Raw genomic sequence first — 141,962 nt, 5'->3', positions numbered from 1 at the left:
TTCATGTTTCAAGAATTGAAAATAACTGTACAAGGTTAAAGTACAAAAGTACACAAGACAGTGGACACGAAATATCCATGTATGAGTTTATCCCATCTGCTGCTTGGTTTGAAAAGTAGAACTTTTAACTAAAAAATACTGTCCTTCTATAGTTCTGTCAAGTTTAATGGAAGTGGGTATAACCTGATTACAACACTAACACCAGTATCACTGATCTGATATTTACAAAAAAAATTGTATTTTTCAATAAATTAAAGTCAATGCAACACCCATGCAAGCTAGAATGCTAGCTTTTTGGTGAACAAGGACCCAACATTTGAACAAGAACCTTCCCATAGTCCCAAACTTTTTAAACTGACTTTTTTTTTTCTTTTTTTCAAACTGCATCCATTCCTCGCATTGAAGATGTAAACCCCAAACCCATTCCTCTTTGCGTGTGAGTCTGTGATCTTGCCATCTCATACTGTGCATCTAAGTTTCTGAAAACCTCTTCCTGTTGTTTCAGCGTTTTGTAACTCTCTTCATCAACAGAACTACAGCCGGCTTCATCCTCGCTCTAGAAACAGAAGAAACAGAAGAAATCAAACATCAGCTGTGCAGGAAGTGGTGTTTTCACATAATACAGGTGTCCTAAACATAACAATTTTGCTTTGTTGTTTTCAAAAAAGCTAGTAAGAATTCAAAGATTCTGGGTTTACTGCTGGAACACTCTAGGGTAGCTTTCCTCTCACTATCAAGAAACCTCTAGAGGCCTTCATCCAGTTCTTTTTTCTAACCCATTCAAATAAATGTCTACAATTAACTTATCTGTGCAAAGAAATACTGTTTATCAGATTATAAACCTTGGTTACCATTACCACTGCTGTTACAGACAGTAACAGCTGCCTTGTTACACAGAAACATACTGAAATTCAAGAATTGTAATTGAATTCAGATTTAGATACTTCTTGTGAACTTTAATGAGAAATACTTAAAGTTCTTACCTACACCAGGTAGTATTAGGTTAACTTAATGTCTTTACTGGCTAAGGTACACTTTAAAATAAAAAAAAAAGAAATCACTATCCTACAATTAGTAATAAACTTAATTACACATTCATAACTCTTTACCTTAATGCCCATCAGTTTTCTGAATTTGACATTTTGGTCCTTGTTTCCAAAATTCAGTTTTTCCCATATTTCTGCAGACTGTGATTTGTCCTATACAAGTTAACAAAACAAAAAAACAAAAACAAAAAAAAAACTGTATCACCTTTTCAGGTTAAGTTTCCATTAATAACACAATACAGTAGCAAGCAAAAAAGCAGGATTAGAAATGAGCCCATTGTGTAGCACTAGTACAGCTGGAAGTAAAAGGGTTCCATGGGAAAATAATCACAGAATGATATGGGGTTGGAAGGGACTTCTGGAGATCATTTAGTCCAATGCCCCCACCAAAGCAGGTCCATCTAGAGTAGGTTCCACAGGAACACGTGCAGGTGGGTTTTGAATGTCTCCAGAGAAGGAGACTCCACCGCCTCTCTGGGCAGCCTATTCCAGTGCTCTGTCACCCTCAAAGTAAAGAAGTTCCTCCTCATGTTTAGGTGGAACTTCTTATATTCAAGTTTGTGCCCATTTCCTCTTGTCCTATCCCTGGGCACCACTGGAAAAAGACTGGCCCCATCCTCCTGACACCTTCCCTTTAAGTATTTATAATAAACAATGATCATGGACTGAGCTCCGCCAGTGCCTGCGTTCCCACTTGTGTGCCTCTGCCCAGGTGCTGCTTTGGAGATCCCTCGATTGGCAAGGTAACAAAAATAAATTTATTATTTTCATTTCATCTGTGGTTTTGTGGTTGTTCTTGTGTCCTGCCTGTGCCAGCTCACAGAGTTTCCAAGCCACCTCTGACATTCCTACAGCATCCTCAAGGAAACTCTTTGTGAGGGAAGTCTACTTAACCACAGGTTTCAAAACGGAGGTATATTCTTTACTTGGATAGACTGTACTCATTTCCATGAAGTCTGGAAACAGTGTCAGAAACCTTGCTTAAAGTGGATTCTGGAAAAATGAATTCGCTTATTACAATTAAGCAATATACAGCACAACTCAGGAAAAACTGCTTAGACAGCCGTCAGGTTTCTTTTTTATTTGCTGGATATACTTCATTAATTGCAAGAGCATTTATTTGACACAGCATAAAAATCTGGATGCTTATAACTTTTATTAGTGTTTGTAATGCATTACTCCTGAAAAGTTACTAGCAACGTTCGCAGACTCTTTTTTGAAGTCTAGAATTGGACAGGATACATGAGAAATCTCTACAGTCACAGAAAGGGGATGTCCATTATAGTTTCCACAGCTTAGCCATCACTTTTCAGTAAAAAGATACCATCTGTATTTGATATTTAGTTGTAAGCAAACTGACAAAAGTAACATTAAATTATACCTGTTATCTTAGTCCTTTCACTCAAGTTTTACTTTGGGCTGAGTAATTTTGCTGGAAATTATGTTAATAAGCATCCTTAAACTGTCTGAGTGCAAGATGTTTCCAAACAAGTTTTATGAAAAAGTAAGAAAGGACAACATTACCCCTTCCTTTTTGCCTTGCCAAAGCATCTTCCGCTTTTTCTCTTGCTCAGCAAATTTCATTGGATTCACTGCTGCTGGGTTATAATAGCTGGGAACAGCTATGCCAGTCTCTGCTAGAGCTTTTGCTTGTAGCGCTGCCATTTGAGCTGCCATTGCTATTTGAGGAGTCACTTGTGTTCCCGATGCCAGAAGAGCAGCAACATTAATAACGGAACCTCCAGTGGCTGCAGCTGCTGAAGAAGAAAGGTAACTTGCTATCAGACAGTAAGTTCAGACTTTTTGGGAAAAAAAACCAAGATGAAACAAAACCCAACCCCCAAAACAAAAACCAAAACACCTCCCCCCCCAAACATTTGCCTTCATCAGAAATAAGTTGAAAATGTTCAAGTAACAAATACATGATAAAATACATGTTATTTGCAAATTAAGAAACAAGTCTCCAACACTTTCAGTAAACCAGAACTAAAAGTGAAACTGATGTACCTCATGCTTGTGAATAGCCCCTAGCTTGTAAGTACCAAAGCTGGTAACAGCTTTCAAACTCTTGTTTAATGATGCATAAAGGAACGATCCAAAGCCCATCACAAAATCATCCACCAGCCTAACATAAAACAATTTTTTGTATACTCAGCAAGCGATAAGAAATCCCCATCGTTTTTGCTGGGGTTTTACGCTTGTTACTTTTGTTTTGGTTTCTCAAACTTTTCCTAGTTCTAGTTGTGGTTCTTAGATATGGATCAAGTTAACCATTATACAAAGAAAGACAGCCTGCACATCTCTTGGACAGGACTGTAACACTCGGCACATAAGCCCACACTATCTTCCACTCGCACTATTGTTTAAGAATTAATATAATATACGTGGACTACCTGCAGCCATTTCCTGTTGCTTCTGTTTTTCAACCATTTCTTTCTCTCTCTGTTCTTGCAGCTTCTTTGCTCTTTCCAGTCTAGAAAAAGTACATGGGAATAAAAATATTTAGACAAGAAAAATCACCAGTAGTAGCTTATTTATGTCATACATCATTAAAATCATAACAATTTCTGACCTTCTGGCTAATGCTTCCTGTGCATCCATAGCTGTATTTCGTCCCCGAAAAGGTGGTGGACTTGGACTCCGGCTATGACTCCTGCTGAACCTTCGGGGCTTTTCAATTCTTTTCTTTCGCTCTCTGTAACCAAATTTAACAGAGTTGCTAAAACAACGAAGGTATACACATATACCTTAACATTTCATAAAGTATTTGATCACAACTCTGAAAAATTGTTTAATGATTAATTTGGAGAGCTCTCAAGAACAGCTTTCACAGATATACTAGAACAGTCCAACAGTCACGCTTGCCTTGTATGGGAAAATAATGGAAGATTGTTGTGGAGGACTGTAAACATGCTCAAGTGATTTGCAGCTGAGGTGTAGAAAAATACACACATCATACCAATTGTTGTCTAGTCCTGAGCACTTGACAAGCAGAACATCTGTGTTTAGATAACAAAGGCCTGTGACAGACCCAGAGGCACCCTATCGAACCTGCTTGAGGTTCCTGCCCTGCTGTGGGGAAGATCAAAGCACAGTGGTGAACTGCCCCTTCCCGAATCCCTGATATACAGCCCAAAACAGGAGGTCCAGCAACACTCTCTAGTGTGGACAGAGCTCCGTGGTGTCTGCATTCCTGCTTGTGTGCCTCTGCCCGGGTGCTGCTTCAGAGATCCCCCAGGTTGCAAGGTAGCGAGATGAAATTTACTCTTTTGCATTTAATCTGTGGTTTTGTGATTGAGCTCCCGTGTCCCACCTGTGCTGGCTCACACGCTTTGTAACAAGACAGAGCTAAAACTGAAGATTCCCAACTGCAAGATGCAATAGAATGTGTAATTCTGGGTACTCATTTACCCTCTGAGACTTACAGTGTTTAGAACAAATAGATCTACTCTAGAGATTTTCATTCCAAAATTTTAAAAGAAAAAACATTGTGTAACTTTCAGTAAAGTCAATTGCAATGGGTCAAGTTGCAAGAATGCTTTAAAACCATAACAGATGTCACAACATTATAATTATCTTAAAAACGAGCATTTTGAAAAGGCCCAATTTAAAAACTGCAATAGTACTCAGGGAAATTACTCTCTCTCCCCTCTGTATACTCTTCACTAGATGTGCTTTGGACAACTACTTGAGGAAGGCTGTCAGGCTAAAAGGAGAGCTGGTTTCAACAGTTGTGATCCATCTTGGATTTGCTTTTGAGAAGGACAGTACTGTGCAGAGAACTATGAAGCATGCATTATCTGGAGCGTGACAGTCTGCGAAGAACCCAGTCAAAATATGTTTTAAAGCAAAATGGCAAAATCCTCAGTTCAATACTCCTCTAGGAACCTTTTCCCCACCCCTCTCCCAAGTGGAAGTTGCTCTTATGACATATAAATCTAGTCCCATATAGGCAACAGCCACTCAAAATACACGTATGAAGTACTATTAGCAGTATTTCTCCTTACCAGGATCATTAACATGTCCATTAAAAGAGATAAGGGTTTATCCCTGTTTAAACCTCTGACACTGATGTTTTAAACAAAGAAGTCACAGATACTGGAAGTGACCAACAAAGCTTGGAGTTACAGGAGATACCACTCACATTTTCCTCAGATTTGCCATAAACAGTAAGTTGAGATGCACAAAGATGTTTCTGCAATTTTATACTTAAATGTTATTACCAGACATTTGAGATAATAGCTAACTTGTCAACAGCCACTTTAAATGGCATTCAGGTATTCTGTTTCTTCTGTTTGCAACTTGGGCAGCATCTACAAACATCACGAAACGTAGACTGAACTTACAAAAGGAGATCGTTGTTTACATGACAAATCTGGTAGAATACAAAGGAGGCGAGACTTATCTTTTTATAGAAGACGACAAGATGCAGATTCAGGCACTGGAAAGTGACAGATCTGCATTCCTGAGATAAGATGTAATGCATGTTTCAAAGATACCTTCATTTTCCCGTGCTGACTATTGTAGTTTGGTCTTGTCTTTGGTCTGATGCTTTATTGCACTGGTAAACATCAAGGAAATAAATATCTGAGCTTTTGTATTTTAAGTATTTCCACTTGAAACAAGCAGATGGTGTCATGTTTTCCATCTAGCATTTAATCAGAGCAACACCACAAAAGAACTGCCAGGAGGGTCTACACACTCGCAGAACAAACAGATTAGTTTAAATGCTAGCGAGGACAGATCACCTGAAAACATGAGCTTGAGGTTATTCAAAGAACCATAAAGAGAAGGTCAAGCTCAACTAATGCTTCTGTCATAGCCTGTTAACTGTAACACAACAAATAATGCGTTTCATGAATATGGGAATTAATTTCACAGTTGATTTTTAACAGGGCATGTTTCTACATCATGGTTATCTGGCTTGTGAAGAGTCTTCCTCAAGGCCTGCCCTATAATTCTCTTTCCAAAGGCTTCACCTGAGCCCAGAGCTTGGTGTTCTAGCTACTGAGGATTTATGCCTCACTTATTTTCCTTCTCCAGAATTTGCAAGACAAAAACAGTACTTAAAAGAAATGGATTCTTGCAGTACATCTATCACCATCCAACGAGGTATGTTTCCAGTTGAAGAAATTCCTAAGCTATGACTATCCTTTACATTTTCATCCCACATTCGCTGTTCTGTTTCAGGTAATTTGAGTTCCACTACAGAAGCAAAAAAAAAACCTACTGGGCTGTGAAGTTTTCACGGAGCCGTTAAAAGACAAAACATTCAAAGTGACTTTTAAAAACAGGAAGTGCACATCACCTATAATAACCGGAAATGATGGGGAACTGAAGCCTTAGGCATCATGCTGAATGTGGCTCAAATACCATTAAATGCAAGTAACATGTATACCAAGTGAAGACCCAGCTCTACTCACCCCAGCTGAAAGTTTGGTAGAAAGTGCATGCCAAAATAAAATATGACACAAACCACGTAATTAACTAGTTCTTCGGAAAGATAAGTCCTCTTAACAGTTTCATAAGTGATGTTGTAGCATTACACGAGTGTGCTAGATTCTCAAATCTCCCATGATCCACCGTAACATTGAGTTGTCATAACCAACTTCTATACCCTTTAAATAGGCAATTTAAAATACTCTAGTGAAAATATTACTAAATGAACTGGAACACTGGCAACACTTTCTTGGAAGCTCTGACGGGATGCTAATTTGCATTCAAACTACTTGTTTCGCTCCTTATACAAATAGGAGTGAAAAAACACAACTGTAGTAGTCATTAAGTCATATTTCAGCTTAGTCATTCTGAAAATTCTACAGGGCATTAAGAATGCAAAGGTGACACATACAATTAGACTCACAACTCTACACCAAGATACTAAATAATTCATCAGTACTGGAAAACATTAACTTCTGTACAGTGACAAAACCTCAACTCTAGCATACTCCAGGTAAGGCACAGATATCTACTCTGTCAAACAGATCCAGAATAAGCCAATCCATGTCTAGTGTTTCAAGCTGTGCTTCTAGAATTTAAGTTTAAGGAAGAAGTAGAAGCACCCAAGACAGGGAGAAAAATTAACATGATAAATATTCTCATGTTGAACTTGACAAAAAGGAGTTGGTAATCACTAGCACAGAGTAATACGTCCAGAGAAGAAATAGTCCATCTGACTCAAAGTTTACCATCACACTAACTGTGCTAATTCACAGACAAGACAAATTTTTAAATTAAGTCTGTAGAGCTGATCAGGATTAGCTTCTCATCTCTGACAGCCAGTTATTTCTGGTTAAACTTCCCTTTTATGATATATACACAAACAGATAAAAACAATAGTATTTTTAAAGTAGTGCTTTGCCAGCCACACTACTCTTGTATCAAACACATGAAAGGGTTAGTTGTATCTTATTCTTCAGTTTTTCCTGACTTAAATATCATTTAAATATCCTATTTAAAATAGTAAATTCAGTTGTGGTATAAGAAACCAAAAAGAGCTTGAACTGTGGTAATCGTTACTACCCAAATTGAGTTATTCACTTTCCTTCTATTTTATCAGTCAGAAGTTATAAATTGGTGGTTTTATAAGATATCCACAAAATAACCAGTTAAGCATTTCTAATTGCTACAATGAAATCATGCAATGAAAAGATGAGAATTTGAGACACTTAAGCTGTCTGGGACAAGCGTTTCTGTTAGCGTATACAAACGAAATATCCAGTCCTTAACCCACCCTTATCAATACAACTGAGAAAAAGCCAAACACATTTAAAGACATTAGCTGGCAAACCCATCAGCCCACCAAAGATCATTCAACCGAAGCACCACTATTAAGCATATATGGAAGGTAACACTTACCTGCTTCTACTCCTAGTTCTGCTTTTGCTTCTACTTCTATGTCTGTGTCTAGATCTTGATCTAGAACGAGATCTTATACGTCGTTTTCTCTCTCTGCTGCGAGATCGGGATTTTTTCCTATCACGACTTCTACTACGATGACGTCTGAAACACACGTCCCAAATTCTTACATACATTCTCATATTTAATTTAGCTTCTACTTAAGGACTCGCATATAGGCTCATCACCATAAGGCAAAATGCATCAGGCAGGGTGGGGAGACTGCGAACTACACACAGAAGATTCATGCCTGGAACACTTTAAGTTGTAAGACTAGGACATGAAATGGGAAAGGAACCAAACACTATCACCAGCCACAACAGACAAGTGAACTACACAGAGTTTACGTAAACAATCATACTCATCAATGTAGCTATTTTTAGTTGCTAATTAAAGCGTACATTTCAAAACAAATACACAGCCAAACTAATCTGATGCAAAGCAACAAAACTCTCCTCCTCCCCATGGTACTCCAATACCCAGGGGAAGAGATGCTCAGATTTCAGCTTGAGTCATACACAGTCCCTCAGCGTTATTAGCTGAAGTTTATTCCTTGCTACGACGTTTGCTACAGATCCTTCAGCTATGAGCAGAGCTGGCTGAAAAGTTCTGCTGGCAGCAACCCGTTTGTCCCAAGCAATTCTCCTACTCTGAGAGTGTGCTAGGTGGCCTACCGTGCAAGGATGCTTAGACAGCATTGTCTCTGGGTAAGTTCTAGATTTAGGAGGTAAAAAGCCATCACATTGCTACAGTGTATTTTCCTTCCTGTCACTGACAGCAGGGAACATTTAATACGCTCTGTTTATACATTTCCTACACTCTGTATACTAATTAGAAACATGAGACAGAACACCTAGATAAACCCTTAGAATTATTATGTACTTTCACTCAGAACCAATCTGAAGAAAAAAGTAGCAGCAAAGGCAATACCCAATGAAAACCGAAGCGTGATATAAACTGATGCTTTAAACTAGGTCAGTAATATAACTCAGCCATACTTCAAAAGTCTACACAAATTACAAACACTGGTTTTGCAAATGCACTTAAAGAATAATCAGGTAAAACAACTTACCTTTCACGAGACCTGGATCTTGAATGACTCCTCCCTCTTGATGATTTTCTCTCTTTGCGTTTATGTCTATCCTCACCATTTTCAGATGAATTTAGGCTCTCTCTTCCCTTGTCAGAAGAATGTTCTTTGTCATTGTGGTCTTCAGATTTGTGCTTCTTGGAGGACTTCTCTTTGGATTCATGTCTTCTTGCCTGTTTTAAGAAGAAGTTGGTTCTTTCAGGAAAATAGTGCAACAAAGAGAGTTAGTATGGGTATCAGAAGATAAAAAATGATAAGTTTTGATGCAACATTAGTAACCTTAGGAGTGTGACTCAATCATGAGTGATGGCTATTTCACCTAATGCCACCAACTACCCAAAGTTGCACACGCACGCTATAATTTTCCCCCCTTTTCCCTCCTCCCCACCTTCTAAAGGATTTCTTAGCATCCATCAAGGTATCCTTACAGTGTTTCCAGAGTTTGACAGTTATTTTTGTTACAATACTGTATTCTGTTACTGTCTCCATTCCAAACACATAGTAAGTACCTATCTTTAAATATCTGACAATTTATGAATATGCATATATACACACTTGCATTTGGGGTGAATATTTAATATTTGCCTAAGCCTACCATATAGAAAGTTACTCAAATCCATACAGTTGCAGACATATACTATTTTGCTTTTAGAACTAAAACCATTTCCTATCCATCATTAGATAATTAATTTTCAGAGCAAAACTCTCTTCAGTAACTTCCAACAGTTTTTAAAAAGTAAAATAATAAGTTGAATGGTTGACATCTCAGTTTTAGTATTTAAAACTAACATGCATCACCCTGAGACCTCCCACAGTAGTTTTAAATTAAAGATATGCTGCTCCACTATACTGTAATTTCTTCCTGCAGTGCCTCAAAAAAGACTCCTTTTTATAGCCGCAATGCCAAAAATACTTAGCAAGGTCAGGCCTGATTTTTGCCAGCTTTTTCCTTAGAGACTAAGTCATGACATCAACACCTTTTCTTAATATATCCAGTGTATTTTGAAACCGTTCTAGCACAAAAGCATAGCCCACTTAAGTCTTACGTTTAAATAATGTTGTTTCAAGTCAATTTAATCACGATACATTCATTTTAGACTAAAACCCAATTCTTCAGAGTTTTTTTCCTTATCTAAATCTGTTAACTACTCATAAAACCTTTCCTATAATCATAACTCTCTCATCAAAAGAAACAAGTCTGGAGAAGATGCTATAATTATCTTACAGTCACTTATCCAAGCCTTTCTAACTCCTTATTAATATATATCCATTTCTAAAAATATTTTATTATAGTTCTTCAAGTATACAATAACGTTATTTTTCCTGCTTTTACATTATTTTAATCTTAACTCCTTGAATAATGAGTTTCTACATAAAAACCCATCTGAAGTTTGAGCTGTACATTACTTTTAAGTACATATTTACATAAGTAGTTGTTCTGACATACATATTAAAAAGAATTACTGGCATTCAGTATTGAGGCTACAGACAAAGAGCTTAATCTTGCAAATTAATGAAAACAGTAAGTCTATGATGCGACATTATTCCTCATCTGTCCACTCTGTGAAACTTAGAAACTGCTGAATAAATTGTGCAAGATTAGATCCAACAGCATGGCAAAACACTGGACATAATTTTAAGCAAGGACTATTTTTTTTTAACCATTAACAAGATATTTTTATTGTTTTAAAATCACGTCTTCCAGGCACACACTTAGTAATAAACCACCATTATATCCCATAACGGATTTAAGATATTTTTAAGGGAAATGAGAGTTTGAATGACTAATAGTTACCTTATCATGAAGTAGGCTTATAATTTTGCTATCTGAGTCTGCAGCGTCTTCAGTTCAGTCTCTTCGCGCATTAGCACGCTGAGTATGATTTATTATAGAAATGTTATCATGTGAGCTAAACAATATATTCAATTTCACAAAAACTCTCTAGATTATTTTTCTTTTCCTCTTTTTTTTCCTCCTCTTTTTCTAAACAGAGCTTCCATTGGAATGGGGGAAGGAGAAGTTCCTGACCCAAGGTTAAAAGTTAAGAAGTCCCTCATCTGACCCAGCCTGCTATTGCCCCACATGGCTGAAGTTTCTTCAGACTATTTTGTTTGACACTCCTGGTTTGCTCGTTTCACCTCTTCTCTGGTGTATAAGCCAGTTATTTTCAAGGTATTACTGATGCTGTCTCTTCTCACTCCCCTTTGTATATACACACATATTTATTTATCTCAAAAAAAGAGACAGCCCTCTGAAATTTTTGCTGCTACGCTCATGTTTCCAGCTGACTCAGCTTGTTTGTCAAGCTGTGACAGTCTTTACAATTAAAGGATGCAATAAACAGAGCTCAGTCAGGTGGGGAATAATTTGTCATATACTTAAGTAGATGGGTATGTATCACTGAAAGTCCTGAACATTAGCCAGGAATACAGCCACCCAAGGCTTTTGGTTAATGGAAGCTCTGTGAAAGTCATCAAGAACACCATTCTACTTCTCCACATGAATTCTTTCTTTTGGCTGTTTCCACAAAAAAAAAAAAAAAAAAAAAAAATTAAGTTACTAGTTTCTGAAAACATTTTTCTATAAAACTATTACCTTGTCAACATGATGGCTGCAATCATGCTTCACTATGAAAGGATCTCCATATCCATTTTTAAGCTTAAAGTTTCCAATTTTTTGTACTTACCATAAAGTCATTTATATAGGTTTACACATATGTGCATTACTACAAGATACTTTTTAAGATGTATTGTACAATTACCTAAACGCTACAAAGTATTAATTACCTCTTTGCTTCTGCTCCGGCTTCTGTGTTTTCTTCCTTCAGTATCTGGAGAAGAAAACATTTATTGTTATTTTCCAAGTTAAAGAGGAGATCACTTGGCCATAATCTTTCTAGTTCCGTTCAGTTATTCCACACTCCCCCCTCCCCCCCCCCGAAAGTCAAGAATAGAGATTTAGAAAACAAAAGCACTAGTCGAATATCTGCTGCAGAAAGCAAACTCTAGCTGTTACTCCCAGTTCTTTCCTTGCATTTATTTAAGCTCTGACAGTGAAAAACTAGCCCATGTCACACTCCAGTCACATTCTTCAGCCAGGTAACCTTATTTTTGTTTCAACCACACAGAGGTATCCCAGTCTAAGCATATATAATTAAAATGAAGACAAAGTAGTATTGTTTTCTTGGTGTTGTCCATCCCTCTGTGTCCCCCATCCCCTGAACACTGACAAGACCTTTTTCCTTACCACTTCTATCCTTAAAATTGAATGTATTTTTCAATATAACACATCTAAGATACAAACCCAAAATTAGTAGGTTCATTTTATCCTAATCCTAACAAGTTACTAAAGCCAAGTCTATGTATTTTTTCCAAAACAGCTTTAAAGAGATATCTTATATGAAGACCATACCTGACTTCCGTCTTCTTTCCCTTGACCGTGAGCGTGATCTTGAATAATGATGCTTTGATGTTCTGGGAGAACTAGAGGCATCTGATTGTTCCTTTTTCTTCTCTCTCTCTGGAGAAGACTTTTCTGGGGCTACTCCATCTCGTTCTGTATCACTACCCTACACATGACAGAATGTTTAAAAAACAAAAACTTAGGTCTGAAAACCAAGAAAAAATATTTACTTAGTACCTCCTATGAAGACACACTTAAAATTATTTTCTGTGAAGACAATCTCATGAGTAGCCATTCCATTATTAGTTAGGCAATAGCTTGATAGACTTGCAGTGAACTGTGCAACTGTATACAGATTGATTTTTCAAGACTAATAGAACTAATATATAGTAACATTTTGCCCTCCCACAACATTAGACTGCACTTTACTTTTTCCATACACTTTTGAGACTAAACTCTGATCCACAGTTTTCCCTAAATGGTGGTGTTTGTAGATGAATTACCTCTTAACATTTACAGGACTAAGACTACTAAAGGCCAATACTGTAACAACAGATATAAGTCACCTCACAAGGCAGGGCACTACTGAGGCATAGCAAAAAATCCTCACAGCATTTTGAAGTACAGAATAAACTTTGAAGAGAAATGAAATGAAGTATATTGTATAAGGGTTAGACAGCTAACTTATTAAAAAGGAAAAATCTCAAACAGCATCTCTATGGAAAAGTGTGTATTTGCATGAGGGTACATACAGGTCACATCCACCTGTCCCAAAAACTTTTGTATCTTTTCCTTAGATAACAAAACCTAAGATGTCCCTCCACCCCTTCTAAACCTTGACCTAGGAGACCTAAACCCAGAAACTTCTCTTGTGTAGAGCAGTCAAGACTGCTTTGTGATTCAATGCTGAGAGAACTAAATGTGTACAACCAGTGTACAATGCAATGAAAGGAACAGAATGGAAAAAGTACACACTGAAAGGGTGAACATGCTCTCATTAATGCCTTTACAGATTCATTGGTCTCTCTTGCTCTGATCATGTAAATGGCAGTCATAATCAAACCTGAATGTTGTGTTGGCTGCAGATTTCACTAAGGACATCATTTGGCCTAGAAATGCTACTCATGAAGATGAGTGTAGAGGAGGGCTCAAACTTGCATGTTTTTCTACCAGTTGCAGTTTTATTTGCAAACTGAACAAGACACACGAAAACATTTCAAATGCTGATTTACTTTAAATACAAAACAATTTGCTTTTCTTAAACCACAACAGATATTACAGACTGTCATTAATATATTAGGTATTAATGGCAGACTCTCTTCTTAACATGTTACATGTAAATCTTTGTATTTGTATTTCAGCTACTACCCTTTAGTCTGCCCAATTCTTTATTAATTTGCATCTGTACAAAGATGCATCTATAGCAAAATATCTTTATGAGATAAAGCAGCTGTTCACTTCTCCATTTGCATGGTATACTGATATCTAGTTCAAAACATACCAACCAGCACATGGACAAGAGCACTGACTGCTTAATACTGCATCTGCAACAGAGCTTTAACTATAGTCTCAGGGACACTTCTGAATACTACTGATACACCACCCACCAGCCTGAAAACTTTAGAACTCTAGATAAAGATAAGTCTTGATAAACTGGCTCCCCTCTTTGTGATCTTCATCATGACAATCCTTGGCATTCCACATCTATCATCTGCTTATCCACACTTCCCCCCCTTCTACACAGTCCCTCCTTCCTTCATCTAAGGTTTCCAAAAAACTCAGCTAGAAGTTTCAAAAGAATTTTAAAGATTTCTATAAATTTACATTTTGATGTTACTTGAGAAGGATAAGGAAAATACCAGCTAACAGTCTAAGTTAACAGAGTTTTTAAACATAGTACCCAACTGAAATTGAGCCTACTGCCACATTTTCCAAGGCTACCAGTCTCATTATTTATACACATTGTTGCTCATTAAGGCCCTTATGCACTGCACCTTAGAGAAATCTCTCAGCTCTATAAAAACACAGACAATAAAAAAAGGATGACACTTCAATAAGACTATTCTCAGTTCTTACAAGTATATATGGATCGGCCACAGGCTCACAGTTTCACTTAACAAGCCCCTCACCTACTACTTTAGAGGAACCTCAACAATAGGGCCGATAATCTAGGTGCAAAACTACAAGTCCATAATTCTTCAAGTCCTTTTACAGAAAAAAAATATCTTATTCTTAACAGATTAAAGCATCATAGAAAAAAAATATTTTCTCCAAAAGTAAAAAAAAAAAAAAACGATTAATTTTCTCCAAAAGTTTATGGTCCTCTCGTTCTGTTTCACCGATTAAACTTTCAAGATAAGAACTTAAAATACCAGATTAAACTCCACAAAGTTCTTAAAGTCAACTTTTAAGAGTTCCATCACTTTAGAGTCCAGTTTTTGGGTTTGGTTTTGGGTTTTTGTTGCAGTCAAGACCATTTAATAACTTTTGGAAAAAATGAACTACATCAGGTTTGATTACCACTCTTATTGGTTCTTCAACTCAATTATGGGATAAACACCTTTATAGGTTAGCAGGCCACACAACCACTTTTATATATTATCAGGCCACACAATTTTTGAAGGAGAATAAAGCTACATTCCTAGGCCGTGTATGAACAGAAAGCACAGTGGTTAACTACGGCAGAAGCGCTTCCTATCAATATTAACCATAAAACCAGGAGGGTTGTGGCAAATAATTAATCACTGAGCGCCAGAAGACGCTGAAAACAGCAGACCTATGAACAGCACAAAGAAAAATAAAGTAACTGGGAAAGCTACGTGAATAAAAACCGAGCATGACCCAACCGCCAAATCGATCCCCTCCCTCCTCTCCTTCCAGGGAACCTGCGCCCCACAGTCACTCCGACAAACACCCACTGCTATAGTTACAATATTTCTCTCCCCAGCCAGAAAATGATAGCGCCTCGGCCACAAAGCCTCTGCACTTCTCTCCAAGCCCAGAGAAATAAAACAGAAACTTCTGGAAACACGGACAGAAGTAATAGGTGAAAAGCGGCCACCCCCTCCCCGAGGCCCATCATGGCGCCTGCAAGCGAAGGAGCGGCGGGCGCCATTTTGTCTCTCCGCACACACGGCTTCCCGACCCAGCCCTCCCCATCTCACACGCTCATCTCCCCCGGCCCCGTGGCAGCCCCCTTCCCAATGCGGTTCCCTCCAAGAATCCCGGCAGGGAACACCGCTTACCGCCATGACCGAGCGCTGGGGACGCCGCTCCCCCCCTCAACAACGCCTCACAAGCGGCTCAACCGCCCTCAGCAACAGCCGCGCTCGCGATCCGCGGCGACGCGCCCCGCCCTCTCTCTCCCTTCAGACGCCCGGATGTAACCGCGGGGAGGGAGGAGGCGGAGGGGAGCGAGGGAGGGAGGCGCGGTGCATTCTGGGGGCGGAGGAAAGTCAGGCTGCGTCTTCGCGTTTGGAGGAATTTTGGCCGCCACTGCGCCCCGTTGCGTCAGGCAGGGTTCCCGCCAATTTGAAAGACTGAGGCAGCTGAGGGAGCGCGGTCGCCGCCTGTCACCGGTCTCCCGGGCAGCGGTGAGGAGATGGGGGGGAGGGCAGATCGCGGTCTCTGTGGGCAGGGGTGGCTGCTGCGCGGCGGAGAGGGCTCCCTGGCACTGGGTTTCCCTCAGCCTCGGGCGCGAAACCCGTCCTGGCCAAGCTGCGTCCGGTCGGGCCCGCTGGGGTCATCAGCTGGGAGCCACATTGCTCTTGAGACTTAACTTTGTCTTTTCTAAACATGCAATTTGCCTTTAGGGGGCTCACTGTGCGATCCTTCCTCTTAGAGAATCACGGTAGAAGAATAAAATCAGTAACTCGTGTGTGGTCATATAACTTTTTTAAAGCTTCCTGCTTTACAGCATATTCCTTACATGTTTATCATAGGTAAACATGTGGAATGATATTGAACTTCTTACAAATGATGACACGGGGACTGAGCAGCTCCCTGTTGGTTTAGGACACGAATGTGGAACTGCCTTGTACCAAGTGGATACGCTACTTCAAATCACATCCTCAGAAAAGGTAGAATTCATCAATGCTGTGTCGTTCTTTTTTCTTAATAATTACCAGAGCTTCTTTGTCATATTTTCTACAGTGTTTCAGTTATTATATTTAACAATGTTTTTGTTCTTAGGTCTCCGTTAATCCGGAGTTGCATGCGTGCAGCTCAAGGGATGGCAGCATTATTGTTGTTGACAGATCGGTGGCGCTTCTTGACAGCACTGGGCAGTCTCTTCAGATGCATATTCAATTTGGTAAGTTCATGCCTTTGGAATTCCACTGGCAGTTAAAACTGACTTTTAAAATATGTTTGTTAGGTTTGTACAGGAAAATATATCAAGTCTCTTGCATATCTAACTAGCCTGTAAAATAAAGCATCATAATGAATACCTAAGTAATAAAAAGTAATTGCTCATCCTGTATACAACTAAGTATTTCTGTACAAATTAATTAGAATGCTTGCTAACTTTTCACTGAAATAGGAATAATTGATACAAAGTCACTCGCTGTATGTCCTTTCCTGTACTTTGTTTAATCAACATGAATAATTTTGAAGAAATTTGGGACACCGTATTGTCCAATTCCTGTCTTTCAAATATGCATGTATTTTAATAAAAAATAAATCTTAATATCTGACATTTTGCCATGGAACTTTTCAGATACTAATGTGGATGTAGTTGGTATGTGTCAAGAAAAACAATTTCTTGTGGTTGGTGAGAGAAGTGGCAATTTCCATCTTATTCACATACCATCAAAACAAACCTTGCTAACTAAGGTACGGTAATTTTTCTATTCTAATTTTGCTGAAGACCTTTTGTTCTCAGAATTTCTTGGGTTTTTTCTTTCTTTCAAATATCAAAGTAAAAACACTCTTGTGTTTTGAACACATCTTCTGGTTTCAATAGGCAAACAGATTAAAGGGACACTTTTGTTCCCATAAGTAACAAGTAAGGAAAATATATTTAGGAATGGCGTGTATAAACAAGAACCAGTTCTTCATGAAAGAAAAAAATTTAAAGTTTGAACTGATGATCAGTATTTCCAATATTCATTTTTTTTAAGTAAAGTACAGAATAATAGTCTAATACTCTTTATGTTGATTCTATTTTAGACTTTTGTTGAAAAATCTTCAAGTGAAAAGACTTACTTAAATCTCTTTATTGAAAAAGATAATGCTGATGCAGGTAAGAATTTGATTTTTTTTTTCCCTTGTCTCAATTTTTTTTTATTTTATTCTCCTTTAATATCTCTCAGGGAAAGAGAATACAAAATAAATGATCAGACACAGCTTTACTTTGCATTGCACACATTAAACGCACGTTTCTTAATGCTTTCCTGTAAAGATATTTAGGTCTCATTGATTATTTTACAAAGGTCATAGAAAACAAACATTCAGAACTCAATACCTCTTTCAAGACCGTGCTAAAGATATGAAAATGCTCAAAAAGGAAGGATTCCTTCTCTCTCCTTCTTCTATAAGACTTCAGATTTTAGTAGTTCCTGTTCTTCTATAAGCTCCCAGTCTTGTTCTGTCACAATATAATGTATTTAAATGTAAATACGTTCATGAAAACAGAATTTGCAGTCTGATGTATGCCTACAAAAACCGTAATTTCCAACAAAACTCTAAGATGTACAAACTTATTCTATTCTTCATTGAAGGTGACAAAATTTCTGTTTAAAAATTATCTGATCTATTGGTCAGATTATTTTTTTGTCAGTTATTTCACTGTCCTATTTATAAATAAGTCGTTTCTTGACTTACTCTTGAATACTTAAATTTGAAATATTTGTATTGGATTTTTTTAGGTGTTTATCACATGTTCATTCTCACAAGCAATGGATTCTTCTGCATTATGGGTCTCCCACTTGCTAAAACACAGGAAGGTAGGATGATCTACAAACCACTTGGGACTTCCTTTTGAACAGGAAGGGCTGTATTAAAACTTTTCCATGCATCTTTCTAATAGGAATAAGATATTAAGTTGGGATTTTCTATGTAAAAACATCTCTTTTTAAAGGGAAACATATATAGAACTAGTTCTGTAATAAAATTATTTTTGTATTCTTCCAGTAATTCCTTTAGTTTATGTTTCTCTGAGTCACCGCTTTAGAGAGAGTACTCAATACTATGGAAGCAGGATTTTAAGCCGTAATGAGACTTAGCTGTACTTGAGAATACGGGGAATAATTTAATTTTTTAATGCTAAGTAGAGTTATTAGTTAATTTTCTGTAACTCAATACTGCGATTAACAAATAGATCCTGTCAAAGATTCTGGCTAAATTATTTTTCATCATAGTCAGATTAGGATTAAACTATCCTGTATGATGTTTAGTGGCTTTTTTTTCAGCTTTGAAAAAGTTTTCTTAACGCTGATCTTTTTTCTTTTTTAATGTAGCAATTGACAAGATGGATCTGATTACAGCGAATAAAGTAAGAAATACCTACTAACTTGTAACGTGTTAAGTGCAAAGTTGTAACAAAACTTTTCTCTGTACATTTCATTGACTACTTCCCAGTTTATTATTACATCTCATAATTGTGATTATTACTTTTTCTGTACATGGACAAGTGAGCAGGTCAAGGTTTTATCCACTGATTGTATAAACAACTTTTTTTCTTCTCCTTTTGCTTGCTTTCCCTTCATCTTCCACCCCACAAGTTACAAGGACAGATAAAGACAGCTTTCATTTCCACGGAAGAGTATCACAGTCTCGGCTGTCAGAATTTTGTGATAAGTAACTCACTGAACAACATCTATTTGATAATTGGGGTAAGTACTAAAAATGTGTTCGTAACAATTATTGTGTGATTGGTGATGGTGTTTTTTGATCTGCAACATAATTTAAGGTAATAAACCTTTTGCATTAAGAGTCTTTCATTTCCTTCCCTGTAAATGTAAAGGCTGTTGGTTGTGCAGGCTGTCTGTAGTTTTTCTCATGAGGAAATAACTGTTGTGATTTCAGAACTTGGGCTGTTGTGGTGGATGAGGGGAAAAACATTTTCACCCTGGTTGCATGACCTTAGCAAATCACTGTGGTTCCTACCCTGCCTATTTATAGCCTCGTCCTTGAGCTCAGAGACAAAGCCAAAGTTGGCAAGAGTCTTCCAATCAGGTTCACGTACAACAAAGGCTTACGAAAGTAATAGTCAAGGCCCCAACCGAACAAAGCCCTTAAGCATGAATTGAGTAGAGGAACTAATACAAAAATAAAAGCATAGATATATTTTAAAATGTTGTTTTGCACTAGAAACAAGTTTTCTGAGGTCATTGACTGAAACCTGTTGAATTCAATGCAATTTTTCTTGGTGGGTTCAGTGTATGTTTCATTCAGGTTTTATGTTCTATGAGAATGGGAAGTTTTGAAATGGATGTTTTGAAATACGGCTTGTTTTTAGAAATCCCAAAAATGTTTGGGGATCCTGACCATAACTATTACCGTAGTAAAGGCCAGTCTTGAAAGGAGAAAAGAAAAAGGCTACATTTAAAATAAATAAATAGGTTTATTTTTCTGAATGTCAACCTTCACCGGGAATAAAGTTTTAGTTAGTTTTGCAGTTTCCCAAGTGTTTTTATAAGTTAAAGATGGATAGAAGAAGCACACCTGTCAATGGCCAAATTTCTAATGTATAACCCCATTTTACTTTGCCTTTACTGACAGGGTAAAGGCGATTATGTACTCTCCAAATGGGATGTAGACACTACCAATAACCTGGTGTCTCTTCGAAGTTTTGCTGATTCAAGTCTGATTGAAGGTAAAAAGAGGGTTTTTTTCTTTTTCTAGACAAGTGTAGAATTTATATTTAAATTGCAGAAAATACTAAGACTTTTTCAGTTATTTCATTGTTTTTAGTAAACACACACATATCAAATGGAACACTTCTTGTAAAGGTACAGCCAAAATGTATGCTTCAAAATTGTTAAGTTTAACTTATATACATAAATCACAATTCTGTTTAAGCTGAACTTGCACAGGCCTAGGAAGTTCCACGAGGTTAAACATTTATAGATTGTACATTTTAATACATTTTTGCTTCAAATACATTTCTCAAGAAAAATAATAAGTTTTTGTGACTGGATATCTTTTAGGTGCAGCAAAACTTCAAGTTCTTGACAATCTGCTCTTTGTTTTAGATACAGAGGTATGTACAATGATTTGGTTTAGTCTTCGTTCTGCCATGCTCTTGAACCAGCTTATGAAAATATTTTTAAAGTAATAGCTTTAAAATATGTTTCTATAAAATAAAGATGCCTGTATTTACAGAGGATATTGATCTTACTGTGGTGTTTTTTTTAATTTATTTTACTCCTAGTCATTATTTAAGCTATGGAATGTGTTAATATTCTGGTCAACAAAGACAGAAAATATCTTCTATGAAGAAAATACAAAATCCATCTGATTTTTTCTTTTTTTTTTTTTTTTTTTTTAAATCTAGAATATCTTAAGCATTTGGGATGTTTATTCTCTTACTCTAATTTGGGTTTGGCCTTTATTACATATTGAAGAATTTCTTCTAAGTACAGAGTCAGATTCTTCTTCAGTAATATCGTAAGTAAAGCATTATAGCACCAATTCTGAGAAGTGAAAAGTTGCTTGTTGTTACAGCAAATGTGCCACAAACACTTGATTTTCTGTGGTAGTGAAATTTTAGAAATCTTTGTTGAAATCTTTCTAGTCAGTAGGGCAAAATAATTGGACTGTAAGTATCCTTAGCTCTACATCGAAGAAAAGAAAAACTTGGCACTTTCTGCTTTTTCTTGGTTTATCTGTTGTTTCTGCTAAGGAATCTTGCATGTAACGTGTATCACTTAGGAAATTCTTGTCTAAAATAAGGTGTATAATATGGCTTACAAGCCTGATGTTATAAAAAGCTAGTCTGGCTTTCAGATCGATAAATACTAAGATCTTCATTGTGCAGAAGGAGAAGCCAAAATCTGGAGAGGCGTAGATTGGTTAAAATGCAGAAGTAATTAATGGCACTTAAGATTAGAAGACAAGACACTTGGCTCTTTCCATTGCTCTGTGTCTGTTTAAAAAAAATAAGAATCAGATCCATTTGAAAAGCTTGAAAATAACAGAAGTTAAACGTGTGTCCTCTACATGCTAAAACACTGTTATTTTTGGGTGCACTATAGGGTTTTAAAATGTACCCGTTTCCATGGAAAACTAGATTTTCTAAAACTCATGAGCAAGAATATGTCACCGTTTTAACATACAATTTTTACAGTATATTTTGCTTTCTCTCTTTTCTCTTTCTTGTTCTGTAGGCAAGGACTTGCCAACGTTAAGCTGATAGTCATGACAACACCAGATAACAAACACGTATAATCTCTTTATTTGTGTTCTGTTCCTCAATTTTTATGCAGTCAATCACAGAAAAAGGGGAGAGGGGAGAAAAGTAGATGGCTAAATATTTGGAGCAGCCAGAATTCTCAGACGCTCAAAGTCAAAACTGAAATGTAACTATCTATATATTAGGATATAGCGAGTGAAGGACTATTGCAATGTCTTAAGGTGGTGACCAGGGCAAGCTGCCCTGCTGTTTGGGTTGTTATGTATTTTGGGGGATTTGTTTATTTGCTTTTTTTAATGGTACACAGACAGAGGAGCAGCAAAATTACTTCTGTCTTACGTACCTTTACAGATTTCTTTAGAGCAGTATCTGAGCCGTGTACAGTCAGTATCTACCTCCATGTACAATCAGTGGAATTAACTGGAATAGAATGCCAGGATTATAAAACTATACAATTTTTTAAATGAAACCTGTCTAATTACATATAATAGGCCTATATATAGAGGCAACAGCTAAAACTTCATTAAATTTTCTCAAATTGTAGAGATCTGCTTTTTCATAACATCTTATAAAAACAGTGTCTTCCGTCTAACTCCGTAAGAATCCTGAAATGATATTGTGCACAACACTGTCAGCAGTGTATGAGAAAAAAAAATTCTGACTTGTTTGTTTGGTTTCTTTCTTTTTTTTTTTTACAGACGAGAAGTCTAATGGTTTTTGCACTGCCCACTATGCAGCCGCTCTATTCTTTGGAAGTATCTGTTGTTTCTTCACTTGTCCAAAGTGGGATTGGCACAGTATGTTTTGATTATTTTTGATATTGTTCTTTGAAGAAATATAGTTGTCTTAATAGGTATAATTATTAAAGAGGGTACTGTGTTATTCTTGTTAAATTAAAATCAACTTGTGCAAGAAACTGTGCAGGAACTGTATAAAGAAAGATTAAATGATGTCCCCAAAGGATGGAGAGAAAGATACAATATATAGCAAACTGAATGGTTTAATTCTAGGCCCAGGTCTATTTTAATATTCCTGCCAGTTGTCCTTGCAAAGATTTATTTATTTGAGATTTATTTAAGTTTAGATGAGCAAATTACTTCTTTTCCTGTTTAAACTGCTCTCTTATAAAGACTTTAACAAAAGAAGGTCAAAAAAGATGGTGAGAACTTTATGAATTAGGAATGTTATAGAGACTGGTGAAGTGGACTGGGTATGTGAGAGGATACCACGTCAGAAGTCAGTGGTTCTTCATTGGGATTGTGAAAGTGAATGTCCTAAGATCTGGATCTGATACGCAATAAAACGCAAAGCTGATGAAATTGCTTACCTTGTGTGAGGCGCTTGGCAGAAAAGATTATATATGCAGCTACATAGTGGAGAAAATAATGTTTAATATGTCCCTTTTCTTTGATCTGAGATGATCTGGGGTTAAAAAACCCCAACAAACTCACCTGAGAGAAAAGCAGTAGTTTGTTTCTAGATTAAGAAACACTTAATCCATTACAGTTGTGCTTTTTTTATGACTGATTTGCCTTATCACCTAATGATTTCTGTTATTGCATGCTACAGGATACAATATACTTCTTGGAAGGAATTCATGAAAAACATCAGAAGTAAGACAATGTTTTGTTTCCTACTAGATTATTACTATATAAAAATGGCAGATTACTTCTACATATAGTTGTTTCACAGTCGATAAACTCACATAGTTCCCTCTCATCCGCAGACCCTCTGAAGGCCCAGTTTCTATTGTTGTGATGAGAAGTTTAACTGAAGCCTTACCAGAAAATAGGTACTAGTTTCCATGCAAGACTATTATATTATTTTTTTTATCCGTGGTTTGGCACTTCTATTGAAGTAGCATACTTTACTTTATTTCACCCCTAGACTAAGTCGCTTACTTCACAAACACAAATTCACTGAAGCAGAGAATTTTGCTATTCAGTTTGGACTAGATGTTGAGGTAAGTTGTCCATTATTGATAAATACATTTGGAGATTAATTAGTATAACTGAACTTATGAGCAAGGATATTGCCCTATAGTCCAACAGAAAGTATTAAAAACACTACAAATATAGTGGAATGTTACCTTACAAAGCAACTCGCTATACTTGATAGCTGATTCAAAATTAGACAACTGCATGGTGAACTATGTTTTTATTTAAAATTAACTAACAAACCTTGCAATGAGAAATTGTGCAGAAGTACCTCTTCTGATCTAAGTGCTGCTGGATCAGGAGGAGGGACATTTGTCCCTTTAAGTAGCAGGAAAGAACGTTGCTAAAAAAAAAAAGGAATTTTCACATGAATTTGTTAACACAGTCTGGCTTCATTAACTGATTTATTCAGACAATGCAATTTGAATGTTCTCTCAGCTTTTTTGGTTTGTTATGGTTTTTTTAAAGGAAAACCCCAGGCTTAGCTGATGAGATGAAAAGATACCACAATTGTTAGAGACTAATTAGTAATCCATTTCTGTAATTAAATTATTCAATGGACACACTTTATCTCAAAAAACATTCTGAACAGAAGTCTAGAGTTTTCAGTTGAAGATTGTCTGCTTAAAATTTAATTGCATTGAACTGAAAACTGTTCTTTTTTTTTTTTAAACAGCTTGTGTACAAAGTGAAAGCAAACACTATTTTAGAGAAACTGGCTTCAGCTTCTGTTGGGAGTTACGGTCACGACGTCTGGCTGGATCTTGTGAATGAAGCCAAAGAAAATTTGCAAAAAATTCAAGTATGTTTTTATTTCTACCGTCTGCCTCTAATAAAGTAATTCAAATTATAAAGGAGCTTGGAATTAATGCCAGTTGTTTCTTTATGTAAACAGGATAGCCAATTTGTTGTGGATTACTGCCTAAATGCTCCATGGCCACTCTATGAAACCACTCATGAAATGTTGAACTACGCTAAAGTCAGAGTAAGGCGTTTTATTTGTTTAAATTACTTATACTCATCCATTCCTATTACATGCTTCTGTACAACTTGAGAGGGGGGACATCTTCAAACCGCTTACAATCATTCAAAAAGTAAATGTGTTATAAATTGTATGTTACCAAACATGAAGAAGAGGAAAGGCTTGTTCCAACCTTGTTCTTGCTGTTGCTTAAGGGCAAAAAAGAGCTTACAGTTTTACTTTCACATCAGAATGTAGGTGTTTAGTTTTGAGTAATAGTCTTTTTAAGTACCTTTTTAAGTATTAATTTCAAGACTAAAAGCTCAAAATATGTCACCTTTTTTGTTTTCATTATTTTAGTCTTTCCTGCCTTATCAGACAGAATCAGAGATACATATTTTCTCTCTGATCCTGCGTAATGTAGAAATCCAGTCAGAGTCTAACATTGTAAAATAAAGATGCCACTTTACAGAGGTACTAAGTTTTTGCTTGTGTCTTTATTAAATTCGTAGGACTGTCTGGCAGGTTCTGCATGTACTGAGTTGTCAGCCAAACCATTTAATGTATTTGTTTCAGATCTTGAAGAAAGAATATAAAACCATTGCTCCATCATCTGATGAGGCTCCGTTATCCATAACTGAGGTGAGGACAAACTTCTAGGCCCCATAGTATCACATGATAAACAATTACGATGTAGATTTTTAAAAACTGTGCTACTGTTGAACTTTAAAAAGTCTAAACAAGATTATATTTTATAGTATGAAAGAGAACCACAGTAATGACAGTTTCAGAAATAAGCAATTCCTTCAATCATAGAAAGATTAATTTTCAGATGTTCCAGAAACTGAAAGACTAAGCTTTCTTAAGTGCTTTTAGGTATTTAATTCAAGGAGAATTAGTGTAAAGTGTTTAAATAATTGAAATCTTGGATTAATGCTTTATTAAACAAACTTACATATGTAATTAACTGAAATTCTTGAAAAGTCTTTATTTTCCTCCATTCTTCCTCTTTGTGATGGTTATTCTAACAATATAATATGACTGATAAGCCAGGTGTTGACCTTAAATCTCTTGTCTGCATTCAGGTATTGAGAGCTCAGGCAAGGCTTACAACTTTTTATGGAGCTTTTGGATTAGAGAAATTCAGGTTTGTTTTTGTTTGTTAAGATTTGAAGTAAATTTAATTGTAATGGTTAAGTATGTGCCATTGAAATGAAGATTTTTTTATTTTTGTTTTAGTTCATTAAACTTTAAACCCTCCTGTCTCTTCCTGAAATTTCCCATCCTCTGCTGTGGAAAAGGGAGAATGCAGAGAGGTTGAGTCATCCTATATGTTGAAAACATGTATTATCTGTTGCACATGCACTATCTTGTGTATACTTTTTTTTTTTAATTTACTTAACATATAAAGGAGGAGGTGTGATTTTATGCACACATGATGTAACACTACTGCTGTTTCTTACAGCATACAGTACTAGCTAGAAAAAGTTTGAAGTTCTCCCCCCCAACTCCTTTAATATTGACATATAACAGCAACAGAGTTTCTTTTACTCCTCTTGCTTCTAGTGGGATTGCTTGGACAGAATTCTTGAATAATGAAGACATTTTCAAGAATATCCTTTTCCAGCTAGAAGAAGGAAATTTATCTTGTGCACAGTACCTCTGGCTGCGGCATCAGGTGAGATGGCATAGACATCTTTTTGGTATTTATGGAGTACGCTAAGTCTCTTAAATTTTCCAGCCTTATTTAACAGAATCAGACTGATGCGGTTACAAAACAGCTCCTCAAAGAAGCAAAGGTCTATGGCAGAATCTCATCTATTTTCATAATGATTACCTGTACACTTAGCTCCTTAGAAGGCTGAACTTCGTATTGATTTAAGAATAAACTGGTATTTCTGATGTCAGACTGCATATTTCTAGGTCTGAAGGATGACAATTCTTTGATTTATTCTGTGGCAGTTATGATCTTCCATTTACTTTCTTGCAAGCACAGCTCTCAGAATTTGTAAGTGGACATTTGCTGCCTACCTTGACATCCTTTAAAAATAATCACATAGACTCCTTGCTCTGAATGACACAGTCATAATAGTGACTATGGGCTATTATATTCTTTAGTGCAGGACTTTCAGGTCCACGTCTCTTTTTTTCTTACTGGGACAGAACTACAGAGCAAGTCCTAAAGTAATAGGACATGATCCTGCCACCGTAATTTGCAAAGAAATTGCTTCAATTAGGTCTTGTTTAAGAAGACCAAGCTCTAGTTGTTCTGAACAGGGCTATATTTATTTATTTTTTTAAAAATTCCTGTCTATGATTACTGCGATTTTTCTCTCTTTATTTGTGAAATCTATTGCTTCTTCCTATTAGTAAAACAGCTTTACAAAGTATCAGATAAAAATGTACTCCATATATCTGTAATTGTTCTGTTTTAATATTTTAGGCAGATTTTGAAAGCAGGTTTGATGAGAAAATGCTGGAGAACTTGCTTAATGCCATTCATTTCACTGTTCCTTTGAGGGAACTATGCTTGTGGCTTAAAGATGTTGTGATCCCTTTCTTAAGAAGAGTTGTGCCAAAGGGCCAGGTAAGACTGACTTAATAAATGCAAAAAGTCATTTTCTCAGCCTAAGATAATTTTATAGTCCAACCTACAGACTTATTTTTGAATGTCAGAACGTTGTTCCTTTATCCTTTAAAGGAATTCTTTTCCCTAGAATTTATATTTTAAATGATCTCTTTTAAAAAAAAAAAATCTAATGGTGAATTTTGCTTTAATAGATAGCATTAATCTACTTATAATTGTATTTTTTTTTAGAAAATATTAGCAAAATGGCTGGAACAAGGTGCTCGAAACCTTGAATTAACGGATAAGGTAAGTCAAACTGCAGAAACTTTGTATGTCTTGTATTCCTACATGTATAATGTAGTTTGCTAATATCAATTGTTTTGGACAGGCAAATTGGCCAGAAAATGGACTCCAAATGGCAGAGGTTTTTTTTACAAGTAAAAATCAAGGTGAAATGGGACTGACAACTTTTGGCCGGTGGACTCCTTTGGTAAGAAATGTAGCAAATACAAGGATTTACTACTAAGAGACTTCAGAACATATGCTCTGTGCTAGAGTTGGAACGAATGATAATTAGGTTACTGTTGGTTTTGGTGAAGATTGACTTAATACCATGAAAGGAAGGAACTGAGCCCAAATCTTCTTGGGTTTAAAGATTTTTAAAAAAAAAAAAAAAAAAAAAAAAAGAAGTCAGTGCAACATTAATACCCTTTAACAGGTGTATTAATAATCTAAATATTAATAATATTCTTGATTATTCTGTAGTACACAAATAAGCCTGAGTACTACAAAACACTTAAATTTCAGTAAATATACTCCTTATGAACTTTAATTAAAAACGTGTCTCATCTCTGTCAAATTTTCAGAAATTAATTACAATTAAGCATGTGTTATGGCCTGGAGGAAACAGGTATTAAAAATCAGCAAGCTGTAAGGTTATGAATACTGAATTAGTGCAAATGCAAATAAATGATGTATGTTATATATCCTTGGTATATTAGCATCCATAAAAGTAGTAATATAAAAGTGGAAAAAGATAAAGCTTAAAGCTAACCAGCTGTTCATTTTAAAAATTGGAAACATTGACATTCTCCATTAGTTTGATCAGTCTTAAACTCCCAAATCCCAAGTTCGCAGTGTGTAATGGAAAGAAGGAAAATTTACTGAGTCCCACTTTCAACATCTACTTGATTTTCTTTCTTGTACGCCATATAAAGGTAACAGCTCAGCGTGTATATTCAGAAAATCTTCAAGATTGCAAGGCATCAAAATTGTTTGTGAGGTTTCTTTGGGAATCGCATTAAAAATAGGGTTCTGTCTCCAAAGAAAATGTCAGCTGTAGGTACATTGTTCCCAGCCCTTTGTCTTATCTGTCCTTAAGCCTTTCAGTGAATGAAATGCTCATCGCTTTTCCCTCTGCACGCTCCACTAGTGCATCGCTGCCTTTATATTTAGAAAGAATCTTTTCCTAATATGTTACCAGAATCTTTCTTACTGCATTGTAAGTCAACTACCCTTGTCTTATACCAGAGGTGTGGATAATAATTTGTGTTCTTCCTGTTTATGACAGCACTTGATGGTCTTCAAGATTCTAATGTTTCACTTCTAAACACTCTTTCAGAGATGTAGTGACTGTGAAGAGGTGCACAGGTTAAAGAAGCTGGTAAATGATTTACAAGAACTGATAAATCTGTACAGAAAATACAACTGCAGGCTGGCACTCTGTGATTTTGAAAAGGTAATTCTGCAGACACTTCCAAAAATGCTTTTGAGCAGATTGAGTGGATTGTTCCGAGAAGGAGGGAAATCTTACAGCATGCAATTTAAAGTCAGACAAAACAAGAATCCTGATGGATTGGTTGGTTAAACTTGTGTTCATAAGCCGCTAAGACTATTTGATATGTTGTATTTGTTATAAATTTTGTTTCAACTGTGGGTATAAATATATAACATAAGATACTATGAGAAGGTATGGCCTAAATTCCAGGATTCGCAGTTCATTACAGATGATATATTGTGGAGCAAACACTAGCAACAGAGAAATTACAAGTACTACTGAACAATAAGGACTTTGTAAAAGAAAGCATCCCTCTTTAGCTCAAATAGAAGCTAGTTCTTTAAATCATTCAGTTGATTTCAATGGACACCGGATGTTTAATTATTCATTAGAGATGTAAAGGATTTTGTACTAACATGTGATGTTCTAACATGGCATTGTTCTGCTTTCTGCCCAGGAAAATGCAACTACTATCGTGTTTCGCATGTTTGATAAAATTCTGGCACCAGAGCTTGTCCCATCCATTTTGGAGAAGTTTATAAAACCCTACCTGTGTAAACATAATCTACAAAAGGATGAACTTCTTCTACAGTATATAAAGGTATCCATATTTTCTTCCTTTTGAAGCAAGCTATTTAAACATGAGTAAGCAGAAAACAAATCTGATGACCATTTTAATTTACACTTGAATTTCAGAACCAGCTGTCAGATTACTGAAACTAAGTTCATTGACAGGAGTAAGCTAATAAGATATTAGCAGATACAAGGGAAGATAGCCAAATCAGTCCCTTAATGTCCAAAAAAATTTTCATTTGTTTATATTACAAGATATTCCTATCTTTTCTGAATTCAAATATCCTAATAATCTTTATCAAAATATACAGGATTTGCTAGAACGTTGTCGTACACGGTCTACTTCAGTATTTGAAACTGCATGGGAGGCGAAGGCAATAGCTGTCATTGGCTGTATCTCTGATACTGATGTAAGTATCAAGTGGCTCTAACACATCGGTTCAGAATGAAACACATAATTTTTACATAAGCATATGAGTACTTTTTTACATGAGTGGTATGAGGAGGAACAGATAGTATGCTGTCTGCCTATTCTATTTTAGTAATCTCCCATGTGACGTTCTTTTCTTGAGAATTTAATAGTAGTTTTGATGTCATCACATGGAAAACTCACCAGCTTTCATATGTTTGAAACTCAGGCTCTACAGTGTCATAAATTGCTATAAGCATTTTCTAATCTAACTTGACACATCATATTATGATAATGAATGCCCTTTATGCAAGTGGAGATTGGGTCAGGAAATAAAATGCTTGCCTAAATGAATCAGTATCACATGTGAGCAATATATCAAGAGACTACCTTATAACTTACTTTGAAAAGTAAGCTCTTTATGTTCCTTTTATAGCTCAAATTTGATGCAGTTCTACAGATAATGCATGGTGCTATGGTACCATGGAGTGCAGCAGTGGAGCAGTTGGTAAAACGGCATTTGGAAATGAATCATGTCAAGTAAGGCAACATCCATGGTCTACACCTCAGTTTTGTGTGTACTTTCAATTAGAATTCTCTTTTTGGGAGGAAATACTATGTATCTGATGCAGCGTGATGATTAAATCACATAGCTGTAGGTAGCAAACAAACTGATAATAGGCTAATTTGTCCACAGAGTGAAGTTACTGCAGGAAAGTTACCGACTGATGGAGATGAAGAAGCTTTTGCGAGACTATGGGATAAGAGATACTAATCTTTTAAAGGACAAGCAGATGATAATGGTAAGTGATCAGATTACTCTTACTTGTATTAAACAAAAATCCCTACACTTGCCTGCATGTATTTCCATGGGGTATTAGAAGCCAGATTTAAAAAAAAAAAATAAAAATCTTAGCAACTGGTAGTTCCCTCTTCTTATCAATACCTGTTTTTCTTGTCCCATTGGGACACGTTTTTTCCTGGAAGCTCACTTTTTTTAAGAATTAACAGATTAGTTTAGCCCAACCCGATTAGCACAGCACTGATAATACAGTAGTTTCTATATGGGGGGCAGGAAAGAAAAGAGGAAGCTAACAAAATGGAAGGCTAAGTCCTCTCAAGACTTCAGATCCAATTTCTCCTAAGGTCACAGTGAATGATACCTGGCAATTTTTTTTTTATTTATATATTTTTTTTTTTTTATCATCTCCCCTTTACTAGGGAGAAAACACGAGTATTTCTGGAAAAGTTCCTTGCCATCCTGTGGCAAGGATGAGTCCCCTGGATTTTGAGAGTTCCATGATAATTCTCTTGCACAAGTCCCCATTTAGGCTTTAGTCAAGTTTTCTCTAGATAAAAGTTTTAAACTTCTATGTAACTTGCTTACTGCACTGTACAATTACAGTGCAGAAGTAGTGTGTATAAATGCCTTCCTTTGTTGTCCTGTACATCAACAAACTAAAGTTCCTATCTGTTTTCTTCTTACAGAGGCTGGTGAAATACATTCTTAAACAGGATACCCCTACGTCTTTGGAGGATGCTTTGAAAATTGTAGCAACATACATGTTGCCCACGGTGGAAGTCTACATTCTGAGGATGATAGACCTGATTGACAAAGAAAGGGTACTAAAATAATTCATGTCAGCTGATCTCAGAATTTAAAGACACTGAGGCCTATTTTCAAAACAAGGGCAAGTTGTACTACTTGCTGAAATCTTATACACAGTTTACGTATCATTTTTATTCATTACAGTTCTATTAATCTGTACCCATAACTGCCTATACTTAACATTGAAAATGAGACCTCTGTCAGAGTTTTAAACATCATGAGCCATCCTTCAGATGTGGCAGAAAAAGGATGAAAATTATGACCCACAGTACACAAAACAAGTTTGGAACTGAAGTCCCTACATATTTTCACATACTGTTTTTGCTAGAGTTGTTTTGGGTCAAGTTGCTTTCTTGCCAACATTAAAAAAGCAAATGCCCTTATCTTTTGATAATTTCTGATTTTTTTTTTCTTTTCAGGGAGAGGAATCTCTGACTCTGTTAAAATCTCTGAGTCTGGATGAAGCTGAGAAAGTTGCAGAGAGACTGACTATATGGGGAACTCTGGTATTACAGAATAAAGCAGAAAATTCTGAAGAGGTACCAAGTCATTTCACATCATAAAGTGTGTGCACAAGTTATTCTAAATACTGTTCTTACCTACATGCTTAAAGAAAGGTAGGGGATGCATAATGTAAAAACTGGGTCTTCCAGCAAAAAGGGATGATGAACTGGTCCTGCTTTGAGCAAGAGGTTGAACTGGGTAACCTCTTGAATCCTCTTCCAACTTGAGTTTATTCTGATTCTGTGTACTATACAATTATTTTGTGTAATTTTAAAGGCATCTCCACACAGTGGCATGGCTATCAATTCAATTAAAAATTTATAAATCCTGCTGCATTATTATACCTCTAGTCCTGCATATTTTCCAGTTCTTATTGGAAAACATCCATTTAAAAACTGTAGGTGTGGCTTTGCCACGCACCAAAGTGAGTTGGAGCTTCACAGTTGACAATACACATTATGGTCTTGCAACCACGGAAGGGAATTTTTGTTAACAGTTGTTTTAGGGAGTTATTATGGGCAGGGGAAGGAAGCACAAAGGGAGAAGGGTGGGTATTTTCAAAACTTCTGTGAGAGCTAACACACTGTGTGTAGTATATATTTCAGCTATTTCTATAAAGGATGCCTATTTACAATAACTTTCTGTTCCCTTGCTCTTCAACGGGCTGTATCTTAGATTTGAGAATTGTTGCTTGGGAGGTTTTTAGAGCATTGCATTGTATTTTAATAGAGTGGAAGCCTGAGGGTCCCTGTCTGTTACTGGCAACATCTTATGAAACAAAACGTTAACCTCTTCCTTTCCTGCAGCACAAAACACAAATGTTTATGACTAAGACACTTGTGGAAGTCCTCAAATTCCTGTTCAGCATTCAAAAAGGTAAGCTTAAACTTAAAAATCTCACCTTCTGTTTTTAAGTGGAGTCAGGAAGTAATTGTTTTTCTTCTCCAACAGACAATCCTCTGAAGAAAGATGAGTGTGAAGCAAACCTAAAAATGTTTGAAACACTTGCTGCCCTGCAGGTGGGTATCTTAATAGTTTCAAAACGCTTTTGATTTACTGTAGTTATTCCAGTTGTTCTTATAACATGGATGATATTAAAAATTAATTGTATTTGCAACTTATGCATAAAGGTTGTTTTTAATATTGACATCAAAGAGATTCTAGGGCTAATCTAGCAATTTAAAGAATGCCTGTAAAGTTCCCAATTACTAGAACTCAGTTGTCCATTTAAACCAAAAAATTAGATACTGTCCCAAAAGTCTTAATTGCTAACACTTCAAAGATTTCATGGTAGAGTACTGTAATATTTTATTAAGGTCTTATTATGGTTTGTAAACTTAAATTATTTAATACAGCATTTGAGCATGCAGTATCCTTACCTACTGCCTAGCAAAATTCTCTAATTTATTACATAAATTGGTAATTGGTAGAAACCACTAAAGTCAATTTCATACTGAAAGTACTCCTCAGAATGAAACAAGAAATAAAAACATTTTAACACACAATAAAAAGAAAACCCACCAAAAAACCCCCACAACATTTTTAAAGGAAATTACATGAATAAAAATTTCTAATTTTTTTTTTTTTACAGGAAGATTTTGACATCTTTCTTTCAGTTGAAGAATTTAGGAATCCTTCACTGATGTCTAGGCTTCTTGAGGAGCATATAAAAGCTTATGAAACTGTCAGGTCTCTGTCAAAGACTAGAAGAGTGCAGATAATGAATTGCAATTCAGAAGATAGTAAAAGCAAGAACCGTTCTACTGAATCAAGGCTGTACAGACTGGCTTTGCTCCTGCAAAGGTCAGAGCAAGAACTGGGAGAAGAACTGGCCTCGAGAGCACTAGATGCTGGAAAAGTTGAAGACACAGTAAAAATATGCAGGTAAAACTGCAGAAGTTTTCAAGATTATAACTTTTAGTGGGCTTTTTTGCACTATTTCTGATACTTTGCATAAGTAAGTAGATATAGAGCAAAGGAAAGGGTTTGGTTTGTTTAGGTTTTTTTTCTGAAAATGAGTGTTTAAGCAATATGCTTATATTGCTTGTATACAATATTGCGTGTAGAGTTAAGTGTAGTCTCTGAAAATTGCCGTTGGTTTTTGCCATAAGAGGATTACTGAGAAGAAGATTCCCTACGGTTTTACAGTGAGAGATAAGTAAGGTACAATATTAAATAACCATTATGAGACTTACACGGATACATGGCTTACACAGATAGAAGAGAACTATTGTACATACCATGTCCAGGTTTCTAGCTGGTCTCTGCCTCATGTTTAGGTTGTCAGATAATTTAATCTTGCTACCACCTCCCCTAGAAGATGAGATGAAAATTTAAGTATATTTTTTATAATTAACATGTTCTGTGTGCTTCAGTATATATCTCTGAGGTAAGCTCCGCTGTATTTATTCACTTCAGTCACAGAAGTTTTAGTTGCAGTGAGTCATACAGGTGAAATAAGTAAAAGAGAATTAAATAATTAGAACAGAATATGGCCTTAAGTAAAAGCCCTAAGATCTATTTTTTTTAACATCCTTTTTTTTTTTTTTAATAGGGAGTTCTATGAAAATCACTGTAATGAAGAAACAGGGAAGCTGCTGTTTTCAGTATGTCAAAGGCTTTGTCATATGTTGGGAGGTGATGTTCCAATGATCACTCCTAAAGACATGAATCTTCCAGCAGTGATCTATGAAATGGCTTGTCAAGCAGCTACAGCATGTAGTCCAGGTAATTACAATTATCACTTACTTGTGTTTATGTTGGGAATCCAACTTTCCAAACAATATCTAATAAACATGAAAACAAAGGCAATTTCTATATACGCCTCTTTAAAAATAAATGCTGCAAAAAATTCCTTTTAATAGGACATACGAACTTTCCATTCATAGTATGCTAATGATCTTAATATTTCTACAGATTTGCTATTAGATTGTCTGGAACTATGTAAATATACATTGGCTGCCAAGGAAATTTACAGACAGTGCCAAATAGAAAACTATGGATTTACAGCAAAGGTATTTTCTGCTAACTTAATTGTACTTTTTTAGTGTATGTAATGTCTTGATTGACAGACTAGTGTTAACTATACATATATTTCTTTCTTCCATTTCTCCAGACATATTTAATCAGTTTGTTTAAAAAGCAAAAAGCAACAACAAAACACACACCCGCCCCAGCTCTATAAATAAAAATTGCCCTGAATATGAGTGTACTGATAAATCAGTACACAGAGTAAACTGATTTGAGTACTAAAAGCAGTGCAACTATGGCACAAGCACAAGTAGCATATTCCACTTACGTTTCAGTATAATAAATCCCTCTAATGCAACTGAAAATATTAGTGATTTTATTGAATAGCTGCTCCTAGAACTGCTAGGGAGCTTAGAGAGCTGACTTTAAAAAAGCTTGGCTTGGTTGTTTGTTTTTTTTTTAAATAGGTAAACTATGGCAGGGAGGGTTTGATTTTTAAGTGCATGTATTATGTGAAGGCATTCCCAACAGTTTTGTAAAACTTTAAGATGGGTCGAGTTCTTGAATAGCATCTTTGTTTTTTGTTCAGGTCAAGCAGTGCTTTAGGCTAGTTGAAATGAATGGGCTCTTACAGTTTGAGTGGAGTAGATCAAAGTGGCCAGGCAAGCATATTTATGCACTGAATGTTATTTTGCTAAAAAATGATCCACTTGAAAAATATTTGCTTGTAATGTTTTGCCAAGAATGTTTATGAAAGCCTCCATTAAATTAATTAAAAATGCATTTTGGCTGTACAACTAAATAACTGCAACATTAAAGAGAGATGTGGCCACTCTAAGTAGGAAATGTGGTTAATGCTACTAGCCACTTAACAAAAAGTAGCATAATAGAATCCACTTTCAAAAAGAATATCATGTTCTAATCCTGTATTCATATCTGGAATCTCTTGCAACACTTGGTTCCTTAGTAGACTTATTAGCTGTTGTTTTTATTGTGTGTACTTTTGATGATCTTACTTAGACAACATCTTTTGGAGAAGATAGAGATCCTTATGAAGAGTGGACTTACAATGACTTCTTTAATGAAGATGGAATAGTTCTTGATCCACAGATAGCTCTTCCAGTTGCATATGAAACTACTTCTTCTCTTCTGCCTGTTTGTGGTAAACTTGCTTTCCTGAACATGGAGTCAGTATACAAACTGTATTTCATATTTATTTTTATCTAGGAATATAAGTAATTCACCACATGTGGAAATTATCACCTCAGAAATCTCAATTAGGCAAAGTCGGGGAAGAAATATCTGTTGCTGGGGGGTATAGAATATAAAGTGACCTTGGGTTTTGTTCTGGTTCAGGGAGAATCTGCATGACAAATACCCAAGGACATGGAGAATGCTCTGGAAAAGTGTTACTATAAACTTGCCCTGTTCTTATCTTCTCCAGACATCTTCTGGTAGCCACTAATGGAGACAGGGTTTTATCAAAATGAATTTCAGCTTATTATAGAATGCTTGTCCTTGTATTACATACCATTGTAGATACACACAACTTTTTGAAAATTTCAGGTATTATAAACAGAACTCTACAATACTGAAAAAAGTCACTTTCAGATCTGTAAAAGAAGTACTGAAGACTTAAAAATTACTTCTTTTTAATACTTCTTGATGTAAATGTTCTCTTTCCTAATGTGTCATTGGTATATTAAAAAGCACGGAATTGCAAATACTATTGCACAGTGCTAAATCTACCCATAAAGGATATACTTACGTGATTGATTTGAACAGATTTATTACCTTCACAGATGAAGTGTTTATGATGACTGTCTCATCAAGACAGGGATTTACACACAAAGTAGTTACTAACACCTGTTGGTTTGTATTCCTTTGTGTGTTTGAAAAGATATTCCCTCCTATAAAATAACTTCTGATTAGACCCAGTAAAAAACCGTCCCTGAAGTACAGTATTTTTAAGGTACTTCCATGCTACAGAGTGTTGCTGAGATCGTGGCACTCTGCTGATGTGTGTTTGTCTGTCTTTCAGAGAACAAGCTCTATCCTTTGGACTCCACAAGCCTGGCGAACTGTGCCTTTACTAAAGGTATCACGATGGCAGATTCACCATGCTAAAAATGTAAACCAGACCACTAGAAAACGTGAGGTTTAAATTAAACCTACACAAGCAGGACTAAGTCATAGTTTTTTAAATAAGTGCCTAGATGTTCCACTTAAAGCCGTATTCTAGGAGGATGGCTTGGTTCAGTACAGAACACACCAATTTGGATGGTAATTGCTACCATTCAGTCACTTGATTTTGGGCATGTTGTCATTGCCTGTACTTCAGTATAGAAGCTCTACCACTATGGGCTAGGATCCAGTAGAGCCTTTTCATGAAGATGACCAACTTCTAGTTTTTGAATTAAGTCCTTATTAAATTAAAAGCCTTGAAAATTTAAGGTTTCTAAGGGAGCTAAGGCTGATTTTGTGTTGTAAATTTAATGAAGAAAAAGAGAAACCGTTCTGATATTAAGTCCAAGAACAATATGCTTAATATAAATATACTAATTATTTTCTGGGGTTGTTTGTTTTCAAAATGTATGACAGGACAGAACCTTCTGCTGCCAGTTAGAACTCCCATCTGTGCAATGCTGCAGAACCTCATGGAGTGCAGTCAGTGCGAGCTGGCTTTGCGGCTAATCATCAGTTCGTTTGGATCCTGCCTTCAACACGGTGTATCAAACAACATGGATTTCTCCCTGAGTGAAAAGGTATGGCAAGGACAATGCTGAATTTTGCAGAGAGTAAATCTCAGAAGCATGACAACTATTAACAGCTTTAGAGTACTTATAAGAATCTGATAGGTATGGGAAAAGCTATTGCCACGACCTTAAAAAGAATTAGTACCACTTGATCAGATGTTGAGCCATTTTGTGAAAGGAGCTGGTAGTTTCTTCCCTATTTTTCCACTGTCCTCTGTTTCTCTTTGCAAAGTATTTTCAGAACTAAACTTGTAGTCTCTGCAGGGAGACCAGGAATAAAATGAATGTTAATAATGGTTTATTATGTTCTTTCACATTGTTTTACCATTGGTTAGCATGGGAAAAGTTGCAAGTAGAATATTCATGAAACATTCCTCTACAGTAGAAGAGATCTTTATAAGACCTTATTTAAATCCGAAATTACAATTACTATAGTACCTTATATTATGCTATAAACAACAGGAGAAGTTGAAGGTTTAGAATTTATTTTTAACCATATGTTATCTTTTATTTTACAATAGTTACATGATGGCCATATGCTAGCTGAAACCAAAAGCTTTCTCGTTGCTCTGAAACAGAAGTGCACCTCAGTAACTATGACCATTATCCTGACCTTACTACACAAGGTAAGAATGCTCTGAAAAAGAGTAAGAGTGAGCCCCTTTCTTCTGCTCTATCAAGAAAGGGGTTACCCTTCCTATTAAAAAAACCTGTTCTGAGATCGTCCTATGTCCAAACACCACGAAACCCACACATTCTGGAAAAATCACACACCTTGGAAAACCATAAAGAAGGTGAAGGGAAGTAGTGACAGCATTGCAGTGGTGGGGAGGGACTGGGTTCCACAGCCTCGTTCGTCTCTCAGTACCAGAATGGGGCCAGGGTGGGCTGAGTGGCTCTCAGTCCCAGCTGCCTGGCTTCCTGCTACGGCTGGAGCATGTGTTTCTGAGCAGCCTTTGAACTGACACCGCCTTGCTGGCAGCCACATGCCATAGCCCTGGCGTATCTGAGCCTCTTATGGACTATGGCTCTTTGATCATACACTGGTTGATCTGCCTGAAAGTTTAGGTACAGTGGGACCTTCGTCTTTGTGAGATCCTTTAAGGACTCCTAAATTATAATAATGGCCTCTATGTTCTGTAGGTATTCTCTCTCTCGTTTTCAATCCTGGTTTCATTTTAGATTTGTAGACTTCTAGCTGAGGGGAGTTTTTTAAAAAAAAAAAAAGCTATCTGCAAAACCTGCAGTATATCATCTTCTAAGGCAGTTTAGACTAAGGGAAGTTAATTTTAGACTGGCTTCAGTATATTTAGATTTTAAGTTCTAAAACCTAAAATGCATTTTTATTCTTTTTTTTCCCCTCTAACTTAAAGGCCCCGTACACCTCTAAATTACAGAGTACTTTTTATGTTATGCTTTATACAAAGAGACCTACTAAAATAAATTCCTTACGTTTATAACGTTTTTTCTTTCCTAAAACACAGGTATTCAGCTGTCGTATCATAGATCAGAACCTGGCATTGGGATATTGCACAGTTTTGCCCAAGGAAGATATGTTCAAGAAGCTGTGGGATGTCATAAACAATACATGGCAAAATTACAGAAAAGTTTTGGTAAGTTCAGAAGGCAATGGATCTCTTCAGCAAATAAGAGAATGTTAAAGAGTTTCTTTAAAAAAAAACATCAGCAATATCATACCAAAGTGCAATAGTTTGCCATTATTACGGGTATAGCTGTTTGAACAAGTTCCTCCTTTAGGGCACCACTGAGAGAGAAGCCACCTCATTTTACCGTAGTGTGAGATTGTGTAAGAAATTCAGTTTTAAAGTAGCTTTGAACTGCCAACTCAGGAGGTGGAGTAGTCCTGATACTACCTTCTGTGAGGTTTGTTTTCATTTTACATAGTTGTGTGATTATCTATGAATCGTTTTAAGTTCATCTGAGGATTTAGACTTTAGGATTCCCAGTTTCCAGATTATTTATTATACTTGTATTCACTTTCCTTCTCACTCCTTTTAGGCAGTAGCTGTTGTTGGAGCACAGCTTGCTGACCTGTGTGGTGAAGCAAAAGAAAAAACCAAATTCCAAGAATTGGTTACTGATGCAGAATGGGGTATCCTGCTTGGTAAATTCGGTGTAAGTTTGATTTATTATTATTTTTTTAAATTTCTTTCAGGGTTTCATTGACTGAGTAAATGTCAGTATCTTCTGAGATTTATGGTGATTTTTAGTCAGATTTCCCATTCAAATGTAAGGAAAGTGGAGGTTTTGTTTTTAATTTTTCATTTGCTTGTCTGCTTCAATAAACCTCAGAAACTGAGAAATGCAATATTTGAAGGTGCTATAAGAACTCTTACGTGCTTAAGTATTATTTGCCACAGGGCATTGTAAGTAAATGCATTGCTTTTTCCTGCTCTGAAAATCTCTGAAACTAAAGAAAACATAGAAGGTTGGCTATATAAGGAATTAGTCTTGGTATTGTCTAAAAGACTTCTTCCCAAAGAAGATAAAATGTTTATTTATCTGCAGATTTCTTTCGAAACTGTATTTAGACAACCACCAATGAGGAAGAAGGAGCTCATAGGAACGCTGGTGCAAAATCCAAAAGTAGACACAGAGCTTATATTGAATTACTGCAGGTAATACTTGAAGCAAATCAATTGTGTTAATTATTGCTGTAGTAACAATGCTTACTGAAATCTAGTTTAGCTTAAATAGATCCTAATTAATGTAATATGCAAATGCTTTGGTTTTTTGGTGTTTTTTTTTTTTAAGTATTAATCAGAATACATACTGGTCTGGAGAATTTAGCCATAAGGAAATAAGCACCTTGATGACACCAAAGGTCACAGACAAAATAATACTCTGTCCTCTTCTAGTACTTTCGCGCTGGACAGTGATGACGCGCTGCAGCTTTGCATTGAAACACTTCTCCTCCAGAATGCTCACGCAAATCATGTTGAAGATGACTCTGTAGAAAACGCTAAGAAGCAGCCTCATTCCGCATTACTGGCTAAAGCGCTAGAAATAATTCCTCTACTGAAAAGCACGAAAGATCTGGTTGCCAGTCTCAGTGGAATATTGTATAAGGTAAAAAAAAAAAGACAAAACAAAAAAACAATGCACCAAAACAGGCAGAGAGAATCCCCGTAATATGCATCTAGTCTTACATGCTGCATGTCACTTTAATGGCAGATTAATAATTCCACAGAAATTTGATAAGGTTATTTTTTTCCAATTTTGCTAAAGGAACATAAATGCTAAGTTTCAGTTTTCTACTTCTCTAGGAAAAAACAAGAGAAGTATGTCACTATGTCTGTACTGTTTCTTCAGTGTTATGTCAATATAATTGGTATTAAAATTGGAAAAAGTCAACTCAGTTGTATGTTATTATAAGGCAAATCATCTGAGATCTTATAAAATAGATTGTTGTTTTGAACAGCTTGATCCTTATGACTATGAAACTCTTGAAATTGTCCTGAAAGCAATGCAAAACGCTGATGAAAAGAACACCAGTATCCAGCTGAATCAGGTACGTCCAAATATCTTGTTGTTACCTTGCTAATGACATCCGTATTGTTTTGTCTATTTATGAATGTAGTAATTCAAGATTCTGTTGAAATTAGTTGAATTATTCTATCTACACATTCAGAAAATAACATTGAAGAATTAGTGATCTCTAGCTGTTTCTCAGCAATGGCTCATAGCAGGGATAAAAACTCTACAGATATGTACCAACTCTGCCAAAAAACCATGTGTCTCCAGGACAGGCATGTTTACTGGGCGGGCAGGGAGAAATATAGTCATCTTGTGGCTTTTTTGCTTTTTCCTTGCTTTTTATTTATTTTATTTTTTTCCCCCCTAGGCTTTGAGCCTCCTCAAACATCTGGAATCTTATAAAAGAATTTCTCCACCTGTAGACCTAGAACACCAATATGTCTTAGAGCATGGGATTCCCTTGTCTCCAGCTGCTCACACCAGGCTGCCCTTTCATCTGATATTCTTTAGAACCGCACGATGTTTCTGGAACATTATATGTATGTTCAGCATTTTTTTGTGGCTAGATATACATACGATTCCCTTTCTCTGCTATCCATGAACTTTAAAGTTCTACAGTATACATTTTATATGAATTGTACTTCTTTATTAAAGCAGTTTTGATCCCAAGTACTTCTGAAAGCACTCGTGCTCCCAAATTGCTACTGGTGATGCCACTGGCTTTCAGTGGAGCTGAGACAATACATACAATGCAGAATTCTGTCCTCAGATTCTTTTCTTAGGACCTCTCAAAGATCAACCCACGTATCCCACTTCCCAGGCCAGTGTGGGTAATTAAGATTATATTCTTTCCCTCCCAATGGAGGGCTGCATCTAACAATCAACTGAAAGTGCTTCCTTTCATAGAGAAAGCTGCAGGTGGGCTGTGATACTGTTGCACACAGCTCTCTTTTTCTTTTCAGCTGCAGAGCTAAGTGAGGAATCCTTCCCAACACTTCTGTTGATCTCCAAACTAATGAAGGTAAAGTAGCATCTTGAAAGGATTTATTTCAAAACTATTCTTTTCACCCCCACAAAAAAGAGCTCTCAGAGTTGGTTGGTTGGGTTTTTTTTTTCATGATTTTGGCCTCACTATAGAACTTCTGACAACTCTTAATCTACTTTAATATTTTTCTAGGTTTCACTGGATATCTTACACATGTCTGCAGCTCAGCATGTGTTTGTTAAGAAATTGAAACCAAAAATATTTGAAATGAGAAACAATGGATATACATCAGTAGTTAACAAGGAAACAACTAAAACTGTGCAGAAAATTCAGTCATATCTGTTGTCCATAATTAATCCCGAGTGGGCGGTAGCTACGGCTCACAAGATTGCACAAGAATTTCCGACAGGTAAGGTGCATGTGGGATGACTTGAGGGGTGAAGTAATGGGAGGAGGAGAATAGGCTTGAGCAAAGAAAAGCCATGGATATTCTATGAATATAAAATGGATATTCTGTACACTGTGGAAAGGATTTGTTAGAACTTACTTTATTTACTTCCTTCCCCTCCTTCTTTTTCTCTTTAAAAAAGGTCCTGACCAGATTCAGGCACTTAAATTCTGTCTCTATCTAGCTGAGAAATGGCTAAAGAATACTACAGCTAAGGTAATTGTAAACTACTTGCAAAACTGTTGTTTTACAGTGGGGTACTTATGTTAGTGTTTTGTCTTTTGGTGTTTTGGATAGCGGGGTGTAAACTGTACCTTAACCAGCCCTAATATGGGAAGTACTGTCTTTTGTGGAAGTGACTGTGTAAGTGAGCCCTCAGAAGAACCCTCTCTGTCCAGTAACATTCTCCTGTTCACAACCTGGCAAAAATTAAGCTTAGCAGTTCTTGGAGGCTGGACAAAAAAATATACAGTTTTAAGGAAGACTAATTTCTTCTTTCTGCTGTTATGTGCATTTTTCTTGCTGCAGGAGAATGACTTGGAATCTGTTCCAGCTCTTAGATCAATAGCATTATTAACTTTTGCTTTGAGTTCCAAGACCATTTAGCTATTTGTAGTAGTATATATAAAGAAAGTCTGCTTTGACTTGATCCTCAGGCTCATTTTTTACATGGTTGGTAGGAAAAGGTGAATAAGAATATCAGCCTTGCTTATAAATATCAAACTCGCCATGGAGTTGAGACACAGTGCACACTAAGTAGTTCTCTGATACATAGTCGCATCCTTGAATAGAATTGTGCCAAAATTAAACTGTAATTCTAGCAGCCAAGGTTTGATATTAAATCTTTTTTCCGTCTTACCTCAAAATGTCTTAATTTTACATACTGGTGCATGTGATACATATTTTATTTGGCTTTTTCACAACATACCTTTGTTTACGTTTTCTTGCTAGAGCAGCCTGGTTAATACTGTCTGTTTACAGAAAAAATACCTGTAGGTACAGTTATGGGGGCACATCTGAAAAACAGGTCTTGATACCCAGTTCACTGTTTTAGACTATAAGAAGTTAAGATTATTTTTCTAGTGCTTTTGAGTAAAAAGAGGTTGTTTTATATAAAACTGTGGTGTCTTGTCTAAAGGATGATTCACATGAAAAAGCAGAAGTCCTACAGAAGAAATTATATATGCAGTATAAGCGATCAGCAACAGAAAATGTTCTAATAACACATAACTTGAACACTGGAGAGCATTTAAAATATATTGGGAAACCAGCAAATCTTATCATTTTACTCTACGAACACCACAGCATAGACCAAAGAATCCAAAATCCAACTGGCAGAGATTACCCAGGTAAGTGTCCATAATCTGGTTTCAAAGGAGCAAAAAGATGCTCCTTAGAAAATGTTAAGTGAGACAATACTAGTTTGTAAATCCGTTGTCTCTACCTGTTTATATAGATATCCATATGGCAGCCAAGGAGATCGCTGAAATCAACAGTTTGGATATGAACAAAATTTGGGATATACTGCTGGAGAAGTGGCTGTGCCCAAGTAGACTGCCCTCAGAAGTAAGTCACCACCGGAGATTTGCTTTTGGAGAAAAATGGCCAATTACATATATTTTTATGACTTGTTCAAAAGACTAAGGTTATTTTGCACCATTTGCCTTTAGTACTCATCAATCTATTTAAGATGCATCTGAATTCAGACTACTAACGATTTCAATACTTTTCTAATATTGTTGTACGCCACTGTCTCCAGTGAGAATGATTTGACATGCTTTCCCTCCTTTCTGTATAGAGATTAAAATCTTATCTTTGGTGCTACAGTAAGATTTTGTTGCCAGCCTAAAGGAGTTGTAAATAGCTTCTGCTTCGAAATACCAGTTTGCAGACTGAGGAATGGTGTCGGCTGCCGAGCGTACAGTTAAATAAAGGACTGATAAAACCAGAATTCCTTTCCTTGGCTGCATTAGCATGGACGCCCAGCTTTTTAAGACAGGGTTTAAGCAAGGATATGACCCAGCTATTTAGCCAAACAATTTAGAAGACTCTCACAGCTAGATTTTCATGTCTTTTTAAAGAAAACTCAGGAAATCTTTGGACATGTACTGGAAGATGGAGAACTCCGAAGGTATGTGTGTTGTCTTCTATATAATATGGTGAATTGTTAACTTGCAAGTTTAACTATATCTGGCTTTTTTAAGAAACTTAACAGTGTGTGTGATTCAGAACTTACTGTTGTGTTCTTATTTTTACTTTCTGGTGACATCTGTTTTGAATCATCAGATACTTCCTTATGCAATGAAATGCCATTTGCAATAATTTACAGATATAAATGCGTGCTTAAGAGTAGCTATTTGGAGGTTTTCTCCTTGTTTTCTATATCCTTGGAATCTCTTATCCTTACTCCCTTTTTGAGGCTGAAATATATTTACATTTCAGTGAATATCGATACATTGTGTTTCAGTAGCTATGCTCTACTTGTATTAAAAACAAATGCATTTTTGCAGAGTTATGTATCTGCTTCAGTCACACCCTGTGGATTATAGTTCAAGACTGCTTTTTGCAATTACAACATCTGCCACATCTGTAAGTTTCTGAATTCTTGTCTTAGCTTGCTACTTATTAAACTTTTACCTCTTACTGAAATCAAGTGGTGTCTGCATAACTGTAGGAGTTTCAACCTAAGGCCTCTGTATCTGTGTTTTATACAGTTTATATATCTGTATGAGCTCTGTGTTTCTCCCCACCACCTCCTTTGGGGTAAAACTGGTGTTCATTGAATTTTGCTATTGACCGTCAAGAGCAGCCTTTGAACTCTGGGTTTTCTAAACTTATTGTTGATATTGTCTGAAAATAACTTCATTGTACATTTTCTAGAATGTGCTTTAAGCTGCTGTAATACATTGGCTCACTTTGGGTGGAATTAAAGCAGAATGGTAAAAATATTTTAGCAGAACCTTAACTTTCAGTCTTTCACACTTCCTAAATGTATTTATTTTTGATACTATATATCACAGATATTTTTCTTGCCTGCATTAATAGTCCTAAATCTAGAAAACCACCTAGTTTAGTAGTGTTCTATGAAGTTGACAAATTTCAACTGGTATAAAAGTTAAGTGTGAGCCAGTCTGTTACTTAGTATGTATTTCCACTAAATTAATAAAAAAAAAAAATATCTTGAGAAGGATCATGCTAGACATATATAACCCTCTTTCTAGCTGTTCAGCCAGTTGTTGTGACTTTTCACTGTGTTTTTCTCCCCGCTCAGCCGATTGGTGTCACTCAGCTGACATTTGTTCACAGGAGCAGGGCACTAAAGTGTTTGCTCTACTTGGCAGATACCAAAACTGTGGAAACGCTCTTCAAGAAACCCATTGAGGAAGTAAAGTAAGATGAATTTTCCTGAAGGTGTTCCTTAATAACGATGTTTTCTTGGTCTTTAACAGCCATTGGAAAGAAATATGCGATATTTGGAGAATTCTTTTTTTACTAATCTGGTTTTTGAGCTTTTAGAATCTGTTTCTGAAGAGTATAATTAGATCTTTTATCTTCACTGTAATGCAGTCTAGTACATCACTGTCCTAATTTGTAAACCTGATAGTAGTATGACATTACATTGAAAATATTTTATTCCTTTTTGCATAGATTGCAGTTACTTCTCTAGTAACCAAAGCATTTTCTCCCACTCAGATATATATCGTAGTCTGTTCAGAGTTCAGAACTGGTCATCTTACAGAGACATAGACCTCTGCAAAAATAAGGAACCAAAATCCCAGCAGAATAATGTTGTTTCTCTGGAAATATCTGTAGAACTAACTTCCTTAGAAAATATCCAGAATAGAATTTCAATGTTGATAATCTGGAATCAGGGCCTTTTTAATGGAAAGCAATGTTTTCAGAGTACACCATGCCAAAGAGCTACATAGGGGTTTCTGTAAATATGCAGTCTCTGTGCTTGAATTAAATTTTAGTTTTAAGAGTTATAGTAACTAGTTTGTCTCTAGAGATGATCCAGGCCATCCATCATTCAGGTGAATGAAGTTTCCCTAAGCAATTAGCAGAAGGTTTTTACTTCATTAAAATCTCCTTCATAAGTACAAATACAATCTATGTTATTTTTTCTTTTTTTTTTTTTAAAGCAATAGAACACTTTTCCAATATTGTCCTGAGCTTGATTATGTGATTTATAATATAATAGTCACTGTAAATATCATTAACTCATGGTTTTGGGGGGACTTTTTTTTTTTACAGGTATTTTCTAAAATGCTGCGTTTATCTGGCAGAGTTTGAAATCTTGAATATCCCATATACTTATGAATCATTTCATAAGAGTCCTAAGGAAGGAATGATCAAGGGGCTGTGGAAGAATCACAGCCATGAACCCACGGTATGATTTTTAAATCCTTTGTAATTCTTTGTTTGTTATACTTTGTCTGCAATTTAACTTTGACAATTACTTTGTGTTACCAAGTATGTTTTGTAAACAGCTAACTTGACACTGAAGACAAGGTCAGGTAAATGAGATTTAGACAATAACAGACAGACAAGAGCATATGACAAAAAATGTGTACTATTCTATTAAGACTTCAACAGTAAAACTTCCAAGTTATAGCCATAAAACAGAAGTGATCTGTTCTTTAGTTGAAATATACACATGCGTGTCTAAAATTTGAAAATGACAGATAAAAAAAGCTTTAGCCTTCCTTACAAGACCATGAATGTATATTAAAATGCAGCGTGTCCTTGCTCTCCTGCAGGCTGTTAGACTGGTGACAGAACTCAGTCTAGAATACAAAGTATACGATTCCCAGCTGTGGAATGGCCTCCTACAGAAACTCGTTGGCTTCAATATGGTAAGGAATTTTGAAGCATGAAGTTCTGTAGCGAGGTGAGAAAAAGGCTTTTTTATCCACTGATTTCTAAAGAATGTGATAGATACATAAACTATACACTTACTGTAAACCATTATTTCTATATGCATCAGTTACTCCTCCCAAAGCAACAGAGGTACCTTAAGGGACTGCAGACAAGACAAGAAGCCTAATGCAGTTCTGTAGATTATTGCCAAATCTTCAAAAACACTGTAGCGTTTTATAATGAAATATTTTTTTTTCAGATTCAATATCTGAGAAGAGTTTTGATAGCAATTACTGGGATTCATTCATTATGGGAGGTAAGTAAATATTCTGTGACTCCTTATTCTTCACTTAAGAGGAGCTTAGCATCCTGTTTGTGAGTGTGAATGGCAGCCTTCTATGCCATTTCATCTATGCTTGAAAAGTTTTGGAATGACTTTTTATGGCAATACAATATGCAGATGAGTATCATTATCAAGCACTGAAATAGCATATTTTGCACTTGTGGTTCCTTCAGTAAACACTTACTTGGAGGGTTTTGTAAAGTTGGACAGAGTAATTTTACCATCAGTCAAAATATGGCTAGACCTTAGACTATGAGATGAGGAAAGCAATACTAGGGAATGATTCATCCAGGATAAAAAGAAAAGAAAATTGACAGGCTTCTTCCACTGACAGTGGGTCAGGATGTCTGTGTTTACAAATACACTTACTTACAACTGTGTTTGGCTATTAATTTAAAACTTTGTTGTCAACAGATTCCCAACTTCAGTCGAGCTTGGCGAAGTGTAGTTCTGTCACCATTTGTCACAGGTAGGGTTGTTATGAGCTATCATGCTTGTATAGTAACTTGGTTATATATTTACTTTACCGTGTTGTCTTTATTTTTTAGCTTCATGTCCACTGGCTCCTAAACAGTTAGAGGAATGTTGCGAGTGTTTTGTGATTCTGCTCAAGTAAGTAGATGATACATCCCACAGTTGTATTAGTTTGAGTGGGAATGTCCATTTGTAATTTCTCATCCAACAGTCTGCCCTGGAACAATTTATCTGCCCAGTCGCTGCCCCCATGAGGGGTATCTCTTCCTGGCCTGACATTTTTAAAGGACTCATGGTCAACCCTAAAAGTCCAGTTAATATTTTTCTTAGCCAAAATATAGCACATTTCCTAAAACATTACCACAGAGTAGAAGAGAGAATTCATTTTCCTACAAAGAATAAATCTGACATGACAAAAATGTAATAGCTGCACATCTGTAAACGTGGTTAACCTACGGTATTAATGTTCCAAAATATTCTATACATAAGCCAGTTTTGCATTGCCTTTACAATGTAAAAAAGCACAATAAATCATTATCTTATTCAACACAGAGCTCTGACTTACTCAAGAGAAGAACCAAAGCTCAGAGAGCCTGACTTGAACCAAAAGTTAGTTAGGAAATTCTGGAAAGGCATCCAGCCAAAGAACCCACCTACGCTACTGTGCATATAGATACATACCAAAGCATTACTCCAGGCAGTTGGGCAACAATTCCACTCAAAACAGGGCCTTGGGTGTTTAGAAAGAGAAACTGGAGTTGGGTGGGTTTTTTTTTTTTCAAGCTAGAAAATAATCATGCATTTGTATTCTGTGAAACTTCAACTCACATAGCTTGGCCATTTCTGAAAATAAGATGAGGTTAAAATGTATTGTTTTATCTGGCTTAAAAATCTCAGTGGGGTTTCGTTGACAGTACTAAGACACCGAGTTACATGTTTTGGCTGAGAACTTAAGTCCTAATCTTCTTCTGAAGGTGTCCTGTTCTGGCTGACTTGGATGTCATCGGAATAGCTAAACAATACGCACAGTTGGACCTTCCAGCTTTCGCTTTGGGATGCCTGTTGCTGATTCCTCAGTCGGAGAAGCGAAAGCAGCAAATTCAGGTAAATATTAAGTTTTGTGTTCTACTTGTGCAATGGAAATGTCTTTAAGCAAGTTATGTTCAACACTGACTGTGAAAGATGGTAATATATAATCCCATTTTATTTAAATATGCCACTGCTGACAGCTGCTTGGTGTTTCCCATCCACAAAAGCTATTTCCCTGAATTTGTTCTTCTGAAAGGGATCATGTGAACACTTCCTTTTTTTAAAGCAAAACCAGCTGGCTTCAAGTCATCCTCAGCAGCTTTGTCATATGACTTTGCCTTTGAGGCTTTGAGGATATTTTATGGAATCCCACCCATAAAACCCATGGGGAAAAAAAAAAAAAACAACCAAACAAAACAACACAAAACCCAAACCAACAAAACCCAAGCCATAGCCATATACCTGCTAGAGCAGTGTGAAGTTACGGTAATGTATATAATTGCTGAGAAGCTACCAGCGGGCTCGTTTCACAGCAGGTTGTAAGCAAAGTACCAAATCCTTTTTGGAAAAAGGATTTGAAAGGTGTTGAGTTGAAAGGCCCTGACTTCGTAGAAAGATGCTTGATAGGTATCACAACTTCTGATGTAAACCTTTTGCCTTAAAGCCATGTTCTCACTCTTCATGTATCTTGACAGTTACCTTTCTCTTCTCATTTGTTTCCATTAATTTATGCTCTATATTGTTCTCCCAGATGAAGCATTATAGGCTGTTCCCTTATTTGTCACGAGCAAACCAGCACTAGTAAATGCATCTTAAATTTAGACTTTCAGTCATTGAAGTTAAGCTTAGAAAGATTTTCCCAAATTACAGCATTAGTGTAAGACATACAGTCTGCTGGCAGCGAGTCAAAAAAAAAAAAAAAATAATCAAAGCAGCTACAGCAAAATATCCTTTGAGAGTTAAAAGCAACAAGCGCTACTCTTTCAGTCAAACTGCACAGATCCTGGTTTGATAATTGTATGTTTTTACCTAGAATTTCAAAATATTAATTGTTCTTGAATAAAGCAAATGCTTGTTCTGGAGGCAGAGTTTCTACTTTAATCATTCACAGAATATTAATGTTTCATAACTTATTTTTGCAAGGGTTTCTTATCAACATGTAACACAGAAACTGTGCTGCAACAAATAGACGAACACATGAACACTGGAGAAGTGGTGGCATTTGCTTCTCAGGTAAAGAAATAAAATTTACTTCACTTGCCTTTGACTTAGAGGCTTTTTTGCTACATAAGTGTACACAGAACCTTTTTTCCCCTCTCCCTCCTGACCTTGCCAACCATTAGTTGACATAATGCACATTTCTAAAATATAGCAACATTTGCAGGGTTTTTTTGCATTTTTATTCATGTTATGCAACTGAAAAACTTCTTGTATATACACAAGATGCTGTGTTACAGGCTGCCCCTGTGTGTAGGGCAGCGTTGTTTGCAGCAGTGATAAAATATTTATCTCGAAAAATAAAGTAAGCAAAAAGGCCAAAGGGCTTATGAAACTGCATCTCTCTTGCCTTGCCTTGGGCTGCCTTCCTAAGGGCAAGTTTCTTAACTCATTCCCTTATCTGAATCCCAAATTAGTCTTTATAAAATCTGCCATTTCACAGCACCAAAAAAAATTTTTCAAGAAGCCCTGCTCTACGGGGGGTCTAATAAGAAAAGTAAAATTTTTTAATGTTAAAACATTAATACTTTTCCATTACTAAAACTTGAATCTACAGATTAGGTCTTTGGTTTTGGACAGTATCATCAATGAGAAGCTGTATGGAAAATTATTGAAAACTAAGTATTTTCCACTGTTGAAGCAACAACTGATGAATACTCACCGAATGAAAGAACTGGTAAATTATTTTGCCAAAAAGAACTGGTAAGTTAATATAACAGGTGATGCATGACTGATAGCAATTACGGAAGCTGAATCGCTCCTTAATGTTGTTGTGGTTTTTTGTTTTTTTTTTTCATTTATTTGCAGTCATGGAGATTTTCTAGTACTTAGTCTCTAAGAAATTTTAAAGTATTGCTAAGTTCAGTAAAGAAATCAAATGAAAAAATCTCACCTTGCTGCTTTGCATAGTTAGGATAGAGTTTTACAGTATCATTTGAGCCAGACCGAGAGCTTATTGAGCCTAGGCTGGGAGGCAGATCAAATGCAATTAAAACAGCAAAAGTAACCCCACTGAAAAAGCAAATACTTTTGGATTTATTCACTTCACCGTACCTTCAGATGAATCCAGCTTAGTGGCATCATGGAGTCACAGCTTCAGTAGTAAGAATGCTCTGAAAAAAAAATAAATGAACTGCCTGTGCTCAAGACTTAAGAATTAGGGTGTTTGCTGCTCAGTTTTTCAGGAGCGAGAAACACCTCTTACAGTCCACTTAAATAAAGCAAAGGGTTTTGCTGCTGAACCTGCCACAGGGCAGTTCTCCATCAGCAATCAGTGACTGGGCTCATTGTCCTCAGCTGCAAACTGTCCTTTCAGACCCCAGATACTCGCTATTGCAAGTCACTGTGTTAGCAGTTCACCTGCAGTCAGAATGGGGCAGGAACCAATAAATAACCACTTAAATTCTAGTATATATTGGGTTTATTAACAGCCACAGGTTAAATGTTTGGCTTGTCATGGATTGCTTTCCTCTGCTGGGAATGGTGGGACCTATCTGACTTCAAAAATGTGGGGTCAAACCTTATTTTTATACTTCAGTGTATATAGTCTAAATGCTTGGCTTTTTAGAGAACTTGTTGACAAAGTTAATAAGGTTTTGCCTCCTACAGCATTGATGATGCAATAGCCCTAATTCAAGAGTATCAAGAGAAATGTGGAAATCCCGCTCTGGGAGACGTACCATCTTCTGATCTTCTGAAGGTAAAAGAAACCACTTTTGTACATCATGCAGGACTTTTCTCCTGTTTTTCTAAACCAAGACTTTCATTCAACTTCTAGCAAAAATACTTGTTAGCTGGTTTATTTTATTAAAATATATTGAATATAATAAAATATCCTATTATTAATTCAAATAATTAATTTTACTTAAACCAAATCTGTGCCGTGAAAAACCTCATGCTTGCAAGTATTTTCACAGGTTTTAGATTATATCCTGTTTTCCTAAGCCCTAGTAAAATCGTTTTCTTACCTTCCAGCTGTATCTGGATGGACCAGAGGAGACTTGTGTACAGAACGGTCACAGATAAGGCCTTATTTACCCTTTTCTCCCTCTACTGGCAAGACGAGGGCTGTGCATTGGGAAGTCTCACTGCTCAGGTGAACATTAAACTAAACCCTCAATGCTCTTTTACTAAAAGCTGCCCTGAGCTTTCCACTATTTTTTAAACTGTTCTAGGCTGTTCCTTTTCCATACTCTATCCCCATTGGAACAGTTTAGATTTGCAGCAGAGTTTTAGAACAGTTTCCTGTTTCTATTCAACACTTTGATTTTTAGGAAGGATTAAAGTTTATTTCCTTTTGTATTTCTCTGTATTTAAGTCTGCTGTCAGGATCACTCTAAGATATCATTCATGCAAGCATAACTTTGTGTTACCGTGATAAACTTTTATTTAAAAAGTGGTATACTTCATGTAAAATAAACTTTGTAGACAAATTGTAATTTTAACTACAGTAAGCACAAATAAAGAGACTTAGCTATCAATTTTGGCCTTACAGTGTTCTATAAACCTTTTTTAATTATGAAATTGTCAGTAAGTTGATCAGTGCTCAGTCACTAACCTTCTGTGAATAACGTCTGCCAAGGTTTTCTTTTCAACTTTTTTTCTTTCTGTGTGGCTGCAGCTGGATAAAGCAACTGGCACGTGTTTCACTGCGTGAAATAGCAGTTAGCCAACGGTTCCCGAGATACCAGGCTGAAATGTTTGGTCTTTTTCTAAGGTAAAGCAGGTTTATTTTGAACAGAAATAAGTTATTCAGTCAGCTCATGACACAGAAGTAAAGGGTTTAGCTGATCCCTTAAGTTCTATGGGGAAACCATTACTTTAATTCAAACCTTCATGACAAATACTGCCCAGCTTTTTGCACAGCTACTGCCCTGGAAACAGTCCTAACAAAGAGGCCAAGTGAAGAGGCCTCCATTTTAAACCTGATCCTGTAGAAGACAAAAGATAAAACTCTATTTTTATTGGAAAGTTAGCAGCGATGAGAAATGGGAGCTGTTAAAACACATTCAGCTCCCTGCAGTCATGAGGGCAGGAGAGCCAAAAGGTCCTGTCTTCTTCAACAGCCACTGGTTTAGTCTCCGGCAGCCGTACGAACACCACGTGGAATTAAATCATTTAATACCTCTGTACATGGCGCTAAGTGCATATACCTGTAGGGTCAGATATAAGCCCTAAATAAAAAAAGCCTCTCTTCACTGTTTATAGATTTAATGAGACCATCATTCATTAAAGCATAGTAGTATTTGAAACAGCTTTGATTATAAAAAGACTAAGCTTCCTATAGTAAAATTATTACTTTAAGTTCTATTAACTTAATTGGGAATGTTATATTGAGAAAATTAAATATCAACTGGATTCTGAAGCAAACAGAACATGGACCCAGAGCCCTCAGTCTTTTTGTTCAAGCCCTTTAGACGTATCCTTCAGAAGTCAGTCCCCAAATGAGAGCACCAAGCATTGTAAAAGCAACAACTGTTGCGTTTTTCTCCAACAACAGTTCATAAAATTTAGTTTTTCTATGAAGCAGAGTTTATTACACCATTAAGGAACAGTATTTAAACAGTTATTTTAATGGAATATATTACAAATCAATTCATACAGAGAAAAGCAAACACAATGTTGTTTTAAAGTTATTACCAATAAGCTACATCGTTAAGCTGTTAGCGAGAGTGTCGTACTGTAAACTAGCAATCAAGTATTGTAGTAACTTGCAGTTCAGAATGAGATGGTAAAAATACCAGACAAGCAAAGACATTTTTAAGACTTCTTGTACTCAATTCTTTCTACTTTCACATCATCTCCAATTAGTTGATAGACGTATGTAACTACTGTAGAAGCCTGGATATCCATCAGCACAAACGAAGGAATGATGTTGCTGGAAAGAGAGGGAAAAAAAATCCTATTAATTGTGCCCATATAATCACCTTAGCAGTGTTTCACCACTACTTAATAGAAATCAATCTAAGGAAAATTGGTAGGAATTGTGTAAGCACGGAACATCAGATACAAAGCTTTACATACTCCGTTCTCATCTGTTTCGTTCAAGGAGGTTTAACAAGTATCATCAACCCTTCCTCCCTGACATTTAGAATGTAAACATTCGCCTTCACCAGAAGTTCTGGAGTTCAGTTTTGTTATCAAGAAGAAACCTCCCCACAGGTATTTCCCACACTTCACTTACTTGTCTAAGGCATGATAAGCTCCTGTAGCTGATCCTGGGTTGATATAGAACTTGTTTTCGTGTTCGAATGCCTCAAATTTGTGTGTATGTCCCGAAATTAGGATGTCCACATCAAACTGCCTCTGTAGCAGCGCCAGGCTGGCCATGTCACCCCAGGGAATAACCTGATGGCCATGAATCAGCCCGATTTTGAACTGTCCAACAGTTACAACTTTCTGTTCAGGATAATTCAGGTTCTAAAAATAAAAACAAAACAAAACAAAAAAACCAAAACAATACATTAGATATACAGATTTAGATTTAAAAACAACTCTGCAATAGCAAGAAGAGAGGGGGAAAGCTTATGGAAATATTCAATGCAATTGGCCCCATTGCTGCAAAATGAGAGCTACAAAGCTGCTTTTATGAGCACTGCAGAGAACACAATGAAATTCAAAAGTCTGACAACAGCGGGTCCTGTTTGCTGGAGTCCTAGACGTAGCCAAGTATAAATATGCAAATTACTTTTACTCACACTGATGACAGATGAGAACTTAATGTGCAGTTCCCATTATTGACTCTAAGCCCAACTCTTTTGCCCAGTTTGCTTTTCATGTGCGCTTCGTACCACAAAACCTCGGTTTGCCCACTTTTACTTGAATTATAAATAACCCAAGTGTTGCCTTTATGTCAGAGAGGCACAAAAAGAAAAACGTCATTACCAAGAGAGGACGCTACCTCATCAAAGTCCCCTCTGACAACATGAACATCCCCAGCCAGAGTCTTGAGGTAGTCGTAAGTGTCCTTGGTGCAGAGGTTTCCAGTGCAGAGGATGTGTTGGATCTTTCCTGGAACCAGCAGTTTTTTGAATTTGGCTGGGAGGCTGTTGCATCGATGCGGAATGTGGAGATCTCCTAATACTAACACCAACTGAGCGGGTGTCACAGCAGGGAAGAAAGATCATTTACAGACACTTATTAAGACAAGAATCATGAGGGAACAGAAAACACTGCAATGTCTTCTTCAGTTTCATAACATTTCATTTTGATATAAAAGCTACTAAAATAAAAATGAAATGGTGACGGAATATTGCTATACTGAGGGAAAACAACGCAGAACACTATCCAGAGTGGGGCCTTACAAACACAACGGTCTACAGATTATTAGTTTTTAATTTTGTTGCTGAAAGCCATTGCAAGGTATAACAAAATAAATTTATTTTATGCAAATTTGGGAACCACCATAGACTATCCCACATTTTTCCTCCTTAAACACCAAAAAAAAAAAAATGCTACAGAACATCTCCAGTACATGTTCTCAAGCACAGACCTGGCTAACTGTGCCCACTTCCCTTTAAAACTCTTCTTCCGAGTTTCTTTCTACCTTAATTAACTTCTGTTTTTTTCCTTATTTAAAAAAAAAAAAAAAAAAGAGAAAAAGCAGCAAATTTGCAACATGTTAATAGCTGACCAGAACAGGAAGCTTGTTCAGGGTCCATATAATAGGAACCACTGAAAAACAGAATAAGACTTAATAGTTTAAAAAACCCCCCAGGGAGCTGCAGAGAAGCCGAGCCGGAGTCCTGCGCCCAGCGGGTCTGTTGCCACTGCTCCACATCCACCATTTCAGTACAAGGGATGCACGGAGAATACAAATTTAATGGCGGGCTTCAAAATTAAGGATTCGGACAAAGTAAGACCGTAGTTTAATATTACAGGCTTTAAATCTGCGAATAAAGAAATAATTAATGCAAGCAACAAGGCAATAAATTAATTATGCAAAAAGGGCATGAAAAGCTCTATGAAGCACGGGCTGTTACGCCACTACACTGTAAAAAACACTGGATCTAGAGACAGTTTATCCCTGACAACTCGATAAATAGCTCCTTATTAAAAAGGGACAGTTTTATCTTCCAACCATAACGCTTCCTTAGTCAGACAGTTCCTAAAATGACAGCCAGCAACGTGTTTGTAAACACAGCCCAGATACAGCAGCAGTAACTACGCTAAGAAATTCCCTTTTTTAATATTTTCTTTTTAAATTTTTGGCCCTGTGGCTATCTCCATGCTAACAGTCATCAAAAACAGCAGAGGGAACTCGGGTGGGTTTTATGTTTGGTTTGGGGTTTTTTTTTCAATTATCTCTGTGTCATCATCAAAGCATCTTTGTGGAGATTAGATGGTGGAAGGTATCGGTAAAGCAATACAGGAGTTTTTTTTAATCGATGAGCTACCAATTGGAAACTAAGCCAGGAGAGGAAAAAAACGACACATTTTTGATGGCCCTCCAAGAGTTCCCAGTGAAAAACACCCTCAGTGGCATCAGCCTAGGGATTAAATACTTGAATGCAAGTGAAAAATGGGTGACGAGTGAATTTGTTTATTAAAATGGCAGTAGATAGATTCTCTTACTGATGCTTCAGTGGCTTAGACATGCAGGATCAGTTTCGTATTTAACCTTGACTTCAATTACACTGCCACTTAAAACACGTAACCCCACTGAACTCAGCAGAGTTTGTGCACTCAACAAAGACCGTTTCCTTGGCTGACAAACCCTCAGGCCCCGTATTTTCCCCCAAATCACATCTGAGCTGCCACTAATTAAAGAAAATCTCAGCGAGCTACAGTTACACAGATGAATTTAAAGCACTGAAGCGTTTTTAATAATCACAGGTATCTGCAACGTAAAATAGCAGCGAAGAATGTTACAACATCTGGCTTTAAGTAGGAATTTTAGGTGCGATCTTGAGCGCGGTTTGAACCGCAGCCCCTAATTCACAGGTACCATCTGACATTCGTATCCGTCTAGTGCCATGAACCAGCCCTTACCACCGGGGTTAGCAACAGCCAAGAGAAGGAGACTTACTCTGTGCCCAGCCTTATTGGAATGAAGAAGTTGATTGCAGACAGGGGGAGGGAATGAAAAACAGGGTGAAACATGATCAATGTTAAACAAAAGAAAGCAACAGAAAAAGAAAATACAGCCAAATGAACAAGCAAATAATAATTAATGAATTGTTGATGTTATGAAAGAAGCGTTAAAAAAAAAAAAAAAAAAAAAAAAACACAACCAAAACCACACATTCAATTCAATTAAATCTCGGCTCCTGCGCGCCGCCGCCGGTGACAGCCCCTCGGCGCGGCCTCCTCGCCGCCGCCGGGCCCTCGGCGGGGCTGCGCCTCCTCCCTGCGCTCCCCTCCCGCCCCGCCACCCACCCCGGCTCGGCATGAGGCGAATTGCGCGGCGGCCACGGACAGAAAACGCTTCCTCAGCGCAAGTTCGGCACCGCCGCCCCACGGCCGCCGCCGGGGCCCGCCCGCCCGCCCGCCGCACCGCGCCCCTAACCCAGGCCCGGCGGGCCGCGGCCGGGGTAGAAACGAGCCCCGGGCATCCCCCGGCACCGCAGTGGCGAGCCCCAGCCGGCGAGGAGAGGGTCCTCGGGGGTGCGGGACGGGCGCCCCCGCCGCTCACCATCCTGCTCGGCGCCGCGCTCCCTCACACCCGCCGCCGCGGCTCCTCCCGGAAGGCAGGGCCGGCCCCAACCGGCCGCTACGGCGCCTGCGAAGGGCCAAGCTCCCCTGAAACGCGTTTCTCCGCATCCAGCCCTCTGGCTACATCCGGGTTTCTCAGGAAGGGGCCTTTGCCGCCTTTTCTGCCGCCGTCGTGTGAGGGGAAGGGAAGGGGGCTGCAGCCCGCGGCGGGCCATGAAGTGTGTCATTGGGGGGGCTCATCTCAGAGGTACCCGTGGCCCCAGGGGAGGCAGAAAGCCGGGGACAGAGGGGGGTACGTGGGAGAAACATGCACCCCAGAGCGGGGCCGCCTCAGGGTGGGCACACCTCAGCAGGGACGGCGGCCATGGGCATGTGTGAATGTCCCTGGCACTGCCCTCTGTGGGTGTTCCCATGGGTGTTCTCGGTACAAAGTGGGGCACGAAGCACTGGGAGATTCGTCCAGCCCCGCCATGGTCAGAGCAGAGCTGAGGAGCTGCCTCTTCCTCATCCCCAGGGGGACTCCAGCATTCCTGTTGGGCAGTACACAGGCTCAGAAAGTTATTCAGATTGGAGAGCAGGGGGCTGGGTTTGTCATACACCATTCTCCTTCCAGAGGCCCAACCAGACCACCTGAATGCAGTAATTTAGTGTAAAATGCTGCTCTGCCATTGCCAGGGTGGGCAAAGGCAAATTTTGAGAACCACAGCTGGTTTCTTCTGTGTCTTAGGGCTACATCTTCTCAGATATCCAACTCCTTATGGCTTGCTTGAAATTGTTGCCATCTACAAAATGTAATTTCTAACTTCAGTGGTGTTTTGTCCCATTAGATTGAATTAATTTGTGGTGACATCAGGTCATAGCAGGTGCTGCAAAGGGACAGATGACATTTGAGGTGCCCCTTGTTGGAGGCAGCTTTCCAAAACATCAAGGCACTTGTGCTATTAAAATGGAAAGAGTAATGTTTTCCACCATGTTACCAGTTTTCTTTGAAATGTGTAGAGAATTTGTAATGTTTCTTCTTAAATCATTCTGAAGAAAAATGCAGTATAGCCTTTTTTTTAACTTAGAATGCATATTGCACTGTTTTATTTTCCTGCTAGTGTTCGGAAGAGCGATACATGCCATAGCACGTATTAGCGATGAATTTTGGTTTGACCCCGTAGAAAAAGGTGTAAGTGAATTTGATTTATTCTAATTTAAAAATCTTTCCTGGAAGCATAGTATTTATGTTGCTGGATGTTGTGTTGTTTTCCTACAGGTACCCTTCAGTCCAAGTTACATTCTCTCTCAGCTTCCTCCACTTTCAGTATGGACAAGTGCCATATTTTCTGTAATTGTAATTATGCAGATGAAGTCATGGAAGATTCATTCCTGCTCTGCCCCTAATATTCTTCGATTTTTTGTTACCCAAGCTGAACCTTGTTCAGGACATCTGGATTAATACCAAGGGTTTTACTTCTGTTGTCATGGGTCAAAAGGTTTATGTTTTGTACCACATCAGAAGCTGCCTTTAAACAACATGTTTTTGTACCGGTATGACTCAAGAGGAAGAATGCATCCATTAATATGCCTCCAATTAATCAAACACCATTTCCAGCAGAATTAGGGTTTTCTCTAGAGGTTTCTTAGTTAAAAGTGATCGACTCTCCTTAACTTGCTGGGAGGCTGGGAAATCAGAAGTGGAGATAATTTCTTTTTATACTTGAAGGATTTTTGAGGTGCTGGTAATGTCTTTGCTCATCTGTCCGTATCATGTGCTGGGTGTACAGGAAGGTTGTTTTGGAATAAACTCCAGTGCTTCAAATGCCTCAAATGCAAGCTGAGCTTGAAGTGTTTAGGTAACTCACACTTCAGGGCCACTTAAATGTCCGTAGATTGGATTGCTATGGCTGTATTACACCAGTGACTCCTGACCAGTAAATAATGAGGGTGGTAAGTTTGAACATGTTTATATGCGTGATGCATCTATATTTATTTGGAGAGGTACTCATTTAAAGGCTTTGTGGCTTAGGTGTGGTACTGAAGCACAGAGATGGCTTTTGTGTTAAAGGTTCAATATTAAATAGTTTTGAGTTAAATTATTTCACTTATATTTTCAGCTTGCCTTAAGATCAGTGAATTCTTCAAGGTCAGCGTATGCGTATGTCTTCTTCTCATCTATGTTTTTTCAACATTACCGCTGGACAGCTGTGTCTCAGCCATGTCAGAAGGAAAAACAGTTATCCCTCCCATGTAAATTGATAATTAAGGTACATTTTAATGGATTGTTATGCACAGCTTTGGAAGCAGCAAATTAGCCCAATTTCCAAATGAAATTATAGGGGAAAGCTCATAGAGGCTTGTAGATGGCTCTAAACTCAAGTGCTTTTGAGCAGTTCTGCAAAAGAGAGCATTGTTATTTAATTACGTTCCGAAGTTGTACCTCCTGAGCTGTGCCCTGCGGTTCACAAAGTATGAAGCAGCTTAATCTTCGGGTGAAGGAATACCACATTTCTGCCTCTGGAGTGTTTCTCCTGGAGCCTTCAAAACCAGTATGAGGCAGGAGAGCTTTGACCTGTTGTTTAGCAAACAGGCCCATTGGCCACATGTTGGGTGAGGATGGCGAGGATCAGTATCAGCTGCCTCAGTGTCTGCTTACAAAGGAGTTTGGGGAAGCCATAAAAGCAGAAGGTTCAGATAAACTGTACGAGCGTCGGGAAATAACATTGCAAAATTGGTTGGTGAGTAACCTCTGCACTGATTTTTTTTTTTCTTTTTTTACAGTCAGTTCTTCCTGTATTTAGATGTGTAAATGTCCTGGAAAGGAATGTAGAGAAATGCAGCATTTATACAAATATTAATGATCATCACATAACTTTTCAGCTCCTCTGTAAACATGGTAGGTTACACTTAAAGTGCAGGGCAACGTAATGTTCAGTGTAATTATTAACTGAATGTTATTGATGGAACATTGTTCCAAACACTTGCAGCCTCTTACAGCGTAATTTATATTTATCACGGGCATCGAAGTTATAACAGGTTTTATCAGACAGATGTGGGTGAGTCATTTCCACGTAGCTGGAGTGAGTCGCTTGGTTACTTTCTCTAGTGAGATTTCCCAAAAGAACAATTAATACTGAAAAAAACCCCATTTAAAATTACAGACTAGCATTGATTTTTGTTCATATCCTTTACTTAGGTGTTGTAAAAACATACAATCTGACGTTTCAAGAATGTGATCCGCTGCAGGCTGTCTTTGCAAAGCACATGTGTCCAAACATACTTAAAGTTCACTCCAGGTAATGAATACAAAAACTTTTTTTCTGGGGAAAAAAAATAATCATACAGGAGGCAATACTGCTCTCATAGTCATTAACGTAATCATAACGTGATTAGGGCACAGTTAAAAATGGCAAATTCCTAAATCCTGTATCCTGGTGCTTGATTTTTCACATTACAAGTTAAGAAATGTGGCTCATTCTACCATTAATCCTCAGTCTAACCTTGAGAAGTGTGTGATGTGTAATTTGAATTCACGCCTTGGAGCAACTTCCACCTATGACTAATAAAGCACTGCTTTAATTTTATAGGCAATGAATCCAGTGGGAAAAGTACTTTTTTTTTTTTTTTTTTTTTTTTTAATGCAGTAAGGCAAAGTTCTGCCTTGAAAAGCAGCCCCTGGAGGCGTCCGAGGTTCGGCCTGTCACTGCAAGCAAAGGCAAAGAACAGTTAAACTGTGCTTTTCCTGACAGCTTTTCTATTAAAAGTGTTTCTTGTGCACAGGAGCTCTTGTCACAATAACCCACCATTAAAGGCGTATAAAGATATCTCCATATAGATACTATGTATTGCGTTTATAAAAAGATTATGCAACTTCTAAAACCACGAGCTTTTGAATAAAGAGTATAGAATGCAGAGGTTTGCTCATAATTGTGGTAGATACATATAGAAGGGTAGCAGCAATATATGTATATGCCAGACTGATTTGGCAGCACACACAGGCATTAAATATAAACAAATTCGCTTTCGTAATTACTAGTTGTATTTTCAGATTTCTTATGTACCTATTGCTATATAAATCAATTAAAAAGATACAGCACACTTTAAAGGGTGCACGTTTCAAAAGCAGGTTTTCCAACAGTATTGCCAAGTCACAATTTTAATTTCTAATGTGAGTAACAAATGCTAGGAATTTGTGGCAGGTAAAATTGTTTTCATCTTGAATTAAATTTTCTAGGCTGCTGGCTGATATAATGATTCACTTCCCAACCAGTCAAGAAGAAGTGACCTTATCAGTTACTCCAATGAAAGTTTGTTTCAAGAGTTACACTGAGGAAGACACTGGTAAGGAAATTCAAAATATGGAACAATATTGGGACTTTAAAACAGGTGAACTAAAGAAATAACTATTGCAACATATGTGGAGAATGCATGTTATGGCCAAATGAGAATTTTAAGAGAGGGATCATATATAAAGAGATTTTAAGTCATACTGCCACCCTCTGGTTTTAATGTATTTTAAGAAAGTATTTTAATAACGTTTTCTTGGTATCAGTGGCAGATACCAGACTGAGCAGCCAATTGAAGTAAATTATGCCACTTGCTGTAGGCTTGAACAGAGGTAATTACTGTGCTGCAAGAGCAGAAGCATGGCAACAGACAGGAAAAAGGAGATAATTTTATGTTTTAAAAAAGAACTATTTAAATCTGAATACCATAATTACAGAATTGATATCATTACAGAGCACATTTTAGCAGAAGGGCGATAGAGTGTGTTCGCTGGCCTAACGCTCTTCTGCTGCACGCTGCCATTTTCAGATCTCCATCTGAGATGGAGAACAATCTGGATTCTTGGGGTGTGACTCAAACTAATTTTAAAGATGTAATTGTGTTTTTGAAGTTATAGGTTCTTGTATATCATATAATAAAGGGATGCTTTTCATACTTGCTTATGACCAAAGCTGAGGATAATGACCTAGAAAAAGACGACTGCCTGGAGCGCCGGGGCGGGGACCGCGCCGGCAACAGGCTGAAGCAGTGGAGAGCAAGGATTAAGTGGTGCCAACTGAAGTGAAGCAGGGGAAAAATTACTGAAAATAAGAAGACACTAAAAGAATTACATTTTGAATGACAAATTTTGTTATTTTAGAAATATACACTTAGAAGGGTTATTGTAAGAAAGAAAGTGAAAAAGAATTAATAGGTAAAAATTTAATGAGATACCAAAAAAACCAGTCAAGGAGAAAGAGGAGGAGTTAGAAGCATTGTTCTTGTTGTGTAGCGTGTGATGCAATACAGCGCCTGCAGCAAATGTTCTGTATGTACCGAAACAAAACGTGTCCTTTGAACGTATCATCTGGCCATGGCTTGGGTTTTTCCATGTTCAGGTTTAATTTTCAAAGAAAGAAATTGCACCTTCTGCCTAGACTTGTTGCCATTTGCATGTGGTAGGCTCTGCCTCGTAGAATCAGGCAGGTGTGCTGGAAGTATGTATTTCTATGGTTTGAAGGAACTTTATGAGAGTATATTTGAACACACAGTAGGGCCTTGTTGAAGGTTGTGATTAAAACAAAAACCCTCCAGAGCAGAGAAAGGGAAGACTGAGAATGGTTTTTAATGGATAGTAATACTTTGTTAGCAGCCTGCCTTTGGAGGAGAACTGGGGAGGTGTGTACTCTTTAAGCTGCCATAGATTTTTTTTCTGAATGCCTCTGAGACTGTAACGCATCGTGCAAGTACCCTCTTACTTTCTTCTCACTCACCTAATTACAACTACGGGCTAATCTAATGATAACAAGCAACAATTGAATACCTGAAACTGAAGAGCCTGTTTCCTGTTGCCACTTACGTATCAGGAAAAGATTATAATTTAAAACAAAGAACCTAAGTCCACCTTCATTGTCCTCTGATGATTGTCAGCAATTATGATTAATCTGTTAAAATCATGCGGCGTTTTGGTCCTCCAAACAATAAGCAGCCGGTAATACTATTTGTGATGAAGGCCTGTAGACAAAGCAGATTTACAAGAACAGGAGCAGGTAGCAGGTTAGATCGCACACTGGAACATGAAATAGGTTGTGTTAAAAGCCATTTAAATCTACGTAGTATACTGTAAATAAAGTGAGGATTTTATTTTACTTAATTATGAAATAAATTCAGATAAGCTAAACGTTTCTTACTGTTAGTCACCATAGAAGTACAATTATTTGTTCAAACGATGCTGATGTATAAACCTCGCGGTTATAATCATAGTTTCGTTGAGTTCAAACTTCACTCCATTGAGTCCTTGACTTTCTTGCTATTTTGAACAGATTTTTCAAAGACAATGGTTACTGAAATACGACTAAATCCGGAGGAGTTTGACTACTTTCAAGTTGGAGTAGATTCTGAAGTGACGTTTTGCCTTAAGGAATTGAGGGTAAAGCAAGAATTTGTCTGAAAAATAAAACATTTCCCCTTAATTTGCATGACTTGACGGGGACGATGCAGAATGGTCCCTGGGAGGTGTCCCACCAGCAGCAGGTTTTCACCCGCTGGTTGAGGATTAGCTTTAAAAACCAGGACCTTCAGGACTCCCTCGCAGTGGCCTTTGAAAGCAGTAGAATTTTACCCTCTATTTGCCAATAAACAACAGCTGGGATAAACTTCCATTCTAATGTTGATCTTATGTTTTTAAAACCGCACTTAACCACCCACCCCTTCTTTTCAGGGACTGCTCGCGTTCTCAGAAGCTACCAGTGTTCCCGTCTCAGTCCATTTTGACGTCTCTGGAAAGTAGGTTGTGGGATGTACCTGACCAAAGCTACTGCACTTACACCTCTACAGTCGGGTGTTGTTGGCAGGTTGCTCAATGGGTATTGAACTGGAACAGGAAAATAGATTTTAATTTCCTACCAAAATCTGTATTTCTGTTCTGTGATACGGGGTGAAGTAGCTCGTTATTACGCATAAAGCATTTCACTTAGGCCCCAGTATTGCTGAGCAAGCCGTGCTGACTAACGAGCACCTGGACATGGTACCCGGACACTTCAGGCTCTCAGTCTAAGGCTTGCAGTGATTGTATTGAATAGTCTAAAGAAACAATATATTTTCTGCTCAAAATATAGCGTTAATAGTTACATCTTTAAAACTATAATTTGACTATAATATTGCATAGCATTTGCTCAGTGGTGCTTTTAAATAATCTGTATCAGGAAGCCCTCTCATAGTCAGCAGCAAATACATGAGATTTTCAGCATTTTAAAATCCGTGTGTATAGATTTGCAGGAGCTGTATTTCCTCCCATGATACGTGTAATTACACCTGCTGGTTTGCTCTCTGAATATCTGCGTTTAGGCCAATTGCTTTCAGCGTTGAGGATATGGCGCTGGAAGCCAGCTTTATTTTGGCTACCTTGTGCGACATTGAAAAGGAGTGGGCGTCCCAGCAGCCTCCCGGCTTTTCCCAGCGGCAGGAAAGGTGACGGGGGGCTTCGGGGTGGGGGGGGGAGGGAGGCGCATTGCCTTCAGAGGATGAAGAATGGAAGTTTAAAGCTTTCCAGCCAAGTCAGATTTAAGATGGAAAGGAAGCGATCTGCTCGTTCTTGCCGGGTGTTGGTAAGTGTTATACGGATCCTGGGGTCTTTGTTCACGGACCAGGACTGAAACTGTGAACTAAGAAGGTTCAGGAACATCTTGGCATCATGCACAGCAGTAAAGCTTGGTGCAGGAGCACGCTCCGTGCCAGCTTCTGTTTCCCGTTAGCTCCACGGGGTTCTCTTGCAGTGGGAGGGGAAGGGAAGATACTTGTTGAGAATCTATTCTAAAGCCATCAGGCTTTTCATTAACAGAAAATAAAGACATTCTGACAAAAACACAAAACAGCCAGTTACTAACCTGACCTGCTCTCTCCAACCCAGTTCGAAGACACGTGGGGGTGAATCTGAGAAAACCTCCGTGGACAGAGACAGCGATGCCGACGCAGTTGCTTCCAAAAAGCCTCAGCGGGATGGAAATGCCCCCAACACGGAGCCAGCGAAACCTGCAAGCGTTTGGGTTAAACAGGAGATTACAAATATTCCCAGAGTCCCAAGGAGAGAGGTGCCCGGTGCAGAAGGAATGGCCCTGCCCGAGGCAGAGGACCATGCAATGGGGGAAGGAGAGGCGGCCGAGTCCCATTCCCAGAAGGTAAGGAGACTCCCAGGCGTATGTGCAGTGGAAGAGCTTAGCTGGTGCTTAGCCAAATGCCGCCTGTCTCTGGGGGCTGCTCCGGGTTGATAATTCAGTTCTGCACGTGGTGTTTCAATGGAAGCAGCTTTCACAGCAGCCAAAACCCACCACTACCACGTCTAACTGTAATGCTGGGAATACTGACAGAGGGCAGGTGTATTTTCTTAGGAAACACTGCAGATTATGGATAAAGATTTTTAAATGGCAAAAGCTTCAGAAATAATTAACCCCCGAATTCTCTATCACGTGCAGTTTCTTACTTCTATAAATATTCCGTTTTCCAGTTTCATTCCTTATTTTTCGGAGCGGTTTCTTGCACGGAGAAGGATGCCATCAGCCACACCTTCTGTAGTTTAGCCACAGCTAGTGACACCGAGGAGGACACTGGCAGCGTGCGGAGCTCCCAGGTTCTCCAGCGACACAAAGCGCCTGAAACCCAAGCGAAGGCCGTCAGGGGCTGCCTTAAAAGATAAAAGCGTATTTCACAGGGTAGTCGTGGCGCTGTCTCTAGGTTTAGAAAGAAGTCTAATTGTGGTTCTCCAGCAAGTGGGAACTCGATGGAAACCTTCTCACTAGAGAATTCAAAACCGCGTTATCTCTTCAGGCAAATTAAGCCGCCTTAATTTGAAGTGAAGTTAAAAGCGCTGGAAAATAAACCCAGCCAAACACGTCATTGCTACGGGATAGCTGGTTGTTTACGGCAGCTTCGTAGAACTGGCATTTAACTGAAGAAACGAAGTTGTCATAGAAATGCATTGGAAAAAAAAAAGAATAAAAGTGATGTTGGAAAGCGTGAGTTTGAGGTGTGTGCGCTCCAGACGTGGGTTATCCTTTCCCTCTCCTGCCTCCCTTCTGGGAGCTGGGAACACCGCGAGGGTCTAACGAGAGCCCCACACCCCAGGGACTGGTGGCCGCACGTCTCGGCGCCACCGGTGCCATTAACAAACAGAGCTTTCGCAGTCAACTTTACTTTAAAAAACACATTTTAGTATAAATACTATATTTATTAAATATCTTTACAATTCATTTAAATGTATTTACAGAACTATTCCTGCATAAGTTATACCTCAGACATGAAATTCACATAATCGCCTCTTAGGTAAGCATAGATGATAGTCTCATTGTAACAACAACAAAAAAGCATCCTCATTAGATACAGACTCAGATTCGCTTCATTATTTCAGCTATCTTTGTAAGAAACTACTTCATACAGTCGCTTTCTACACACACCGTCTGGGTTTTTCCCTGGAGAAAGGACGTCCGTTACCAAGAAATGGAGATTCCACCACAAAATCCTTCCCATCTTTGCCAGACCTTCGCCTCTCCCTTCCCCTTGACTCACAGTCAACTGTCTGGTCCCAAAAATCTTTTTTTTGGTTTTTTTTTTTTTTTTTTTGGCCATACCTTCTTTATAAACACAAAGAAAGTACATTTAGAGGGAAACTGTATGTTGCAGGTCTCCCAAAGATAGCCATGAAAGTAGCAAGGAACCACAAGAGTTTTTCCTCAATTCACCACATCTTAGCCCTGTTTTCCCCAAATACCAGGTAACGCTGCTGCAGAAACCCCCCCCCTCAGCCCCCCAAACTCCCGCCCGTCCTGGGACGTTAGGTGGTTACTGGTGTGCAAAACTCCTCCTTCTCCTTCAGATCCCTGCTCCACACCCACCAGATCCCGACAGCAAACACCCCCCCCCACCACCACCACCACCACCTCCGCAGCAGGGGGACGGTCAGCCAGCCCCTGCTCCGCTCACACGCGCTTCCACGGCCCGGAACACCTCTCTCGGACGTTCCTCTCGTGAAGAGTCACAATAATCTAATTCCTAGGAAGTGTTACTGCTTCATGCATCGCTTAAAATTATTTTGATAGTATGGGCCCTGTCATTTCCTTTTCCAAAAAAAAAAAAAAAAAAAAAAAATCTGTTGTGCGCAGACAGCTTAAGTTCATAGGAAGAAATTAGGTTTGATACGTTTAGAGTGCACATCTTTAAAAAAAATAAAATAAAATAAAAACAAACCAAAAAAACAACCAAAAACAATCAAGCATGTGATAAAAATATCAATTCTTTATAATACAGTATTGCTTTATAAACAGATGGAAAAGCTATAAGCTTTACTGGTCTTTGGTGTGTCCAGTGAGGGATAAACTCATGATTTGTGTAAATCAAAAATCCAAATTTGTTCTGTATTTAAAAAAAAAAAAAAAAATCGGGATGTGATATGAGGCAAATGGCTTTGTAGCTACTGCTCGGCCAAGAGCGGCGGCCGAGTCCCTCCCCGCGGGGACTGGGGAGCCCGGCGCCGGCAGCACCTCCCATGGGGAAAAGCACCTTCCCCAGGCTCATCCCTCCGATGATCCCCCCACGTCTCCCAACGTGGGGCTCAAGAAATCGGGGAGGGGAAAAATAAGGGGACGAGGGTGCCGAGAGCGAGGGGTCAGAGAGCGCGACACAGTCCGGCTCCGAGGGGGCAAGCTTTTAAGGTGAGTTCAAGGGAAAGAAGAATTGATCAAATCTGCTCTAATCGAGAAGCGTGACAGGAAATACTGGAGAGTAAAATGTAAAGAGACCCAGATTTGAGAGAGACCCCCCCCTCCCAAACGCTAGAAACGAAGCCCCGTACTGCAGCGTGAATACATTCCTCCCAACGAGACAGCGAGATACAGCTTGTTCAACTGAAAAAAAAAAAACAAAACACAACAAAAACAAAACCAACAAGGACCGACAATTTGTGCAAAGTTCCCCACCACTCACTGCTCCATGGATGGCAAAACTAATTAAGTTTTCTTCATTAATATAATCCTCCCCATACCCTCACCAAAATAGTATTTTGGTCAAGTTAGGGTAGTTAAGGCATTTTGACAAGTAATTACAAGGTGATTGAAAATAGCTAACATTATGCCAATTTAGGAATAGCAGATAAATTACCGAAGAGCTTCCAAATTAATCACTTACTCTTACTATAAATGAAATGCCTGTTACAAGCATGATGCATTGAAATATAGTAAAATGACATGTACATGGTACATGTTAAAATGATCTTAAATAAAAGCTTGACATAGTTACGCAAATATACAGTACAAGTCCACAAAAATTCTTTAAACAAGTTGAGGTAACCTCAAACTTAAACAGTTTTAATACAATAAACCAGGTAGTAAAAATCTCCTCTTGAGAGCAGGTAAGATTACTTACTGACCGAGTTTAACTGCACTCACCTAAACAGCAACATTACCCGACTTTTTATATATAAAAACATGGCTTTAATTTATTTCTACATACTTTTCTACCAGCAAAAAAGTTAATGAAAAAACTGACCAAAAATATATATATCTTTACAGCTATCAGCTTTTTGTATGAACCTCCGGAAAGGAAAAGGACAGCTTGCTGGGCCGGGGCCGGGGGCCGGGACACACAAAGGTGAGCTACTGTAATTCAAAAGGAAATGTCATATTGCAAAGTGGCTGTTAGATACCTGTAAACATCGTTAAGGTTCATTCCCAAACCCCTAAACTTTAGTTACTGAAATGTTAAGTTTTGCTGATTATTCATTAATTGTTTCCGTTCAGGTACGTGCTGCTGCCACAGCGTAAGCAAAGAGGTGCTTGTTGGAGAGTCAGAAAGATAAGGATCAACTGGACTTAAAACCGGTGCAGCATATTCTGTTCTACGCAAGCGAGAGCGGCAATTAGTAACACCAATTATGCTTCGTTAACAACAGAATTCTCTACCAGAAGCGAAGACGTTCGGAGTTGAGGATGATCTGTTCTTTGTGCAACCCCACTTCTGCCGGATCACCCCGCCCTGGCGAGATGGGTTAAAATGCTGAAAGGACCTCAACTTTGGCCAGCTCGGCCTCTTGAGACCGAGGTAACATTTTTTTGTTTTTGTTTTTGTTTTTTTAAAAAAAATAAAGTAAAATTATCCACAGCCAAAACATCCAGATACCAGGCCCATTATGGACAAATGATCTGCAGAACTTTTAAGATCACAGTTAAGCACCTGAAATCACAAAACACATTTGCATCCATAGAACTTGAACTAAGTATGATTTTTTTCTTTTTTTTTTTTTTTTTTTTTGAAATTCCCAACTAGAAAAGGCTCCTAAGGCTGACACCATGGATGGCAAGAGCAGAATGTTTACAGCAGTTAATAAATCTCCTGAAAACTGGAGCTCAGAAACACGAAACCTCAGCTATCACTGTTAACAAGACTACGCTTATGGAACGGTGTTCTGTAACATACCCCGTAATGAACAGCGAACGTTTCTAGTGAAGAGAGTAACACGCCCTCTGGTAGAGGCTTTACCTATTGAATCTAGTTTGAAAGGTGATAAAACCAATTCTACTCCTTTTAAAGTTAAGTCACGTTTCAAACGCAGTTAACGACGTGGGATCGATCCTCCCCCTTTTTAAGGACAATGACAAAGCTCTGAAAGACATGCTTCAAGCCTTGAGCTTCTCCGTTCCTTGCTGGCGGACGAAGACCAGTGTAGTAGAGAGTGGTTCTTCACGAGGACTTCGCTTGCGTCGCGACAGGCAACGAGCTGGAGAACCGGCTGCCGAGATCAGCCGCGGAGGAAGAGAGCGATCCTGCCAGCAGGAAACCGTACATGTGACGCGAGGAGCTCGGGGACAAGGAAAACGTCAGAAGCCGACGCTCCGGGCAGATCAGTCTGTGTACTCGGCTACAATGGACAGAAGGACGGTGATGTCATCTGGTTTTCCCCCTGTAATATAGGAAAAAGCAAACTAATTGCACCAAAGCACAGTGGGTCGTCTTCTTACAATCTGTGACGTTCCCCCGTGGAACGCTCTTGAAAAAATAAATACTGAAAAACTGTTTTGTGTAGAGAGATAAGCTCTGCTTCCCCCACCTCCTTTCCAAAATGCAGCTGAGGGGAGCAACGACATCGAACAGCAAAAAAGCGCTCTCCTTTGAAGCTGTAGTGAGATCACAAGCTACTGAAAGGAGTTCAGAACCCTCAACATTGTTGTCAGCCAGTCCAGCAGAAAGCCCGTTTCCTACCAGATGATTTAGTGTTTGGTTTTTTTTTTGTTTTGGTGCTTTTTTTAATAAACGTACAAAACCCTGACATTGCTTTGTTCCAAGCAAGATGCAATAAAGAAGTATCTTCTCGGGAATTTACTGTAAATCAAACACCTCTTTAACATCTTCTCCAGCACTGTACTGCTGCAGATCTTTCTCGAAGCTACTGAAGATTTTTAACAGTGACTTTTCAAACCAGAACAGCAAGAGCAACACACTGAAATCCTAGAGAAACAGCTGAGAGAGGAGGCATTTTGTCCTGTAGGGAGTCAAACCACTCCTTTGGACTCGGATCTGCAGTTTCACGACTGAACGATTGAGCTTTGTAGCACCAGGGAGCCTGAGCTTTACAGCCGCTGCCTCTACCTTTAGGGAAGATGCTTAAGGGTCTTGCAGGAAAATCCTGCCCTCCTGATACAGAGATAATGAGAACACCTTTACTAGCAGAATTCTAGTTATTAAAAAAAGAAAAAGAAAATAAAGAAGAAAGGTGTTTGGTAGGACCCTGGACTCTGCCAGGCGTCAGGATCTTTCTAGAGTGCAGGAACTAGAACCAGAGAGATCCGGACGGGGACACTGATGGTACAAGGGTCAGAAATTTGAACCAAAAGAAACCCAACACCGAAAAGCAGGCAGAATCTCGACTAAAAAACCATCAATAATACTAGACCTTAAAAAACAAACCCCAAAACCAACACCCCCACACCACCCCCCACGGACCCGAATCCAAGGAATAAGTCAAGTACAGTCTCCCCAAGAGCCTGGAGAACATGCGTCAGGCAGGATTCCTGGGGCAGGAGTGTATATATTAGATTAAAAAAATAAATAAATAAATAATAAAATCAGCGTGCTGTGTTCCCTGCATTCCAGCTGCTTCCCCACGGGAGGCTTCTGATCAGCCAGGGCCTGGGATGACCCTGCGGCAGGAGCTGGGGTCCCTGCCAAACCCAGCGCGCTGGATTGGCGCTCTGCTGCCAACCACATCTCCTAACACTCTGCTTTCCCATCAGATTGTGGAAGATCAGAACAGAACTTCACTTCACGTAAAGGTTTCTCAAAGACGGCAGGAGTGGGAGGAGGAGAAAAAAAAAACCCACCGAGCTCTTACCTCTCACATTCAATCCATTGTCACATGCAAACTGTGCAAATGGCGACATGTAAGTGGGATCATATGCCAGCTCGTGAGCTTGCTCGGCGATGCTTCTTGCAGTCTGCTGTATACTCTCATAGTTGGAGTTCTAAATTAACGAGGAAAACAGTTTATTCTTACAAGGAAGTCTCCCAGCAGTTGTTTTGCTGACGTGTCAGTTTTACAGGCCCCTGAGGCCTGACCTTTCTCTCTCCCCATTAGGGCACCAGTTACCACCTTCTCTTCCAGATGGAACCCTCACCATCCGTTAGGCTTTATAGACGTGGGGTAGAGCTGCAAAGCTTTACAACTGAAACCCAGAGCTCTGTTCCCTACCAGCAGCTCCAAGACTTGGTTTTGGAGGATTTATGGAATTTAGAAACTTAGAAGACTTAATGCTAAGACTAAAGAGGCTCCCCTGCAGGACACGGGCTGTCCTTCCCTCACAACTCTGCTGAAGTCATTGTTTTACCTCAAATGGGAAGTCTGACTTCTCTGACCTTCTCACCCAAACCGACCAGAGTACACCTGGGGAGAAGGGGCACTTTAAAAATTAGATGACAAAAAATTTATTTAGCCTGGAAACTTTCTACAGACTGGATTTTAGTGCCATTTTTCTCCTGTTTCAGTAACTCCGCTGGTTTACTCCAAGACTTTTCTTACTCAAGCCAACCACTGCTCTTTGTGTTTGTAACTATTTTAAAATGCCTTGTCGTTGCAAGGGCCTTCCCCGCAGTTTGGGGAATTAGCAGGCATTTACGTGATTAACTTTTGGCTGAACCTCACGGGGGACTTCAGTGCCTTTCCCAAACATGCCAAAAGGTGGAGCTCAACTTTCTTCCACAAGGGAATTCCATCTCCAGGGTCCCCCAGGCTTAAGGAAGCAAAAGGAAGGTGGGAGCACAGCGGAGAGAGGTTTGACCTGGCTGCAGCTGAAGTCACAGCCACCCAGGTTAGTGACACCAGGCCCTTCCCAGCCACCACCGCGTGCCCAGACATCCTCGGCGCTGTTGTCACCTTCGCTAACCAGACTAAAGTCTCTGTGACGGCGCATGCTGCAGAACGGTCACATTTTCCATCCCGCAGCGCAGCTCTACGCTTCTCAATGTCAGACCTGAATATTGCACCGAGGAGAGAGCGATAGCGGGGGCTGCAGGGGGGAAACACAGGGGTCCGCCTGACGCAGAGGCCTCTCAGGCGGTTTGTCTGTAAGGACCCATTCTCTGCCTGACACCACATTTCAGTTATGTAGCTGCAGGATAAGAGCAGGCAAAATTTTTTTAAAACCGCACTATAATTCTACGTTACCTTCATTTGCATTTCATAACATCAAAATAGTTTCCTCAGGGAGGCTATACATATTGATACCTCCTAAGTATACTTTCCTTTCTGTAAGTAAATAGCCTTGAGCTAAATGTTCTCATCCAAATTAACATATTTTATTGTATTTTTACTATTTAAAAAGAACATTTGTGGTCACTAACCTGGAAAAGTTGCCAGGAATTTTTTTAGAGAACATTAAAGATGCACACACAACCCACAATTCAGAGAGCCCATACTTGTTTGGAATTACTGCTTTATAAATCTTGAGAAAAGCTTCAAATTATTTTTAAGCATTCAGCTCACCCCCTCAAATAACCTGGAAGAGAATACTGGATTTTCATGTGTATAATCTACAACCTGCAAGTACAGATAAAATCCAAGGTGTGAGCAGCCTGGCCAAGGGCAGCTCTTCCTCCTCGCCTTCCCGTCATGTCAGTGACACGGTACCAGCTGCTACTGGGGAAGTTTATGCCCAAGATGCTGCTTCTGGACTCAACCTGGTGCAGATCCAAGAGACAGCGCTTTGGGGTCAATGTCCCCTTCTACTGCTTACACATGGTATTAACTGAAAAGTCTCTGAACGGTAGCACTTTGTGGTGCGTCTTTTATATATAATACAAAAGTTCTGTGCGTACGAAGTAATGGGATTATTGTGAGGGATAACCAGTGCAAGAGATGTCAGCGATCCAGAACACACACACACACACACACACCCACCCCCCCTCACCTTCAGCTTTTTTAGCTCCTGCAGAATCATGTAGTCAGGCATGTTGTCAAACAGTCCATCTGTGGCGGTCAAAATAATATCTCCGAGCTGGACATCAAAAGAAGTACTATCGGCAGCATCAGGGCTGTGAAGACGACAGAGAGGTTAGAGACAAGGCCTCCAGCTTTCGCGAAGGCACCGAGCAATGGCAAACCAGCTCAGGAACAGCTTTTGTCATTCACTACTCATGTGTTTTGCTGCAAAAGGGAAAAAACAATCACTAACTGTGGAGCTTTTGCACCAGGATGGCTTGTCAAGAAAGCTACAACAGAAGAAGTGTGATTGCAAACAGGTAATGTTCCAGCTATTACACAAAGGATTTGCATTTAAAATTCCCAGATGAACAATCCTGCAAACTAATCCGCTTCACAAGTGTATCTCCATGGAAACCATTAAGTAGAATGGCAGCTCAGGGCTTCCTTCTCACTCATCTTAAATATGTAAGAGCTGTACTTGAGAGGACAATTCATAACAGGAACGGCCAAAACACTTCAGGATTTTGAATCGCTTTCGAATGCGATGGATTATGAAATGTCTGGAAATTGCTACCAGGAGACCCTGGCCGGTTGGTCCATTTACGTCTAATATATTACACAATGCCAAGAGGAGAAAATATCTATTTCGGTCATGAATATTGCTGCAAAATCTGATTCTCAGAAGCAGCATAACGACAAACCCTTCATTTTTAAAGATTCTTCAGGAGTCTTTAAGAGAAACTGCTGCACCCCATGCCGTTTGGCTATGCCAAAAAGCAGAAGAGCTGCTTTGCTCAACTGAGTTGTAGCTTCAGGAAAGTCAATAGAGTGAAGACTGCCTGCCTATTCCCATAGATAGCCAAATTTAACATTTAACTGGGACAGGAAATAAAAAAGAAGTACTGGAGAAGCATTTAGACAACACGCCTGAGTACTAATTAACGTCAAGAAGAGCGCAGAAACTAGCCAGAAAGCTATAATCATGATTCAGAACTGAAGTGTGGGAGCTCATTTATCTTGTGCTTTCCTTATTATGTGATGACACAGATTACTTTGCTTTCCTGACTTCCACTGGACATTATCAATCATCCTTGTGCTTTTCAGTTTCTGTCTTACCATGGAAAACAGAATGTCAGAAAGTTAAGGTATTATAGTTCCAGAATTTTGAACAATCATTTAATTTTAGGCTAATAAAGAGGTTAGATTATTTAAGATTCTAGTTTCAGAGTTCTACCCTGGCTTCCTCTCTGCAGTCTTATGATGAAGTAATAAAACCACATGCAAGAATGGTCAGGAGTTTCAACAACTTAACATTTTCAAAAAGAGCTATTTTGCCATTAAAAGTTATTACCTTTAAAAGGCTTTAAATCTCAAGGCTGATGCAGCATCAAAAACATAAGATACCTGTTGCATTCCTCGGATACTACGGTCACTCTTTGAAGATCTCTTTATCATCCTCTCGTATTCAGAAGAGGCACATCACATGCTTAATGAGTGTATAAGCATTAATTTGAGAGCTGGATTGTAATATATATTTGAAAGCTGATTTATGTCTTTTTAAGATATTTTATTTTACTGGTGAAACTTCACAAAGTCAGAGGATGGATCAGCCTGACATTCTTAGGGGAAAACACGAGTACAAGTCTGTCTTTGAAACGACTCATTTCTGTGAACAGATTGTCCTTTCCTAATACTCTCATTTCCCAGCTTGATGTTCCGCCAAACAGTTTTTTTGCTCGTTTTGGTCAAATACAATATGCTGCGGGAAACACAGCTATTTGGAAACACAAGTTACAGTCACATGTCCCTCTGCTCTATTCTTCAAGTACTTGCCTACCTCACTGCCAAAATATCTAAATTAGCGTACTCCAAACCAGTCTCAAGAGAGCACAGACAGGGACTGGGAACGAAAGCCACTGATAAGAAAAGCCACTCGTGTGGGATGACCGGTGTGAATCCAGCTGCGGTTTTAATGCAGCAGCTTTACTCAGGAACATCTTTCCACGTGTGCGCATGCCGAGTGCACACCATGGGCTGTGGGAATATGCCATCGTGAGTGGATAATCATTAGCCCGAGACATTTGGACTGTACAACAACAGGAAAAAAAATTAAGTGCAAGGTGGGAAATGCTCACATTACCTAAAGACACCGGGGCAGGCACAAGACCCTTTGATTTGGCACGTGCTTAAATCCCATGGCAGCAGCAAAACTGCAGCCTCTTGGGAGTTGATTAAAAATTCAGATCCTCTCCCATCTTACCTGTCACTTAAGACAACTCCTTCTGCTTCTGGCGGAGCTATTGACAGTTGGAACGGAGTGTTGAAGTAATGCTGTTGCTCATCAGATCGATGTACTACTTCTCCTCCTCTGACCACCAAAAATCCAGAATCTCCCAAGTTGGCTGTATGTAAACGGTGACTCGTTCTGTCCAGAACTACTATACATGCTGTACTGCTTCCTGGGAGCAAAGAGAGGATGGTAACTGCAGTCAGCCTTACACAAATTGTTTATTCTTTCACCGGTTTAATTTGTTAGTCAAATATTCCAATTATTCAAATATTTATCAAAGCTTACAAATCAGGACAAGTAGAAATCCTAAGTAATGTCAAAATTAATATATACTAAATATAGCAAAATGCTAGAAATCTTTGCGAGACAAACTATGATTTTTATATAGAACTTATTTTTCCTGCTTTGATTTTGGTAAACACATTATGCTGACAAATACCTGTTTTGTTCCACTTTATTTACAGTTTTCCATCCCAACATATGTCAGCACATTCTGCTATAGGACTGGATTTACAGAAGTCACATAAAATACTGAAATTCCAAAATCATTGAGATAATAGAATTCTAGTAGCATCCATACAATGCCAGGTGCTCTCCACACAGTTTCACTCATCAGCTGTAAATAAATCACGCCAAGTAAAGAACTGCTTGCAATTAAGTATTAGGTATTACTGCATTACTTTTGTCAGAACATTAAAATGCTTTCCTTCATAGTACGGCTCTGTAGAGCTATCTTTATGTTTGAAAAAAATAATCCCATCACATCTTCATGAAACAAACTTTACAAGTTTAAAGAAAACACGTTTCAGAGACAAATACTATTCCAGATTAAAGTTAAGACAGCGCTGAAGTGTATCTGCTCATCAACCATGCCCAGAACTACCCCAGCCATGCTTGAGGGCACTGAGGAATTCTTGATTCATTCACTGGTAAGAGGCCACCAACTGTGCTTGGTTGCAAGCCACAAAAATAACTGTACTGCAAAGATACCTATCCACTGACCAAGTCCTTCACAGCAATCAGCAATCACTTAATTTCTGCAAATAGGACAGCACATCCACCAAAAGAACTTTCACTCCCAAAGAGGGTGAAATACAGCTATAGCATTTCTTCTTAAGTGCCACCTCTAACATAAGTCCCTACATGACCAGCTGGTGAACAGTCTTCATCCTCCATCCTAACGTTCTTCCAGCAGGAGTTTCCAAGCGCAGCTCCACGTTGGACAGACCACAGGCTCGCAATGAGCTAAACTTACAACCAGGCTTGCTGGTGCAGAGTCCAGCTGGCTCTAGGCACCACCTATTCCAGATGTTTCCCCTTCTAATACAGGGAGTTCCCTGCAATACACTCGCACTTAATTCGCTCTCTAGTGAATATATAGGACTTGCTCCGCTCTTAGTGAATGGTAAGTCAAAGCAGTATCTTAGGAAAAATTCAGATTTTATATGTGACTGTGTCCAAAATTGTTCTGCAATACACAAACAGTGTTTAAATAAATGGCACGGTTTCCTCTCACTTCAGCCTTATTTTAAAATATTCGCTAGATTCAATTCTGACAAACTAAGTATCGAGACTTAGAGCAAAAGAGCAAGGAAAAGTCATTGCCTAATGAATCCTCTTTAATGAAGTCCTCTCCCTTCACTTTATTTTAAATAAACTCTAAATGCTCATTGCTGTGGTAATTCCAGGGTTTTACTTCTAAAAATACTGTTCTCCGTTAAAGGAGAAACACTAGGGATCATTAGTTTCAAATTCTAACTCTATTAGCAGAGTGTAACTAGGAGGCCATGTGTGGAATGCAGATCTTGTGACTCAGCATATGCTGCTTTTCAGAATTCGAAAGGTCAAGCCAAGCAGGGCTGCCTCCGTCTACAAAGCCGCTGTGAGAGCTCTCACCAGCAGCCCACTTCGGAGATCACTTACAGCTACATCTGCTTTGCACAAATAAGCGCTATTAGACAGACAGAATCCTAATGTAATTACCGACCACTGCTATTTTAGCGATACTTAAGGCCACTTCTGAGGTTCGAACCTATTCTTTAGGCATATAATGCGAGAACATCTGTTCCGAGGCTCAGAAGACAAGTTAAATATAGCTTACACAGCACTCTTCTGGCAGAGGAGTTTAAGGTCAGGTGAGAAGCATGTGTATCACGCAGGGCAACGCTTTCTTGGTGCATACAAGGTCACATGCCCTTTAAAAACGTATTCTATTTTCAAGGTTGTCAGCTGAGGCCAAATGTTGCCTCTCTATCTGCTCACTATTCCAAAGGCAGCTGGATGCCCTGCCTAAAATCAAGTTTGACACAGAATATTCTAAGCATCTACTTTAAGTTTGCTTTCAGAAAAATCTGTAACGATTCCTTTCCCAAGAATTATAAAAATAATACACAGTACCAGTGATTGTATGATATAAGCTACTGAAGTCAACCAATGAGGTTTAAAGTTCATTGGACATAAAAGGCATCTGGAGCAGTAAGGCAAGGAATGAGCAGAACTGCATCCAATTATCGTCAGAAAATATTTTTGCTTGCATAGCTTAAGCAGAAAGCCACAACCAACCATTAAGAGTTTTCAAGGGAAAACAGTTATTTATACATCCGTAAGAGAGAGAAGGAGTGCACATGCCACAGCGTATTCTACTGCTGAACTTGTTTTGCAAACTCTCTGCAAACACTGCTGAATTATCACCCTTCACACAGGGCCGTTTGCCTTTTTTTTAAATATATATATCTATACACACTTACGGCTATACACACGCACAAACACTCTCTGCATTACTGAATGAAGATAGTTTTTAAACAAACCTTGACAAACATACATGAGAAAATAAGGATGCTACCAAGACAGCTACATTTCTACGTTCTTTTTGTTAATTAAAAGATAACTGCCTGCAAATTTATTGTAGAACAGATTTAAGCAACCTTGACTAAGCAGATGTCTAGATAACATATAACACAGATCCAACTTATATATATTTTTGCTCTCTTACCAAGCAAAGGTACTTTGTTCTGCAGCAGCTCACAATAACCCGCGGTGAGAATCCCAACAGGGTTACTTGGTACAAACCGTCCTTCTTTTACTAAACGTTCACATGTTCGCATTAGAGTCCCTGAGAACTGAGAAGGGTCAACCCCATAGTCTCTCCAGCCGCCCACACCATCTGCTACCCCTAGAAGAGAACAGAAAACAGGAGTCATATGAACAGAAACGGTTTCTGAAACAAGGCTTTTAATTTTGGACATCATTCGTGATATTCAATTAACTAAAAAGCAGGACATAGGCCTTGCTTGAAAAACATTTTTCATTATGAAATAAAAAAATAATGAGCATTTATAAGGTAACTTCTGACATCAGCTCCTAGACAAATCTCTATAATCCGAATTGCCGAAGAGAAGGTAAAAGTCTAATGCTGAGAACTCTGAGAGGAGGTTGACTTCACTAGAGAACAACGGGAAATTTGGAGGGAAGGAGGGGTATTCAATCACATTAACCCTTGATTAGACCATTAAAAAGGAAAAAGAGGTTTTATTAGCTTTAAATATGAAAGTTTTTAAGATTTTAAATAGGATAGAAACGATACAGAAATTCTTCCCTACTATTCAGCAGCCCAAAGTTTTTCCCTTAAGCTACTTGCACATATGATGGGTAATGCTTTCTATTTGGTTATATCAATTTCTGTAGAAACTAAACTTCCATTTTAAAAGCGTGTTCAAAAAACCCATGTAACCAACACAATGCTGGGACCTACCCCTGCAAGGATAGTGTGTCGCTTACAGCTTCAGCCAAGCAAGAGAATGAAAACTGACTATGATCCAGTCAATTTTCATTCAGTTACTCAAATCAACCTACACAGCGAAAAATTAGACCAATTCTGCCAAAGCTTGGGAAGCTTCTGAGCAACGGTAGAGGCAAATAATGAAGATGGACATAGAAAAGGGAGGTGGTCAGAGGGAGATAAACAACAGGTATGATATTCTGCTCCTCATTTAGCTAAAGTATTTTGAACTTCCTCAATTGGCTTCAACGATAAAAGTAAAATACCTTCCAAAGGTATTTATGAGATAAAAATATTTCTACTTGGAAATTTTTCCAAAAATCTTTTTGATCCTCAGCACCTAAGGGACCAACCATTTCAAGCATGGGTTTCTGGAACATAATAGAGCTAAAATACTATGTTCATGATAAAAGTACGGATAGCCAATTTCGGAGCTCAGATTCTGCTGAAGAACAACAGCTTCCTCACAAAAAAATGCCATTATCAGCAAAGGCACGAAAATTTCACTGAGAAGGTAAAACTAAGTTTGCCTCATCTACAAATGCCCTTCACATAGGACACCATCTGAAACTGAGACGGAAGGTTTAGAGCTGACCTTGGCACGAACTATAATCTGACAGGAGGTTATAGCCCAGATTCTCAACAGCCTATCAACATTAATCAGATTTCTCCCAAAAATAGTGCACAACCTTTTAGACACCTGCTTTGTCCATTTACTTTCTTAGAAGAACGCTACAGGAAGGCAGATCCCTGTATTCACCTCTTCAGACCAGACCCCGGGAAGAAGCTCATAAAAGCAGCCTTGACATTCTCGGAAATGTCTTTCCTGGTTTCACCAAGAACAAACTAATCCTCTCTTTACAGGTCTCACAATTTCAGGTTAATGCTGGATTAACCCTTTGCTTTCCTCTGCCGTGCCGACAAGTCTAGAATAAGATATTTTGAAGAAAAAGTTCTAGATCTAGAACTTGAAACAGAAACTAAGCTTCAGTTTGGATGACGATGCTCTACATGAAGTTACCAGATGAGTGGCTTTTTTCCCCTTTAAGATGAACACAATTCAGATACACTTTTCTCCAGCTGAATACAGCACTGCTTCACTGACAACAGGGTTAACGCAATGAAAAGATGATGTTCAACAAGTATTGTCCACAGCTTTTGGCTCTGAGGTGGTTACAAAACAAGCTCATCACAAGTCAGGGAGTTCCCTCAAGCGATCTGTAAACCCTTTTCGCGTTAGTCTTCTTGGGAAATAGTTAAACAGAAATACTACAGCATTAAAATACAGTGCAAGAAAGCCGTCAGAGCAAGCACCTGGTAAGGTTAATTATCAAAACCGATTTCAAATTTTAAAGAAAAATAAGAGGATGCCACCTGATTGTTCACTTCTTACTCCAGGGCAGGAAATCTGAATCTGTAATCATGGCAGCGCACTTCATACTCTATCTTGAGCCATGAAATGGCTTTGTCTGTCTGCCTTCCTGTCTGCTTTTTGCAAGCTATAAACAGCTTGAAGTACGCTTTGCCAGCGCCTTCCGAAACAATCATCCTCTAGATGGTCCACAAGTAGGTCCTCTGACTTAGCTTTGTACCCTACTTCAGAGAACAGACTGTCTGCTTAAGAATCAAGAGGACAGTTGTGCGTTCCTTCTCCACGGCTGACACCGAGCAAAAGGGACCATCGCATTCACGAGCAGGCCCCGGGGTTTGCTTCCACTGTAACCTCCATGACACCTCAGCAGGTCCCTCACTCATGCACCACCACAGGCATCTATTCCTTGGCCTTGCCCAAAATGGGCAATGTGGGTTTTTTTGCGAAGGTTTGAGGTTTTTTTTCCCCTCTTTTTCTTTAAACTGTATCTATTGGAGATGATAAGTCAGTTCATTTAATTTAAGTTAAATGACCTTGTTGGCTCCCAAAGCATGGCTCACGATTGCTGCCAGAGCAGTCAAATGCTTCCTCCTGCTCCGGCACAGAGCCAGGAATTACTGCTGCCCCCAAGATCAATTGCAGTGCAAAGGCAAAGCGCATTCAAGAAGCCCAATACCACACACTGCCACCTAGAAACCATCCACCTTTTCTATTTTTGCCTTAAAAGATGATGTTTACATTCCCTAAGACCTTTAGCCATCCTGTCCTACCTTCAGCATGGTTTTAAAACAAAACCGGTATCTTTACACTCTATATGCTCAATATAAACTGAATGGTTTTATGGGAAAGGAATATGTGATTTTAAAACAAAGTGAATAAACCGCTATTGAAATAGATGAAATGTAAATGACAATGAAGTTCAAGAAAACTTTGAGATATCTGATATACAGCAAACTATTTGTGAGATATTTCAAACTCCAAAAGTAGCAAATCCCGAAAACTCAACTCAAAAATGGACTAATTTTTACGTAAAAGCATGCTTTCCCCCTGTCACCAAAGGAAAATTCAAAGGTACTGCTATTGCCAGTATCACTGCCAAGGAATAACGCCAAGTTCTATTCATTTATATTATCTTTGTTTTCATGTAAGACCAAAAAAAACCTGTAAATATTCAAAATAACTAGTTTTAACAACACATTACTCAGATTTTCATTTTCTCACATTTCACCGTAACACATTAAATATTGTTTCCCAGTATCCACCATTTGACTTAAAATAACCATCTTACAAAATAGGAATCACAGGCCATTTAAGACAAACCGTATGGCCGAGAAGAATTGCTGAAATTCAACTGTAAACTACCCTTGATTTTTTCTAAGCTGTTCAGTAAAACAGAAAACTTTATAGAAATAATATTTCTTTGGATATTCCCTGTCCAAGCCTATGCAGAAATTACACAAACGTCCACGTGACATAGTGAAATGCCTGTGGCCAGATGAACAACTACTGTAAATAAAACAATTGAAAATTTCACAATAAATTACTTCAAAAGAATAAATGCTTCTCAAGTGTTTAACTACGTTATGGAGACCTTTCACAGTTAACACTGTACCACATTGCCTTCTGTTGGAAAATACACAAATACTACTGCCAGATTAAATGCTCACTGCATGTGTCAGTCCAAAAACTGGCTCTTTCTAACTTCTTAAAGATTCAGCATATCAAGATCTCTCAGGGGGAGAAAGTTTCAAGACAAAGCACCAGTGACCGATGCTGCAGCACTGAAACCGAGCAAGTGAATACACTGGCACTGAAACTTGTTAAGATTTATTTCAAAATGCTAAAAGCACCTGGGATAAATACCAGATGAAATGCAAACGTGAAGTTGTTTTGGCTGCCAACACATAAGGTTAACTGCAGAAGCCCAGGGAAGAGCCAGCCAGTCCTGAGATGAGCGGTATGTGCTTTTTCCTGCCCACTTTCGTAAGTCAGATCCAAATGTTCTATCTAGTTCAGAGCAAATATAAATCAAACTGGCTTTAAGTTCAGAACAAAACCACAATACTAATCAAACCCTGTTTAATATGGTGTTATGAGTAGAAGTCCTGGCTAGCTGGCAAACTAACCTGCCCGTGGTCAGAGTCCAAAAGTATCACCCTGCCCCAAAAATCTCTTGAAAGATGGATACTTTCAAAGGTTGCATCAGCTAAGAATAATAATCACAGAGAGAAGCACCAGGCAGGCACAAGTGAGCCAGCAGGAATTGCTTTTGCATGCAACCACAATTAACTCTGTTAAGGCACCCCTCACATCCCACTGAACTTTAAATTTCTTGAAATCCTGACCTGAATTAGCATTGAATCACTGATAAAAGAACATCAAAAGGATAGATTTGTGACCAAATCTATTTCGCATCAAATACAGAAGGCTAAAACGGTAACAAAGCGCAACCTGTTGCACTTACACAAGTTTGAAATACAGCACCTAATTGTCAACGTATCAGAACTGAGATAAACTGACAAGATTTCTTGTGTTATCAGCGATGAGATAAATCACGCACCTCGGTAAGTTATCCAGCCAGAGCAAGTCGCACACTCCAAGCCCTAATGCTCCTAAAGCATCACTGGCAGCGGGTGTGGGATCGCAGTGTTACAGCCAAACAGTGTCTCCTTCTCCCCCACACACCCCGAGTTTTGACAAAAAAATAACCCGGTTAAACACAAATCCCTGAAGGCAGACTGTGTGTGACTGGTAACTAGTTACAAAAGGAAAGGTTACTTATTCACACTATGCATTTTAAAAGTTACAGCAGACCTTAAACTACCATTGCATGAAATAGAAAGGTACTGGAAGAATAACCGGCCAAGTGATACTCAGGAACAAAAAACAAGAAGTAAAGTGAGAGATAATATTGAAGGAGACCGAAGGAGAAAGAAGGAACTGAAACCATTAAATTGTGCATCTACTTCCAGGAAAAAGCAGTAATTCCTTTTATCCCCTCCCCCGCCCCTTGCTACAATAGACTGTTGTTCCTGAAACAGGTTTTTACCAGGTAGATCCCTTAAATATTTTATTTAAGACCCAGAAATCGCTCAGTGGATTTTGGAGCTACAGGAGAACACTAAACTGTTAATTATCTCTGAAAGTTTCATAAAAACTTCCCTACATAGTTATAACTACTTAATCTCTCAAGGTGTTGAGCAACCCTGGAACTTATTTCGTAGCTGAAGTGCCACTGATGGCTGGTGTTTAAACTCTGAGAAGGGGCAGGTACTGCAGAACGGACCCCAGCCAAGCTCTGCTGAAATTACTTACAGCCCGAACAATCTCAGGCTCACAGTATTAATAGCACGGGTGAACCAAAGCAAGCAGCGTGAGATTTCTGCAACGTTTCCTGCGCCGTAGGTATGATTAATGCTCACCTACTGTACAGTTTTGCTTGTTTCCTTCTGTGATTTCTGACAGAACCTGCTTTTCGTTCAAGGTAAGATGCACGTATCAACGGAAGATTGTCTGCTAGCAACGAGGATCAATAGCACTTACAATTAAAATAAGCGTTCGATTGCAAATTCTGATCAGAATACATTGCGTGCAATGCCCTTCCAGAAACTGTGGTAGGAAAGAATAACCTGATTTTAGTTTCATTCTCGGAAAGAGAGCTACCACATTTCTAAGAGGTTACATTCAACGCTACCTAAGAACAGCTCTGCTGACACTCGGATTAACTGTACTGACAAGAATGTCAGTGAATAGAATTCTTAATGGGGATGCTTCTCAATAATTTGTAGTTTCCCCACAAGTGACAGTACTTATGCTCCCATGTTAAAAAGGAAATTTTATTTGGTCTATTACAAACTAAGACACATACACTTTCTTTTTTTTTTTTTTCAAATCGCCAATTACTCCCTCTAAGATGTCCCGAGTTCTCCCAATAAAGTAGGTGAAAGGCTACTCTGAAGCAAGCAGACAACTTGCCCCCTTTAGTGTGATAAGCTGTGACAAGGCAGAAGTCTCTTTAATAGGTACGATACCACATAAACCACTTCACATAGTCTTACACGACCTTCAGGCACCAAAGTAAGAATCCCTTCCTCCTCTACAGTTGCCAGAACAACCTTGACATTTCGTCTACAAATCCTTTTATGTTTTGCAGTTTACTTTTCTTGATGACAGTGAGACTAACAATATTCCAGGGGCTTTGCCACTCTAGTGGTTTACATACCTCCTACGCAGGCTGCTGACAAACTGAATTTTCAAATCAACTGCAATTACTTTCAGTTTAGAGTAGTTGCCCTACAATACCCTCTCCTCCCCTCCCAGTAAAAATCAAGATTTGCAGCAAACAGAAGAGTTACCATATTTTAACTTTGCAGTGGACAAACAGTACCCTGCTGCCAGACAGTTTTTTCCTACTACTGCTGGGGGACAGAAATAGTTTGGAAGACTAGTCAAGTCACACTGGTTACACCCAAACTTCTGCCCAGCACAGACATTGTATAAGTGATGCTGTCACGGGATGCACATTGGTTGCTGTAATGTTTCAATAATGAGTCACACAACAGCCTGGAAAATCCATAAAAAAAAATAGCAAAGACATCAGGAGCCTGATAAGGCAGGAATAAGCAAGAAAAGGCAGATCCCAACAATAGAAAGAAAAGATCACCAGTATGAGACATATCAAAATTCATAAACATGCTTTTAAAGTTAATTTTAAAAAATTGTGGTTTGCTCCCTATGCACTAAAAATTCTACTTGTGTGCTCATTAGGAAAAAAACAGAGGTGTCACTTTCTGAAGAGCTTTGTTTTTCAGCTTTGAAGAACAGTATTTCTGCCTTCAAAAGTTACAAAGGCATGCCCTCAGATGTGAAGTAATACATAAGTCTTAAGAAGATATTAAGATATTTGAATATTTTGAGGATCCGGACAACCAAGACACTGACGGTGAAGATACGGAAAGGTACAATATGGTACAAGCAGCAGCAAAAAGGAAACACAGGCCTGAATCATAAAGCTCTAGAGATTAGCATTAGTAGTAAGGCCATTTCCTTTTCTTAGGGTGATCCCAAAGGAAACACTCTGGTTCTCAGTTTCTTATTTCTCCCTGCGCTCAGAATGGGAAGAAAACATGGAAATTTGATGGATACACCCCAGACAAAACTAAAAATAAGAGACAAATCCCCCAAGGATCCAAGCACACCAGTAACAGCCCTTATCGAGCCTCTAACAACTACGGGAGGACTGGAAATACCAGGACTCTTCATAAGCTTTCTATTGATCTTACTATAAAAGGGTAAAGCACAGACTAGAAGACACTGTTAAGTTTTCTGCCTTAAGACTATACTGTATACATGTAACAAAAGAAGTGTTTAGCATTTTTGAGTCTGCTGTAAACACACCGCCTCGTCAACTTTTGTTTGACCTAAGAAAATGAATCCCCCAGCACTCATGCCAAACGGCTGGGAGTAGCTCTTTCACTATTACACCACACCCATATCCATCCCACACAGGCATGCTTCCCATATATTGGTTCTAGAAAAGACTGGCACAGAAGAATTTTAAATTACTTATCTGGCATGGCTTTGTCACTGATGACTATTAGGACAGACTAAGTGATACACTTGAAATTTGCTGTTCTCTAAAAGCACTCTTACTGTGCCTAGTGTTCACTTTGGTTAAAACCACATGAGCCTCTTCATTAAACTACTGCTGAAAAATGAAGCTTAAAAAGCAACAGTTTTGCTGAGGTGCAGAGTTAGGCAGGTATTGAGTTAGCACAAAATTTATGAGGGTCTTTTAAAAACAGGTCCAGAACCTCAGATTGTGATGAGAATAAGAAGAATTGAGGGCAGGAAAACACCAGTGCTGAAACTCTTCTTGCAGCAGTGTAGAAGAGCTGGTTGAGAAAGGGAGAGCAAAGAGATGATCACAGTAGCAGAAACAAGGAGAAAACGACTGTGTAAACTTAAGAACTACAGGTGAAGTAAAAGCATCAAGTCAGATTTCATCAAAACCCATCCTGAGCGTTACTGTTTGCAGAATGTACAGTGATCCTGGGTTTTTTGGTATGTATATTAGAAAAGCAATAAAGAACTAACATGAAAATAGCTTTACAGGGGAAAAAAACCAACAGCTTTTCTATTTAAATTATTTTCTTCTTGGTACTTAAGACATCCTGGTCTGAAGCCTTCTTTGCTGTTTGATCCTTAATTGGAGTTGCAATTCTGTTTGTTTTCAAGTTGCCATGAAAATTAATGCAAAGACCAACTTAGCAATGCAATTCTCTGTTGATTCCAGCAGGAAGACAAGACAAGCTGCAGGTCTACAAATGGCAATTACCAAATATGGCCAAAAAACCCCTAAATATCATCAAACGGGTCTAAACCTACCCGCTTCCCCATGCAAAGAGTCCACCTACAAGTAAAGGATATTCTGCATTTCTGTTACAAGCAAACACCAATTGCCAAGTTATTTATCAGTGGTGGCCTAGTATGAACTTTAAAGGCAGCCAGCCTTAGTCACACGTTAAAGTAAAGTTGTCCAACAGCTAATTCTAATAGAAAAAAGTTTCTTTGGAACAGGCACAACAGAAAAGATGCAGAGTATCTAAAACGCATTGACCAGTTTTCCACATCTCCTTGAAAGCTGCAGCATCACTCTTAAGATTAACAGCTCCCTGGAGAATAATCAGCAATACTGTTACCCAGCACCAAGTTAGAGCTTCCTGAAAAAATGTCTCAGCTATATTAAATGGCAACCAAGTTACAACGACAGCACCAAATCGCGAAGAATCACCGAGCACCATCACATCATGATACTGCAGTGCAATCCCACCACTTTTTAAAAATAAATAAAAAAAAAAAAGGGGGGGGGTGAGGTGGAGTGGGGGAAAGGAAGCTTTTTTTTTTTTTTAAATGTCAGATTTCTGGTGAAAATTTACTTCTGTCAGTTGCTTGAAAACTAACTTCTGCAGAGTGTCAGCCCAATTCAACCTTGACTATACAGGAGAAAGGTCACGCACTGTCAAAAGCAATGCTGCTCATAAGCTGAAGAATCCATTGATTATCTATAATTATTCACTACTTCTAAAATTTAAACCCTTAAGATTCATCTCGCATGTGAATCCAAACCAGGGAGCATAATCAAGGCAGAACAAACGCTGAAATGGAAGTTTGACATTTGAAACCAGTCTCAATGTCACTTTGCCTTTCACTTGACAAGGACACGGCACGCGCTAAGATCAGGAAGTGTCCGTTTCAATGATCCTTTAGGTGGAAAAGCAATACATACATACGGGGCTGGGACAGGTTTTAAGGTGAAATGCACTACGAGTTATTTCTCTGGCTTTTGGAGCCACTAGGCCTTACAGGCACCTACAGGTGAAGCGCCAAGGCTGGGCCCCGGCCCCCACAGCCCCCATCCCACAGGCAGCTGCGCCAGGCGGGCGTCGTGCTGCAGCAAAGAGCTTTTTCTTTTGAAACTAGAAAGAAAAAAAAGAAAAAAAGAAAAAAAAAATAAAAAGAAAAAAAAAATAAAGTGGCGCTGACATTGACAGGCAGAACCGGCTCCTTTGTCTGCGACTGAGCCGCTCCGCCATGTGCGGCTCCGAGAGGGGACGTCGGGACACACCGACACCAGGGACACACCGACACCAGGGACACACCGACACCAGGGACACACCGAGGCCAAAGCCCCCCCACCGGGCCGGGCCCCGCCGGTACTTACCCAGCACGTCTGCCGACCGGTGCCGGGCCACGAAGCAGGCGTCATCCCCGTAGCACATGCCTTTCTTCAGGATGCCCTTGCGGAAATCTTTGCCAAAGCCACAGCTGGCTGTCACCAAGCTGTAGTCACGGGAGTCCGTCTGCGAGAGGCCGCCCAGGACTGCCCGGGCCACCAGCCTGCCATAGGAGAGCACCGAGAACATGGCGTGGGGCGCCCAGCAGCCCAGAGCCAGGAACGCGGGGAGCCACCGGCGCAGCCGCCTCCTGACCTGCGACCGCCCGCCGCAGGGAGCCAGCCTTCCCCTGCCCGCCGGCCGGCTCGCCTCAGCCGCCGCCGCCGCTGCCCCTCCTCAGCCCGGCCCCTCACCCTCCCCCCCTCGGGCCCGGCTCCCGCCCTCGCCCCCGCCGCCCGCGCTGCCCCTCACGGCCGGGTTGCCGGCAGCGCCCCCGCCTTCCGCACCGCCCGCCCGCCCGCCCCCCCCCTCGAGGGGGGCTCTGCCTCCTCCCCCGCCGGCCGGCGCTCTTGCCCCGCGAAGGCCTGCGGGAGCCCTGCCCGCCTCGCCGTGGGGTGTCCCGGTCAGAGCCGGCAGTGCCCGCTGCGCCGCCCCCGCACCCCGCCGGCCGCCGCCGCCATCTTCCCCCCTGCGCGTGCTGAAGCCCCGGCGCTCGGCAAAGCGGGCGGGGCGGGCGGGGAGGTCAGCCCCGCCCCGCCCCCGGCGCGCGTGCGCGTGCGCGGCGACCGGCGAACGCCCCCATTGGCTCCCCGCCGCGCTTCATTTGCATGTTGCGGGACAATAACAGCCGGCGGCTCCCAGCAGCCCCCGCGGCGGGGCCGAGCGCGGCCTGTTTGCCCCTCCCGCCGTGGGCGCCCCGGGACCCCCGCGGCCGCCGTTCGGCGGGGAACGGGGGGGATAGTCCCCCGTCTGGCTGCCTCTGTACCCCTAATTACTCCAATTACGCTTTCAACAGCCAGGCTGCGCCTAACCCAGATACTTGCCCTCCACGCCCATATCGGGCCGCGTGTCTCGCGTGCTCCACATAACTCGAAGGGACTCGGTGGCCGTTTGTACTTTCTGGCCATTACGGACGGTTACGTGAGTCACGCCGCACAAAAATTTATTTTTAAAGGACAAGTCGTCCTGTTTTCCCGGGCAGGGTGCGGTTAAGGGTAGAGCCAGCTCACTGCGGGCCGGTGATGTTTGTGTGGTTTCTGTGGAAATGCATGAAAGTGCGGAGCGTTAACCCATTTTTGGGCGAGGGGACACGAAATGCCAAACAAAACCCTCACGAGAAGGCCATAGGATGCAGTCACCACGCAAAAACCACTAAAATTATTTTAATTGCAGGTGAGTGTGGTAACAAAGGCGGCGAGCCGGCTCTCGGGTGTCCCCCCCCAGATGATTTCAAAGCCGCAAACAACTTCAAGGAATTGACGCTTTAAAAAAAGACCCACCATGTTCAAAAAAGACCCAATTCCTTCTCTTTCGCGGCTCGCTTTTCTGTGCACGCTTGTGGGCGTGCAAAATGGCTCGTGCCTTGGGAAGCTCCTCGCAGGCAGCTCTGCACGGCGTGCGCCAATTCATTTAATTCCTCCGCGCACACAGAGGTAACGAGGCGGCAGCTGCTGCTGCTGCGCTCAACAATTCCAGATATGTCAATAACTAAACAATAGGCGGGTGTAAATAAAGCAGAGGTAGGTGTGAAACCCCAACCCCAAGCTGACGCCAGCGAAAGGAAAAGCTGCGCGGTGTATTCCCCGGACCCAACCCACAGGGAACGGTATTGAAGCACGTCATTATAACAGCGCTAAGAGACAGCAGGCATTTCACTTGCTGCCCGTGTTGACGGAGACAATATTCCGCCCCTTTAAACTGCTAGAGGCTTAAGCAATGAGTGAAAATTTTCCACCTAAAGCTGAAATTGTATCCAAACTCATTAAAAGATTCATCTGCCTGTTAGAATGGGGGGAGGGAAAGCGCAGGGAGCACGAAGGGCAGCCCAGGCCCAGCCTTGGTGAATTAGGAAACTGCCGTGCAGCCGAATTTGCCAACTTGCTGGACATAAGGGTGTGCTGCTGCCGAGGCCCATCAGAGTGTGTGAGATGACAAACAGTACTTAGGAGGTGGCTCTCCACAGTAGACAACGTTGCTGCCTCACCCCCTCCCGTATCTCTACCAGGAAAGGGAAGCACATGCTTTCAGAGTTTCCCCCACAGAGTCACTCTTTCCCTCCCCTCGTTCTCATTCTTCCTCCTCCTTGTCCAGGTCCTTCTCTCAGGGTGATTCCAGCCTGGCCTGACCCCTTTTTCTTGAATGCAGCAGATTTCAATAGTGCCTGTAGTGCCAGGGTGCCCTGGGGCAGCTCTGGGGCACGCAAGGTGATGTGTCCGACAGCGGCTGGGTGTGCGCTGCTTCTCAGCCCGTCATCCCGACCACACTCCCCGCTAAACCCGAGTTCTCCGTGCCTCATTGCAACATGTTTCCCAGAGCTCTCCGTACCGCTTTGCCAATTGGCCATTGCTGCCAGACTGAGAAACTCAGCATGAGCTGCCCAACACACTTGGCAGAGCACGGCCCCGTGTTTGGGTACGGGCTCCCAAAGCCAAGTCACCCCGCGAGCAGTTCATACACCCTCCATCCCTGCTCACCCACCCAGGTTGGCCCAGACAGCCAAGGAAGACTGCATCATTTATGTGATAATTAGTAACCTTTGCTGAACTCTTTCACTCCTTCACGCACGATGACGCGGCACCCAGATGAGAAATCACTATTGTTTTTCCTTCAGAGGACCGCTTGGCTCCTGTGAGACAAAGAACAACCATTTTTTAATGAAATGAGACAGAATTGGCTTTCCCCGCTGTTCAGGATCAGTCCTGAGAGATCTCCCAGTATATCCCTCCCAGTACATGCCCTGCTGTCTCACTCCACATTGTTCTCGTACCCTGAGGGTCGATATTCTGCCAAGGGATATTTGTTTAAAATTCTCGAATGCACAAATTTGGCACAAAATGTGGGGCAAAGGGCATCCCCCTGGTTACTGCAGCTGGCGTGGAATCTTCCCACCTCAAAGTCCAAGCTCCATTTGCATCACTCCATTTAAGCTGCAAAACAAAATGAATTCTTCCTGCTAGGCTTGCTCAGACAGACTAGTAGACGCAACGGGGAGCGTGAAACAGAAGCGCTGTGCAATGTAATCAACTGTTGAAGGCACAAGCACTTTTTCAGCTTGTATTAAGACTGATTCACTTGTAGCTGACGTCAGTCCTCCCTCCCTACACTCTTAGCCTTGGGATTGGAGTATGATAAATATTACCTGTAATGCCATCTGCTGTACAGAGACAGCCCAGGCTTCTCACTATTTATTTAAGGGCTAATGTTGTGCTAGACCAGAATGCAGTTTATTTCAGCCTTATTTGACTTTGTTTTGACTCTAATTAAAAATGCCTGTCCACTTGAATTTTTAAAGGGATCTGTCATAGAGCAAACCCAACATTTGCCTTTAAACGACGAAGTTCAGACAGCATAGTTAGCTTCAAACAGCTAGATGTGAAAAGGACAAGGATGGCAGACTTCTCCACATGGAAGAGAACATGCAAAGTCAGGAGATCACCATCTCAGGGACTAGGAGATGTCCTAGGAGACATCTAGGAGATGCAGAGTCAGGAGATCACCATCTCAGGTGACTAGGAGATGTCCTAGGAGAACTAGGATCTTCCAAATCCTAGCTGTCTGAAATCCTGCAGAGCTGACTTACTTTGTGTATCAGTTTTTCCCTCAATTCCTTTAGAGCTTCACCCAAGTCATCTGGCTTCTCCATAATATACAAACTATTGTAGTTTAATCAAGATTCTGACTTTTGGACAGTGGCAAAATTGTTTTGAAAGGCATCAAGCTGAAAATAAATACTTAGATCGAGTAACGCACATACAAAACTGTTTCCTCTTAGGATTTTCTCCTCATTTAAAGAGTTTAAAGTAATAGGAATTTTACCACTTCCTAGAGAAGCTCTTTCACAACAGTAACTCTGTTGAGCATTTTTTATTACTAAAAACTTCCTAACACTAAAACCCGAGTCAGTTGAAAGCCTTGTATATGGTGCATTCAGAAAGAGCAGCACACAGTCGGCCAACAAATAGCTTGAACGCCCCATTCATCATAATCTGTGAAGACCAGGGTTACTAAGCTAATTCTACTCTGAGTTAGTTTAAATGTCCAAAAATAAAATTAAACTGTTTAGTCAAAAGGATATGTGTCCATTGGCAGAAATTCTGTCATTGTCCCGGTGCAGAGAAACACGTTGACTTTACCACTTGACTCACTTAGGTTTGCATATTCGTAGCTACGTTCGGGATAGATACTAGGGCACTATTCTGAAAACTCTACTGTCTTTTGTTCTGAGGAACAGCAATAATTTTGTATGTGTAAAAGCAATTACATTATTTAAATCTCAAGTAATTTGAAAAGGGAAAGGCTGTGGTGAAAGAGATAGAGTTAAAAATTTAAATTTAAATGAATTATTAAAATAAGTTTGGATGAGAGAAACAGAAATTTAAGTAGTGCTTTTGCTTAGACTTAGCATTTCATAAAAGACGTCTGCATTAGTTTTGTGTTCATAATCAGTTACTTCCCCTGGTTTTATTGCACTTGATGGGACTTAATCCTGTAATGTTTGGATTGCAAATGCCATGCTATAATGCTTAAATGCACATAAAAATCTTGCTGCTTAAAATATAATTAAAATAGTAATGCACGAAATCCCTTAACATGTTTTTTAATAAACAGCAATCTACTGCATCTTGGACTGTTTGAATTTTCATTTTATAGGACCTCCCACTTGAGGATCACAGTGCCCTTTTTAATTATTAATTAACTTATGTTGGTAGGATAAATTAAAATCTCTGTGATGGAGAACATGCATTATTTATTAATGTCCTGATCTTGTCCTACACACTGTGGAGTTTGCTCTTTGGAACCTGGTTCAGAAATCTAATACAGGGGTGTGTTTTGTGGTGGTAGGATTTTTCAAATTTTGGTTTCGCTCATACTCGGCTTTGGTCTTGCCTTTCTTCTCTGTATGACAAAGTGGGTTGGCTTTTTTTTTTATTTTTTATTTTAATTTTCTTTACATGTCTTTCTGCAGGGACTTACTGCTTTCTGTTTGTGTGTACATACTGCTGGAGAGGCATCAAAGCTTTATCGAACTATCACATCCTACAGTTAAGGAATTCAGAATTCGTCACTTAAGCATTAATGATGGGGGAAACTGAAGTGACACAACAGCTATGGTCATCCTATTCTTCTTTTACAGCCAGTATTGGGTGTGAGTTTAGATGAACTCTTGGTCTAAGTAAAGCCCTAATTACTTCTGGAATAATAAAAAAAAAAAAGCTCATGAGCAAACCAGATTAATTACATTATATTTTGCTATTGAACAGCTGCCCAGTGCGATTCTATTTCAATAGTAGATGCAGTAAGAAATAATACATTCTTATTCATCCAGCTCCTGCCCACATGCATTCAGGGTGCAATCTGTGCTTGGGAATAGCTCGCGGATTTCAGCAAGGCCTGGTTTTCATCTAGGAGTCTCATCCCCTGTGCGCCATCAGCTTTGCAAAGTAATTCTGGATGCAAAAAGAATGTATTAAATTATATTTTCCCTTGTGCATTGTCAACAGCCCTTTTTACTGATTGTAAATCCATCAGAAATGTGTAAACTAACAAGTAGGGAGGCTTTAATATTAATTATCTCATCTCATGACACTGCAGTTCAACAAGTGATAGAGAAGATAGAATACAACCAATGATAATAAATAATAAACTAAGCACCACTCTCCCTCCAAGCCTGCAAACTAAATTCCAAGTGTCAAAATTTGCAGGACTTCTAGGTAGGAGAATCATCTTCATCCTTGTTAACTGACCATATGTAGCATCTGAGAGAAGATTAGTCAAGGAATTTAAAGGGTCTGTAAGCCCCTAAGTCAGCTTCACCCAGAGAGATGTATGATCTCAAACGCATGGCAGTGAAGGAGAGAGCAGCCACATGCTCAAACTGTTCCTTCCTGCCCGCTGGCCTCTCCCAGCTGGGACAAACACCACAGCAATTAGAAGTAAAACTCCCAAATCTGTTTTACTTTCCCTCAAGCAAGAGGATGCGGAAACTTCACTCGCTTAATAGTGACAAAAGTAAAGAGCTTCACTCGCCTTTTAACTAACAGGCACGAAAACAATCCTCCTTTACTTCAGGGACTGTTTCCCTGCCTAAGGCCTCCTTCTTCTTGAAGCTGCAAGACTTTTAACTCTACTAGCTGCAAACAGATCCTTGGCTACTTCTATAACCTGTGCCTATCTGCTTTATTACGTAGGGCCAAAGTGCACCAACATCTGCCCTGTACATAGCTAGGAATATGCAAATCCAAGTGAGTAACTGACAAAGTCAACATGCTCCTCTGCTGCCAGACTATTAAAGATACTGCTTTTTAAAGATCCCATAACTTCCTCCAAATATAGGCACATATTCTCCCCTATGGCTGCAGCCAGTTGTGGCACAGCCTTAGGAAGAGCCCTATGATGCCATTTTTACAGTCACTTTTCAAAATGGAAGTGTACTTGAAGTTACTGTTACTCTTCCAAGCCTGAAACCACCACCCCCAACATTAGTAACATGATTTAGGAGACCTTACTGAAAGGAAACACATGAATGTTTCCAGTTGCATCAAAATCATCTCAGAAACAGCAAAGAAACAAAGAGACTAAACATATCAGTTCTTCCCCAAGGAAGGAAGCAAATACAGTAACTTTGGGTTATACTTGTTTTAACAGAAGGAACACAGAAGGGAGACCCAGATGAGACTATTATTTCATGTAACGGAGTACACTGGATTCTCACCTTCATGACACCATGTCCTTAGAAAATGAGGTCTTTCCAAAGGGAAGGATGACTCCAGGATCTGCCATGTAATGTGGAGCTATTTCAAATCCATCCTAAGTTACCAGCTCTTTGATAATATCAAATGACGTTGGTAGCCTCCTACTGCGTGAGGCAGAAAATTCTGTGTCTTGCGTAACTCATCAACACCTTTGTCGGTAATTGGCTCTTGTGCAGCAGAGGACAGTGCAAAGAAGCGACAAAGATGCTGTACACACTGTGTAATTATTTCAGTTTTCAAGAGAAGAAGCTGGAACATCCTTTAACATAGTAAATTTGCATGCCGGCATGATGTTGTGCTGTTCAGATGTTTCAACTGATACATGGAGGAGTCAAGTTTATTGAATGTAAAAGAGAACGTGCCTTCTTGTGGTCTTAAATCTTTTGTCGGCTTTCCTTCAAGACAATAGGAACAAACCTGGTCAGAAAAATAAGAAACACTGTGTAATAATGTATTTGTCAGTTTGATGCATGAACAAATGTGGTAAAGGTGGTTTTGATCAGGTAATGCAAAAGACAAACTTAAACAAGTTTAATTTTAAAAAGTTGTCTCTTGGTTGGAACCGAAGCCTGGATATTAACATTTATAAGTTAACCCTAAGGAACCTTGATCATTTAGTCACTCTCTCAGTTTTTCCAAAGTGTAAAAATACCTCTATATATTGCAAGATTATTAACAAATTAATTAATGAATATGCACACACAATAATGAATTAAGCACCCATGGAATTTTCAAAAGGAGAAAGAAATCGCTAAGACTTTAAAAATTAGTTTAAGCAGATTACTAAACCCAAAAATATTAACAAAAACATGCTAAACAGAGGATTTTATAGCTCACAAGGGGCCACTCCCCATGCTTTTTTTGTGCATGTCCTTACAATAGCATTTTTACCCAAAGCATATATATGGCTTACTTATGTGGCAACACCTTAAACCCTTCCCTAGGCTCTTCCTTCGGCTTGCTGCTGCAGGGCCACTGACACCCAGATTACTGCTGCGATGGCCTCTTTTCTGAAGGGGCTGGGTGGCGTGAGCAGACACCTCAGACCACCACAATGGCAGGAGCGAGGCAAACCAAGCCGGGTGGCCTCACGGGAGGCCAGGTCCAGCCAAAGGCACAGTGTGCAGCTGTGCCCCGGGTCTCCCTGCTCTGAGGGAGGCAGAAGGACACGGGAGATGGCGAACACACTCAGCCACAGCGCTTCCTGGCCAGGGCCCAGCCTCCCTTCGCCGCCCGTTATGGCGCCCAGGCCGCACAACCCCTTCCCATCGTGCCCCGGGGGCGCAGACCCCCTGTTTCCCGTGATGCCCCGTGGCGGGACGGAACACGCCCTTCCCGTGATGCTCTGTGCTCCCTGGTAACCGCACCGTTGCTAGGGGCGGTGCGGGAGCGGCCGTCATGGCGGCGGCCCTGAGGCTTGTGACCTTCCTCCTCTTCCTCCTGCTGCCGCTCCGGCCAGCAGAGCCGAGCGCCGAGCCCGACCCCGAGGTCAGCGCGGCGGGTCCCGCGGCGCCACCGGAGACCCGCGCTGCCGCCCGGGCGCGGAGCCGCAGCGGGCCGGCCCCGGTCACGGACGGTGGGTGCCGGGTGGGGCGGGGTCTGCCTCTCTTCCCGGGCCAAGACAAGCCCCGCTCACGGCCTCTCTCGGGCTTTCAGTTGTCGCTGGGCCCTTAGACCCCCTCCGGCTCCCATTACAGCCGCCCGAGGCTGGGACAAGCCTGTGCGGCAGCAGCTCTGATATTCCCTGCGGCTCCCGGAGATTTACCAGGGCTGTGCTGCAGCGCTGCTTTGAGCACCCCACTTCAGCCAAGGCTCGCCTCCTCAGAAAGGCAGGCTCAGCAAGCCTCTACACGGCCTTGGGGTACTGGGCAAACTGATCCTAGTATGCACAGTCCTGTGAGTTGGCACTGATGGAGTGCAAGCTCTCCTGGCCACCCAGCACCCAGTTCTGAGCCCATAGAGCAGAGCCTGGCCTTGCAGGGGAGACCCAGGCTCACCCTATATGTGCTTGGAGATATCAACATACGCACTGAGCTGGTTGTGCACACAGTTTCCCCTAAGACTCCAAATTCAGCCCCAGATACCCCATATATCTGTGGATATATAGCGGTGCTGTGGCAATATAGATCACAAATTTTTGTTAATGTGCTATCAGAAGGTGTTTTCCACTGTCTTCTAATTGGCAGGTGTACTTTTATTTAACCTTTGATTTCCCAGTGTTGTTGCCATTGGTTCCGCTTCCCTAGATTACTTGCCAAATTAAACATACTGTCCCAGTGCATGCCTCCTTGGGGAAAAGAAGCTTAAATGCCTTATCTCAGAGACATAACTGCGCAATCGAATCATCCATGTTTAAACTTCTGCTGTTTACAAGGTGAGCTAAGGATTCCAGTGCTAAACTCAACTGACAGAACAGTCAGAACTTCAGAGATTCCAGGAAATGCCTGGATACTGTTCAGACGGTCAGAGAGCATCCAGGAGACCATAGAGAAACGGACAACAGTCAAGATGAAATAAAAGAAGCAATAGTTACAAAAATGAGCATTCTTTGAATGTCTTGCCTATAGACTGCTGGTCTTAATTTTCTTCATTCTGTGCTATTCTTAAGTCTGGATTTATGATAGAACAGCAACTCTCAACATCGGTTCAGTAGAGTAATATCTGTTCTTTGAATTTATAAACTTGAAAACCTAAGAATGTTTTAAGTTGCCAAATACATTTTATCGAGACAGTTTACAGTGTTGCTAGCAATTACTTTCTGTGTTATTACAATATTTCACAGTATCTAAAGACAGAAAGAAAAAAAACAATTTCAAAGAAGTCAACTATAGTAATGCTGGCAGATCAGGAAAATACATTACTGGGCCCTGGGATATGCTCAGTACTTGTAAACATCTCACTGCTCTATCAAAATGTTTCTTTTTTTTTTTTCCCCCAATCAGCTGAAATGAACAGATGAGCATACCTTGTTTGTATGTCTTTTTTTCCCCGCTGCAGAGCTGAATACCTTTTCATACCTTCAGAATTTCTATTAACTCAAGTTGCTCTTTTGATTTCACAGGGAGCACACCATCATATTTTAGTATGCCCTTGGTTTTGTTATTGTGTTCCTAACAGATTTGCTAAGTAGCAGAAAAGATGGCTTTTTAAAATGACTTAAAACAACACTTGAATTTGGATGTAGACTTTTGACCATTGTCAAAAATCAGGCGAGGTGAAAAATGAAGGTGTTAGGGAACATGCTGTAATGTGTAAAGTTCCAATTCTAATTCTAATTTAAATCTCTCCTCCAGTTGCCAAGCTGTGTGTTTGTGATCTGTTGGTGGCACAGTGTGATGTAAATTGCTGCTGTGACCCTGATTGCAGTGCAGCCGATTTCAGTCTCTTCACTACATGTTCAGTTCCTATTGTCACGTAAGTGGATAAACAGTTATGTGAAATAAAAAAAAAATAATCTTGTTTTATTTGCTGCATGCATTTGTAAGGGCTGTATCCTCTCACCAATTCCAACCTCCCCTGCCATCCTAACTCCTGCCTGCCCTTTCACCAGTCCCTCCTGTGCTAAGCCTGCAAACTTTTGGAACAGACCAGCAAATTGGCCTCCCACCCTTTTCTCTTTCACTTATTCTCTCTTTTCTAAACTCACACTCCTTGCTTTTCTCCTGTTTCATTGTGCTACTGTCTATGGGCACTTGGGTGGTGATGCCTACTGTTGGGGGAAGAATAATGAATCTTTAGACTTTCATCAATAAAATGCAGTGTCTGGGAGTTAAGAAAGCTGATACCATGGGACCATCTGGCCACCTCTGTAGGTCATCAGCAATTTATCAGTAACCTCTTTCATTACGGTTTATGATATCAGCTGGAAACTTGATCAATTCGGGGCTTAATGAAGTAGCGTGAGCATTGTTCTGATCCTAGTTTTACAAGTCAGCATCCCAACCTGCTGCCTCACTGCCAGTCTGTCACTTTACAAACACTAAAATGTAACATTATATCAATAAAGTAATGCCCAATAGCTGTTTCATTGCTATTTACAGTTTATCTGAAAACACCTTCACCCAATTCCGTCTTTTCAAAAAGGAGTTAAGAAAGCTTACTTCAAAATCGTAATGTGAAAAAACTCTTGGTGACTTCTCAGAACACCAAGTACAGCTCTTCAGCCCACCTCCTGCATAAATTATGCCAATCTGAACACTGGGGTTTATTCTTGGTGCTTTGAAATTTGAATTAGCAGTCATCCCAGACTGTGGTTTCTTATTGTTCTTGCACACAATGACTACTGCTACCCATTTATAGATATTTTTATATATATCAGAAAGGTCTAATCAACGCCTTCTCCTGCATGACAGTTTAATTGTCTCAGGTGACTATTCTGTCTTTGTCAACTAGAAATGCATAAAATGAAGTTATGTTTCTTTCCCCAAGTTCTTTTGTGTAAAATGTTCCTTTTGCATGAAAATCCATGGGATTTTCAATGTCTGCAAGTTATGTGAATTTCATTATTTACACATCGAGATTTATATACATTTGCATATTTCTGTTAGTTACTGAAAAGGTTTGACTGATCACAAGCGAGAGGCTCTGTGGCCTCTGAAACAGAGGAGAAAGGGTGTTTGATTTATGATGTGACCTTACTAACAAATGGTTCACCTCATGGAAGAGTTTAACTCCGTGCTTAAAAAGTCATTTCACTTCTTCAGTATCTGCCCTTGACTGCTTTAACCCTGCCTAAGTACCGGTTTCCCAAGGATCATCATCTTGTATTTCTAGCATGTAGGACACACCAGTGCTCTGCAGGGTATGAACTGGCACATTTGCTGTGCAGCTACTGCAGTTCTGGGTTGTTGGTGATGAACCCGCAGCACATCTACAAACACTTTTCCTAGATTGGATGGGTTATTTTGCTGCCCTGTTTCTCACTGCCATTTTTTTTACGTGCATCTCAAGTAGGACTTTTTCTGCCTCCTCCTCCCTCCCAAGTGAATATTATTCTAATATTCACAAAACTGACCTTTTTTTCTGGCCCACATGCCATCACGTTACCCTAAAGGTCATACTTCCCACTTGTGTATTAATAAAAGTGCTTCTGAGCTGTGTATAGCCTGTGGTGCACCCTGCATCTGTGGTGTCTCACACCACCTGGATCCCATCCAACTTGTCATTTTAGCTCTAATATTATTACTGTCGGGCTCTTCCCTTCCCCCTGGTCTGTCTCTTACCTTTCTCCATGTTGCTGCTCACGCAGTTTCCTCTGCTAGGTTGGAGAATTCTTTTTGGAGAATTCTTTTTACTAAGCACACAGTATAAAACAATATAAGACTTCTAAGGAGGCACAAGTGCTATACAAATTGTGTTAAGAAGAGTAATCTCTTTAGTACTTTTTTTTGATGCTGCCTCAATACATGAAAAGAACTTTAAAATATGGTCAGTACCAACTTCTAGTGGATTATTGATTTTATTATTATTGTTTGTAGAGGTGACAACCGTCTTTGTAGTCAGAAAGCTGCTGTATATTCACTTGATGTTGAAGCAAATCCACCAGAAAGGATATTTAAATTAATTGACCAAGTCAATCCCAGTGTTTTCTGCATTCATGCTACAAACTGTAAGTAGAGTTGTTGCCGATATTAAGAATTGTGCTGTTATTTTTATAAGCTCTTTAGGTACCAGAAACAGACTAAAATTAAAAGAAACTAAACCTATCAGAAACCTGGGTATTCTCTATGCTCAGTCCTTGTGTTGTAATCCTTTCACTTGTGAAGCTATGGAGCTAAAACATCTCATACTCTTAACTCTTAGTCTTCTCTGTTAAAAAAAAACTTTTTAGGGTGGTGGGGATTTTTTTTGTAAATAATGCATCCTCTCCAATAAATCACATTAAAGTTGTCTCATGGGAAACTGACTCCTTCCTGATCTGTTACTGTAAGTATGTAGTAGGCACCATGGGTACAAATCCTTTATGGCCAGCTTTGAAATAACTTGCAGGGAAGTAAGAAGTGATCAGTGCTGTGTTTTCTTAATTTAATTAAGACTGTGCAGTAGTCATCTGCATACTTAGCATGGAAACTGTAGACACTAATTGGCATATCTTTATTTTGGAACACCTGATGCTGTTAGAAACTGTGGTTTTGAAAGTAAGGGACTTACCTCTTTCCTTAAGTTCAAGTTTGTGCTTTCACAAATCTGGGTAAAATGATGAATTAAGATACAGCCTAGGTTTTCTCTTAAAGAAAAGAGAAAGCTTTCCTTAAAAAAAAAAAAAAAATATATATATATATATAAATCGTTATTGGTATTTTTCTTTCACTGGGTTTTAGAAACTCCAGGAGGAAAAAATATTACTAAATAACTTTTCTGTATCTTTTATCCTAAAAGTTCTCATTCTTTAAATAATGTTTTGACAGATAAACAAGCACTCTCCTTCAGTTCCCCCGAAATGCCTACTTCTGAAAATTTTGATCAATTGCTTAAAGAGTTTGGAAGTGCTACTTTCAATGCTGAGCCTGACACCTGGAATATGAACGCAGATGCTCAAAATCCTCCTGATGCAAATGAAACATATAGATACAAGGTAAATAATTACAAGATTCAGTTAGTACTAGATTGCTCCATAAAAGAACAAGTGAACATTGTTTGCATCTCCTTCTAAAAATTGCAGTTCTAGAAAAGACAAACTTTATTTTAGTCTTTAAATATAGGAATGTAAAAAGTGTAGCATTTTTTGTCAGTTTACTTAAAAAGTCAACTAGATTTTTTAAGATCTGTGAAAAAATACGTAGGTGGTTTGCTATTGTAAACATAAAGCTGTTAGCAGTGGCTTAAGAATTGATGCATAAAGTAGTAAAAAGCATTGACAGATATAGTGGAAACAAGTACTTATTTTATTCAGATTTATTGTTAATATAAATGCTTTAAAACTTCCCATGGACTGAAACACACCTATATACTTGAATATGTTGTTTTATTTGGCAGTATGGTGTTCCTGTACAGACAGTGGATGCTTTTCTAAGGCTGCCTAGTCCTGTTGTCTCCTCTTGGTGCTCTGATGTGAATCCTGCAGGTTGGAAAACACATTTGAAATCCAGTTTATTTGCTTTAGAGTGTTCTGCTCTGACTTGAACTTGATCAGTCAGTAAATTGGCACACACAAAATATAAATTCAGATAAAGAGCCAGGAACAAATATTTTTCAAATAGCTTCTGTTTCTCTTGGGGTTTTTTTTAGACATCGATTGGAAGTTGCATTGCATCTATATTAAACATTCAAAATTAGATGGTGGTGAGGCACTGGAACAGGTTGCCCAGGGAAGTTGTGGATGCCCCATCCTTGGAAGTGTTCAAGGCCAGGCTGGATGGGGCTTTGAGCAACCTGCTCTAGTGAGAGGTGTCCCTGCCCATGGCAGGGGGGTTGGAACTAGATGATCTTTAAGGTCCTTTCCAACTGTAGCCATTCTATGATTCTATGGAAGTGTTCAAGATATGTAAATCCTTGAGAGTCTTGTTAATGGGTTGTTCATCCAACACCAAAACATCCCATTTGGCATAATTGGTTTAATAAAATAGTACAAGGGTGACACCATGAGTGGAGTGGGTATTACACAAAGCAAGACCTAACTGGGCAACTTTTGTAAGATGTCCCTCTGGTGTAATGAGGTTCCTTTCACAGCCTGAATGCAACTCAAGTCAGACTTGCAGGCTTGAGCTCTACATTTTAACCTTTCACACAGTTTCCTGAAAATCTGCAGAGGGGAAGGAGGGGGAAAAAAAAAAGAAAAAAAAAGAAGCCACAACCACAGCCAAACCCACACACCTGCATTTTCCAAACCCCAGTGTTATTATTAAATATGGTATCATAGCAATCATGATGATGACCACAGGAGAACTAAAGTCTCTTGTGAAAGAAAAAAATAATCTTATGAGATCTCAAAAATTAAGTCCTAAATCTTCTAGCTTTTATTCAGCTTCTATTGTTAAGAAGTATTTTGTGTCACAGCATTTCTGGAGAATCTAAGAAAATGTCATTCTTTATAGCTCACACCAAACCTTATCTGCAATAGAAATCATGTTCACTTTCATTATTGCTTACACTTGAAGTTTTTATATTGTTTTCGATTTCTGCTTTTCAGAATTACTCTTTCATTTCACTCAGTAATACTTTGTGACTTTTTTTTTTTTCCAGCATTTTTAGTAAACCAGGCTACAAAATGCACTAGGTCAGTAAGTGTGGAAAAATGTGGCAGCATTCAAGCTGTTAGTATGTTGTTCTACATCAACTCCAGCATTTTAGCAGTAAGTATGATTTGAAACAGTCATGTAGCTGATCGTTGATAGTACATATCTTTTTTTGTCTCCAGAATTAAGTAACTTCTGTTTACTAAAGGATATGGTTCTTTCTTTAGATTTTTAAATTGTGTTGGGGAAAAAAAGAAAGTCTCCCTGTGAAACAGACTTTTTTACAGAAAGCCTTTGGAAATGTTTTTACTTCAAGCTTCGGTAACAGAAGCATTTACTGTTCTCTGCTTAGCCAACAAAAATAACGGTCTTGAAGAGACAAGTTTATGTCACTGAGCTAACACTTACTGCAGTGGCAGCAGTTTTGTGCTTTTATGCATGTCTGAGCTTTTTCCAAGAAGCCTGTTACCAGACTGCATAATTCTAAGAAGTCTGGGCTTTAAAGAGGTGGTAAACCTTTGTACTTAAAGAGGAACCTGTAAAGTTTAATCCTCTGCAGATACACTTTTCTTACAAGCCTCAATTTTTAATAGTTATTGCATACACATGCGAAGCCTTCCTTATACTCCTCAGAGAACATGACCTTTTACCCCACTGAGAGCAAATTTTTTTTGTAACCAATCTACTATCAAGTCCAGTCTGTGGTTATTTTCAAAAGCTAAGCTTACTTTTTCATCTGTTTTTGAACTGGAAGATGACATCTTAGGTATAAATAAATGCCCTTTACAGATATTCAGGAAGACAAAGAAATCATGCATGCAAAATTGAAACTGAAATACTAATACCTTAACTTGATAGCTCCTTCCAGAAGCCAAAGGTCATCAAGAAACAGCATACTCTCCCCCATTAAAATGTTTTTAATTTATATAATTATTTAAATTAATTTAATTAGTACTCCATAGTGAGTCACTGCTTAAAGATCCCTTTCAGTCCCTCACAGATTCCAAAGCAGGGAAGCCCACTAAGTAGTTCACAGCCTCACAGGTGGAGTCATTCTCCTAATCATTGAGGACCTCATTGAAATCAGCAAAGGGTTGTTCACAAGTGTTAGCTTTTGATTGTCCCTTGGTGGAAGAGATGGGGAAAACTCTGTCTCAGAAGGGCTTTGAGAGTTTCCACGTGCACCCAAAATTAGAGTTTGTGGTGGCTGCAGAACCAGAAGAGAAGCATCCCTCAGGACAGGCTCCAAGCAGGTGAATGTTTTTGAATTAAAAGATTAGTTCCCCTTCCTCACTAGAACAGTACATAACAAGTTGCCCACGTGCCTCTTGCCAGTTACAACAGCCCAGCTTAGAGAGGTCAGATTTCTGTCCGAAGTCCATTGCATGTTCAGGAAGGCTTAGATGCAATGACTGGAGAAGGACGAATGGATGCTAGAGATGGTCTGTAGGAAGCTCCCTTTCCCAAAGGGAGCTGACGATGGGATATGACAATAGAAAAGTGACTTGGTATTGGGAACAGGGTGGTCACAGGGCAGAGCAGGGAGCCCTGCCAGTGCCAGCAGGTGGAGCTGCCTGCAAAGGAAATGGCAAAACACATCAACCCATCAAGGCTTGCTGGGATCGCTGGGTGAGAGGACTGGTACAGCAGTTCCTCCAGAAAAACCCCATCGTTATGAGTCCATACTCACTGCTGGGCTGGACAACTTGGGTGATATGAAGGTCTTGGTAATTGTTGCAGGTAATCTCTGCTCTCTACCCTGGCCTGTCCAGCAAACATAAGGGGAATTGGGGATGCTTGGAACCCTCTACCAAGATACTAACAATGTGATGCTTCATGCCATGGTTAGTGTGTACTCTGCAGCTTCCAAAGCAACGTGCTGCTGCCTGCCTAATCTTTACAAGCACAGTTATTTGTGCAACTCATTCTGGTGGCTGAGCTGTACCTCAGGCTGTTGATATAAATACGTGACAGCGTGGGACAGACTTTACCTGCATCACCTTCAGGTTTCCAGCTCAGAGGAATGTGTTCTGTGCCAGATGTTAGATGGGCAGGCTGGTCTCTGTATCCTGTCATAATCCTGCAGAACTTGCTTCATGGTCAGAGGTCAATTTTTGGTCCCTTCCCAAAGATGTGAATCAAAGACTCATTGGGAGTCCAAAAAAAGAAAACTTCTGAGAAAATGGTGCTCTGTGTGAGTATTTTGCAGACCTGATTGATGACCTTGGTCTGACATTTCTGCCTTTCCATGAAAATTTGGTGGAAATTTTCCAGTAAGGCAAGCGTGCATGCCCACATGCCATAAAACAAGAGAGATACTTGCTTCTGATTTCTTTGTTTAGAGACTGTGAAACTATGGACTCGGTACCATCAGAAAAGGACAACAAAAGCTCTTTGTTTCTTTGGGTACGAACAGCCTGGCGGGTTTCCTAAACTGGCAAGCTATGGAATAGTTACAAGTGATTTTGCAGAGATCTGCAGTAGGAACAGTGTTCTCTGACGCCCTCAATAGGTCGAACGCTATGGTGCACAATAACAGTCACGCCAAACCGAGGTGCCTTTTTCGGGCCACCTTTCTAATGCAAGTAAACTTTTCCAGTGTTTCCTTAGTTCTGATGTGCAAATAGAGTGTCCAAGGGAAACACTAGATACATCCACTACTTATTGAACTCACTGTATATTTATTGGGGGTGATGTCAAAGCCTGATGGAAAACTGATGGAAGTCACTAAGAAATTTTCTAGTTACTATCAGAGGAAGAAGAGGATGAGACTAAGAATTTTGCCTACAAGCCACAAAGAACAGCAGTTATTTCACACTGCCTGGACACTGTAATGTATTTCCAGTCACTGACACAACGTAGAAGTTATTGTAATGATAGAGAGTTAAATAGGCAAAGCTGTTAAGCCTTAACTGCTACTTGTAACAGGCCATACCTTTGCTGTTGTTTGAATTTGTTCTTTTATTCTTCCCTAGGTGCCCAAATCAAGTCAGATGGTAAGTCTCCTTCTAACTTAGTTGGAAGAGCTGGGGGAAAAATACTTAATTATAGTCAGTGGGAGTTTTTCACTGATTTCATCAGAACAGGGACCTCATCCTTAATCTGTACATTAAAAAATTTCTATCATTTGCTATCAGTAATGATATTTAGCAACACCAAGATAATACAATACCTGCAAATATTTAATCCTGATGCATTCCCCTCATATAAAACACTCTCTGTTTAAGTAACTCTCTCCAGTTAAAAATAGAATCTTTTGTTGAACTTCAGCAATACTTGTAACATGGCAGTTGTTCAGAGGATTATTGGCAGTTGCTTCTGTGAAACAGAACCTGGAAGGGCCATGAATATAATAATGCAGAAAAAGCCAAAAATAATTATACACAATATTCAGAAATGACAAGAATTTGTTTTTCAGGTTAATATTACTGTCCAGTCCGTAGTTGTCCAGTCTCTGAATGGAATGCGGACTTCACTTAACGGTAGTGATGTCCTCAGGCTCCCTATGATTTTGGATGAACTATGCGTAAATGTTGTTCTTGGGGTAGGTATGACAGTTCTTTTCCTCCTCACGTTTGATGGAAAGCATGTATGCAGCAAATCACATCTGATTCACAAATTGCAAAGTTGTGAGAAAGGCCTTGCACAGTTTCCAAATATTGTGACATCTCCAAAGCAAGTGTGACAGGAGAAACACTGACTTTGGGATAAAAGAGAGTATTTTGCAACCAAATAATAACTACATGCAATGTAACACAGAGACAGGATGAAATCCTTTTCTAGTATTACTGTGTATATATGACGTAACAGACAATAATGTGAGTTTAGAATCTACATTGTGCTTGGGAGAAGATGGCTTCAGGCACAGTGGTGGCAGAGACAGGGGAACATGCAGTGCACATCATCTCATCTTTTAATCTTAAGTAGCTGAACATTGGGCTTATGCTTCGAAGAGGTTTATCAAGAAGTCAGTTTTGAAGAGGCTCCAGCCTCTAGAGGATATAGTATCTCTCTGCCATGTAGCTGAGTGTTTCTTAAGCAAGGAAGAATTAAAACAATACTTACAGGGTTTTAAATTCCTTTTTTCTAGTTTCATACTCTTATGTATTTGTTCTAATTAATACCTAAACTGTTCAATTTTCAGGTGAGTTATCACATTACATACACAGACGCAGGAGAAATAATAGAAGCAGCTGCTTCTTTTGTCTTGGGGGCAATTAACAAAGAAGCACTTTCAATACAGCAGAGCTTTGAAATCAGCTTTACTCAGGTAACTGCTAGAGATGTTACGGATGACTTGTTGAAAGACATTTAATTACAAAACTTATTAAACTTGAATCAGAACAATTGTTAGCAGCAAGGTAAAATGTAACTTGCCCTGGATACACAAGTGAGGCAGCATTTCAGAACTGGGCAATAAAGGTCTCCAAAGTCTGTTTTTCACATTTAGAAGAGTCATCTTCTAATGACTCTCTATATCCAGTGAAAGCAAAGCCTGCCACAGTGTTAGAGAGCTGTTAAAATCTTACAAAGCAGTCTTACTACTACCATTGTTCAAGGCAGTTAATGATCCTAAAATAAGTGAAATATTTCTGTGTTTTCCAACCATTTCAGTACAGGATAAGAACTAATACTATACATTTGCATCACAGGTAAATACAAAGCCAGTTCCTCTCAGTGGTAATCCCGGTTATGTTGTTGGACTGCCTGTAAGAGCAGGATTCCGGCCACAAGGATATCCTTTCCCTGCTGAAATTTTGTTTGCAGCACTTGTTCTGGCCCACTTTCTAGCATGGACATCTATAAAATGTATCTGTTCTTTATCAAAAGTAAAAATGTGCTTCTTAGGTTATGTTTTAGAAGTAGTGAATGACTCAGTCCTGACTGCAATCTCCTGGGACGTTTTAGTGAGGTAGATTTACACCTTCCTTGTACACTCTTGTGCTTCTTCACAGTGTAAGGGGAATCTTGAGCTCTTAGAGAATTTTCAGATATATCTTAAGAATACGATCAAGGATTCTTTCTTCATGGTATACATCAAGTATTGAATTTCCCTTTAACCGTGTGTTACATCTGGCATCATTCAGAATACTAACAAATACGGTCAACTTACCATTCTGCAAAGTACATCCAACCAGGACTGTCTGGCAGCACAGGGAGCCAGAACCCCAATATTATTTGGTTATAACATGGTATCAGGCTGTAAGTTACGGTAAGAGGACATTTCTTTTTTTTTAATTTAGGGCTTTTTAACCTTATGACAACCCTTTCCATTAGGATCTGTTCAGGTCCTGGGACCTTTATACTGTTATAGGAGTATTAAATTACAAAAAAATGTCATTTAATGAACAATGGTCTTTCTCTTGAAAAGATTGTGTACGTTCACAAGTGGCACAGTGCATGAGAGCAAGGAGAAATTATTACTGTGACCAACCAATGGATTTTACTTTAACTAATCTTTTTTTTTTTTTTTCTGGAAGAATTACTGCAGCTGTGAAATGTCAACCTTTGGCTCAGACCCTTCTAGATTTACTGAAGGGACAAAGCTTTCCTGAATATGTGGCCTCATTTGGAAATTCCCAAGCCCACGACGTGCTTGACTGGGTGCCGATAACTCACCTCCACACCTCAGAACAGGTGAAAGTTACACCACTGCCACAACCCCCTTCACCCTTACTGTCCTCTCTGTACCTGTACGTGGCATCAGCTTGGTTTTCTCACACCTATGGGGAAAAAAATTGCAGAAACAAACTGGAAGAAAGTCCTCCTGGAATATTCACAAATGAGGAGTTTCACTCTTGCTGTAGAAGACAGGGTTTACTTTTAATCAAGCTGGTATCCAGGCACCTCAATTAGGGATGAGGACAACGTGTTAGGTTCAAAATGAGTTCTAGCCACAGTTTCGAGTCTTGCTCTTCAGGTGGGATGAAGCACAAGAGGTAAGGTTGAAAGAGTGAGGTAACAGAATCAGTGTTGCTCCTTGGTGCTCTTACACCAGGTTAGAGTAAGATAGCAAGATTCCCTTAAAGCACAGGAACAGTATACTCGAGTGACCCAAACACTACATTTGTTCTTAATGTCTGCTGTACTAGCCCTTTTCCTCCCAGAGCAGCGCAGTCCCTGTGTTGGTGGTAGGCAGCGCTGCTTGGCACGTGCTGAATGACAGCAACCCCCTCAGTGACAGCTTGTATATAGATTTCTTTATGCTTTTGTAACTAAAGACTGAATGATTTCTGTAACCAGAAACTTGACAGTTCAAGAAGAAATACCCAAAAGTATTTTAAGATTGTAGGCTTCAAAATTCTGCCCTGGAAGAGTGAAAGATTTTCTACTGTCCCAGCAGTATTACTGAAATAAGTTTCTCCTACTAAAAAGAACCAGCTCAGCACTATCACTGAGAGCCAAAATCCTGCCTGAAGCGCAGGTAGGGAGTCGGTTTGTCACCTATGGAGAAACAGCAGGGACAGCCCTGAGCTAAGGCTGGAAGCGCCTGTACTGCCCACACAGGCAGCAGCCCGGGACACAGGCACAGCTGAATTGCTCTGGTAACCCCCTGGAGTAAGCTTTCTGCAGGCATTCTGCCAGTTTAATAAGATGAATAATTAATGTGGTTGCTTCTGTGCAAGTCAGACAATGAGAGAATTTATAACACTTTTCAGAGCTCATGCCAAATACCAGTATCACTTGAAATAGCAGTGAAGTGGACTAAATATGGATCCCTAGTCAATCCACAAGCCAGAATAGTCAACGTTACAGCAACGATCACTAGCACCACATTGAAGCAGGTACGTAATTAAATTATAGGATTTAAGATAAAAAGAATAGCTTGTTTTGCTTAGGTATCAGCTCTGTAACAGTGACGCAGTTAATCTCTTTATCTAAAGGTAGCACTTCATATTAGAGTATATTACACCCAACAGTTTCTGTTCCAACTCAAACACAACTGCAGGCTGCTTGCCAAAACACTCTTCCATAAAAATCTATACATCATTCACGAAAAGAAACATGGAAGTGTATAGGAAAAGAAACTTTTTACAAATAACAGCTGAAAATATAACCCAGTTCAAACAAAGTAGTCATACAAAGAGAAGACTGAAGCTAATGACCGTTTGTATTTTCATTGCAGCTTCCCTCAGGAAGGGAAAGGACTATTCCTATAACAAGTTCTGTTGTTTTCACTGATATTTCTTCACCTGCAGAGCCAGGCTATAAAGCTTGGCCCACCATTAATGCCAAGTTACCCTTTGATTTTTTCTTTCCATTTGTTTAAGGTAAGCGTGCATCAAAAGACCCAAACAAACTGTATTTCTGCTCTTTCTGCTTTTTAGTCCATTTCCTAAAGAAGCGAGGTTTATGCAGTCACTGTGATGGGCCATCAGTTTCTTACAAATTGTAGACACACTGGGTTAAAATTGGCCAAGAGAAAAAGGGTGAGCCCTTGTGAGAGTTCTCAGAAGCTTTAGGGCAAAAAACCCCTCCACATTAAGTAGAATGCTCCCAATTATACCTCTGCCGAGAGGGGAAAAAAAGGTTGCAGTATGAATTGATGGTGGCTCTGGTTGGCGTGTCAGCACATGTGCAGCCACCAGCACCTCGGGTGCTCTGAGGCAGCGTGGAGGCGGGAGGGGAAGGGAGGAGCGCAGGGACACAGTACGGCTTCAGTATTCTGTGAAGAGCAGAGCTAAATTGTTAATTAAAGTAATCATGTGCTATTAGATAAGGCCTCTGCTTTATCTATTTTTATAGATGAATAAGCCACGTATTTCTAGCTATTTTTCCCCAAACCACTAATTAATTACCTTTCTTTAAAAGTCTGAACAGTTAAGTGATGCTTTCAGAAAAGCTCAGTGACCCTTCCAGCTGACTCTGGCTGAAATCAGTTGGAGACGCCTGCTACAGTCAACACCTTTCCAAATTCCCACTTACTGAATCTTACTTTTCAACTATAAAATAGTCTCACCACAGGGACCTTCTAGTACCGGACGAAGTTCACGTTGTGTTCAAACACCAGCCTGGTCCTTTAGAATATGCTTCTGGAGTCTAACTGTTCCCAGCAGTCCACGTACCTACATCTGTTCTTACGTATTCTAATTCTTTTTAATGTGTTGATTTATGAGCTGCGGAAGCAGAAGGAACTTTGTAGCCCAGCAGGCAGCAAACGAACACTTCAAATGGAAGAAGAGATGAGAGAACGCAGCATCAGAACCCAAATCTGCTGTTGAGAACCAGGCATTGTTTGACGTAAGGTGGCACGTGTTTGCCTCTGTTGTGGGGCTGATTTGATTGTCCACTAAAGGAGTGGTATGTTGGTATTTTTTAAATGAACGTTATATAAATAACAAAGCGGCACAAGCAGCAACAGAAATGAGGAAACTACCAACAACATGAAAAGAATGGTTGGCAAAGAAGAGATGTACTAATGAAGAATGGTCAGCTTGAAGTGACCTTTTCAGCTTGGATTCTTATCATCTGTACTGCAAATTTCTACAAGGTATAGCAAAAAAAGAACATTATCACAGAAAAATTCGATTATTTAAAATAAGTGGTACTTTTGTGGATGTATGGCTTATAAAGATGTGTTTTTATTAAATTATTTTGCAGTTTTGACTGTACAACTGTACAAGAAAGGTCTTACGAAATCACTGTTTACAGGGAGGACGCCTGATTAAATTTCCAGCAAAACTATTTTTGTGATCCCGAGATCTAATCAAAGAGTGGTCAAATAGAAAATGTTTACAGACAACACTATACAAGAGAAAGCAAAGAGACAGGAAAGCCTTTCAGGTCCAACGGGAAGATACCGACACCGCACTCTCCAGGGCAGACCTCCCCACCTCAGAAAACCAGCCTCCTAAATTTGCTCGCTGAGGAGTCCGTGCTGTTTTAGTATCTTGTTCAGCCTCTCGATTTCTTGCTCCTGTTGGAGACCAAAGTGAAATCGTTAATACAGCTCTCACACTTCGGCAGTGGGAAGATCTGCGGGAACCTGGGAAACTCTTTTAAGGTATCTCAGTGCAGTAAAACAGGACAACCTGGCTAACGTAAGTAGGACAGAGGTAGCCATCGGTGCTTTGCAGCCAGGGAAGGACAGGCAGGACAAGGCAGGGCTGTGGTTCACCCCACAATGTTCTGATGAGGAAACTAAGCTGACAGCGGTAACCTTGCAAAAGGATCCCAGGCCAGCTCGTCCTGGGGAGCAGCCAGCGGGTAAACCTTGTTTAAATTAAAAGTGTTTTCTTACCTTCTCTACACAGCTGTGTTCCAGTTGTTCGACCTTTGTTGCAAGTTTCAGGTTTGCTTGCTTTAGCTTGGACACTTGTTGTTCAGAGCGAGTCTTTACGGATAAAATTATTCCTGTGAAACAATTCACAGTGGGTTGGTTTTACAACGTATAACAGCCACGAGCAGGAGGTTAACAGTACACAGGGTCTGTGCTCAAGGAGTTAAACGTGTTCCTCTCCAGCTCGGGTTCTGTCATCTTCAAACCACCCTTCCCAAGTGCTTTTCTTAATGAGGAGGGTTTTAAATTAGCCACCCCGGGGATTCAGATACCGATACTCTGCTGGGAAGAGGCAGTCTGGCCTCCGAGCTGAATTAATCAGTCAGACTGTCATTCAAATCCTGAATTTGAATTTGTTCCCTTGGCAGAGCCTGGGGGGAATGTAACTGGCAGCTTTGTTGTCACGAGGGGCTGCCTTTTAGCCGGTTTCATGGCATCGGGAGCCTTGCTTTAACAGCAGTAGACAGCACAGCCTGAGTCAGGGGGCTCGTGCTGGCCCAGGAGACAGTCGCTCCTGATGGGTGTAACAGGACATGGCACATCGTCAGGTCCTTTGGGTTGTGGCTTCACCTTGCACGGCTGCGTCAGGGCACATAGTTTCTCATTACAGCGGAGGTGTCTCTTCTCTAATGAAATATTGTTAGGTTATTACATGCGAACTCAGCCCCCACAGCAAAGGCATGTTCTTCCCACCCTTTTGCAAGGGGGGGGGGGGGGGAAAAAGCAGCTAAATAGCTTGGTAAGAGCATCAAGAACATCACGTTCTTTCTACCCAACAGAGCTCTCCTCCGGCTGTTGACAGAACAATGTGCACGGAGGCAGGCACCGATGCGTGCCCGCGTTTCTAGTGCTACAGGCAGCAGGCCTGGGGTTTGTCTTCAGAGACATGAACCCCCAAAGCCACGACACTGCTTATTTGCATCGATAACATCAAACAGTCCCCACCTGCTTGTAACCCAGTCCCTATCAGTCAGCAGCGACCGGAGGCAGCGAACCGTGCCTGGGCTCAGACACACAACACCCGAAGCTTGGGGCTGATTTTCTGTGTCCCCTTTGTCACTCCATGTGGGCAGGGGCACGGTGAGAAGCTGGTGGGGGGAACCAGGAGCACCCAAGGATAAGGAGATTTGGCTTGTTTTTCTGCTGTAAAACGGTGTGTTAAGAGACACTGAGGTTCCTGTGGCTCACCCAGCTGCACACAAACCTGGTTTCTCTCCAATTTTCACTCCAAACTAAAAAGAGCTACAAGCTGCTCTCACACCTTCCCTCGAACTGGCCGGTGCCACCGATCAGGCACATTGTCCCCATCTAAACGGCAGCAGGGGGGCTGCAGGTGATGGACGTGGCCTGAACCATCCTTTCCTTTTATTCCAACTAAAGACTTACAGCCGCATGGAGTAGAGAGCACTCACCAAAACGCGCTCGTAGGCACAGGGCAGCATTGGGCTGAGGTTTCACGCAGGAATTGAGGATTATCCCATTCCTACACTTTTTGAATCCCAAAATCCTTTCCCAGAGAAGGAAGAAAATGTTTCTAGCTACAGTTGTTTCCGAAGTGTCTGAATTTACATCTATTTGGAACAATTTACAACTGAGTCAGTACAATCTGATTTGGGGACACTTGTATTCCTCTTTTAACAGTGAGCCCTTTGCATCCGAGCAAGAAAGATTGAGAGTGGGATCAGGACGTTCCCTGCAGCGTCCCTGGAGGGGGTGACAGAGTCGCAGCAGAACATCAGAGCGGTAAAACCCACTCTGCTACAGAAGCGGAATCAGAAGGGCAGGGTTTCACCCTGCTCCCCTGCTAAACTGTTGCCAAAAGGATCCTGCGATGCAAAGTTAAGCCACGAGCCGTTCCCTCCCAGGAGGGAAGGGATGCAGGAACAGAGATTACAGGTTGTTTTCAGGGGAACGTGGCTGATGCTGCCATGATGGAGCTGGGCATCTCCACTAGCCTGGGCCAGCCGCCGTGCCCCCGTCACTGAGGCTTCGCACCAACACAAGCAGCAGATTGTGGCTGCTCCAACGAAATTACAGCCTAATTAAGGCCACACTCCGGCAACGAAAACCACACGGGCGAAACTCTGAGTTCGCTGGGAGAGCAAGACCCTGGGGTTTCGCGGATGGCTTTGAGAAGGGAACGAAGATGCAACCCCAGATGATTCAGGAAAGGTCGGCAAATCCAGCCCACGCAGCAAGGGAAGCTCCCCACCGGCAGCAGACACCTACCGTTGATGATCCTGGCCACACGCCACAGCCGCAGCAGAATCAGCAGCCCCACAGCTTCAAACTCATGCTCCCGGAAGATGAGGACGACGTCGAGGATGAATGACACGATGACGACGATCCCGTCCAGCACTTCGAACTTGTGGTGGAAGAACTCCCGGCGGTAGACAAAGACTTTAAACCCCACCTCGACCAGGAAGATGGTTAAAATGGAAAGGGAGAGGTAGTGGAAGACCTGGGAAAAGATAGCATTGAGTTTAGGGCCAGGAACCCCTCCTGTGTGTGTGGAAGCAGGGCAGGCTGCAAAACCTCCACCACTCAAGGGCATGTCTGATCTGACTCTACAAGGAGGAGGGCTGGGGACTTCTCTTCTGCTCTAAAGGACAACCAGAGCGAGCATGTGGCAGCCAGTGGCTTTGCGTAAGCCGGACCAGGAGGTGTGAAGACACCTGGGAGAAGGTTAGCGAGAGCGATTCAGCTCTGCCGCAGCCCAAGGAAACACGAAGCTGCTGCACAGACCGACGTGAGCCCAGCCAGGCTGGTCCCACACACTGCAGCACACTGTCACTGCACGCTCCCACACACTGTCACACGAGTCCCTGCAAGACCTTTGTCCGTGTGCCTGCAACTGCCGGCTCAGCAAAGCTGAAGGTCCAGGTCCTGCCAGTCCAGTCATCCTACCTGGTGGGCTTTGAACGACCAAAGAGAGGGAAACTGTGGTTCACATTGACATTTCCCTGCATTTTACCTTTGGGGTTATATTGTATTTGTCCGGGTGGATGATTTTCAAGTCCATAAGCAATTCCCCGAGGACCAACAAGGCATCCAAGATGACCAAGCAGACAACCAGGATCTGTCAGAGGAAAAGAACCGATGTGAACCCCTTCCCAGCATGGACAGATCGGCAAGAGGAGCCGACACAGCCTTCAGCTAACCATGCCCCAACATCTCTAATTTGGCTGGTTTTATTTCATGGAGCTTTCTGTTGCTCCCACCCAGGACTCCCACCCCCGCAGCCCCTGGTCACTGGGTTATTCCTGCAAAGTTTCACCCCTACGAAACCTCTTGGCTCCCCACCAAAGCCAGCTGTTTCCCACCACTTGGCGTGGTGGGTCTTGAGGAGCTCGAGCCGGGGAGAGCACGTGCCTCCACCCGCACGGTGACGAGCGTGCACTGAGGCTTGTCGCCGCTCAGGAAACATCTGCGTCTGCTGCAGAGCGGCTCGTTTCCGACTGGACGGCCCAGCTCGGAGACAGCAGCCGCTCTCACAGGACCCGTGAGCGCTCACAAGCTCAGGGCTGGTCCCAGCTCACTGCTCTGCGCTCCATCCCACATCAGCTCTGCTGTCACAGAGCCCTTGGCCAAGTCTCGCCCTCGTTTCCCTTCGGCCTGGTTTTATTCTGCCTCACCTGAAACCTGTGGGAGGTGAAGAGCTTTTTCATCATGTCCTGGAAGGAGACACGGCTCCTGGTGGGCTCCAGCTTGATCTCCGAATCCGACTGCTTCTCCCCATTCTCCCCAGCCTCCTCCTCCTCCTCCCATTTCTGATAGTCATTGCTCCACTGCACGGGGTCATCGCCCACCACTGTGAAGTGCTTCAGGTACCTGGACATGGCTCTGGATCAAGCTGGCATCACCCTGCCAAGGTCTGAGGGACAAGAGCAGAGTGTCACCTTCTTGCTCGGGGCCGACTGAGGATGCCAAATTTCCCCCGTTCCACCACAGCAAGCGTGACAAGAGCATGACATTTCGTTCAGACGTGGCCGGCCGGGTGGTGTGAACAGGCCCTGCTGACGGGAAATTGCTTAATGGTGGTGCCGCTTGTTTTGCATCACCTCCCACGGCACGATGCAGAGCCCCTGCCACCCTCCCCGGTGCTGTTCGCGCCCCGTTGGGCTGCTCTACAGCGAGGAACTTCCTCGTGAGGTATTTCTAAACATCTCAAAACAATGCATCGATTACAGGAGAAAAAACGCCAGCCCTTATCTCACATCTCATGATGCAAGAGGAGGCAGCTGCCGATTTCCCCTTGGAAAGAGCCATTGTGTTTCCATTAGACACCGATCGATGGAGGTTATCGGTCAGAAGCTGGAAGCAGGCGATTTCCTCTCCATCGTTTGCTCTCTTGACCCCTACACGCCAGGACAGGCTGCTGTTAGCGTCGGGTCCCAGACGAACCCTCCACCGCGCTCCCGGAGCTGCCCTCGTCCCTTCAGGTGGCCGCAGTTGCAGCCCAGCGGCCCCTGGGCTAACCAGAGCCACCTCACCACCAAGCTGAAGAACAGCCACCGTTTCCCTTCATTAACATCAGGCACCACCACTGTGTCAGCCTTTGCAGGCAAAGTAAGCAGGCAATCCCCGCATTTCAGCCTGGCTGGAGGACAACGCTGCCCTCCTCCATCTCCTCTCCCTGCAACCTCCGGAGCTGACCTCGACCCCTGGCATCCCGGCTCCAGCCCGTTCCCGTGGGCACCCACCGAGGGGCAGGATCAACCCCAAACCCGCAGAAGATCCCGGCAGCGGGAAAGGCTCCATCTGCACCCGCTCTCGTGTTCCTGTCGCAGCCCCACCTGCACCCCACATCCTTCCTCTTTAGGCAACCCGGCAAGACTGCCTGGCCCACAAACCCTGCCGAAAACCGCTCCTGATGCTGGCAGACAACCACATCCCCAAGCCCTCCACGCATCCATCCTTGGCCAAAGCCAGACGGGGAGCTCGGCACAAGCTGCTCTTGCCCCCCTGGAGCCACCGTGGGTCTGCCCCTGCCCCCGGGCTGCTCTCCCTCCCCTCTGCTCCCTACAAGCAGAGATCCCGGGGGGCTATGGTGGGATCCGCTCACAGCGGCGGTGGCGTGTGAGCTCCAGGCCACTTCGTCACCCGCTGTAGGGGACAGAGATGGCCCCGCGCTGCCCCGCCGCAGCGGCACCTCCATTCCCAGACGCCGGGTGCCGAGCGGAGCCCACCGGGAGCTGCCCCGGGCGTCGAGCTCCCGGCGTCCGGCGGGACGGCCTCCGGGCTCGCTCGGGCCGCGGGGCCCGGAGCCCCCGCCGGCGGGTGGAGCGACCAGGACCGGGGCTATGACCGGGGATCCCCGACCTCCCCGCGGCCGCCGCGCCGGCCGGAGCCACCACGTCGGCTGCCGGAGCGGGACGGAGCCCCGGGCCCCGGCGGGACCCCCGAGGGGAAGGACGTGGCGAACCCGGGGGGGCCCCGCTGCAAACCCCCCCCCCCTCCCCAGGCAGACACTCACCCAGCCGAGCCTCGGCCCGCCCCCCCTCCCGCTCGGCCCCCGCTCCCCCCCGCTCCCCGGTACCGTCCGCGTCCCGGCTGCGCCCGCCGTCGCCTGCCCCGGCGCTGCGGGGCCTCTCCCGGCCCGGCCCCGCCTCCCCCCGCCGGGGGCGGCCCCGCTGCCCCGGCCCGGCCCCACCGCTCCCTCCCCACCGCGCCCGAAAGGCTCCAAGCGGCTCCCGGAGCCCCCGGGCCGGGGTCTCCATCCCAACGTTTTCCGGTTTCGCAGCTGTTTTTCCGTCCCCGAGCGGGAGCTGCCGGAACAGGACACGCCGGGTGGAGTTTAAACTCCTTTCTTTTTAATTTTTTTGGACTTCTTGTAATCAGTCCCGTCCCCCCCCCACCCCCAGCCCACCCAACAAACCGAGCGGACATCCAGGGCAGGCATGAAAGGAAACCCTGAGTCTCTGCTGAGATCAGGGCTCGGCTGCTGAGCGGGGACACAGATTAGTCCCACAAAGTAGGGGGAGGTCCGGGGATCAGGAGGATTACAAAAACCTAATTCCTAGAAATTAGGCCCGGATTAACCTGCCTCCATTTACAGGCCCGCGTTTTATCAGAAGGTCTCTCCCTGTTTAGGGTTCCCCCCGTCTTTCACACACAAGCTGGTTTTGGAAGTGCCCTGAGCAAACTCAGCAGCAAAAAGGATCAGGGACCCTTCTCTGTTGCACCTCTCCTGGGACAAACCTGGGATTTTTCCAATTCTCCCCTAATGACAAAACATCTCACCATTTTCACACTTTCAAAGCCTAAAGATGTTTGTTTCTTGGAAAGTGTTTCTTCCTAGAAAGTCCTGGAACGTGAAAATTTTCTAGCGCCTCATCCTAAAGCACAGAGACCCATGCCCATCCTCCCCCCGGGGCAAAATCAGCACAGGCGATGTCCCCCTGGAGCTCCAAAACCCTCGTTCCTCACCCCAAACCACCCACCTGCAGAGACCAGCTGGGCACCTGGAGCAGGACAGCAAAGGCAGGAGCAGGGAGGAGTTTTATCCTGGGAGTTTCTGGCTAATTAAGGTATTTTGGTCTCAGCTGACTCCACTAAACACCAACTCCATCAGCTAACGGTGGAAGGCACTGTCTCGGGGCTGGAACCGCGGATGGCAGGTCTTCTCCTGAGAGAGCTCAATGGACCCGACCCCCTTTTCAGTAAGGAGTGCAGGTTTTAAGGAGAAAACAGGCAGGTTCTGCTTTGCCATGAGCTGAGTTGTCTTTGCACCGAGAGGGCTCACCTGGCCTGAGCGCAGCTGCCGAGCGGGGCTACGGGGGCGATCGCAAACCCGAAGCCTCATCCTCAGAATTTAAGTAAAATCCCAATAATCAGCGCGTGCAGGCAGAGCTCCGAGGGGCTGCACGTTAACCACGTCTGTGAGGTGCCTCGGTGGTTTTCTGGGAGGAGACGCTGCCAGGAGAGCTACGAAGCTCTTGGTGAGGACCAGGCTGGGTCTAGGGCACAATTTAAGGGTGAATCCAGCGTTACCGGACTGGAGCCGGGGGAGCTCAGCTGCCTCAGCCCAGGGCTTCACCTTAAGCCTCTTCCCAGCCCAATGGTGGGCGAAACTCCCCGTTTCTACACTTTTTTTTTTTTTTTTACAGTAACAGCACACTTTTTAACAAGCCAGATCTGCTGATCTCAGCCTGAGCTCTCTGCTCTGGGATGATGGGGGCCGGGACCGTGTGCCCGAGCTGCAGAGGGTGAGCTTTTTTACCTTAAAAACAAATGCCCATGAAAACAAGAGACCAGAAAGGTGTTTTCTAGCACTGAAACCCTTTCCCTCTTTCAACAGAAGCGGGAATGGTAGGGAACCCGACTGCCTGGGAAGGGCTCGACGTCAGGAATTCACCAGCTGCCTGCAATCCCCGAGGAGAGCACGCTTTGTGTCATACATCGCAAGCCACCGCTTTGAGTAAGAACAGCTTTAGGTGGCACCTCGGGGGCCTATGGGGCAGCGCACGGGTAGCTCAGCCCACCTGCGGCACCCCCCATCGGCCCCTAAACCCCCCCACAGCCCAGGCGCTGCGGGGTCCAGTTCTCATTTAACGATTAATATAGTTCAGAGTTTAAACTCGGGTCTAAAGCACATCGGACACCACAGGGACTCGTGTGCCCGGACGCCTGTGTCCTCCCAGGGAGACCTGAGCGCCGTTGGGGATTTGTGAGCAAAATTAATGTCTCCTTTGTTGGTTTTAAAGTACTGCAAACCAGGAACAACCAGAGATGACCTGTGCTGAAAAACAGCCTTCCAACAGCCAGATGGCAACGAGGACTCATTTCAGAGAGACACCACTCTCTAGAGGAACATCCGAATCAACAGGTAGTGCCTCAGATCTTACTGATCTTTTCCAGAGTAAGACACGTTGATGTTGGATTTGGGCACACGGCAAAAGGCACGAGACGAGGATTGAAGAGAATTTGGGTTTATCACGACTTGCCTTTTGTGGAGACCTCCGGCAAGGCCTGGGACCCTCCCCGCCGGTTTGCCCTTTGGAGCTTTGGGGCAGCAGGAGGGCAGTTGGGCTGCGGGGAGAAGGGCCTCAGGAGGCTCACCTGCCGTTCTCCCCATTCCACGTGTAAACCAGATGTTCCTACAAATATCATCATGGAAAAAACAACAGGAAAGGGCACCTGCTGCTCCTTCTTTCCTTCCACTGATCAAAACCCCTCCAAAAATGGGCATAAAACGTGCCACCGAACCTCTAATGGCAACTCGTAGCAAGATCAGCAGGTCTTTCCTTCTGGCGGCTGCAGCAGAGGAGGAACATTTTCACCTCCACCACAGTGCGGTGGGACTTCCTCCAGCCTGAGCGGCCAGGCAGCCCGGGGTACGTGAGCCGCCCCGGGGGAACGCAGCCGGGCAGAACCCACAGCCCAGAATAGGCGCCTGTGTCACCAAAACTGCATTTGAGGAGAGGAAAAAACCAAACCAACCAAGTCACAGAGGAAAAAGGTGTGACGGGGTGACAGGCGGAACGGCTGGTGAGCTCATGGTTGCGGGGAGGGGTTAATGCATTCCTCTAGGTACAGGTCAAACGAAAACGGGTTCCATGTGTGCGCCGTTATTCACCAGATCAATAAAAGACACACAGGTGACTGTTTTACAAGGAGGGAGAAAAATTATAGAGCTATAAAGAAAACCCACAAACATGATTTAAAGGGTGAAAGTTTTTGAGAAAGCCTTTAACGGGCAATCTCTGACACCTAGTCTAATGAGCTCGTCAGAAGTTAACAAGAGGTGGTTTGATTAATTAGCTTTAGAGGGAAGAAAAAAAAAAGCCTTCAGGGTAGGAAAAAGGCTCCTTGATTTGGCAGAGAAATACACTGAAACCCAGAATCTCTGGCTGGGGACAGGCCAGAAGATGCATTCGTGTCAAAGCAGCTCAGGTCACTCCAAAAGCGAAGGGAAACCCATCCACTGGGGGGGACGCCAGAACGGAGCTGGTGGTTTATGGGAGCCGGGCACCTCAGTGACAGAAACTCCTCCTTCAACACCAGACTCCACCAAGCACCACCACCGCAGCTGAACAATCCACCTCTCTTGATTGATAAAAATCTTGCAGTATTTTCCACAAGGCACACGAGGAGGCAGCACAGGAGGGAATATGGACCAACAGGGCACTCCTGTCAAGGGTGAGAGTGCCCGGAGCTGGCATCCCACCTCGACCATCACCTTCAACTCAACCCGCTTCAGCTGGCGACACAGACAGCTGTGGTAACATCTACTCAACTCCCCTTCTTTACCAAGAATTCACAGTTCTTTAACTAAGAACCAGAGGGAAGTGGTCTTGTCCTCAGCTACGACCCTCTTAAGTCCCCGGTCCCAGCACAGCAGGACTTGTCCTCAAGGCAAACCCCACTCGGAACCCAGAAGGCTGAAGAGGAGCGCAGATGAGGAACTCCTCCCACGCACCGTACCTCTGGGACCCGCTGCGCTACCCGGACCACGGGGCTGCCAAAAACAGAAGCTCAGACACCAGCACCTTCCCTCACTCAACTACAGGGCTCCGACTTGTCCAAGAGCTCTGCCTGGAGCGCTCTGGGGGCTCCACATCTGTGCCCACCCCCTCCGGTGGGAGGGTGCCTGCATTTACGGACAGTATCTGCATTAAAGCTCCAGAAGCAGATCTGGATCCAACTCTCCTGTTTAAAAACATACCTCCAGTGCTTGCAGCTGAGACAAATCCAAACCAAGAATCCGTGGGTTTCCAGAACAATTTATTTATCTAAGTCAGGTCCTCCGATAGTAGTAGTGTATACGTTGTGATAAACTGACACTGAGAAGATTTAACAATTTCTTCATTTAATAAGTGATTTTTCACTACATGGTATTGTACACTGTCATCTGTTCCAAAAAGATTAACAGTTTTTAAAAAACAAGATTCTGTGAGAGATTTATATAAACCGGTGATCAAGATCAACGCCTCTGGTTGGCTTATCAAGCTATTTTCTAGGTTTCTCTGTAGAACAAAGTCCTCAGGCTAAACCACAGAAGCCCGCTCGGGCAGATCTAGAACCATCTCCGTCACTCCCATCCTTCTGACACTGGCTGCCACAGGACTGATGTCCCTGTAAAACGGTCCACTTGATCCGACATACGGAAACTGTACAAAAACGTGTTTATTTTTACCAGGAATAAACAGCACAGCATTTCTACTTGCTATTTCAAGCCAGGGCTTCCTTTTGTCTCCAGGAGGAACGCGTGAACGGGAAGCCCTGACAGCTCTGTGTGGTGGGTCGTGTACAAACAGTTTTCTAAGCGAACTTTGGCTTCAGGAAAGAGACACAAACACTTAAAATAATGGCTTTAATTGTCATTTGAAGTATACGGAGGGGGATGCGTGTCTGAATTAAATATACATCATACCAGTGACGCTGGCAGGGTTGGAGGTTATTTCTAATGTTGACAGCAATAAAACTAACGTGTACATGACAAGACATTAAAAGAAAAGCAATCCCTTTAAAACAAAATTTAATGTAAAAAAAAAGTTCACAGTGGTTTGTATAAACAGTATGTAATTTCTGACAGTAACGAATTTCTACTCTCACAGCACACTAGTGCCCTCTTTAGATCCTAAAGAAGAAAACAAGCATTTACACTACTCATTGTACAGATTCAGAAAGTCAGTTGTACAATTACCCATAATGAGAGGAGGAGATGCTGTGGAGTGTACAGCTGTAACACCAACGAAAGGGGAGGTTAAAACTCTTTTCCTGGGAGGGAGAAAAGTCTTTCATTCGCTGTTACAACCAGCAAATGCCATTCATCAAATCAAAAGGAAAACCACAAACACGTTATCTATTTTGAGCAAGCTGAACGGTACACATTACAGTTTTAAAAATGGAGGTTATATACTATAATACAAGTCCCAACAAGGCAGCACCAAAGTGACTATTTCTTTGCTTGTTTTGTGATCATACCCCTGGGAGGCGTTACGGGTCTGCTGGAATTGGGCTTCTTTTTCTCTGCAGGTTTCAAAATCTGAAAAGATAGTTCAGTCATTTAGCAAAAAGTTTTAGCTTTCTGACAATCAAACAAGTAATTCACTAGTCAAGGCATTACACACGTCATCTGGACAAGTCATAAACGTGCCAGTAAGTAAATGTTTCCCACTCAGAGCTGTGACAGGGCCTACGATCGAGGAGCCCATGGCAATGGAACCAGGCTAACAGCTGACAGAGCTTTGCTCAGATGATTTAATTCCAGGGTGAAACAGTTTATCTACTCACACCAGCAAGGGCTTATCACAATTTTGAAGATGGGAGTGCAAACACAGCCCTGTCTACATGTGATACCTGTCAAGATCTATTTGAAACAAGCACCACTGCTTTGTAACAGTAAAGCATCAATTCAAAACAGAGCACATATGAAGTGTGACTACACTAACCAGGATATCTTATCTTCAGATACCATACCTGAAAAGAACACATTAGAGTTTCATCCACACTCATCATGGCACCCGCGTTATCAAATTCTCCACAGTAATTTGGGGCAGAAAAGAGAGTTACCAATTGCCTTTTTGCAAAAAACTCATATCCATCTTCAACAACCTTTAGAGAGAAAAGCAGAAATATCAGACTGGACAACTTCTTCCTGCCAAGGTGCAAAGCAGCTTTTACAGAACCAGCAGCTGAAAAACTGGCTACATCTAAGGAACATGAGTTCCAAACTTTTAGACCACAACAGGAAGACCATCGCAGGGCCCAGTTCAGCAACAGAGTCCATCAGCAATGAGACAAACAGGATTCTGCTAGATTCAAGACAATCTTGTTCAGGAATCAGAGCCTCAGTTTATATATATTAAAAAAATGTTCATTACAAGGGTTGTTAAACATTGGGATAAGTTGTTCAGAGATACTGGAATCTCAATCCTTGCAGATATTTAAAACTTGGCTGGAGAAGATCCTCAGCAAGCCAGGCTTACACTGGTTTGTCCTGTGTTGAGCACAGGCGTGTAGGGTTGGACCAGATGATCACCTCAGGTCCCTTTGAAACTGAATTATTTTGTGGTTTAATGTACAAAATTAAGATACCTGATGAGCTCTACATATGAGATCCAAATCATGTTTATGGAGAAACTTAGCAACCACTTCAGCACCAAATGTGAAGGACACTCCTCTGTCATTTTCACCCCATCCTAAGACATCCTTGTCAGGGTCAGACCACAAGAGATCACAAAGGAGACCTTGATCTGGTACATCAGTGGGGCGCATAATTCGTCTTATCTGTTCCATTGACTGAAGGTCTGGTGACAAACCTGTTCAGAGTCAAGACAGTGGCAGTTCACGTTTTAGTCCAACTTCGCTCTGCAAGACCCAGGTAATAATTCAAGGCAAAAATAATTTGTATTCACACTGATTCACCATTGCAATTTTACGTAGTTCAATGGCAATGTTAACTGACGTTTTCTTAATCCAGCATTTGTTTTAAAGCTTTTGTAACAGAAGACAAGTCACTTTCTGTAAGATTTACTGGAAGCAAGATAAGCAAAGCTATTTCCACATTTTACAGGATTACAATAATCTCACTGTAAGATTTTGCAAGTGACTGTTAAAAGAGCCGTTGAGTAAAGGACGCATTAATACTAGAAATCACAGGGTATGTTTATTTTAATGATCAGGCCTAGTAAGATGAAATACAGTATCAAACAGACCTCTACCATTTTTCACAGATATGTCTCCCTGGGCAACTGTAATTACTTGCAAGTGATAGAATATTTAAGGTGCAATATGTATTTTAGTACTTTGAAAAGTTGCACGAAGCAGGTATCACACAGCACACCAGAGCCAATTGCTACAAATGAAACTCTAAACCCATCAGGTTGAACGGGGCTTTCAGCAACCTGATCTAGTGAAAGATGTCCCTGCCCAAGGCAAGGGGGATTCAACTAAATGATCTTTAAAGGTGCCTTTCAACCCAAACCATTCCATGATTCTATGAAAATGTATGTTTTCGGAATGTACAAAAAACTCCTACTCATATAAGTCTAAAAAACCTGCAAGGATTCTTTACTCAAAAGGAGAAGCTATTAAATATGCCTTTTGGTATAAAAGGAAAAGCAGATCATTGCGTGTGAAGTTACAAAACTACCAGCTCAATGATTCACAAAACTGACACTAAATAAACTCAATCCCACCTCAGAGAAAAATCCCTACTGTTTTGAAGCTTCAGCAACATAAACACGAAATTGCCAGGACTGATACCAGAGTATTACAGTTTCTCAAATAGAATCACAGAATCGTCTAGGTTGGAAGGGACCTTTAAGATCATCAAGTCCAACCATCAACCTAACTCTGATAAAAAAACCAAAAGAAAACCATACAAAAAAACCAAACCCAAATAACAACTAAGGAGCCGTTACTTACCCCCATGACAGCAGAATATCTTCTCATCCACAATAGCTGCAATTGGTAAACAGTTAAAACAGTCTGTGAAGGTTTTCCACAGCTTAATGTTGTATCTCCTCTTACCTAGAAGACATTTTGGAGAAAAGCATATTGACTGTTTTTTCTAACACAACTACAATCAAACTAACATGGCTGCCTTATTACTAAGGCTTCCAATAAGTTAGCATTAAAGCCTATACACAATTTATCTTCTCTGATATCCGATGACACACTTTACTGCTTATAAGAAAGTTGCAAGGGTATCTCTCAGTGCGGATGCTCTGAAGTGGCTCTGAGGAAAGCACAAGTCTGTTCAACAGAACGACATTCCACTGTTGGCAGCCAGACTCTTCAGTCCCAACTCTGCTTTGGAAAATTACCCCTTGGAGAATTTGAGCCATTTCAGAAAGTCCTGCCATTTGCTGGGTTCTTTTTTTCAGCAGAAGAGAACAATTCTTGGAAAGCACATTTTCTTTAACCTTCTGCTAGTGCTTTACCACACAAAGTCTCTCTCTAGGCAAAGAAAGAGGACTGAAAAATGAAACTGCTACACTTTTACTTTCAAAGGGACTCTCCCAACAGATATGAACCCTGAACATATTTGTGATATATGACTAAGCCTGTGATTAATCTCTGAGGAGTCAACTCTGAAATACCACATGTCTTTGTTTCCTTGCTGAAGGAGAACAAGACATGGAGAGCACATCTTGTAAGCTACAAGGCAAGTATGTCCCAGAACACAAGTTTTGAGAATGCTTCAGTGCACAATACATTTAACAGTTTAATCTCCTCTACTTTATCTGGATTTATTAAGTCACACCTTTTGAAACATGAACATATACTTCTACTTCACAGCTAAATTACTTGTTATACCAGGGTAAGGTCTATGTATAGTCTCCATCACGAGAGACCGTAACGCACTCTGCAGTGACAGAGCTGCTGCATTAACTGCGTAGCAACACTGCGTTTCTTCAAAAGGAGTGCTCATGGTGCCAAATACATACAAGAACATTTCTTCATTAAAAGGGTGACGCACCGGTTCAAGTAACAACTTCTACAGCTGAAGCCACCTACTGAAAGAGCAAGTATCTGGTGCTCAATCCAAGCACACATCGCATAGGTTTCACACATGCTTTGCCCCGTTTAGCAAAGGAAATATTATTGGTTTTGGACAAAGCAGCAGCACACAGCACAGCAGGACTGCATCCAGAGAAGTCTTTTTTTTTTTTTTTTTTTTTTTTAACATTACAAAGTTACAGGTCTTAATATGAAGTAGATTGCAAGCACTGTAACATAACCACAGTAAAGCCCAGCCCATTCTCCAAGTTAAAACACAAGTATATGTCATCATCATCATCCCTCAGATGAAAGAAACAGAGGTGAGCTTTTGTAAAGCACATCAAATAAAACTGTCTCATCAGATGACCATATATGAACAGCTTCAGCAGCCAATAAATAAAATTATCCACTTGCATGCTGCTTTGTACTGTGAGGATTGTACTCCAAAAGGATCAGGGAAAGGACACATTTCCCTCAGCCCTATAGGCTAAGGGCCCCCCTGAAGTGGGCAAAGGGAACTGCAAGTTAGGAAAGAATCACCTAACACTGCAGCACTAGCGCCTCCTACCCTGCTTTCCCAAGCCAAACACATCATCTGTACTACTTACATTCATCGTAAAATCCATAAATTCTATTGATGCTGGCACATTCATGGTTCCCTCTGAGGAGGAAAAAATTCTCTGGATATTTAATTTTGTAGGCCAATAGAAGACAAATTGTTTCTAAAGACTGTTTTCCTCTGTCAACATAATCACCGAGGAACAGGTAATTGCTTTCTGGTGGAAAACCTCCATATTCAAAGAGTCGCAGCAAGTCATAGTACTGTCCATGGATGTCACCTGTAAAGAGTATTCAGAAACAACATGTAAGTGACCCTTGCCACATTCTTTGGTTGATTCTAGAGAAAGAATAGAAAGAAAAAAGCTTGCAGTTAGATACTGCCTACAGCATACTTCAAAATTACAGTTTATCTTTACGTATATAAAATGATCACACTCTGAAGTTTGACATTATGTAATGCAATGGTTAACTGCACTAAGAGGAAGTATGTAGCTACTTAAAAATATTCACATGCATGTAAAACAAAATCAAGATTTCAAGAACCCAACTGCGTGTTCAAATGAAAATCTGACACCTGCTTAAATCCTTTACTTGACTAGCGGCTGTGAGATCAGAAACCTTTACCTCATCCTTGGTATTTCCACACAACATTAGTAATACTGGTGGAAAACTGACCACTTGGGGAACTTGCTTTCCTTTGTACCACCTCTGGTGTGCTCTTGAAACACTTAGTCATTCAAACTCTAGCAGTGAAGTTGTATCAAAAATGAAATTGTAATTTCTGCCTTTGATTTACATCATGGTTTTGCTTCTGACAAGCAGAACACTAAATCATGGTTTTAGACTACCAACGTTATAAATACTGAACAAGCTACTGTAATTTCAAGTAAATCCTCAGTGTTAGAGTAGGATAAGATACTGTTGGAAGCTTTTTAAAGTGCATTTATTGAAGCTTTTATTTTTATATTCTTCATTCTTTTAGCATAACTAGACATGTATGTGTGTGCAAAATGAGCACCACTATGTACAAGAATGGTGAAACCAAACCAGAAGGTAATTCCAAGAAACAGTACAGAATGTAAGTTTCCAGCAGGATTTTAGAATATTGTCAAAGCACTGTTCAACTCTGAACAGCAGCTACAATAAGCTCCTGTGGTTCTCCTTTGTTTCCTCTTGTTCGGTCATAACTGGAACAAACATTATTTCATTGATACAAAAACTCCTTTCCAAAGCTTCATGTGAATCCCTTCCCCAAGGGACCTGGTGAAACTGGATGCGTTACTTTTTCGCCTTGAATTATTTTGGTCCCCACTGCAATTCCCGTGTTTGTTACCTCCTCCTCAACTCCTCTGCCCTAAGCATCCAGCAGGGTTTCATTTTCCCTTTATTTATTAGTTCCACTGTTAATAAGTGAGAGTAGCATCTGGCATTTGTTCTCTGCTTAAGGTCTGCATTTACCTGACACCCCCGCGCCCCCAAGCATGAAATCATAACCACGGTACTCACCACATATTTTCAGTGGAGCTTCAAGTTCTAGTAGAATAGGCTGACTCAGAAAGATTTCTCTGGATTTCAAGCACAGTCCTCTAATTTCATTCTCTTGAAGTTGGACATTTTTGCCTGGTTTTGATCCTCGCACTGTCAGGAGGAGTCAGAAGTCAGTTGTCAAAATCAACAACATCCCTAGTGTTATTTTAAGAGCCTGACTAAATACCCCTGTAATACAGAATGAGAAGATAACAGGGTAGTATCAGTCTGCTGAGGTGAAACTGCGCTGCCATGTTAGCAGAGAAAGGGTAGCGTGTTCTGCTTCAGTTGTATGTTACTTTCATTTAACAGAATCCGTGGCTCAACACTTCCCCCGTTAAATGTCACATTTTAAATAGCATCAGTTTAGTTCTATTTACTTATAAAACCTATCTTGGACAATGTGACTATATATATATATTTTTTTTTTATGAAGCAGTTATACACTTGTTCTCTGGAAAGCTGTCTGAACTTGACAGCAGGAAGTCTCCCATTTAATCATCACTATCATAGCTCAGCTGTACAAGCGTCCAGAAAACTATCATATAACCTTGCCCAAGACAGTATCTGAACAAACAAGACTACAGTACCAATAAATACTGTACTGCCCCATTCCACACTGCCGTTAGCAAACAGGGAAGAAAAATAAGGATATCATTAGAAGGTCAGAACTATATGTAAGGAAACATTTTTGGATCACAAATGAAAAAACACCTCTCATCATTACCTTTGAGCACATCAAAAGACAAGCTAGTAGAGATCTCCCAGCCTCCAGACCACCCTCCTCCCCAGCCCCACTCCCTCAAACTCCCCTCCTTCTTTATTACTGCTTCCACCTCTCCCACTGCAACAATTCACAATAGTTGGTTCCCTCCAATATCCATCAAAGCTTTCTTTCCTAGGCTGGATATGCAGACAAGGACACCAGCTTGGCCTGAACAAGTTTCTACAGCACCAGCACAGCTTTCCCTCCATTTATCTACTCATACACCACACCCCCCTCTCCCCAATTTCTGTTGCCTAGAAATACAAATGGCAGCAATTCTGTAACTACAGCTAAATTGCAAGCAACAGCATTTATCAGGGTTAAGATAAGACTAAATAAAAAACTGTGATTATGCCATTACTAGTGAAGCTGCTTATATTTTTATTTCATGTCAAAACCACTGACAACATAGAGCACTGATAAGGTTGAAGCAAAAACCCTTTAGCAAATTCCAGTAAGATTATGGAGTAAGAGCAGTCATCTTCTACAACATAACCCATTGGTTTAGCTGCATCAAAGCCAAATGACCTCAGAACTTTAGCCTCAGATGCCTGGAAACACTCCGACACCACCTCCAGAAGCAAAATCACTACACTGGTAACGTTGCCAGTTAGGTGACTTACTGTGTCCAACTCATAAGGCATTGAGACTGAAGAATATATGCTCTTATCCAAAAAAGCTTCATCTTTAGATGCAAAAAACACAAGCTCCACATCCTTTCAAATGCAAGAACCTATGCAATATTAACTTCCTAAGTTCCTAAATTACCTTTTAAATACCATTTCAGTCTAATTCTCTTGATACTGTTTAACCTCAGAATGAGATATTTGGAAGGTACAGATGACTCTAATCTCTGTACTGTCACTGTGGGCCTTGCACTGTATGAAATCAAGAAGTGAGAACTCCAGCATGAAAGGATGGGGCAGGGGCAGGCTCTGGGCATATTTTAGGAAAAGAAAGAACAAAAACGGTTGCGTTGCAAAGGGATTAGAGTTTCTCATTAACACAGTTTCCTACTTTTGTGCAATCCTCTAATCAAGAGTAGAAAACATCGTTCAGTCAGCATGCATCTTATCTAGATCAGGAATAAAATGATTGTGTAATATCCATCCATAAAATCAAGTGTCATTGGACACAATCTCTACCAGTACTTACAGTTTTACAACCAAGCATACTTCATACTGACTCCCATAGGCCCTAGTCCTGGTGGCAAAGGCTGCCGTACAGAATCATTGACAATATCCTAAACCACAGAAGCTTTCTTCAAACTAGCTTCAAAATTAAACTTTAGTTCAAATTACAGTGCATACTGACAGTGACACTAAGTTAACTGTAGGTCAAAAGTCATGGCTTTAATAATGTTATCTTTCAAGGAATACATGTTCCTTTATTATTCACTGCCTATGTATTATCACTCAACACTGACATTACATGGCAACACTGGAATTACCACTAAATTTCATGTCTTCCATTAAAATATTCGAAGTAATGAAGCGTAGAAATGAAAGTTAAATCTTTGTCACAGCAGTTTATCACGCATGAAGCTTTTCATCCATACAGTAATTTTTTCATCTATACAGTAATTTTCTGAACACTCCTGAGCAATGAGCAAGTTACTCAAAACGCCAAATATCCAGAAGCAATAAAGAACAGAAATTTATAGAATAAAGTAATCAGTTGGCTGAATTATAAATGTTAAATTTTCCCCTACAATTCACCTTTGTTTTTGAGATAATATAATATACTTGCATTTAGTTTTCTGAGAAGCCAAAAACAAATCTAACTTTCCATGATTTGGTCTTGTTAGAAATTGCTAAAACCAAAACCTGTATCTCACATCCATAAATTGAGAAGTATAAAAATTATACAGACTACGTAATGCACTGAGTCACTAAAGCTCATGAATAAAGCATATGCATTCATTTTTGCTGAGGATTAAATGAAAATCTGAAAACCGACTGTTTCAGATACAAATTTCTTATGTTTCCCCAATACATTTTCATTGAACCAGGATAATCTTCATGCAGGCTTAGTCATCTGCTTGTAGAAAACCCTGACAAGATAAAATGATGCTTTGTTGCAGTTCACAAACTTGCTAGCACGGATACCAGAAGGATGAAAGAAGAACAGGACAATCTGATTCACTTCTGTCACACGCTGCCTGCCAATGACATTTTGACCACTTTCATCCAACATGGAACTGGCACAGAAGAAATGAGAGTGTTCAGTTTCTTCTAACGTTGACCTATATAGCCCAAAATGCTGGAAAAAATATTTTTGGCTTTAGAAGAATCAAATATGCAGAAGTGCATGTTGGTTTGAGAAATCTATATTTTTAGTGCAAGGATTTTCTCATCCACAATGAAAGAGCTGGCAAGGAAATGCAGGATGTTCAGTCTGAATGACTTCTTAAAAGGTTTCTCTGAGTCTTCAAGTTTTAGTCCACTAAGAAAGGCAAAAATAATATACTATGAAAAATGTGGTGTTTACAGTTTCTTTTCTCTGCTTTGGACCAAAACAAGGCAGCTTGTAGAGATCAGACACTACAAAACTAATTGGCATCTTGGTCATAAAGTCCAAAGAGCAGCTCAATAGTACTGTACATTCACATTTGTTCTTTCAATGCATAAAAAATAACCTCTCAGAATTGACAGTCTGGAACTGACGGTGGAACAAGCTAAAGATTAATCAGTTGAGGAAAAAAGTCAGCCCATTTCAAATAATATTTTATTTATGTCTTGTCTCAACATACTGCTGCACTATTTCCAGACAGTAATATATTCCCATCCTCTTTTATGCAGAGATGCTCCTGTTCTTAGAAAACATTTTTTGAGAGCTTGAATTTCAATGTCCAGCCTGGGCAGTCTTCTAAGACATAAAACCTTCTCCACTGTACAAGTATGAGAAGTTTTGGAAAAATAAGCTCTCCACTGGATGGAAAAGACTATAGAAAAGATCCCTCCCTGGAGCCTGGAAGATCTCTGCAGAGATACTGACTTGAACATAGGTTCCAACTACAAAAATTAACATTGCTTTCCAAGACAAGGAGGAAAACTGCTGGAAAGCAACAACAGACACCAACTCTAAAATGAAGGCGCATTATGAAGAGAGGTGAGTGCAGTGCGACAGCCGCCCAGCAGAGGGGGAAAAGGAAGTAAAAGGAAGAAGAGCAAGACCTGAAGAGCACCCCTGTCACTTTGGTGCAAACAGAGCTAGTACAAAGCTTAGCTGCAGCTGCCAGGAGTTAAAAAACACTGCTTGACATCCAGGACAACTTTTATACATTTCTTTGTGAAGGACAAGTGGGTCAAGAACTGTGGGATCTGCAACATAAAACAGACGATCACATGCACATAGAGTACAAGGGACATCTACACCACGTCCCATCACTAGCATTTCCCAATGGTCAGTTTGGTGCCACACAATCCTTTAACTATGCTATTACAAAACTGAGTATGTTAATTCATTCAAGGTTAATATGGAAAGAATGAATACTTAGGAAAGTATTAAAAAATAGCAGAATATTCAAAAATATCAGAAATTTCAGTGATCCAAACACCTCATTTTCCTTCAGTATTGCATTAATAGAAGTAGTTGTAATGCTGTCAACTGAAGTGGGCAGAACCAAGTTCTTGTACAGAAAATGTTTTAAAAAAAATAGTCTATCAGCAGGTCAGTTCATTTTTTGGCTGATTAAACAAGTCTCCCAGTTCTACCATATTTTACGTTCAGATGTCTGCAATCCTAGAGACACTTCCAAAAATACTGCAGGTTGTTTTTAATCTTGTTTTTAGCAGTTCCTGATGACAGTTTCACATTCAGTTTTGCACCACAGGCACAAAGGGAATAAATAACTTGAAAGTGGTTGATGTAAAAAAGGCTTTACTTCACTGCAGGCATTACCAACTTTGATCAGATCATTTCAAATTCAAAACTGAAACTGAAAAGCAACTCCTCAGTGCCCAAGCCTCTAAAAAGAAAAAGTTCTAGTCTACTTTTTAGTATGACAGAAGTTCACAGCAGCATTATCAAACAGAAAATTCTGCATGACTGTAAAATTTTCATCCTGTAACATAATTCCACACTGGAGAGAGCTTCGTAGCAACAGGTCCTCACACTGATCACAAACACTCGGAGATGACAAATTCCTCCACTTCACTGACTGGGCAACAAACACAGAATTTAACTGACTTATCTGAATCCACAGCAGTGATCGGAAACTAATCCTTGTCTTCCAAATGGAGAGCTCGTATTTCCCATTACTAGAAACTGCTGCAACACAGCAGGAAACAATTAATATTAAGCTACACAAACTATGGAATATTATATGGTTTGAGGTCAACAAGTACTGTTTGTCTATTAGAAACTTTATCACAGTATCCCAAATAATCAACAAGTGAAATCTTACCACATTTCAGATCAACGTCTGTGAGAATCACTTATCTCAGTATATGAAGCTATACAGAAAGCAAGCCTTCAGACCCAATCAATGCTGTATTTAGCAGAAAGGTGAAAAAAAAATAATCAGAACTGCATTTGTAAGAAAGTTTTCTCTGTTGTCAGCAGAAGTTTATCCATACTCTTTGACTCAACTATTTTAATAACTCTTTCCCCATTTAAAGCAAATTAAGAGAGAATATCTCCTTGACAGCTATACAACAGGCTTTACCGGGAATAGAAATCTGTGGGTGTACAAACAGCAAAGTTTGAGGATTTGGAGTCTTTTTGCTGATTTTAGCGCACTAACCAGGATTTCAGCTTCCAGAATGGCTACCACCATTCTAGCCTCACATGGCTTTATCCAAAGTAGCCTCCATTCATTACTTAGTTTTCCATTAATAGTGTCTGAAGCGGCTGCAGCACAGAAAAGATTTTCAGAAACATATTTTAACTTGGGTTTCACTTATGTATGTTGAAATTGTGTTATTTTACCATGTTATTTATCATTACCATGGTAAGACTAGTACATTTCGATCTTGTTTTCTAGATACATTACTATGAGCTCCATTTTCAAATGAGACCCTACTTAGCAGTGAAAAGCTGCCAATGCAGTAGATAAAGGAAACTGATAAGGGGCTTAAGTTATAGGAACAACATCTGACATGACACGGAAAGGAAGCCATGCTCACACTCGGGGAATCTCAGGATTTGTCACTCATTCTTTGCCCGGAGCTGAGCAGGAATGCTGCCATTTCCTGGAACCCTTTCCATGACCATGCCACTGATTTTTCATCTCACAGGGAGCTTTTCTAGCATCTTCTTGTCTACTTGCAGTTTTCGCTTAGCAGCCACGCTCAGAACCACGAAGTTACTGTCTACAATACTCCTCCAAGGAGGAGAGAAATTTGGTCTCAGATTTGCCCCTTCTTATTCCTCAGCAAAGTGAGTTAGTTCCATAAATATTTGAGCCTTTGTCCACTATCAAAGACACTTAGGAAATATTTCAATTCACATTGCAGGATGCTGTCATTTACTATACTCTAGAAGCCTTATTTTTGTGAAAAAATGTTGTTAGTACAGTTACTAAAAGTGACAAAATTAGACAACCTATACTCATGAAATTGTTCCTAGCAGAACACAACCCTTATTAGTAAAGTAACAAATATAAATTCGATTACAGCAAAAAACCATCAGTATGTTCAATGTTTTCACTGAAAGTTTTTCCAAGGTTAACAATGTTACTGAAAAATGGTTTTTGTGACATTTCAATGCCAAATGGCTCTGTACTATAAACATCTGGAACAAGAAAGGCTCTTCAAATATTTACCTTAGAGTGAGAAGCTAAATATATACTACTGGGCCTTTTCAAGAATGAAATAGTAATTTCAGCTAGCCTAATCTGGGTGGAAGAGTACCAAATATTTGGGGGAAAAGCAAGAATAATGTTATTTCATCAGAGAAGTCAATGTAGAAAACAAGTAAAAACCCCCCTCACAAATACATTATTAATACCCTATGTTAAGAACAAAAGCGAGAGTAATTTATTATTCACCCTTGAACCACTTTGCTTTACCTCAACCGTTACACTAGATTCACTACCGGCGTAGCTCTCTGGTCTCTTCCATCAGTGCAATGCTAAGGCATGTTATAAAACACAAATACCTGCTTAACCATGTTTTCTCATTGATTTGAAATATTTCATCAAGTATCTCCTTAATTACCTTTAAAAAGGAAAGGATAACATCCCCTGTTCATATCATTTGCATTTTACTAGCAAAATCACCTGAAGTTAACTGTTACAAAAATATGCAAGTATACAGTTTAAAGACAGCTGTAATGGAATGAATTTCTTTAAAAATTAAAGCTTGCACAAAGATTTGGGCAACTCAGTTTGAGTAAGCTGATTATTAAAACAGATTTTGCAGTGTTTTCATGCTTAAGTACGATTTTAATCTGTGTGCAACCTTGTCTGAAAAGCGTGTAACTTGAAACAGAGTTCTGGTACAGGCACACCAGACTTTGTATAACTAATACTCTGCAGTTGTTCTACCAGAACCACACTGAAAAATAATTTCTTTTTTGCTCCAAATCTAAATAGGGTGAGTATCCTTACACTTACTTCAGGTATTTTTTTCCCTCCATTTAATACCATGCAGATCTCCACCTTAGAAGTTCAGTCCTGTCACCTATGTAGCCAGACTGTAATAATTTCAGGGAAAGGATGAGTCAAGTACATTTTAAACAACCAAAGCGAATGGCATTTGCACAGCAATTCCCACAATTTAGCACTGTATCAAAAACGCAGTGTTTGATGTATCATTTTGCCCTTTCTGGAAAAAAAAAAAAAAGTATAAAAATGACAGACTGCCACAAAGGTCAATCATTACTCTGTCTGGCAAAAATGTTTATAATAGACATTTAATAAGCCACAAAAAAAATGCACTAGCATAGGTCACTAACATTGGTAATTGTTTTAAATATTGAAAGACAATCGCTGCCTCAAGGAATCCAAAATCCCAGCTGAAATGTCAATAAAGAAAAAAATTTAATTTCAGTTCTGGCAGCTGATGCAACCTCAGGTAATATCTTTAGTTGCATGAACCATCTCTGAAAAGATCTTGTCAGAAAACCTTTTGAAGCCTGATTTACGAACTCTCATCTCTTCCAAACGTGTAATACGGGTATAAGCCGGGTAAGAATGTAACATATTGACACAGTACATCTTACTACTTTTTGAAACTTTAAACAAGAGAAATAATTCAAAATCATTCAGATCTCTTTCTAGGATTATCTTATTCCATGTTTTTGATATTAAGCGCTTTGACTTCGAGAAAATTGCACTATTAACACTAGGGGAAATCAAGTAAAAATTGTAATACCTGCAGTAAAGCTGAACATGCATTAATATGTCACCAAACACATGACACACAGGAACTGACAACTACAAATTGTACTACTAGAGTTTCAGGAAAATCGTGGTCTGCATTTATGAAGGGAAGCCTTTAAATAATTTAAACCTGGGCAGTTTAAATTGGTAACAGGCAAAATCCAAAACGGATCAGAGGAAAAGCCCTATTTACTTTTACTTATTCTAGTTCAATAATCCCATAATACATCTACAGGATTTTTAGCTCCAAATAATTTCTAGAGTAGCACTATTGTTCCTCTGCCTGACCTTTTGCTTTCCAAGCCATTACACAAGCAAAATCTTGTAAGAAGGAAAGGATGTAATATCACTGAAAGACATTTCTTCACCATTTCTCTCAGCAACATCTCAGATGACTTTGTGCCAAATGGAAAAAAGTTAAATCCCTGACCAAGCTCTTCAAGCCTAAATCCAGATGAGATGCCTGCCCTGACATATGTGAAACGAGGCTGAATTGGGGTAGCTTCCTTCTCTGAATAATTATGATTTTCCTTGATGCCTGCAGGAAAATTTATCATTGGTGACTTCTCAGCCTTTTGCCCTAAAAAAGATCAGTCGACAATTCTGGTCCGGCACTGACCCCTGCAACCGAAGGGACGATGCTGAAGACACCCCCTGCAACTTCTAAGCCTTCGATTTAGAAACTCCCATGCAACTCGCTTCAACCCAAAGCACTAACAATACAAGACAATAAGCCCTTCCACAGACTGTCTGAAACACCAAAACCCAACCCTCTATTCGCACCTAAGAAGCCACCATATGTTACGAATTAAAAGCCAAAGTCCTATAGTAGCATTAATGCAAGCAGCCCATCAAAGCTAAAACCACAGCATCCTGAAACCCATGCAAGTCTCCTCCCGACTTTCTGAAAAGCTGCCTCAGCAGACTCTTTAAACACGCTAGGTCTTATTTCCAGAGCCCTACGTCTACCCAGGCAAGCACAGACCCCACGTGCATGTGTGGAAGGCAAGAGAACACCCCAGGTTTTTTTAAAACCCTTTCCTACGAAAAAAGTACTATATTAAGCATCTCCTTAGCGCTGCATGGGAGAAGGAGGGCAGCCGGCTGGTCCCAACACTGCACCGGGAGCGCAGAGGGGATCAAAGAGCAGGAAGAGCTCGGAAACACAGGGGCTGAGGGACAAGTCGGGGCTGAAGAGCAGAGCCGCCCGGGCTGGCGGCGGAGGCGAGCCCCGGGAAGACAAAGCACCTCGGCGCCCCTCCATTTTGGTCCCCCCCGACCCCACCGGGCGGGCAGGACGCGGTGCATCCCCCGCGGCGGTGGCTGAGGTGGGACCACGGAGGCGCCGCGCGGGCGGGCTCCCGGGCACCGGCCCGGCCGCCACCCACCCCACGGCCACCCGCCCCGTGCCTTCCCCGACCCTCACCCTCCAGCAGCCGTTGGATGATGCTGTCGATGTTGAGCTTGTCTATATCCGCCATCGCCTCTCAGCGGCCGGGCGGACCCCTCCCCGCGGCTCCCCTCCCTCCGCTCGCTGCTTGGCCGGCCCGACTTCTCTCCTCGTTCTGTCTCGTTTTTCCCCTGCCTCCTCTCCTCCCCGCTCTCCTTCTTCCCTCTCTCTCTTCCCCCCCCGCCCCCCCCTCGACCGCCGGTCTCAGCAGAGACCCAGCACTGAACAAAATGGCCGCCGTCTCCTCAGCGAGCTCGGCCGGCGCACGGATACTACGAGCGCGAGGCGGCTCACCGGAAACCCTTTATAGGCCGGGCGGGAAGAACGGGGCGGAGAACGCAACGAGTCAGTTCCCCTCCCGCGGTATCCTTCCGCTCACGGGAGCTGAAATAGTGCGGCGGTGCCGCCTCCTGGTGTTGGGGCTGGCACAGGGACCGGTGTCGGTCCGTCGAAACCCGGCCGTGAGCTGGACCAACAGGCCGTTTGGCTTCTGCCGATGGTGGGAGGCGGTGGCTGGGGTCGGGCTTATGTCAGTGCTGCCTCCTCATAGGACCTGCTCGGAGGCTCTGCTGCCTCGACCCGTGAGGCGGCGGCAGGCATGAGGGGTGCGCTCCCCATCTGCGTAACAGCAACTTCCCCAGCCCTAAAATAGGGTGAACGACACCAAAATGACACCTGCGGCTGCTGTCTCCCTCACGGGGTGCCGCGGCCTGTGAGGGGGAAGGCCTGTGGGGCACACGGGGCCATGCCACCGGTGAGGGGACCCAGTGAAGGCGGTGGTGGCCCCTTCCTGCTCCCTGTGGCCCCCGGCCTGCAGGAGACTGATTGACCGAGTCTTGGAGGCCACCGTGCTCTGGCAGAGCGTGTCCTGGTGCCCGGTCACTGCTGTGAGCTCCTGTCCCGGCTCGTTCACCAGGGTTCCTGCAGCCTGAGCAAGGCCTTCAGCTCCAGAGCAGCTCCAGAGAGGCGCCTCTGCCCCTGCCAATACGTAACAAACATACAGCTCTGAAACCCTTATGCATGGAGAAATTAGCTTACTCTTTCAAGAGCATCTAGCTATTTTATTTCATGCTTCTGCTATTATTCTATACGTAGCTACAGCTTGGGTACAAGCAAACGAGGTTCTGCTCGTATATTGGGTTGCATTTGCAAGGGAGATGGGCTGCGCGGGCCTTTCCCGCTGTTCAGCTTGCGTCTCTGATTAGATATTGTTTAATTGCTTTATTTACTCCTGCTTTAATTTACAGGGACGGCTGTGTTGACCTCTTTCCTCCTCCCCTCCTTTCCCCGCCTGAATTGCTCCCACTCTTCATGCCGGATTCCTCCTGCCGACAGTTATACAATATTCATAACAGGTTATTGCCCTGGCGGGGCTGGAGCAGAGTTCGGGTTCCTGAGGGTGATAAAGCGAAGGACTTGCCGTCTCAGCACACCTTGGATCTGACGAGCGGGAAGAGATAAGAGGACGCGGAGTCTACCCGAAGCGCAGGTGCTCGCCCCTTTCAAAAACACGGCTTCAAACGCTCCACTTCCCCGAGCGAGCGCT

At 40.9% G+C, this 141,962-nt stretch overlaps 8 protein-coding genes and 1 long non-coding RNA gene across 13 annotated transcripts in view; 3 read left to right on the top strand and 6 right to left on the bottom strand.

Annotated features, from left to right (window-relative positions):
* Positions 1–15,820, bottom strand: part of RSRC2 (arginine and serine rich coiled-coil 2) — a 15,923-nt gene extending 103 nt beyond the window's left edge. Inside the window, exons 1-11 of one of the 4 annotated variants that reach the window (XM_074159641.1) lie at positions 15,682–15,806; positions 12,446–12,602; positions 11,821–11,864; positions 10,829–10,906; positions 9,016–9,228; positions 7,905–8,048; positions 3,619–3,741; positions 3,440–3,519; positions 2,571–2,803; positions 1,110–1,199; positions 1–556 (exon numbers count right to left, since the gene is read on the bottom strand). The exon at positions 1–556 is cut by the window's left edge and continues 103 nt beyond it. In XM_074159641.1, the coding sequence (XP_074015742.1) occupies positions 377–556; positions 1,110–1,199; positions 2,571–2,803; positions 3,440–3,519; positions 3,619–3,741; positions 7,905–8,048; positions 9,016–9,228; positions 10,829–10,836 (1,071 nt within the window). In that variant the 5' untranslated portion in view covers positions 10,837–10,906; positions 11,821–11,864; positions 12,446–12,602; positions 15,682–15,806 and the 3' untranslated portion in view covers positions 1–376. Of the gene's footprint in view, positions 557–1,109; positions 1,200–2,570; positions 2,804–3,439; positions 3,520–3,618; positions 3,742–7,904; positions 8,049–9,015; positions 9,229–10,828; positions 10,907–11,820; positions 11,865–12,445; positions 12,603–15,681 lie in introns of all 4 variants that reach the window. The other 3 variants (XM_074159638.1, XM_074159639.1, XM_074159640.1) reach the window with 3 other exon arrangements.
* Positions 15,821–16,383: 563 nt separating this feature from the next.
* Positions 16,384–53,189, top strand: KNTC1 (kinetochore associated 1). Its single transcript, XM_074159787.1, has 62 exons — positions 16,384–16,515; positions 16,628–16,748; positions 17,154–17,269; positions 17,606–17,678; positions 18,304–18,381; positions 18,895–18,929; positions 19,159–19,269; positions 20,159–20,252; positions 20,587–20,639; positions 20,934–21,048; positions 21,765–21,820; positions 22,490–22,588; positions 23,361–23,404; positions 23,518–23,583; positions 23,679–23,754; positions 24,405–24,530; positions 24,624–24,713; positions 25,775–25,836; positions 26,256–26,367; positions 27,133–27,276; positions 27,508–27,564; positions 27,647–27,748; positions 28,880–28,996; positions 29,493–29,636; positions 29,920–30,018; positions 30,454–30,557; positions 30,715–30,820; positions 31,506–31,640; positions 32,046–32,165; positions 32,937–33,006; positions 33,082–33,149; positions 33,722–34,014; positions 34,685–34,857; positions 35,047–35,146; positions 36,126–36,262; positions 37,142–37,198; positions 37,702–37,865; positions 38,378–38,482; positions 39,341–39,469; positions 39,876–39,992; positions 40,386–40,495; positions 40,736–40,946; positions 41,299–41,388; positions 41,722–41,893; positions 42,317–42,375; positions 42,532–42,759; positions 42,941–43,003; positions 43,926–44,136; positions 44,244–44,353; positions 44,869–44,918; positions 45,298–45,376; positions 46,059–46,177; positions 47,042–47,177; positions 47,548–47,643; positions 47,907–47,963; positions 48,405–48,459; positions 48,539–48,602; positions 49,439–49,568; positions 50,637–50,726; positions 51,268–51,413; positions 52,320–52,410; positions 52,686–53,189. The coding sequence occupies exons 1-62, from the start codon at positions 16,384–16,386 to the stop codon at positions 52,734–52,736; spliced, it is 6,618 nt and encodes a 2,205-aa protein (XP_074015888.1). The 3' UTR covers positions 52,737–53,189.
* VPS29 (VPS29 retromer complex component) lies at positions 53,083–58,396 on the bottom strand. Its single transcript, XM_074159883.1, has 4 exons — positions 58,345–58,396; positions 55,612–55,803; positions 54,895–55,130; positions 53,083–54,588 (listed from the first exon to the last, which is right to left on the bottom strand). Exons 1-4 carry the CDS (start codon positions 58,345–58,347, stop codon positions 54,471–54,473), a joined length of 549 nt encoding a protein of 182 aa, XP_074015984.1. The 5' UTR covers positions 58,348–58,396; the 3' UTR covers positions 53,083–54,470.
* Positions 58,397–58,577: 181 nt separating this feature from the next.
* Positions 58,578–66,773, top strand: RAD9B (RAD9 checkpoint clamp component B). Its single transcript, XM_074159882.1, is given in 11 exon segments — positions 58,578–58,611; positions 59,465–59,535; positions 60,464–60,613; positions 61,128–61,242; positions 61,543–61,642; positions 62,581–62,687; positions 64,655–64,761; positions 65,053–65,117; positions 65,679–65,801; positions 66,241–66,648; positions 66,650–66,773. Coding segments are annotated over 11 exon segments (1,404 nt in total).
* Positions 66,774–70,451: 3,678 nt separating this feature from the next.
* On the bottom strand, positions 70,452–90,293 carry PPTC7 (protein phosphatase targeting COQ7). The gene is made up of 6 exons (XM_074159560.1): positions 89,954–90,293; positions 80,073–80,252; positions 77,051–77,249; positions 74,777–74,900; positions 72,706–72,835; positions 70,452–71,277 (listed from the first exon to the last, which is right to left on the bottom strand). Exons 1-6 carry the CDS (start codon positions 90,153–90,155, stop codon positions 71,219–71,221), a joined length of 894 nt encoding a protein of 297 aa, XP_074015661.1. The 5' UTR covers positions 90,156–90,293; the 3' UTR covers positions 70,452–71,218.
* Positions 90,294–91,256: 963 nt separating this feature from the next.
* On the bottom strand, positions 91,257–98,154 carry LOC141472607 (uncharacterized). Its single transcript, XR_012463538.1, has 3 exons — positions 97,791–98,154; positions 96,838–97,294; positions 91,257–92,751 (listed from the first exon to the last, which is right to left on the bottom strand). It is a non-coding gene; the product is annotated as an uncharacterized lncRNA (long non-coding RNA).
* Positions 98,155–98,275: 121 nt separating this feature from the next.
* TCTN1 (tectonic family member 1) lies at positions 98,276–112,321 on the top strand. Of its 2 annotated transcripts, none has more exons than XM_074159397.1 (14): positions 98,276–98,453; positions 100,171–100,291; positions 102,355–102,485; positions 103,285–103,451; positions 103,853–103,940; positions 105,059–105,168; positions 108,027–108,047; positions 108,470–108,595; positions 109,196–109,321; positions 109,704–109,786; positions 110,123–110,263; positions 110,532–110,688; positions 111,711–111,836; positions 112,178–112,321. In XM_074159397.1, exons 1-14 carry the CDS (start codon positions 98,276–98,278, stop codon positions 112,319–112,321), a joined length of 1,719 nt encoding a protein of 572 aa, XP_074015498.1. The 2 variants fall into 2 exon arrangements, with proteins under 2 accessions (XP_074015498.1, XP_074015499.1); XM_074159398.1 differs by lacking the exon at positions 98,276–98,453 and adding an exon at positions 99,095–99,251.
* A 1,289-nt stretch (positions 112,322–113,610) lies between these two features.
* On the bottom strand, positions 113,611–119,943 carry HVCN1 (hydrogen voltage gated channel 1). The gene is made up of 6 exons (XM_074159396.1): positions 119,871–119,943; positions 117,967–118,205; positions 117,306–117,410; positions 116,561–116,792; positions 114,293–114,405; positions 113,611–113,968 (listed from the first exon to the last, which is right to left on the bottom strand). Exons 2-6 carry the CDS (start codon positions 118,168–118,170, stop codon positions 113,903–113,905), a joined length of 720 nt encoding a protein of 239 aa, XP_074015497.1. The 5' UTR covers positions 118,171–118,205; positions 119,871–119,943; the 3' UTR covers positions 113,611–113,902.
* Positions 119,944–124,041: 4,098 nt separating this feature from the next.
* PPP1CC (protein phosphatase 1 catalytic subunit gamma) lies at positions 124,042–140,447 on the bottom strand. Its single transcript, XM_074159305.1, has 7 exons — positions 140,393–140,447; positions 130,853–130,984; positions 129,394–129,624; positions 127,706–127,810; positions 126,374–126,597; positions 125,756–125,890; positions 124,042–125,321 (listed from the first exon to the last, which is right to left on the bottom strand). The coding sequence occupies exons 1-7, from the start codon at positions 140,445–140,447 to the stop codon at positions 125,232–125,234; spliced, it is 972 nt and encodes a 323-aa protein (XP_074015406.1). The 3' UTR covers positions 124,042–125,231.
* Between the last annotated feature and the right edge of the window lie 1,515 nt (positions 140,448–141,962).

The sequence above is a fragment of the Numenius arquata genome, chromosome 16 (assembly GCF_964106895.1).
Source record: "Numenius arquata chromosome 16, bNumArq3.hap1.1, whole genome shotgun sequence".
Taxonomy (NCBI): Eukaryota; Metazoa; Chordata; class Aves; order Charadriiformes; family Scolopacidae; genus Numenius; species Numenius arquata.
Note: the sequence above shows the minus strand (reverse complement) of the source record. Positions and strands in the feature narration are given on the sequence as shown.

Coding starts and splice junctions, on each gene's coding strand:
- TCTN1 (XM_074159397.1), top strand. CDS start 98,276: ATGGCGGCGGCCCTGAGGCTTGTGACCTTCCTCCTCTTCCTCCTGCTG. Junction 108,596..109,195: donor GCGTAAATGTTGTTCTTGGG/GTAGGTATGACA, acceptor TTCAATTTTCAG/GTGAGTTATCACATTACATA. Junction 109,322..109,703: donor TTGAAATCAGCTTTACTCAG/GTAACTGCTAGA, acceptor TTTGCATCACAG/GTAAATACAAAGCCAGTTCC.
- PPP1CC (XM_074159305.1), bottom strand. CDS start 140,447: ATGGCGGATATAGACAAGCTCAACATCGACAGCATCATCCAACGGCTG. Junction 130,985..140,392: donor CATCCAACGGCTGCTGGAGG/GTGAGGGTCGGG, acceptor TCCTCCTGACAG/TGCGAGGATCAAAACCAGGC. Junction 127,811..129,393: donor TTATGGATTTTACGATGAAT/GTAAGTAGTACA, acceptor AATGTCTTCTAG/GTAAGAGGAGATACAACATT.
- PPTC7 (XM_074159560.1), bottom strand. CDS start 90,155: ATGTTCTCGGTGCTCTCCTATGGCAGGCTGGTGGCCCGGGCAGTCCTG. Junction 77,250..80,072: donor GAACAAAGTACCTTTGCTTG/GTAAGAGAGCAA, acceptor CTTTGCTCCCAG/GAAGCAGTACAGCATGTATA. Junction 71,278..72,705: donor CAATGGATTGAATGTGAGAG/GTAAGAGCTCGG, acceptor CCTATATTACAG/GGGGAAAACCAGATGACATC.
- HVCN1 (XM_074159396.1), bottom strand. CDS start 118,170: ATGTCCAGGTACCTGAAGCACTTCACAGTGGTGGGCGATGACCCCGTG. Junction 116,793..117,305: donor AATACAATATAACCCCAAAG/GTAAAATGCAGG, acceptor ATCTTTTCCCAG/GTCTTCCACTACCTCTCCCT. Junction 114,406..116,560: donor TGTGGCCAGGATCATCAACG/GTAGGTGTCTGC, acceptor ATTGTTTCACAG/GAATAATTTTATCCGTAAAG.
- VPS29 (XM_074159883.1), bottom strand. Junction 55,131..55,611: donor TCAGAGGGGACTTTGATGAG/GTAGCGTCCTCT, acceptor TTTTATTTTTAG/AACCTGAATTATCCTGAACA. Junction 54,589..54,894: donor GCTTATCATGCCTTAGACAA/GTAAGTGAAGTG, acceptor CTCTCTTTCCAG/CAACATCATTCCTTCGTTTG.
- KNTC1 (XM_074159787.1), top strand. CDS start 16,384: ATGTGGAATGATATTGAACTTCTTACAAATGATGACACGGGGACTGAG. Junction 33,007..33,081: donor CCTGTTCAGCATTCAAAAAG/GTAAGCTTAAAC, acceptor CTTCTCCAACAG/ACAATCCTCTGAAGAAAGAT. Junction 45,377..46,058: donor TTACAACATCTGCCACATCT/GTAAGTTTCTGA, acceptor CTCCCCGCTCAG/CCGATTGGTGTCACTCAGCT.